The 144,179-nt window shown below is 42.0% G+C and overlaps 2 protein-coding genes across 4 annotated transcripts; one reads left to right on the top strand and one right to left on the bottom strand.

Annotated features, from left to right (window-relative positions):
• Positions 1-37,563: 37,563 nt before the first annotated feature.
• NDRG1 (N-myc downstream regulated 1) lies at positions 37,564-78,069 on the top strand. The gene is made up of 16 exons (XM_027684434.1): positions 37,564-37,633; positions 51,398-51,476; positions 54,198-54,233; positions 61,658-61,763; positions 63,432-63,552; positions 65,478-65,540; positions 67,155-67,215; positions 67,663-67,749; positions 69,268-69,324; positions 70,278-70,381; positions 70,765-70,821; positions 71,691-71,742; positions 72,498-72,545; positions 74,059-74,094; positions 75,426-75,477; positions 76,223-78,069. Exons 2-16 carry the CDS (start codon positions 51,414-51,416, stop codon positions 76,486-76,488), a joined length of 1,209 nt encoding a protein of 402 aa, XP_027540235.1. The 5' UTR covers positions 37,564-37,633; positions 51,398-51,413; the 3' UTR covers positions 76,489-78,069.
• An 8,871-nt stretch (positions 78,070-86,940) lies between these two features.
• On the bottom strand, positions 86,941-123,035 carry CCN4 (cellular communication network factor 4). 3 transcript variants are annotated; one of them, XM_027684508.1, is made up of 7 exons: positions 122,777-123,035; positions 115,446-115,449; positions 106,426-106,485; positions 94,604-94,886; positions 90,605-90,862; positions 88,457-88,650; positions 86,941-87,316 (listed from the first exon to the last, which is right to left on the bottom strand). In XM_027684508.1, exons 1-7 carry the CDS (start codon positions 122,851-122,853, stop codon positions 87,017-87,019), a joined length of 1,176 nt encoding a protein of 391 aa, XP_027540309.1. In that variant the 5' UTR covers positions 122,854-123,035; the 3' UTR covers positions 86,941-87,016. The 3 variants fall into 3 exon arrangements, with proteins under 3 accessions (XP_027540309.1, XP_027540307.1, XP_027540308.1); XM_027684506.1 differs by lacking the exons at positions 106,426-106,485; positions 115,446-115,449 and having other exon boundaries at positions 122,781-122,936; XM_027684507.1 differs by lacking the exons at positions 106,426-106,485; positions 115,446-115,449; positions 122,777-123,035 and adding an exon at positions 109,894-110,160 and having other exon boundaries at positions 86,942-87,316.
• Positions 123,036-144,179: the final 21,144 nt, after the last annotated feature.

Raw genomic sequence — 144,179 nt, 5'->3', positions numbered from 1 at the left:
GGACAATATAATAACCAGCTTCTTGCAGACAACTGGGCAGTGGTCCAGGCAAAAAGGTTCAGTGAATCTGTTGGCTGACATCTAACTCATCTGAAGTTCAGGTCCACAAACACTCTTCTACAGTCTCTTGGCAGAGGTAAGATTCAGAGAGACCTGAACTTCTTGGGCTTTCCTACACTTGACTTTGTAGGAGATCATGCCCCAAAAATTTGGAGGGAGAAGTGCTACTTTTGGAGACAGAGGGTTTGTGTTTGCACACCAAACCACCATCATTCGAAATTAACAATTTGTTGGCAGTAGCGAGATTTACATTCAGGTTGGCAGATATTTGAAATTCTTCCAGTCCTGAAATACTCTTTGTAGACGTTTGCACAGAGTCCAGTATAATGGGATCTGGTCCCAATTAAGTCCTGTTGTAGTGCACATGGTAAATAGCATGGGGAAATTATAGGAAACAGACCTTACAGGAGAGCTGTTAAAGTGTAACAGCGGCATGTAGACAACATGGACACTGAGACAAAGACTGGTTCCACAGCCCTGTCCTTATCCAGCTGGAAGATCACCAAAGAGACAGGGGAGAGAACTAAAATTACCTGGAAGAGAACCCTTCCTTCCTTCCTTCCTTCCTTCCTACCTTCCTTCCTACCTTCTTTCCTTCCTTCCTTCCCCATTCTCCATTTTCCAGTTTTGGAAGATTTCAGAAGGTCCAGCAGAAGGCATAGGCAGACCTTTGTCTAAAATTGGCACATTGGCTTCAGAAAGAACTTATCTGAGAAGATAATGCAGGGGTGGGACCAGTGATGCACTTTCACATTTCCAGCAGTACACCTGAAGCAAAGGGGTGGGTCAGATATGACAGGGTGTCATGATTTGTGACTTTTAGAGCCACCCATCACTGAGTGTTTCTAAGGAGGTGGTGTGAGCCAGGACAGACTCATCAGACAGTTCAGCAATTTTTTACAGTGCACACGATATATCTTCCTCATATTATTCACTATGTCAAGTATTACTCTTGCACAATATTGTGTGCTCTAGACTGCACTTCTCAACTAGCCTTGAAAAAGAAACTTATCAATGTGAGTTCTTGAGGCAATGTCTTGTCACATAAATAACAATTTTGGTCATTTTTATTCAAACATTGCTTAGTATTAAAAGTTTTCCTCTTTGGTTTTTGGCTTGTTTATGTATTTTTTTGTTTTCCTCATTAAAAAATTCTTGCTTGCTTAGCAGCAGACCTTGTGACTTTTGTCTGAATGAGGAGAAATAGTCAGACCATAATTTGGCTCTGTCAGTAGTGAGGGGATGGAGGAGGAAATATTGGGAGAGGAGAGTATTTTTTCATTTTACTTGAGCCATATACTACAACAATTTGCAATACCTGTTTACAGGCAGAACTGGCCAATTTGCTGGCACATATGAGTCTTAGGGCAGATTCCATCCACAGCTGTTAACCAGTGCTTTACCCTGGCAGAGGCACAAAGATACAAGATTTGGAAAGTCCCATGGGATAAACCTGAGGACAAGTAAAAGTATGATAAAACTCAGTGAGAGCTGTCTATAACTCATCAAGTAGCCCAACACACAACAGAAGGGCTTGGGCTGGAGCAACAGCAGGTTGGAAGGGTTACTTGCTCCAACATCTTCTCTTAAATGCTGTCAAATAGACCCCTGTGTAACTAGTGGGCTTTCTGTTGGTAGCCAGGCAGGGATACTGCAGATGCAGGCTGACAGTGTAGGGTGGCACTGGGCTAATGGAGAAATCAACTAATTCACTAGTCATCCTCTAGCAAAAGGAGATGAAACAAGTCCAAAGATTCATCAAAGGATACTTGAAAACTAGTTTTACTAGTCTGTTTTTGGTTCTCTGCACTGGGTAGAGAATGGGTATCTGTTGAAGTAATTTTATTTAAAGAATTGCTGGACATAACAGCCAGGGAAGTTTCTTTAATAAGATTTTTTTAAAGCTTTCCTTAATGACTGAAGTTGAAATACAGAGACCGAAAGAGAACTTGGTCTGGGTTACAAACAGATGTTAATGGAAGAACCAATTTTGGCCCATGTCAGCACATACAGATGTGGCACTGTTCATGTGTCTTACTCAAGCACCCCACCTCGGGCAGTTCTGGTTTGCTGTTCTGGCACAGATGTCTGTTGTTGAACAGATGTTGTCTTGTAAGCTCCCCTAAGCAGCTCCATTTTCCAATCAGAATTGTAACTGGAATTATGTACAGAAGATAATTGCAGCATTTATAAAAGGGGAGTCCAAAAAACTGGCCTTGCAGCTCAGCGAATTGAGGTCACCCATCAAGCTGCTGCCTTCCCCTCCTGCTTTTTCAAAAAAGCTAGATGATTTTATTAGAGTCAGCTGCTGAATAGAAACTGTTGGCATTACAAGTCAGGAAAGACAGCTAGGATACTCTTGTCACTAACTTGTTCTTGGCCAGAGAACAAACCAATGCTTGCTGTATCGTCAAACAGGTAACGGTCTCTTGTGTAATTAGATCAAATTATTATAATAGCGATTATAATAATTTATAGATATCTGTCCCTTAAACCAGCTCCTTCATTATGTTTTCCACTGTCTGCTCTGTGACTGTCTTGTTGAGATCATAAGCATTTTGGGCAGGGAATTTCGGTGTCATGGGCAGGGCTGGTCGCCCTACTCATGCCTAACAAGCAAGGTTTTGGTAATTATATTGTATCACTGGAATCAGCTATTAGTAACAAGAGAAAAAAATGTAGCATCTGCATCAGTATATAATAACTGCAAGAAATCGCAGTATTAATTTTATTGTGAAGAAACACAATATTATTTTCCATACCCTTGCTTTCAAGACCTGTGCAAACACATAAATCCACCAGGACTGGATTGTCTGTGAAGTTGGCTAATGAGACATTGACAATTAGTTTGGGCCTCAGCTTGTTAGATGCAATGACCCTGCAATTCAGCAGGTGCAAATCAGTACAAAATAGCTGTTGAAAATCTGACCCATAGATTAAAGAGAGCTATATCTAAAGCCAAGGAATAATCTTTGGATATAGCACTGCCTGAATAAAAAAAATGTGGTTTAGATTAAATCTTCAATCTGCAATGCTAATATAATTATAATGTCAGAAAAAAAGAAAGCACTAACCATGTTAAATAAACATGTCTGTGGCAGAGAACAGAACTTTTAAATAGACAACATATATCTATGAGCCAAATAAAAATCTAAGAGGCAATCCAGAGTACTTTTCTGCAAACAACTTGAAAGTTTCTCCATAGCTCCCTTTTTCTTCCATGTTCTAATCACGATAGGGAGATGACTGTCTAAGACCAATATTCAGAGCACAGCAGATAGATCAAATATTTCACTGTAGACAAGCCTGTGGTCTGGATAAGGTCCACTGTTTTTGTAAGAGCTTCAGCTCTGTATGTCTTTTGGTACATAGACTTGATTGCAAAATGTCTGTAGATGTAGAAGTGTGTACACAAAATTCGATGTTAAGATCTAAATGGGGCACCTCAGACACTTGGATAATGGGCCATGAAACTAAAATGTGCAAGTGGAAACTTTGCTGCAGTCTCAGCTACTCAAAGACCCTGCAATAGCAGAAATTATGTCCACCTAAAGTTCACTGTGATGACAGGATCCAATTCAGATTCTGCCAGCACAGAATGACAGCCATGCCTCACATTCAAGAAATTGATTTTGTTGTTGCACACTGCACAGTGCAAATCACACATGAATATATTTATGTTTACTAAATTATATGCATATATAATATACACACATGCACACATAGAATAGATATATATATGTACTTACAACTGTAAGAAAAAAGTATGTATACTTTGAAAAATGATGTCTTCATTGTCTTTGTAAGTTTTCAATTTCTGTTAACCATAATTTCAATTTAAATAATTTTCACACTTTGGACTTCATAAGCGGTCAGACCAATGAGGTTAAACCAGATTATTTTTGTTACCTACTTCATACAAGCCGTTAGGGGACAATGCTGCTAAAAGGGTAAGAGGAATTCCAAAATACTGGAAGCCACTGGGATGGTGGGTGAGTTGTGAAAGTCCAATGCTCCCAGCAGAAGCAGGGAGGCTGGCAGGTAAACAGGAGTCTGTCATACAGGTGTATCCACGGAGTGTTTGGATTGATGCTACACAGCTCCCACTCTGAGGCAGATATAAGGAACAAACATTTTTAAAATCCTTGTGAGATCCTCTAAAATCTACAAGTCACTTCAGGGATATTTTTCTCCTGGGATCAGAGGGAGCTGGGATTTCACTCATGTCTGTTGCTGTCATTATAGGTAGGAAGTGGTTAAAGCAGTCAAACAGAGTCAAAAATTTGAAGTAACAGAAATCACAGAAACCAGTCATAAAAGCAGGCTGTGTTTGTGATGTGCAGCAACTTCAGAACCACTGGGTATTTCAGTTTTATATTGATTGTAGCAGTTTCAGAGCTGCAAGGTTTCCCCTTGGTCAGCATGGTGGTTGTCTCCCACGTGGACAGAAGAGCCAAAACAAGAACCAGACCCTCTGTGTCCCTACCCTTGAGTTGGTGCCGGGGCAGGTTGGGTGCTCTTGACAGAGTTGTTTTCCTTCCCCTGCAGTGTCCTGCGAAACAAACTGACTTTAGGGAATGGAGAAGGGAGGTCAATCTTCCTGCTTGAAAGAGAAAAGAAACCTTCCCTCCCTAGGCACATGGTTTAACCAAGCCATCTTCTAGAGATGTTGGCCTACTTCCATTCCCTGAATCAGCGAAGCTGTTGAGGCGCCACAATTGAACCCCTACTCTGTGCTTCATTGCACTTCCCTCCCCAGGACGATGCTTTAGGGTGATAAGGTATTGTGTGCAAACCTCTTGAGGTGCATATGGCTCTGCAAGCCTGCTCTGCAAGATGAGGGGCTCCACAGCAGGTGACAAGCAAGAAATCAAAGAGGAATCAGTCCCAGGCTGGCCACCCATGGTCAGAGAAAGCCCTGGCCTCATCTGACAGCCTCAAAATATATCAAAGCTTCCTTTTTCTGGCTCAAAGAGACCTGGGAATTCCAGCCTTACAACCAGGAGATTTGTTGTCCTCCAAAATAAGTCACCCTGGACACAATAAAAGCATCATCCTGACCAGAGCAGTCAAGGAGCTTGAGAAGGGCAAAGGAAGCACTTAAATATTTTCTTTCTGGATTTTGACTGCCAGATCTCTCAGGAGAGGTTGGATTCCTCACAAAAATGCTTGATGGGAAGAAACTCCCCAGGAAGGGATTGTTCTGTTTTGTTTTGAACTTGAAGGCCTTCAGTTAACTTGGGGCACTGCCACCAACCACCTAAGGAAAACTTGAACTCTTTCTACTCAGGGTGGGGTAAAGTCCTACTGTGAGTGTACAAAAGGCCTTCAGAGGCATGACTTTCCCTGGGACACAGCCTTCTTGCCACAATATATTTTGTGGTTGAACTTAAACTGCGTGGTTTGGTGCTTGTAATTACAAAATTCTACTGAGGTTTGTCTTTGCCCTCCCATCCCCATGTGGCTTTTACTCCAGTTTAACATGAGGTTTTCCCTGGAAGTCAGTCTTTATGATTCCTGTGTGCCTGCTATCGCTTTTTTTTTCCCCGGTGACTTTTTTTTAAGAAAAATGCATAAACAATCCAAGAAGCAAATGGAAAACTAGTTTGCCTGCTCAGGGATAGGAGACTTCCTTGCTGGCTTGAGCATTTTGCTCTCTTCAACACACTCTGTTGCTCCCTGAATCTTTCATTTTAGGCAGTACATCCTCAAGAGGAGGGCAGAGACTGTTTTACTCCCATTCTTTGTTTCCCATGGTGCCTACTTTAAGGACTCCTCTCCTGAGCATGCCCTCCCCACTGAGGACAGCAGAGTCCTCTGGGCTAGAGGAGCAGAGATGTTCATTGATCCTTCTGCATACACTCTGAGGCTGGGACACTGGGAAAAACATGGACTTTTACATGTTCAACTTGGTGCTGAGGGCTCATGGCTCTCACAGCAGGGGCTCAGCAGTGTTGGTGTGGGAGCAGTGAGCTGTGATGACTTCAATCCCTACTGCCTGCTGCAGACACCCTCAGTGCCACAGTCCACATGTTTGAAGGTAATTTCATGGAAATTCTGGGCTCCAAAGTTATCTAGTGGCTATTTTGTGGGTATCTCCTCGGGTTTAACACCCAATTTCTGTCTAAGTTCTCTTTTTGGGAGCTAAGTGCTATTTTGGAATATTACTGATTGACTGTTCCTTCTTCAACTTCTTTAAGAATATAATGGAGGTTACAATATTTTCTGGCCTCACAAGTTTATTTTGATGATGCATATGTTTAAGACAGCTTAATGAGGTGAAATGAATTTTCTACATGTTTGTGATAAAAAAGCAGAACCCTGGTTATTTTGGTGGTTTCCTAAAAGACACTTCTGATCAAAACGCTACACCCTGAGCAACATCTATAGGAGTGTGCAGATGGATTTCGTGGGAAGTGCAGTAAAACAGAACAGGTACAGTGTTGAGACTGCTAAAACTCTGGTCCAGGTACCAGTTTCTTTAAAGACATCTTTATTAAAGATCAAATCTGTGACAATGTGGGAGACTGCAATATGCCATGATGAAAATTTCTCCTCTCTATGGAAGGAATACAGTTGATTCGGTTTTATTAACCCAGACATAAAAAATAAACACAGATTCTGTTGTTGACTATTTGCAGCTCCCACAACTCCCAAGGCCACAGCATGAATTGCCCTTAAATTTGACTAGTGCTACAAAACAAAAATACATAAGTAGTCAGAAAAATATAGGCAGAGCTTCCTTTTTTTTTTGCTTAGTGAAAAGGCGATGGGAAACTGCCTGTAAGATGCACCACAGTAATTCAGATTCAGCTTAGGGCTGAGAGCTTGACCTCCCCGGGTCACAGTGTACGAACTGTGCCCATGTCCTATTTAATTGATGTTCTGCTTACCACTCTGTTAAGCACCAGATTTGGAAAGCCTCCAGCTTGTGTGGAGGAAAGAATGGCATCTATTTGCCCCTATTCATTCGTCCACTGCTGTACAGAAGAAGGTGGGATTTGCCTCTCTGTTGGGATTTTAATCATTACTCTTTAAAATTAGTACAGGCATTTATGATTTTTTTTCTGCCTGGCACATGTTAAGTGACACTAGGACTGAACTGTGAATGGAGCAAGGTAGTGGCGAACAGCTCTACTTGCGGCCCTGGAGTCAGAAACTAACTTGTTTCTCATTCAGCAACACTAATCTCTTGCAAACCCGCCAGTGGCACATTTTTAAATAAGATGTCAATGAAAGGATTTGGTTTACTCCATGTTAAGCACATCCTCCCTTTAAATTATAAACGGCTTCTCCCCCAACACTTCTCTGTCCAACCCCCAGTGTGCCCGAGAGAGATTAGTATTATATTCTTTAACTACAGAAAAAATGGAAGTGGTGAGTCAAAACAGTTGTCATTATCAGTGTTTCAGTTTTAGATAAGAAACATTGTGCTTGTAACCAGCAAATGTAAAGAAATTTGTTGACCAGAGATGATTCACATACAGAACCAGACGGCTCATGGACAGCTTGTGAATGGAAGGAAAAGCTAAATTTATTATAGTGCAGATGTTATCTCTATTTACAGATAGACAAATTGAAACTCATAAAAACTAAATTGCTTGCCAAGAAAAGACAGAAAAAGGCAATGGCAGGTCTGGGGAAAGACTTTGGATCTGTTGTCTCCAAATCATCAGATCTGCCAAGCAACAGTACCTCCCGTTAATTAATAATTCATTGTTAAAAGTTTGGAAACAGCTGAGCAACAAACACATTACAATAAAAGATGTATTGTTGGCATCTTTTTGGCCATGAAAGGTGTGATTTAATATTCCTTCATTTTAGCATTGAGAAAGCCTGTGTATGGCAAAGAGCAGCTGTTCCTGGTCTTCATGAGTGATCAAAGGTGAACAATTGATTTACTACTTTTGCTATGGACTTGTTGGCAAAGACACAAGATGTGAATTGCCTAGTTGTTTTTCTCTCAGTAAATGTAGTGTTTATGATAAATGTTTTTATACACATATTTATCTCTCAGAGGACCTCTCTTTTGTCTTAGCTCTGTTGTGTTAAACCATCATCTCTTTTTAACCTTATCTTTCACAGGGAAGAGTCTCAGACTCTCCTTTCATTCATAAGAAACAAAGGGAGAAAAAAATAGAAGTCTTTGATTTGTTTTTGATCTATAGAGATCTTCACATCACTAAAAAAACCCAACAGCTGGACTGAGTCATTAAGCACTTCCTTTCTGCTTGTAAAGACTCTAACTCCTGCTTCTTGGTATTTGACTTAAGTACCTTTACAGGTCAGCTCTTATAAGTTATCAACATCTTCTGTCCATCTGAGTCTGGCTGCTTCTCTGGGTAAGCCAGGTGCCTTCGACAGGGATGCTCCACAGTCATCCACTGTGCAGATGCAGAAATATTCCCCCAGCAAGAGTTAGAAGTAATTAGATTTAAAGCTGTGTTTACTGGAGTCCTTAGACTCATCCAACTCATGGGGTTATTTAACCTGGAGAGAAGGAGACTCAGGGGGCACATTATCTTTTTCTACAACTACCTGAAGGGAGGTTGACTGTAGGGGATCAGTCTTTTCTCCCAGGTAACAAGCGATAGGACAAGAGGAAGTGGTCTCAAGTTGTGTCAAGGAAGGTTTAGATCAGATATTGAGAAAAATTTCTTCACCAAAACACTTGTCAAGCATTGGAATAGGCTGCCCAGCGGAGTGGTGGAGTCACCATCCCTGGGGGGATTTAAAAGACATAGATGTGGCATTTGGGGACATGGTTTTGTTGTGAACATGGTGATACTGGGTTAACAGTAGGACTTGGTGATCTTGCAGGTCTTTTCCAATCTAAGCTATTCTATCATTTTAGAAGGCTTAACATGGCTTCAGGCAGCCTCAATGCTGTTAACTTTGCTGAGGCACAGGCTCTGCTGACAGTCCTATGGACAGTGTGATGGACAAGTTCTTGTGAGGCCTCCATGTGGATTGAGGTTCCTTGTGTCCACAGTCACCGTGAAGTAGCTCTTTAAGGGAACAAATAGTCTATATCTTACAAATTCCTGATTTCATGTCTAATTTTTTTGTGTCTGTCCTGCACACAAACACTGAACAAACTCCATGTGCCCACCAGATCATTATTTTGTCTCTATGCTGACATATCAGTGTCATTGCTATGTAAATATTTTGAGCATTTATTTGGTCTAAGTGTTATTTGTGTGCCACAGCTGCACCCATACTGAAATCACTGTCCATGAGTCCACCTTCTCTCAGCCCTTCCAAAGTCCAAATATCAACCCCCTTTCTCTCAGCTCTTTCAAAGTCCAAATATCAACCCCCTCTCTGCCAGAACAGAAAACATGTCTCTGTGTTGCCCACCATGTCAGCTGCCCAGATTCCTACTCAGGTAAAATATCTCCAGTGGTGAACTCCCAAGTACAGAGAGAAATGATACACATCTTCATATAATGCCAATGGACAAAGTCCAAAAATTGCCTTCTTTTTCACCATCCTCCCATCCATGTGCTCTAAACTCTTGCTCCATTTAAGCTCATTGACATTGCCAAAGTCTTTCCTGTATTTCCACTCTTGCTTATCTCATGCTTGTCTTCTTTTTCTCCCTGTCCCACCCTTTCCCTCCTAACACTTGAGTCACATAATCATCGAATCATAGAATCATTACGGTTGGAAAAGACTTGCAAGATCATCAAGTCCAACCATTAACCCAGCACCACTATGTTCACCATTAAACCCTGTCCCCAGGAGCCACATCTACATATCTTTTAAATACCTCCAGGGATGGTGAGGCAATCCTTTTTGTGGGCAGCCTGTTCCAGGGCTTGACAACCCCTTCCATGAAGAAATTGTTCCCAATATTCTATCTAAACATCCTCTGGTACAACGTAAGACCATTTCCTCTTTTTCTATCACTTGCTACTTGGGAGCAGAGACCAACCCCCACCTCAGCACAACCTCCTTCCAGAGAGTTATAGAGAGGGAGAAAGTCTGCCCCAGCCTTCTCTTCTCCAGACTTAACATCCCCAACTCCCTCAGCAGCTCCTCACAGGATTTATTCTCCAGACCCTTCCCCAGCTCTGTTGCCTTTCCTTGGACACACTCCGGAACTTCAGTGTCTTTCTTGTAGTGAGGGGCCCAAAACTGAACACAGGAGCTGAGGTGTGGCTTCACTGGTGCCAAGTACACGGGGGTAATCACTGCCCTGGTCCTGCTGGCCACACTATTGCTGACACAAGCCACTGCTCTAGGGCCCTTCTGGGAAACTCCTTCTTGTAAGACACCAGTACCTTGCCATGTTAGTGTTGTTTTCAAGTTGCCACCAAACCCGTCTTTCTTCTTTACCAGGGCTTCTTTGCCTATCTGAGCTCCTTCACCTAGGTTTCATTCTTGGCAACTACAGACAGTATTTCATGCTGTGAACATGCTGTGAACAACAGCAGTGGCAAAGGGGGTGAATGTCCTCTCACTGGAGTAAATCAAGTAACTAAATCTGGTGTGTTGTTGCTCAAGTGGAAAAAAACAGGCCTGTGCACAAAATACTGCAGAGCATGGAAGATCAGTGTGCTGTGCCACTGTGAAAACCATGACCTGTGCACCTCATGTGATAGCATTGCTAAATGAGCTTTGAAAAGAGATCATTTTTCTAGTGGCCTCTTAAAGAATGTGGGTGGCAAAGTAGCAATAGTAATCAGCAATGTTAATTGCAGTCACACATCAGTTTTCATTGGCGTTTTCCAACTTTCCATATAAAAGACATTGTTCCACTGAAAGCGGAGGTCGAGTTAGCTAATCATTTACAGCATGTTTACTTTCGCCCAGGATTGTCTAGGAGGAATTGTACCTTGTGTTTTAAAGCTGTTTGAAGCAAAAAGCCTGGAGAGAAATTGTTTAATTTGATTTAAAATTTTTATAGCTGACCTGTCAGTCAAAGCGATTTGGGTAACTAGGTGGTGTTACTGTCTGGTGAATGAGACTCGACTCTGAATTGCACTAATTAATGTGGGGATTATCTCTGAGGAACTGATCTGCCTTTTTTTCCAAAACGTTGATGTCAGTGAAATGGTACTACTACATATTTAAAACCATCCACTATGTCTGTTGTTAAAAATCATAGGACTGTGAGTCAGCCATCCTGGATGACTTATGGTTCTGTCACTGATTCACTGAAAATGAATGTCTACACTGCACCCAACATGAACCAAATGAAAGCTCAGACACAAAAAGTAATCTAGCCAAAGGGCCAGAAGGTCTGTCACTGGCTAATTAGGGTAAACTATAAGGCTATATTTTCATGAGTCTATTTTTAAGGTTGAAGTGTTTCCAGTTATGATACATACCTGCTCAGAATGGACTAGTTCTTTTACAGTCCTGTGCCCAAAGTTATCTAGCTGTACAATAGGTGAATAATATATTTTCCCAACTGAGAAATGTTAAGGCATGGTAAAGTGTTTTTAAAGGAGTATTTTAGTCATTGTATTACAATGAGGTTTTTTCCTTCAAGTTATGGAATATGACTTTAATAGATAAATGGGGGAGATTAGGCTTTCAATCACAATATATCTGTTTATAGGCCAAATATAAAATGGATTAAAAAAACAATCAAGCAAACAACTATAGTTCGTATTCAACCATATGACCTGACACAAGACTCTGCAATGAAGACAATTAATGATTCAGATTTGTGAGTAAACAATGCATTTTCCAGCCTCATTAACGACCTGGACTATCTAATGCCACCTTCTGCAGACAAAGGTATCTTGTCCTAAATTTATCAGCTATTCATTAGTAATCATTGAAGGTTGGAGAACTCTTGCCTCCTGGACACTTCCAGGAGTTCAGCACAAAGCTGGCTGCTGCCCCTGTGAAGGGGAAAGCTTTAGGTCAAACCATTGCTGCAGCTTGGCTTCCTGCAGGGTCTGCTCTGGATTGCCACCCTTCTCCCAAATGCCTGGTGCTGCCTCTCAGCACACCCCACCTCCATGAGAGAGGGGCTCTGTCCTGCCAAAACTGCCCAGGACAGTCAGAGGAGCCTTGTGCAGCTGTACCAACAGCAGCACTGAGGCAGCTCTGCAAAGCAGTGAGCAGTGTGCCAGTGCCTAGGAGGTCCTGCTGCTGCCCCTCATCCATGTCTGAGGCACTTGCTGCTGCTTTTCTGCAGCAAAGTCATCATTATTTTATTTTTTTTATTAGATGAACTGGTACAGAATCCAGCTTCATATGTTAGCAAAAATTAAATTCTTAGGCTCTGCCTTACTCTAACCTCCATATAACATGTCCTTAGGGAAGGGATGGGTTAGTCCCCTCCATACTTCACTGTGCAACACCACAGTTACATGCATACATGCACAGAGAATAGGGGCAGAATTTACATGGCATTTTGTAAATTCACAACTTGCCAGGACAGAAATAAAGGCAACATTTCTCATCCCTTGACAAGTTCGTGTCACATACTGTATCTGTCCTTTCACCCTGTGACTGTGCTGGTTTTTTTCATGTACCTCCTGTATGGACCACCATGATCAGTGGAGCATGTCCTCCCATGCCACAGAGGAGCAGGAGTCTCTCTGCTAGAGGTTTTCTATACTGAAAGTCCCCTGTGCAAAAGGGGGACTTTCCAAAACTTTTTGTTTTGGTCGGGATCCAGTGTAGGTTGGAAGGACTGGTTTCATCAGAAGGTGCCAGGCAACTGAACAGGCACAGCTAAAACTTCACGTGCTTTCTTACACAGTATTGTGATAAGAGCTTTCCTTGCATGTTCATGTTCAACCTTCACAGGCTGCCACTGCTGCTCTTGGGTTTCCCCAAGACAGCGTGAAGTGTTGTTGTTGATACCACTGTAGTATCAACATAGTACACCCCTATCAGCATAGGGAACTTGTTGTTCACAGCCTCTGCACTCACTTGCTCTTTTGCAAGGATCAGTCACTGAACTAGTTCTGTGGTCAGGCTTATTCAGGAAGCAAAACATTGCAACTGCAGGCATTTGTTTGTGTCTGTGTTTGGCACAGTCTTAAGTCAACTCCACCTCTCTGATCTTCTCTTCCCTACGCCTTATTTTTAATGCTTTTTTTCTCCCCCTGTCCTGCCCTCTCCCTACCAAATCTCTGTTGTTTCATTTCCAGAGAAATGCCATCAATCACATCTTGATTTCAAAACCTACTTTTCTAATTATGGTATGGTAACCTTGCTCATTGCCAAAAGTCATTATGAAAATCGTGAAGATGTTGGGGGTTCAGAGGGTAAACCAACACACAATGCTGATGTTACAGGAATCCTTTATCATAGGAAGGGGAAGGAAACCTACAATGCTTCTGGCTCTGGAGACTGGCTGAAGAAGTGGTGTGAACATTCACCTCTGCTCTCAGATATTCCCATCTGGAATGTCCTAAAAGCAAATTGTACAGGACAGTTCCATGTGATTGTCCCTTGTATTCACAGTGGTCTGGGAAACAGACTGCAAATTGCAGTGGGAGAGAAGCTGGGGGCTTTTCATCCTTGTGGTTCCCCTTGAATAATTTTGGCCACAATGATACAAAAGACTTTGTTTTGCTCTAAAGAGGCAGGGCAAATCTAAAAAAGGCAAGTTTAAGCCAACTGTGCTAGCTTTAGTACCCTATACAGCCCACAATGCAGGGCTTTGTGCAGACTCCAAGGAGAAGAACATATGTGCGTGTTTAAATGGGAACTGAAAGAAATGCTCTGTCAACTGACCAGGAGCTGGAATGTTTAGGGATCAGTTTCCTAAGCAAGCTCAATGGCATGAGAGCAGTTCAGAGATAATTCAAATCAACTTGCAGAGCAAAGCCCTCTGAAAGAGAGTCTTGCCCTGGACATATAATTTTTAGAATAGATCTCAACTGAAATAGATCTCTTTCTGAAGTGTGTTTGAGTAATGAATGCAGAGGCAGGAAAGGATCTCTACTAGGCTTTGCTTCTCCTGGAAACACTCCCTGTTAGGCAGAGGACAGGTTGATAGAGACCCAAGCAGAAATGTCCATCTTGTTAGACATGCTTCTGGGATGCACTTATGTCAGCAGTTATCCCTTCTAGATCTTTGTCACTGCCAATCTACTGGATGAGCCACTTGTAGGACTGTTGTTTCTTTTCCTCGTGGAAAATCAGCTGAATTACTTTCATTGTTCAGCTTGTTGGTCTGAGCTGATTTCCATCAGCAGCTGACTGAAGAGTGCTGCTGTATATTGCTCTGCCTGTAGGGTGGTTGGCAGTCAGTGACAGACAGGATAGCAGGGGAAGGGTGGTAGGGACAGCAGAGTCCAGCAATAAGACCTCAAAAATTGTAAGACCACCAGCTGAATCCTAGAAACCTTTTATTCCCTCACTTCACTCAACCACAGTAGGTCCCTAGAGTCTAGTGCACCAAGCTGCGAACCGTGAGCCTTGATAATTGCCACAGCAAGGGGAGACTGATTCCTGCAGTCTAGAGATTAGGTAGGTAGAAGGACACTCCACTTTAAGTTTGGGCCACAGTGGAAAGAAAGACAGGATATGCAGGCAGAATCTCCCTTCAACAATTTCACAACTCCTTTGCACAATTCCTGCTCACCCCCGCAGCACTGCTATATCATGAGTAATGGCAGGCATCTTTTATACAGGAACACCTTTTGTATAGCACATCCTCTACCTGCCTATAAAGTGCCCTAAAATAAGTGATGGACAATTCTGAATGAGACATTTCTCCAGTACTCCTCTGGAGTATGGGTCATGGTATAGCCAAGAGCAGAAGGTGCCTGGGTACAGAAGGAGAGTCCCTACACAGCAGTCATCTGCTCTCAGGAGAAGGGCCTTCATCCCCAACAGACAGTGATAATTCCATTTCTCTTCCACTTTAGCCATATAAATACAGAGTAGGACAGCAGTGCAGTAAACCCATGAACTTCATGTTCCTGTCAGGTAGGCAGTGCTTGTTCTTCACATTTAGATCATATTTATGCACTGTTTAGGGAATCTTGTGTCTGGATTTCATTGTGAGGACTGTATAGGCAAAGCCTGAGCCTTGGCATTCCTAAGGGCTGGGCAACGTCTGGCTACAGGTCCCCTGAGAACAGTTTGTTTTGTTGCAGGGTCACCCGTCACTGCACATGAAATGTGCTTCTGCTGCCTTGTGTTCCACCTAAGAGCTGAACATGGAGCCCCACCATGGAGCACCATGTTTTTGATGGGGATTCAAGTAAAAGTAGAGCATATCTCAGTGAGGGATTAGTCATTTACTTTCCACAATATTTCTGCTGTGCATAGAACAGTCTTAGTCCCTGTGCAGCCAAAATATTAAACAGACCAGTGAGCTATTCCTGGCCTTTTCTTACATATAGTCATCTCTGCCCACCACCTCAGGGTCTGTGCATGTTAAAAAGAGACAAACTAAGCTGGCAGAAACCATTTTTCACAATGTCATTACTTTCATGAGCAATTTGGCTTGCTTGCAACCATCACCACATCAGTCACGCTGTCATTGTGGCATGAACAACACCTCTTTCCATTTGCTGCCAAACTGAAGAATGGGCTTGGCTCTCTTGTGTTGCATGTAACAGTGACAGTCCTGGTAGAAGAAAAGTGCTGAGACCACCAACCCACCTGATTGCCATGGGTGTCCCCCACCTTGACTCTACACCAACAAACCTTGAGGCTTCTGGACCACAGTGCCATAGCATCGCTTGCCTACTCAGTAGCTACACCACCAGCCAAGGCATCCGTGGAAAAGGATGTTTTTAAACCCTCTGTCTGCTGCTCTTCCTTCCCAGGCTAACAAGTTGACAATTAAACCATCTTGAAGCAAAGCTGAGAAAACCATGTGGTCTGTACATGTATCCAGCAAATAGGCAAAAATGCCCCCAGATCTCGTCTGTTCTGTCTTATCCCCCGTGCCTGTGGAAATCTGCCCTTGATTTTTGTTAATTTTTTCCACAAACATTGGAAAATCAGAAGTTCATTCCTCTGAGGTTTTGCAGTCACCTGGTTTGAGTAACCTGAGGAGCTAACACCAGATCTGTAGACCTTGTTAACCTAGCATATAAGCAAGATGTTTTTGAGGTTAACTCCCAAATTTGTGCTAAGATGCTTTCCAGGATTCTGAATTAATGTTTGAATAGAAATTTTGGGCTGTTCTTACAAGGCTATGCGCGTCAGAGGTGTGTACACACAAAGTCCACTGTACCTGCCTGCCCTTGCTTGACTTTTAGATAATCTTCTTTCTTGCATCCCCCTTGGACAGCCTTCTGTGGCTGACAGCAGACGGACAAGCTGGCTTACAGAATTTGCCTTTCTGTCTCTAAAATGATACAGTTTCACTGAAAAGTAGACCAGCCATCAGGGAACCAGCCTTGTTGCCCTGTGGGGAACTAAAAACTTATCCCCTCTAGGAATTGATTCTCGGTTCCTATCACAAGGTAGACCAAGGTGGTGATTTTGTAATACAAACCTGAGGGCTCATTCCTATGCGAAAGCACAAAAGCCTGGGGATTCAAAACAGGAGTGATGATAAAGGCAACATAAGGCATCTGGTTTGGTCTCACCCTCACTGCCAGTGTGGAAGGTTTCTTAGGAGAGGTGTCACCCACACAATGCCAGGCTTTTGTCTTGGGCAGAGCTGGTTGGGTTGTTCTTTAACAAATCCTGGGAGAAAGAAATGGTTTTGAAGTGTGAGCAGTCTGAGTTTGAGTTGCCTCAGTTTCTTCCCTGGATGATTTTTATTCTGTAAGGCAGACATAATACTGGAGCACAGGTGGGAGATCCAACTGTTCAGGGACAGAGAAGACAGAGTCCCTGGTTTTTGAAAGAGGATTTCCTGGTTAAAGTACTCACCCCTCATGTTTTTTTAGATTCAAACACCAACCACCAAGCAAAAACCAATGGGGTTTTTTGGCTACAAAAAAGCCCACCCTGCATGTTGAAGATGCCCTTCACTAAAAGCTTTTCCTTTCCTCCCTCTTCTGCAGCTGGTTGACAGAAGGCCTTAGAGATTAGCTGCGTTCCTGTGAGCTATTTATACTGAAATATTTTGTGTTGAAAGATGTAAGCCCTTTGTTTCCTCTGTATGTACATGGTGATCCCTGCGGGCAAGCAAACCCTGCTTTGTTTTGGATCAGATATACTGTGAATTGATGTTGTAAAACAGCCCTGAGTGCACTTTTATGAGTCAGTCTCACCTTTACGCTTCCACATGTCACCAGGCTCTCTCGGATGTCTGTGCAGCTTTCCAATTCCAGATTAGCCCAGTTAAAACAAGTCTAATCCCCACTTGGGATGATGCTTCCAAAACATTTTCTCTGAAACAATATTTCTTGATAATTTTTCCAGGCAGAGAAAGCATTTAGCTCCTTGGTTGAGCAAAATAAGAAAATCCCTCAGTAACATGCTTGGCCAATTTGGCTGGATGATGTGTTGGATTAGGCAATCCTCATCTGTAATGCAACCCTCATGGCCTAAAATAAAATGCATGGGGTCATACAGTATTCTCTGCTCCTATGAATGGAGGACTATGATCAGCCCAGGTGAAAGGAGCTAAAAGGAAACATGGAGACAAGAATGGTACAAAAATGCAGGCAGAAAAACATAGGAAGAGATTTTACCTCAGCCATACCCCCCTTTCTCCCTGCCCATAGCAGAATAGCTTGTCTGCTGGAACATACAGTCAGGCTTGTGTGGTAAGAGCAGGCTCACGGATGAGACCCTGGCACAAGTGACCAGGTGGAGATTTTTCTGTAAGTGCCTGCGTTGTGGAGAGCACCTGCAAAAATGGGGATCTGAACAACCAGCAAGTTCCATACTGAGCCAGCTTGATGGGTCTAGAGACCCTCTGACCAAAACTCCCTCAGCCTTTCCAGCCCCATAAGCAAGGACTCTGTCTTAGGGAAAAACCCAGAAGTATGAAATCTGAGTGTTGGGTTTGGAGGAGAAGTCAGCTGGCAATACAATACAGCCTTTCTAGTCTCCAAGTCTTCTTCTCACTTCTCCCCTCAGATTCTGCACTGAATCTGACAGGACCAGAGGCAACAGGCACAAACCAAAAGACAGGAGAATTCAACTGAACATCAGGAAACGCTTTCTTACTGTGAGGGTGACTGAGCACTGGCACAGGTTACCCAGGGAGGTGGTGGAGTCTCTCTCCTTAGAGATAATAAACAGCCATCAGGACACGATCCTGGGCAACCAGCTCTAGGTGGTCCTGCTTGAGCAGGGGGATTGGATCAGGTGACCTCCAGAAATCCCTTCCAGCCTCCACCATTAGCTGTGATTCTGTGAATTGACAGGAAAGGCCCCTTCCCCTGAAGCCTCCCACATTCTGTATGGTAGCAGGGAAGCTCAGCATTAGCAGCAGCCCTCTGTTACAGTCTCTAACTGGGAGACAGATTTATGTGATCCAGTATGAGTCACTGGAGTTGCAGGTCAATGGCCAAATTCTTCTTTTTGTTACACCCATAGAGTCCTGTGGGCTTCAGCGAGTGGGAGGGGAATGGAACGAGTCCAGATGCATTTTATTAGAGCAAAACTGCATTTTGGTCCAAGCTATTTCAAAAGCACTCAATAAACAAAGCACACTTTATTATGATGTCCCGGAAAGGTCACCCAAATCTTATTCCTTTGGGAGGATAATTAATTTAAATAAGATTGGTTGAGGAATAATACCATCCTAAAGGGGATTTTGCTTTTTCTTGGACAGTATAGGTTGCCATCAGTTGCTGAACCTTTCCTTGGTTGCACAATTTAGTGATACAAACACAAACTGCTGCTATGTACTGGGCACTATTTACACTGTTAATTCCCCTGAAATAAGATTTTATGCCAGGGGCTTCCACGCTTCATTGGCAATCTGGTTTTAAAAATTTAAATGTGAAGACTTTTGTCTTCACATTAACTTTGAGAAGAGGATTTTATTTTCCGTTACTTGCAAGTTATCTGTACCACACTTATTAGGCATGCTGCAGCCTTAAAAGGCTCCTTCAGATCAACTCAAAACACCCCGAACACTTTGCCACACTTTTGTGATATCTTTGGAGAGCATATGATGATGGTTTTTCAGATTGAGACAGCAATATGTTCAAAATGCCCTCATCCCTCCCAAGTAAATATCACAACCAATCAGAAAACGTGTCTATAAATGAAGTTTCATTATATGGTCTTTATGAAACTTTTCTAAGGCCAACACGCATGAATAAGGATATCAGATGACTCAGATGATATCAGATGGCTGCAGTGGAATTTTATTTTGCTCTGCAAAGCAGCAGTGCTATAGGAAAAAATGTCACTATTGTTACCAATGTTGCTGCTAATTAGCAAAAGTTAATTTTAACCAATAGGTTTGTTATAATTGATTTTTTTTACATGGAGCTATTCTACGGTATGGATGAATATTTTGAATCAAGCATGTTTATGGAGACAAAAGATATTTGTGATTTGCAATTTTTATTTTACTAAGTGGAAAATTCGCACTCATTAGATTTCTGATTTCTATTACTAAAGGAAAATCCTCCACTTTTAAAGACAATAAAACATCTGGCTATATTTATACAGAACCCAGACAACAAACTCCACACTTTGTCTCTTGAGTTTTTTTCCCTCTGGCTTCTTCCTGCCTCCTATACTGCATAGACTCCTCAGTCTACCAGCCCTGATTGCTGGGACCGTGCCTGGCATTAAACATTTAACAGAGACCTTTTGTTGCTCACTGCATGGTTATGACAAATGGCAGATTGTTACAGCAGGAGCTGTGTTATCGAAAGTCAATCAAGAGTGTGCCAAAAACTCTGCCTCTGCCCCTTTTGCAGAATTCCGACGTGGAATAGGCATTGTCTAGATTAGGAAAAAAGACAACTCATAAACACCAGCCAAATAAAAACCTTAGAGAGAATGAGAGGTGTGCAACTGGAACCAGCGTGTCACCAAGTGTTCTTTTTTACTTGCTTTTGCTAGAAAAATCCTTAAAAGAGGGAACCTTTAAAAGCTGACTAGAGTGAGGTGAGCCCTGAAGACTAGTGGGGGCGAGTGTCCTATCTGCATTTAAGGAGATGGAAGCAGAGAAGAGGAACAAATCCAAGGAATTTCAGCTTGTGGAAAGCTATTGGAACAAATTATGAAATGGCCTGTGAGCACTTGGAAGCTAATATGGTGCTTAGAAACAGCCAGCATGGTTTTGTCAAGAGTAAAGCATGTTAATGAAATTTAGTTTCTTCTCTGACGTGGTAAGTCACTGCGCAGGGTTCACATGGTCAGGTTTTGGTAGCAGGGGGGCTACAGGGGTGGCTTGTGTGAGTAGGTGCCAGAATCTTCCCCCATGTCCAACAGAGCCAATGCCAGCCAGCTCCAGGACTGACCCATCATCGGCCAAGGCTGAGCTCATCAGCAACTGTGGTAGCACTTCTGGGATAACACATTTAAGAAGAGGAAAAAAAACTCTGTGCAACATCAGCCAGAGGAGAGAGAAGTGAGAATGCGTGAGAGAAACAGTCCTGCGGAAAACCAAGTTAGTGAAAAAAGAGGGACAGGAAGTGCTCCAGGTGCCAGAGCAGAGATTCCCCAACAACCTGGTCTCGTAGATCATGGCGAGGCAGCTGTGCCACTGCAGACCATGGAAGTCCTTGGGGGAGCAGAGATCCATCTGCAGCCCGTGAAGGACCCCACACTGGAGCAGGGAGATGTGCCCTGAAGGAAGCTGCAGCCCATGCTGGAGCAGTCTGATCCTGAAGGACTGCAGGCTGTGGAAAGGACACATGCTGGAGTAGTTCCCAAAGGATTGTGTCCTGTGACAGGGACTCCACGCTGGAGCTGGGGAAGAGCATGAGGAGGAATGTGTGATGAACTGACCACAACTCCCATTTCCCATTCCCTTTAGCTTCTGGAGGGGGATGAGTCAGCAGCGAAGATGAGCGTGGGAAGAAAGGAGGACAGAGGGAAAATGTTTTGGGGTTTTCTTTTATTTCTCACTCTCTATTGCTAATTGGTAATAGATTAAATTAATCTTCCCCAAGTCAGGTGTGTTTTACCCATGATGGTAATTGGTGAGTGGTCTCCCTGTTCTTCTCTCAACCCACAAGCTTTTCATCTCATTTCCCCCCTCGTCCTGGTGAGAAGGAGGAGTGAAAGAGCAGCTTGATGGGCAGTTGGTAGCCAGCCAAGGTCAGTCCACCACATTCACCCAGCTGGTGACAGGGAAACATCTGACATAATTAATTGCATTTGTAATAAAACCTTGGGATATATGGTCTACACCACAATACTCTAAAGTAACCACAAAATTCAGTGGTATGACTCAGAGCAGGGTGCAACAATTTCTACCCAACAGAGATGGCTCATCAAATAGCCCCTCTGAGTCTGTGATTTGGGATATCACTGTGAAATAGAAATCCAATTTATATGAGCAACTGGCACCAATGTGTGCAGGCAGGTTCAACACTCAAATTGATTTAATTAAGAAGAGGAAATGGCCTAAATTAATGAATTTATTAAAAACATAGAAATGAGAAATCACAGACCAACTAGGAAAAGAAGAGAAGGTCTCAAGGCAACAATAGCACAGAATAGGTTTTATGAACTGAACATGAAAAAGTATGATACATGGGAAACCAGATGTCACCCTGGGACATATTAGCAGGACTACTGTTAGTCAAAGATAGGAGGTAAACTTCAACCTTCATTTATCCCCCTTTGAGTAACAAATCCATAGAGGACCCTTCAGCACCTCTGACTTCCAGATTTCAGTGCCAGCTTTGAATAGTGCACATTAAAAAAGATGTAAGGAAAACAGAGACACTTGAGTGAAGAACTATGATCCTGGCAAGTCCTTTAGGCAACAAGACTTATGAGGAAATGTTTTAAATTATTAAATTAAATGTTTTTCAATATTAAAAGAGAAAAACCAATAGAAACACCACAGAAACACACAGAGAAGGAAAGCCTGAAAACTGCTGGCCTTCCTGTGCTTGGAATTATTATCAAGAGTGTTACATATTAGAAAAAAACTTGTTCTCCAAGTGCCCTCAGCCTACGATAAGAAAGAACTAACAGGAAGAAAAAACAAAAAATAATTTCTTAAGGTAATATATCTCAGAATAACCAAGAGAAACCTCACACTCTATTTCTGGAGGATTTTAAAATAGGTTTAAAAATGTTGATAAGCAATAGCTACATTTACTTGACCCTTTTTCCAAAGAGGTACAGATTCTCATTTTGAGTCTTCTTCATCTCTACTTTTCTATGATTTGATATGAAAATACAAGTTCTGTTCTTTCCACTAGAAGCTGCTTGGCACCGTCCTCACTTAAGGGGAAAAAATATTAATGTTTGGAAAATGCTGTGAATTTCTTTCCAACTCTGGTTTCCTGTCAATAGACTAAAGCCTTGATTCTTATTCAAAGCCTTGAGGCTAGTAGACTGTTTTTTCAAATGTTTACAGTAAGTCAGTACTTCCAGTAGTGTTTCTATCTAGTATCTTGTTTTAATCCTTTTTTATGCAGCACTGTAGAGCTTTTGGTACTTTTTTCCCCTAAGTCTTGAGTTGTCTAAATGGTTACAAATACAAGAAACCGCCTGAGCTTCACGAATCCTCTTTCTATAGGAAAGACCCTTGCAGGGTCACATCCCTTTTTTCAGAATGTCTGAGCATCCCTTCTACACATGCTTTTGTGATGTTTATGCTGTTTTCCTTCTCCAAATATTTACACCATCAGTAGATTGAGCACAAAGCAATAAACAGGAAAAATCATGTTCAGCTTCTAGAGTTGCTCGTTTTTTGTCTACTTTGTGCAGTGATACCTGCCCATCTTGCCCAAACCCCTTGCCATCTGGGCTACCCCATTCCTCAGTGGAGCTTCCTGGACTTAGACTTAACCATCTTAAATGGAGTTTAACTTTCTAAAAACCAGCAGCTACCTCGTATGCTTATACTTTAAATGAAAAATAGTCTGAAGAAGATGAAGTTGACTTTTACATCAGTTACCATATTCTGCCCCCTCCCCCTCCTTTTTATTCCTTCTTCCTGCTACTACATCCCTCCCTCTTATGATCAGGAAAACAGGGATCTGTCCCTATCCAAAATAAAAAAGGATCGAACACAGAACATACTACAATGTCCAGGATTTCCTCTTGACTGAAAACACCTCTAATCTTTGGTCAGTAATTCAGAATAGGACAGATATGTTGTTCCTTTCCCACATTTATAAACAAATCTCCTATATTAAGGAACTGATTTAAATATTCAAAGAGAAACACACATCAATGACAACAATCAATCGTTGTTATTTAACTATAGGAAGAACTTCGGGTGTCATAACATAAGTGAATGTTTAGGAGAAAGAGGTGTTTTTAAATAGTGGTTAATCCTAACCTTAAATATTTACCAGATCTGCAGACTCGGGATCACACTCCGTGCCCTGACTCAGCCTTTCTGCAGTACCAGGGAACATACTAACTGAGGCCCCTTCAGATTATTCCAGGGAGGTTTGATACTTCGCCAGGAAAACTCTTGAGTACATAACATAACTGCTGGATGTTGGCAATGGGCACGCAGACGATGTGGCTCTAAAAATGTCCAGTTCAGTACACTGCAGCTGTTAGGAAAAAAGAGGGATGCTTCCCCTTTTGATGAAGAAAGGTCTGTTTTGACAAACATCTAAGTAGAGGTACTGGCAGCTGCTGAACCCAGGGCACTTTTAGCACCAGCAGTTATTGTGAGACACCTTGTTTGGGCTTTTTCCTTCTTGGGCTTTTAGCCCAAGAACCCACTTGGTTCAGTGTAATTATCCAGGCAGGGAGTCCATTATCTGCAACACTGACAGTGGCTGGTCCCCAACAGCTAGACACTTCTTTGAAGCCACCTGGATACAGGTAAGGATCCATTTTCCATAGCACATTCCCTAGACCAGCAATTCTAATAAGCTGCTCTTGCAAATTTGCATGCAGGAGGGTCCAAGCCGAGGATGTGGATTCTTTCATCTAGAAAAAGCCCTGAACAACTTAACTTTACAGCAAGGCTGCTTTCCAGCAGACAAGGTTACAAATCTTGTACATTGGGGGTAAAATCCACCAGAGTCCCCCATCACCTGTGTGCTTAACACACAATCTTGTCATTACATGAGCTCTCACCTGCATCTGTGGAGAGGTGGTAGAGCAGAACTGGGTGGGCCTCTTGAGGTATCCCAAGAGTTCTTGGGACCTTTCCTGGAAAAGGAAACATTCAAAAGCAAGGGATGAAGTCTGGCTTTCGTGTCTGCGTCTGGAGCTTTCAGCATGGTCAAGACTAGGATTAAGCTAAAACCACTGACCTGACGAAAGGCCAATTAATAATGGGTCTCAGGAAGCTCAAGCCTGCATTCAGCCTTTGCCTTGAGTTTCTAATAGAAAGGACCTAGAAAAACTTCTTTCACAATTGAGAATAAAATGCTTTAAAGCAGCTTCACAGTTGCCCAGGGCAGGTGGGAAATAGCTGTCCCTTCTCCCAACCTGCATCAAATGCCACAGAAAGAACATAAGATTAAATTTGACTCCTGTGGGCTTTTCTGTCTTGGAACTAATGACAGTGATAAACTAGTAGGAAGAATCAGATATGGCATATCTGCATTTGTAGGCAAAGAATATAGTTCAAGTTTTTTGATTTTTCCCATGCTACTTTATAAGACTTTTTTTAAGTATATTCCTCCCTTTACTGTAATTCTCAGTTTTAAATACTGCTGCAGACAGAGTTTTTCACAATGTGTTAACTAGTTATGCTCAAGGCTTCCTTTCTGAGTTAAGAATTTTTTTCAGGACTTATTTAAGTTTCTAACAAGATGCTTTGAAGTTCTGTCCAAATATACCTTGAGATATCATGTTTGAAAATGGACCATAAACCCCACAAAAGACTTTTATCCTCTTTTAAATTCTGATAATTTTTAAGGAGCTTCTTCTGAGATAAAAATATCCTACAATGTGTGGGACAAACAAAGCCATAAATACATTCCATCAGGGAAAGCATGCTAAACAGGAAATCTTACATTCAGTAAAAAATGTTCTTCATGTCATCCCTTATCAGTTTGCTCAGGGTCTTTCTGAGCTGAAGGGATGCAAATTGTGGTACAGGCAGTCTTTTCAGACACAGGGCCTCCAAGTTCAAAATGTTTTGTTTCAGTATGTTCATACTACTCTCCCAGGGTGACGTTGGTATTAATCATCCTACTGAAAACTCTGATCTCGTGGTTCACATGTGTCCAAGCTCCATGATATGCAGTGTTGTTTGCTGGGGGTTAGATTCCCCCTTTTTCCAAGGCTGGCCGGTGTCACAGCCCACATGTGGGTGGATTACAGCATTATGGCCTATCACAAAGTGTACCTATGTGCACTCAGAATCTACTCATCTCACAACATTACTACTTGTGGTAGCTCCAATATTGCAATTATCAGTAACTGTGAAGTATTCGAGACTTATACTGTGGCCTTGGTCCCCTACCACAACATGATAGAGAAAGTGCTCAATAATGAGCACTTTTGACACAAACTGCCTCTCAAAATTAATTTTTAGTAAATTTAGTAAATCAAAGCAGGATTCCTAACCTCAACTCTACCCAGCAATGAAATACCAAAACCAACAAATAATAGTTAGCCATGTTTTTAAACTTTACTACACACTATTAAACACGTCGCCTTGCAGCCATAGATGATGTGTCTCAGCACTGGGTGACGAAAAGCCAAATTAAATCCTGCATCATGCTGACAGATACTTACAGAGTTCAATGAGGTAAGAGAGCTCAACACAAACTTCCTGAAAAGCTGCTTTTTCCATTTGATATCATTGATGATCAGTCCACTGCACTGAGGACAGAGGAAGCAGCAGCAGTGTGTGTGTACATGTATCTCACCATAAAGTGTGGGAGCTCCTGCCCACTGGGCTGTGGTCACTGCTGGGCATTACCAGCTATGCATATGCTGTGTAATAATGAGAAATTACATGTCTGAGTACTATATCTTCTACTGGGGCCATTTAGGATAGCAACTAGGACTATGCTTCCTTCATAATAAACACAACTAGCCCTCTAAGATGTGTTTTTTTCCAGCTGCTAACACTGATTTGGTTGTTTCTTCTTGCTCTGCTTGGCCTGTACTTTTTGTAAAAGTGGCAAAACTAGGATTCTGCTAACTCTGTTCATTGGATACTCCCCAAGACAGCCCTGAAAGTCTCCAGTTGCGATATCCTTGTCCTCAGCATATTCACTTGAATTCCTTCCTGATCCTTCCTCTTTCCAGTGACAACTGGAGCTGGAAAAAGGCTGTGCAGTCATCACCTAACAATAACTTTAATAATTTTTTTTCTGATCTAAAGCCCAACCTTAGCTGTAGTTCTGCCAGTGTTGATCACCTATTTGTTCAAAAAAGAAATGTGATTTATACAGGTTTTAAGTGACATTGACCTGCTCACATCAAACCTCAGGTATTTGCTCTATTAGATATTTGTTCTAAGCAGTAATACATGGGTCAAAAATGACTATTTTTCTCCCTAAATTGCCTTTTATTTTTCATTATGAAAATTATGTTCTGAAATTTTTTGTAGTGTTTAGTTCATTCATTATAGCAATGACATTAAATATCATGTATTAGTCTCCTATAGACAAAATCTTGGAATTTTCCACACCCAAAGCCCAACCTGGATCATTTCTTTCTCTTACTATCAAAATTCTATTTGCTCTTAGAAGACTCATTTTGATCCTTTTGTAGAAAAGCACTAAGTCAAACCATTTCTTTGGGATGTGGGATAACTCCTTTTACTGTTAATTGAAATATTATAGTGACAGAGACCCTACACCGCTTCAGTTTCTGCCTTGGGTTTTTGAAACTCTAAGCTTGCATTCTCTATCCAGAGGACATACTACACAGTAGAATTTCAGATCAACAACTGATTATTTTGGCAAATAGGTGAAGCCTTCAGAATTCACCTTTTTAAGCATTCTTGGTGCCCTTCACTGTTCACTCTGCTTTATGGTGGTAATCCCAACATTGCTGTGATCTACCCTATGCCCTTCTATGTTGGTTTTCCTCTGGACCAGCTCCTTCCACTGAGCAGACCTTATTTTGGTTTCCTTAGCTTTATGTTAGTGTCTTAAACTTCAGTCTAATCTCAGCCTCCCACACCACAACTTGTAGCTCTTGCCCCATTATATTCTATGCCAGTACCAAAAAGGGTTTGGCTTCATCATCCCTCCAGTTTCCTGTCTCAGAGATGCAGGCTGCTACCAGACCACCCCAGTGTTTCTTCTTGCCAGGACTAGACAAGCCTTCTTACCTTCTCCTTGAAGATTGTCTGCCCTAACCCCTCTAACTATCTTTGTAGCTTTTTGTTGAGATTTTTAGGGTTCTTGACATGCTGGTAGGCCCAAAACTAGTCCCACCAGGAATAAGGAAAGTAGGTAATAATTTCCCTGGATCTGCTGCATGTTTCTCGTGGTGTAACCCCGTGTGATATTTGCACTACCTGTGATAAGAACAGACCATTACCTCCTGACTCATTCTGTCATCATCCACAAGCCCCACATTCCCTTTCATCAAGTCTCAGCCATTCAGTTCCCAGCCTGTGCTGATGTGCGGGGTTATTCCACCCCAAGCACAGAACTTGGCACTTCTCTCTGATGAGTTTCAGGAAGTTCTTGTTGGTACAATTTTCATGTTTCTCAAAGTCCTTCTGGGCTAAATCTTTTTCATTTGGTGTATCAATCACCTTCCCTCACTGAGCGTCATCTTGAACTTGCTGCAGGGTGCACGCCCCTTGTCTCATCATCCAAGTCATTGATGAAGACACTGAACAATACTGGACCTCTGTGGCACTCCATTTGTTACTGGCCTTCAGCTGGATGTTAAGCCATTGATTATGACACTCTTTAGCCCTGGCAGAACAACCATTTTTCAAGCACACTTGTGATACATACTTTCTCAACTTGAAAATAAGAGTATTGTGGGTGATAGTGTCAAAAATGCTACCAGAGACAACATATATTATATTCAGCAGTCCTTTTCCAAGGACAAGTGTCAGAAACTAATCGACATGATGTTTTGCAGATGGTAGACATCAACCTGGCAATCACTCATCTTTGATGGTTTCAGTAGCTGGATGGTTCCTACAACAAAGAATCTCTCTCCTTTTTGCCTTAGGCTGAGGAAAGCTTTCTTCAGGTATGATTTAGATTACAAATATCCCTATTCTGTGATATCTTGAGAAATCTTTAATTTTACTTTTACTTTTTCTTTCTAATAAAAATATAACACCTATATTTCATTTATGGTAGTGTCTGTATTTCGTTAAAAAAACTTTTCAGAGTTGCTCTTGTGTTAACTGGAAGCTGTTTAACACATCAAAAAATTCAATTGCTGTGAGAAATAAGGCTACTGTCTTCCTTTTGGCACCCAATTTCAGGCAGATAGAAGATGAAATGCTGCTGAAATTTCCTGGTTTTCCACCTATCCAGAGGCTGCCAGTGGAGGTGGTGCTTCACCTGCTGCAATTCTTCATTAGTGAGAAACTGTTGAGTACCGAGGCCTTGAGATATTTACACAGGCACTGCTTAGTGTCTAACTCCAGGTGGACGCATGTGATGATACAACCTACAGAGGAACCTACTAGTTTGTCTGGATACATGTAGGCTAAAAGGGGACAGAGTATGAGCTCGACACCCAGACCCTTGCCTGTCCACACACACTGTTTCTATTTTGCTCGCCGGCCCTGCCCTCCTCCCAGGAGCTGTCACCAGGCAGAATGGACATGACCACTCTCCAGCCCACACAGTCCCCCAAGGCTGTCCCATCAGGCTCAGCCCCATGCATACCCTGGGGGATGCAACACATCCCTTCAGCTTCAGGCCATAAAAACATCACTCTTATGGGTTGCAACACCACCCTTAGATTCTTCCAGAGCCTCTGAACTCAAAAACACATTACAAAAATGAAGATAAATCTTAGGACCAAAGGGACACGACTTGTAGCACAGAGGAGAGCCAGGGCCAAATGCCACACAATGTGTGGGGTCAGTTTGCTAGTCCAAAGACACAAAGCCTGAGTCAGGCCATGACACTTAGTGTCAGGGCCAGAGACAGGGGTTTGGCTATTTTATATTTAGTAGTATGGACACAGCATCTGTTTGAGATGCAGCTTGTGCGGGCCAAAACTTAACACCAAACTGGGATTTTTTTCTGTGACTCATTTGCTTTGCTAATCTGAAACAGATTTACCATGCCTTGTTTAATAGCAAACAGCCTCTAAAGCTATTAAATGAATGAATTGCTGGTTTAGAGCTGGCTGTTTGATTCTGAGCAACTGTTTTGAAATTGCTGGGAAAAAGAGCATGTCCAGTTTTGCTGCAAGAGCTGCAATCAGCTCACCTATTGCTCTCTTCTCCTGTCCCTACTCCCCCCACTACTTTGTCTTAAGGCTACACAACTGGTCTTTGTCAAAAGAAGCCTGAAGTGACCCCTTAAACAGACCGCAATCAAAAACTGCTGCTTGTGTCCTATCTATTTCCTCTCTGGCACCTTCTTCCTTGAAGCTTTTGTAAGAAGTGAATCCACCTTTGTCTCCTCTGCCTGGACACAAGACAGGGAAGAAACCTGAAGTATCTGTTTTGTAGGTGTTTGTGTTTTATACCCTGAAGTTCAAGACCACGACATGGTTCCAGGTGGTCCCAGGCCTGTTGGTGTGATCAGCTCTGAGTACACAACCAGCAACATTACTTTGTGCTTCCTTTTCTTTGAGTTCAGAGCTGTAAGACCAGCATTTATAACAAAAACTTCATAAAACAACTGTAGCCATCTAACTGATCACGAGCAGTATGTGTCATTTAGGGTCTTGAAGAACCAGACTTTCTTTTAGTTAATTGCTTGGCTGTGTTACTGCTGTGTAAATGTGTTCTTAGGGCAAAAGGACATGCACTTTTAACTGCATTTTCAAGCAGAGGGCACATGACATTACTACGTGAGGAAGATTAGACAACGATCAGGTCTTTTACCAGCTCTTCCTTATCAGACATCAGCTAGCACAGAGTTCTGACTTGCACTTGCTTAGCTGCTCCTCAAATTGATAGGTACCCTGTTTTGCTTGATTTTGAGCTATCTCAGCCTTGATGGGTTCAAAAGTTCAGCTGAGATGTGAGTTGGATGTTCCTTCAGTGAGGCTGTGAAAAATGGAATGGGAAGGATTCTGGTACACACAGATGAACTCGTGGCTACGTGTTTGTGTGTATAGCAACGTCTCAGCCAGGCTGAGTGGGAGGCAGAGGTGAGGGGGAAGGGAAGTACTTTCCAGATTTCTAGCTAGTAGAGGAACTGCTTTAAAAATATAACAACTAAAGATAGGGACTAATGGGAGAGACTGGAGTGCTTGTACTTCAGTTTTAGAGCAATTTTGCTCAGCCAAATAATGACCACAGAGAATCAAAAAGATGCTAAATTGCATTTGACCTTTCTGCCTTGGCCAGTACAAGAGTTGCAGGTATGTAAGCTGAAGTGACCTGCAGCAGGGTGTTTGGAAACAGGAGATTTCCTCGTGGCTTCCAAGTCCTGTGGTCTCTTGCTTCAAATAGCCTAATTTATTATAGCACACACTCATACCCAGACTATCCCTGATCACACCTTTCTGCTAAAGAAGAAGTTGCTGCAAAGTCTGTTTCATAAAAATGATTTAAAGTCCCCTTCAGGTTGTAGCCCCCAAGTGAGTTCTGTTTGAACATCCCTAACCCTGCGTCTCCAGGGAGGATGAGAGCAGGGTTCATAATGTTCAATACATAGAATCCCCCCTTTCTAGTATGTGAATGCAGCTTTTAAGAAAAGGCATTTACAACTTGCAGATACTTCTTTAAATTTGTTGAGTTTGCAGCAGAGGACAGCAGTTGCAGTGGATGGTCAGTCAGATTCTCCACACTTAGTGAATGGAGATGGAGAGTCCCGGCACCCAAGGCTTTATCCAGGCAGACTGAGGGATGATTACAGATGCAAGAAGTTGTAGATGACCATTTGTGGGCATCAGCTGGGCTCTGTTAAAATCTCTACTCATCCATTGCTTCAGAAATTGAATTAGCAACTTGTGTAGTTTGTTTTCTTGTAGGTTATTTTGAAAAGAAATGTTCAAAAGGAAGAAATGTCAAAGGGTAGTTCTTAGTGCCAAAGGTAGTACTTTCTAATTCGTTTTCTTTAGCCAGAGCAAACCCTTTCTGATAAACACCAAGTTTCTTGTTGGAAAGAGGATGGTGAAGGCCACCCACCTCTGAGAGAGCTGAGGAAAAATCCCCCCTTATTTAAAGCCTTTCAATATTTCATTTCTCCACATCTTACTGCTGTGTAGGGCTATGGCACTGCCTTTAGTTCACAGTTAAAACAGGTCTCTCTACTTTTTTCCCTGCCCATAATTGACAACAAAAAGGATCAACATGAATTAAAAAGAAAAATGCCAGCTCAGTAAAGCTACATCTGTAAGGGAACTTATTGTGTTTATCTGTATGCTTGGTGTCGATCACTAAAGGAACAAGTTCTATACAATTGTACATACAGGTGTGTGCGTGTGTGTTTAACAGGTGGGCAAGTCTGAGGAGTTCAATATTCCTCCAGCAGGAATAAACAAACTCATGCAAGAGGCTATCAGGTACCCATAAAAACAATTCTCTGATCTCCCGGCAGCCCCAAAAAGCTTTCTGTTTAGACCATTGGACAAACACTGGGCAGGTGAGTAGCTGGTCACCATACACATCCTTCTGGGGCCATCAGCAAGGACAGGGATCTTCATGGGCCACAGTGCATGGCACTGTGCAAACTTCTGCACAGTGGCAAGCAGGTGACAAAGAAGGATACACAAAGAACCCATCTGAGTAGATGAACTGAGACTACATAAGTGCATTACACATTGATTGTGAACCTCACAGAATCACAGAATGGGTAAGGTTGGAAGGGACCACAGTGGGTCATCTGGTCCAACCTCCCTGCTCCAGCAGGGTCATCCCAGAGCATGTGGCACAGGGTTGTGTCCAGACAGTTCTTGAATATCTCCAGTGAGGGAGACTCCACAACCTCTCTGGGGAACTTGTTTCAGTGCTCAGTCACACACACAGTAAAGAAGTTCTTCCTCATGTTCAGGTGGAATTTCCTGTACATTCATTTCTTCCCATTGCCTCTTGTCCTATTGCTTGGAACCACCAAGAAGAGCCTGGTTCATCTCCTTGCCACCCTCCCTTCAGATACTTGTGTACAGTGATGAGGTCGCCTCCCTCACTCGTCTCTTCTTGAGGTTGAACAGGCCCAGTTCCCTCAGCCTTTCCTCATAAGAGAGGTAATCCAAACCCTTAATCATCTTTGTTGCCCTCCCCTGCACCTGCTCCAGGAGCTCCATATCTCTCTTGTTCTGGGGAGCCCAGAACTGGACACAACACTGCAGATGTGGCCTCACCAGGGCAGAGCAGAAGGTTAGGATCACTTCTCTCAACCTGCTGGCAATGGTCTTTCTAATGTACCCCAGGATGTCGTTGGTCTTCTTGGCCCCCAGGACACACTGTCGGCTCATGGACAGCCTGTTGTCCACCAGGATCCCCAAGTCCTTCTCTGCAGAGCTTCTTCCCAGCATGTCAACCCCCAGCCTGTACTGGTGCCTGCAGTTATTCCTCTCCAGGTGCAGAACCCTGCATTTGCCTCCTTAGTCTGAAACACAGACACCACTGAGAACTGTAAAACCAAAGCTGGGCTGCCACCAAATCAGGATGTGCATGAAACCACTGCCACCCTGGGAAAAGGAGTTGCTTTAGATCCTAACTGAAACCCCAGTTGGGATTTCTTCATTTTTATTTTATCCTGTGCAAGTTCCAGATAATCCCTGCTGGCTTAACCTTTGCACAATAGATAGCTTCTAAAATGAAGGCTCTCTTTGTGAGTTCTTGGTGTGAGAGACGGATTTTAATCTAGATATTGCAATTGGAGCCTTTTCTGTTTGGAGGAGCAGTGGAAGTATGCAGCAAGTCCCAATTCTCTTTCCAACTGTAGCAGGGATATAGAGCTATCTCCCTGCCTTCATAATGACATCTGTGAACTACAGAGCCAAATTCTTTCTTTTTCCTGTTTGGCTTGATGAACTTTCATTATTTTTGCAAAATGTGTTAACCCCATCAAGAGAAATTGCAAGCAAAGAATTGTGCAATTGGTATATAACCACCCTGTTGGCTGTAATTGAGATTTTTTTTCCTGGTAAGCAGAAAAGCTGTACTCAAACACAACAGAGTATGGCATCTAACACTGTCCCTAGTTGCCTGCATCCTCTGTGGGTTCCAGAATGTGAGGCAGTACCAGAGAAAAAAGTCAAAAACCTTATGTGGAAATAAACATAAAGTCTATTTTAGAGCTTGTCTCTCTTGGCTTTTTCTCTTGGCTAGCTTTAATATTTACCAGTTATCGTGTTGACTTCTCATAAACCCAGGTCTTAGGCACTTATTTGTCCATGTGCACTGGACTGAAAGCCTGAGTGGCAAATGCAGGGCTGGGCAGCTGCGTCAATCAGCAGCTAAGTCCTGCTGTGAATGCAGCTCACAGATTCCACACCAACCAACAGAGCTTTCTACAGATATGTTTCCCTTGGTAAAACATTCCACCAAATACTCCTGAAGGGACATACCTATTCAAAACAAATCAACCCTCCCCCATCACCTCCATTTATCAAATGAATTTACAGATGAACCCGATATTCTGAAATATATTAAAAAAGAATCGACTTCCTTTGCAAATGGCAGGAAGTTCCTAATGCAAGACCAAATAAATGACTCACCCCACATCTATGCTTTTGCTGAAGTGGATAAAGCTGCCAAAAGAAGTTTCCAAACTGGAAATAAGTACTTAAGTGGGAATATGAATAATACCAGGCAGTTCTCTGACAAAGGCATGTGAATCTTCAGTCTGTGGTGTTATTTATTTATATTTTTAATTGAGGTCAGTGCCCTTGGTTCAAAGCTGCATTGAATAATTTTTGGAAGGACAACTGATCTGTATGGCTACATGTCAGCATCATCAAGGGATCCAAAGACAACAACAAAAGGCTATAGTAGAATAAAATTCCCAGTAGATGGGGTGTGATATTTGATGGGTCACACAGGGAATTCTTTTAACATGAACCAGCAAACATCAAGTATATTTTTCATAAAACATGTAGCTTAATCCAAAATTATCCCTTCTGTATTGTTAGCAAGAACAAGGGAACACCCAGTTTCTTTTGCAGTGACTAATAATATTACCACTGCTTAAATGTAAACAGAGTGCAGAGATCTTTCTAAACAAATGCACAATATTTTTTTCAAAATATAACACTGTGCTCCTACTTTATTTAACTCTTTTTCCTTCTTTGTTGCTGCAGCACAACCACTGAAATTTCCTGTGTTAATGTTGGCATGGCAAGAAATATAATGTCAAGGGAAAGAGGAATAGTCTTATAATTAAAATCTGTTTCCATAGCATTGAAATAGATGGAATTGCTACCTTTCAGTGGACTTTGGATCAGGTCTTTTGTCTGGTGGTTCTTCATTTTCACCACCCTCTTTCCCCTGGAGCCTTGCAAGCATTGATTAGTTAATGGCTTTAAAGTGCTATTTAAATGCTGAAATATTGTTACTGCCAGATACTGGAACACAGAGGCAGGTTTCAGCTCAGCACATATGATTAGTCTTCCACTAGCACAGAAGTATGGCCTTTCATTCTTTGTGCATATGTGTCTTCGGGTGTGTGGATACTTGCAACAACCCGGTTTAGTAAAACAAAATACTACAGTAAATCAAGGACTTGTTTACTTTACCCTTAAAGAACTTGGAGACATGAGCTGTGGTCTCAAGTGAAAGCCGACAGCACTGGAGAGGTTTCAGGTTCATTTGCACAGCCCGTTTTCTGGTACAGGAATGGAGATTCATGTTGGGGCAGCCACCCCTCTAGAGATGCTCTTCTGGAAAGGACAAGTGCATGCCAGCTGCGTAGAGCTGGTTTATTAAATGAAATAATATTTACAGTAGAAGTACTCCTTGAGATTTCAGTGGGTCCACGTGGGTGGCAGTTTGTATTGTCTCCTGAGCACAGCAGTTCCTAAAGTACACATGTCTGTGCACGTACGGATACTGGCACAGGAGCCACTCCAGTGCTGCGGGAATGCGGTGTGAGCAGTCCTGCAGCCCAGCACGGGCTGAAAACTCACTGAGGCTCTGGCTGTTGCATTGTCAGTAGTGACATTCTGGCAAATTGAGCCTTGACATTCCTGTTTTCCCAACCTGTCTTCTGAGCAGACTTTTTCAAGCAGAGAGGAGTGATGTTCCCCAAGCTTTCACCCATGCTCCTTTCTGGCACACATCAGGATTTGAATCTCTGAGTACAAACTTTAGCAATTACATCTTCACATAGTAAAATACTTTCTAACTTGGATTTTTGGAATTAATTCATTTTCTTTTGCAATCCAGCGATCACCCTCAAAAGACAGAGTAAATTACTGTGTTGTTCTCAGCCATAACTAGCAAAATAGCTGGGAAAAGTGCATGAACTAGCAAAGGCTATGTTTGGGTGCACAAATTACCAGGCTTTCCAAGCAACCACTCCTTGGGACTTCTACCTGCCTGCCTCCAACATTTTAGAAGGTCCAACACCACATGTGATCTAAATAGCAAACAAACTGCAAAGGTCAAAGCAGAAGAAAACACTTCATTCCAGTTCTCCAGTCCATTCCAGACTCAGTACTTGTTTTTTACTGCTAAAGTCTGCATCTAGTGCACAGAGAACAGTTCATTCCATTTGAATCTCTGGAGCTTTCAGCCCCTTCCCCAAAAAGCAGCCAAGCACAGCAAATTGAAAAACTACTTGAGGATGGGCCAAATCACACAACTCAGACACTGACCCAGGTCTGTTTTCTGAAGGACTGAATGTTTCTGAGCTAGGATTTTGTTTCATGATCAGATAAAGGAAGGATTAATCTGTTGGAAAATTAGTCAAGCCCATCTTCTCATTCTAGCATTTACACTTGTTCCATAACTTTGGTACACTAAGCTACACAGATCTTCTATAACAAACACAGCACGCCAGTGATTTGATGACATAATTTTGAAGATATGACTTCAAAATAGGCTCGGTTGCAAATTAAATTATTTGTCATGGTTTCATTTGTTTCCTGGCATCACAGTTTAAGATGATTATGAAAAAGATTAAACATTTTATGTTTCAAAAAAAAAAAAAAAGCATACACAGTGCAGTGCTGTCTCAGAATGACAAATGCATCTCTTGTGTTGTTCAGAAATACTTTTCATCCTTGCAGACATCAACTAAGAAAACAAGATAAGAAATTTCCTTTATTCTACACTTGGTAATACTTCAGAATTATTGCTGAACAACATGATCTCCCATCATTTTGTGGTGAAAAAGGAACCAGAATTCCAGTTGTTTTTTTCTGAAGGCAGCAGTTTCTGACTCAGGTGCAGAAGCTGACTCAGGAGGGGAGAAGCTAATATGCATTTGAACAGCAGCAAGCTTTTGTAGATCAACTTAATAAGCTTATTGTATAGCCAAGAAAACAGGAGGCAGAGAGTTTAACAGAGTTTCAGAGTTTGAGGAATTTCTGATTTCCTCTTCAGGCCACCTAATGAGGGAGAATGACAACATGCTGTGATTTCATCAGTTTGGGTCACAGTAACCTACCATAAAAGTGAGGTTGTTAAGTGAAATCACACTCTTGCGGGAAGTGTTGCTTTACAGAGAAGTCACAGAAAAAGCAGCTCAGGCCGTCACAGTTTAACCCGCCCCTTGGCGGGTGGCTACACGCAGAACTGTGTATACACAGATACTCTTTGCTCAGCAGGCGAGGGCCTCTTTTTGGAATAAACGATTAGCTGCGCTTCTTGCCAAAGAGCTGTTCACTGGGAAACTCACACAGCACTTGCAGCACCCGCTGCACCCTCTGAACTTCACCAGAAATGTGCAAAGGCATTATTTTCCTCTTGCAAATACAGCTCCTTCCTAGTGGTCACTTTGATCTATGAGAATAAGATTTTGCAACTAAGGATCCGGTAAACAGACTTTATATCTATATAGAAATATGTTGCCACCTGTTGCACGACCCTGCTGTCGCCGTCCCCGGCTCAGCCTTTCCCAAGGCTCCTGTTCTTTGGGTCTTTGGACAAGTCCTTGCACACACTCCTCTCTCCTCACTAAGGTGTGAGAAGCCCCTGCTAACGGGATCCGGGAAGCATGACGAGTGACGGGTCTCCGCCGCTCACTGCTCCCAAGCCTGCCCGGGAATGGGATGTCAGCGCTGAACCCTCTCTAGCCGGGCTGCGCGGCCAGGAAGGAGGGGAGAGCTGGGCTTGCAGCTAGGTGCCGGGGTTCCCGGCTGACATCCAGGGACCCCGTGCGCAGCGGGCACCCGGGGTGTAGCCGCCGCCGCCGCAATCCCCCGCGGCCGGCGGGGCAACCCCGGGGCCGGGCGGGCGGAGCCCCGGGACGGGCGGCGGTGGCGGCACCGCCCGGCGGGCGGAGCCCGGGCTATAAATCCGCCCCGCGGGCCCGGGCGGTGTCGGAGCGCGGTGGCGACAGCAGGCGGAGTAGGGACAGCAGGAGCGTGGCAGGTAGGGGAGGTCCTTCCATCCGTCTTTCTTTCTATCCATCCTTCCATCCGTTCGCCCGACCCGCGGACCTCGCGGTCCCCTCGAGCGCGCATCCTTGCATCACCCTCCTCCTTGTTCGCGGAACTAAATCCCTTTCCCGCTCCTTCGAGCAGGACTCTGCCAGCTGCAGGGGAGACGGATGGCTCTTAGCGGGGTGGTGGCTTGGAGGGGACCCCGGCCTTTCCCGGGAACGGGGGTGGCTGCGGGATGCTGCTGTCCAGGCTCCCGGGCAGCAGCGGGATGGGCTGGAAAACAGCTGTGTAGCCCAGACACATGCTTTCCCTACGGAAGTTGACCACTGATGATTGTTGCCTGAGTCTCTCTGCTCTCGCAGCTCTGTGCTGGGTTTTGAGCACGGGGCAGCCTTGACTGATGGTGTCCGGTCAGTTGTTTCAGTGGGGTTGTTGTCACCGTATGTGGCGACAGGCACAGTTTTGCCGCCCGTGCTTCCAGGCACCCCTCAGTTTAGAGCACTTCAGCGTAGTGTTTGCAGTGGAGGCACAGCCACACGCTGGGGCTGATGAAATAAGGGGTTTCACTTCTGCTAGGGAGAATGTTTTGGCTAATGCTTTTCATCATGCTATGGTTTTCCTATGAAACAGTTACAAGCTGCCATTACTCATTGTTTAACACAACGTTTTATAAAGACCACAGTGCCCGATTTGGCACCCCATCCCCAGAACAGGACTTCGGAGAGAACTATTTACCAGATGTGTTATTTTGATGACTTTTTTCCTCCTGTTTAAATAGGAACTGTATTCTGAACGTAGCAAATGCAGTTGTAGTGACATGGAAGAGTTCAAAGACAACCTGAAGCTTTCTGCCCACATTCTCTGTATGGTGTTTTGACTTCCTCTGGCTTTCTATCAAATTTTTTTCTGTGTGTCCAACTGTGTCAGAGATACATAGCTGCTGAAAAACTCACTGTTGAGAGCAAGCAATGGAAATAACCTGTAAACGGGAGCTAGCAACTGTTTCAGGTAAACATCTGAGAAGCCAGTCTTGCTGTTTTTAGTCTTGGCTCTCACAGGCATGATTTCCATAAAAAATTCAGCCAGTGGGATTAAGCTATGCACTTTGAACTTGACTCTGGAAACATGTTTGGTGGTTTTTTTTGTTTTTTTTTTTTTTTTTTCTTTTTTTAATTTTGTGCTCTTTTACTCGGAGTCTAATGCAGTTAGACATGGAAGGACTGTGTTTTTATCACAAGTATTTGAGTAAACAGCAGGCAGCTAGTGCTGTACGATGCCCTGCGCACAGCAAGAATTTAATGACTGTGGATGAAATAGTAAAACTCAGAAATAGATGCAGCAAAAATAGTGTTCCTTAAAGGCTTATGCAGTTCCCAGGGTATTAATGAGTCCTATGCTCTTGGAAAAAAAAATCATAAATGTGTTCAGGAGGAACTGGTGTGTGTTTTGACATGGAAAACACAGTGCAGTGAAAACAGGTTTTAGTGTAGTAATGAGACCCCTTAGGGTGTCTGTGGTTTCTATATCTAGTTGTTCAGTATAAACTGAACAGATGCCATGGCATAATGGTTTGGGAACCTGGAGGCCTCAACTTCTGCATCTGAGCTCCTTGTGCAGCAGACACCTGAATGGGCAGGACTTCAACCTTGAAAACTTTGAACCAGAATTTCTACAGCTAGTGAACTGAGAGATTATAAAAAGGTTTGAGTTGGAGGTATCCACAGCTTCTCTGGGCATCCTGTTTCAGTGCCTCACCACCTTCACAATGAAGAATTTCTTCCTAATATCTAACTTTAATTGACCTTCTTTCAGTTTAAAGCCATTCTGCCTTGTCCTGTCGCTATGTGCCCTTGTAAAAATATGAACTCATCCCTTGAAAATGGGCACTCTACAAATTGGCTGACCTGGCACCAGGCTGGGGCAGAGGGTCTGGAAGTCTTGACTAGCTCTGGTTTTCATCTGTTTCCCTTAGAAAGAAGGGTTTGTGTACTTATTTTCTACATTCATTCGCCTCTTCACCAAGGTGACGGCAAGATAGAGATGTCAAGGCATCAGGTGTCCATGGAATTAGGCAGCAGCCAAAGAAGTGTCACCTGCTGCTGAGAGAGGGCAGCCACATGCACTGCCTGTGTTTGGGAACCAGCACCACCAGAAAACAAGCTCTCAAGCTTTTCAGTTTTGGTCCTGCACAATGGCTTTTTTTTTTTGCCAAAACAAAAAAGAACACTAAAACTGTGACAGGTCATCTGGGTAGATTGTATGGATGCTCAGTGAAACCAGCAGGATTCTGCAATTGTCTTTACTCCTGTGGGAGGCACTCTGCTCTTTGAATTCCTTTTTGCACTATGACAGTTACATAGGGAGATTACAGTGCACCTTTTAGAACACTTTGGCATGGGTCCTTACAAGTAGTTATAAGGCAATTAAGTAATTTTCACTTGTAGTTCAGGTGGGATTAGCAGTGAACTGCTGTGAGAAAAATTCTTTGATTCAGATTTTTAAACCTAAGTGATTAATTTACTTGACTGAAGTGCAACATACATCTTCTCATGACCAGCTTAAGGGATTTTGGCAAACTTCTAACTTCCCACAGAAAATACTGTTTTTTCACTCAACCTCAGGAGAGCACAAAACATAGATGAGATATGTAATGAGACATTTCCTGCTTTTATTGTCTCAAAATAGACAAAGAGTGAAAGATAAAGAAGGGATGAAACTGGCTTGAAGCTCTTCAGAATGAAGACAAGTAGAAACTATGAAACTCAAAAATAACACAAATTCTAATTGTGTTGGATCAGCAGTGTTTACATCATGTGTACAACTGGAAGCTTGAGGCAGCAAAAGCCTGTTTGCTGTCAGGGAGAGCATTGCCTAGGAAAGCAATGGTCTCAATTGGTTCAGTCACAACAGGATGCAGCAAGACTATATATGACTTTCCCTACTTGCTCTGGTTTGGTCACCTGAAGGGAAAACCTTCTAAAAACCAGGAGATGCAACTTCTTGGTATTGAAAAGGATGAAATGCTGGTTCTGGAGATGAAGTATGAATTCCAGCTGACTTTTTACATCTAACTTTCATGTTGAGTCACAGCACCTGGAAATCTCAAGCAGAAGTATAGTGACTTTGTCCTGTCACTGTTTTGCTAAATAAATGGCATTGCATGTAGACTGCCTCTGGCTTCAGCTTCAGGTGGGAATTTGAATGTTTACCCTAATGCATGATGGTGATGCCCCTGCAGTCTTCTCAGTAAAGAACATCCCTGGACTGGTGGATGGGGAGTGATCTCCAGATGTCAGCAGGTCATTGTAAAATCATAGAAAGGCTTAGGTTAGAAGGGACCTTAAAGATCACCTAGTTCTAACCCCTCTGCTGTTGGCAGGGATGCCAGCCACTAGGTCAGGTTGCTCAGGTCCAGGAGCAGCAGTTACCCCTCTGCCCTCTATCAAAAGCTCTGTACCAAAAGTTGCAAGCAAATCAGTTGCTGCTGCTGAAAAGTCGGGGGAAATATTCTGCAACTGTTTCAAAGACTGGGAGTTAAGGAAATCCCATTTTAAGGGTTGGTGGTGTGTGTTGCTATGGATGACTAAAATCTGGGTTAGACCTCTTGGAAATCAATGGCTGTGAATGTAATGGCTATTGAACTTGGTGTTTCTCTCAAATGGAGGCAGCTTTTTTTTTTCCTATCCAGAGCCCTGGGTGACTTCAATGAGGCACAGTCAGCGGGAGGTAATCCCTACTGTTAATTTCCTTCGGCTATGAAGTTGGAGCTGTGAGGAACCATTCAGAGCTTCTCCTGAATATGTGTTCATGTATCACTGAAGTGTTATTATGACAAAATTTAACTCAGTACTGAGCATCCATGTGAATCAGTCATGTGAACCATTATATGGCATTTAATCCAGCACAGCAAGTGTGAAGTAGGGAAAAAAGTAAAACCTGAAATTATTGAAGTATCAAACTTGAATGTGTGAGCTCCTATGTTGAATGATGAGGGAAATGAGTTTTTACTTTTAGCTAAGGACTGCTGCAGGGTTAGGCCTGTTTTGTTTCCCAGCTGGCATGAGTGTTGCCTTTGGATAATGCTCAGCATTTTGTTGTCAGAGGGGTGTTCTCCATGCAGAGGTGCTCCATGGTGAGCTTGCTGATGCACAGCTGGACTGCCTATGCTGATGAAATTTTCCATAGATGTATCTGTTTGTACTAAGCAGGATGTATGTCAGTTTTGCTGCTCTTATTTTGTGTGGCTGATCACATTTCCTATGTTTCTTTTGGGTTTGGGGCTACTTCCTTTCAGTTAGTTGTCAAAATTTTAATACATCTTTTTTCATCTGTCGAGGTTTTTTCTCTTAGTAGCTGGAAGTTGGTCAATGCAGGTCTTCCTCTTCAAACACTGTTTTTAAAACTGGGTATTCACTACTTTTCCAAGCCTTTAACTGACTGCTTCCTGTCTGACCTAACTATAGCTCCAAATGTGTAGCTCTTTTAGCTTATTTTCTACCATGGATGTGTAACACCAGTCTACTGGTACTGTATGGATGATGTAGAAATTAATGGAAAGAGAAAACCTTAGGACTTAGTGCAGCATGAAAACCTAACTCATTGCAAAACAAATCTTTCCATGTGCTTTCAACACTCCCTTGGATTTGGTTATTTGTGTGGTTGACAGTCCTTACTGTTTCACCACTCTTAGGACTTGACTTTCTAAAAAATTCTGAATTTTAGGAAGAACAAAAGAAGTAATAAAGATACAAAACTGTAATAGCCCAGTGAAGACCCTGAAAGGGGAGGCACTGGTATTGAAAGCAAAAAAGTGTTGCGTTTACTGTTAGGCATAAGGTATAATGGAAAATAATAAGCAAAGTAGGATGCAACTTTTGAAGGAACTTTTATTTGTGTACACAGTAAACAGACATCCAGATGGGAAGTGCACTGTTAAAGGAAGGAAGAATTGCTCTTGCTGTGGGATTTTGGATTACTTCCTTCAGGAAGCTTGTGTGCACGTTGACAAACTAATTATGTCATTCTCCTGCTGGCATAGTTCTATAGTGCTCTTAACATACTTTTCATGAACTGTATGTAACATAACCCTCATAAATTTTAAGATGTATTTGCATCCTTGGACAAAGTTGTTACATACTGGCTTATGGGACTCGTCTATGCAACAGAAGCACTGCAGTTTTATGATGACCCTTTATATTATGACAAATTCAAAGTACTGTTCTCTTTTCCAGATGACTCAGTTTAAGAGCATCACATATTTTTTCCCATATGAAACACTGAATTTTATGAAATTGTATATAAAAGCTTATATGAAAGCTTGGACATGTAGAACTCCAACCCCTACTGTAAACATAGTCTGAAAAGTGATAATGAAGATCTCTGCCTGATGTAATAGGCACTAATTTGGAGAGTAGATAGGTAAGGCTTTGGAAAAAGTCAGCTGAGGATGGTGAATTGGTTTTTTGCCCACTTTGAAGGATTTTGAAAGGGCTTATTTTGAGAGGCAAGGAGTATTTTGGCACTGGACACTGCTGACTTAGGCACTCCCTCACCAGTCCCACCTGTTGTGATACAGGCTGTGTGCTCAGCCCTTGGGAGATCATATTGTATCTCAAGGTGCTGAGGCAATGGAAGACTGTTACACAAATCTAGTTTCAAGTAATTCACCATGTGAAAATGCTTAAATTCGGGTAATTTTATAAAGGATTTTTCCTGAGAAGAATGAAAGATGTGTCCTTAATGCAATGGCCATCTGTGCAAAGTTTGAGTCCAGATTAAGCTCTAGAAGGCTAAAGTTCATCTAGAAAAGGGGAATGATGGCTCACAGGAACAGAATATCTATAAATTATACTTTTCTCCTCAACAAACAAACAAACCCTCATACACTCATCATGGAAAACTTCAGGCCAGACATTTTGGCAGGGGTTAGAAAGAAAACTTGTAACAACAACGAGCAAGCATTTTTAAAAGGTAGTAGAACAAGTCTTATACATAGTCATAAGCTGTAACCCATATTGCATGACCTCATGAATAAATGTAAATTAAGAAACATCATCAACATTAGCTGCAATGTTTTGTAATTTAAGTCCTCATCTCTGCAACATCATGTGAAAATGCAAAACATACAAAAAGAACCCACTATATTCTTGTAAGGGTGCAACCTAGAGAGCCAGACAGCATTCCTTATCTCTGAGGATATTGTAGGCCTGTCCCTTCTGGAATAATCTTAGTATGTTTTTCCTCTAACTTTGACAGAACCACCCACTTGTTGGAGCGGCTGCAGCTGGGCAGCAGCTATGAACTATTAAAGCATGGCAGATTGAGAATAGGAGGGGGCAGGGAGCATGTCCTGACACTGGTGAGCTGCAGGAACAATAGCTTGTTTCTTGTCTGTTTAGACTGCAATCTTTGTGGCAGAAGCTGTCTCTTCCACGTTATGAAATGCCTAATCCATCTTTGCAGTATATGTTGTTTAATCTGCCTGCAAAGCCCAGCCTAGCACTCAGGTGCACAGCAGGTGCCAGGTCCTGTACCAGTGCGTCACCTTTAATCTTTGCCTCAGACCTTTGCGCACAGTCAGCTGGAGGAGGAGTGGGACGGATGTAGAGGAGGGTGTTGGGAGGATGCTGGGGCAGTAGAAGGAGACAGGCTGGCTGGAGAGGTGTGTGAGGAAATGCAGCCTGGGAAAACAGCTGATTGCTCTTCACCCTTTCCACCCTGCAGTGCTGCCACTCACAGCCTGGAGTCCTTTAAAGGTAAAGGACAATGTTGGCACCCCTGCCAATGGGCATAATGTGTTTGCAAATAGACTTAGGCTGCTGCTCAGATGCAGGATTTCTTAGGAAAGCCCTGGGTTTCCCTACCTCCTTTCTGAGCCTTTGCCCTCTGCAAGGACAGTTTGCCACCAGTGCATGGTGGCTGCTTGAGGAGGGAAATTGGGCTAATGGCACTCATCATAACCAGGGAGATGTGGTAATCACAAGGATTTTTCATAGAATCCTAGAGTAGTCTGGGTTGGAAGGGACCTTAAAGATCATCTAACCCCCAAGCCAAGGGCAGGGACACCTTCCATTACATCAGATTGCTCAAAGAGCTATCCAGCCTGGCCTTGATAATTTTTAATCTCTTTAAAGGAACTTTACCATTATTAGAGATACCTCTGTGACAACCGGTTGTGTGGCCAGGAACATTTTCAAGTTCCAGATGCTAAAGAAAACTGCATTTCAGAGAACTTTGTTAGGGTTTGTAATCTATCCCTCATGGAGTTGTGATATTATAGCATAGGTAGTATTAGGGATTGCTACAATAGGAAAAAGCCCTAAGACATTGCAAGGCTTTCCATTTCCCTGCCAGCTAGGAAAAGAATAGCTGCTCATTATATTGGCAGGGGGTACACAACAGGGGTGTCCATCATGGGGCAATGGGGACAGCAGGCGTGTCCTTTGGCTAGCACACCAACCCTTCCCACAACCACTTTCTGCTCCTGTGGAGCATGGGAGGACCTCGAGCTTTCTAAGGAACACACTTCACTGCATCCCACAGTAGGAGGATTGTGCAAGCTGCATTGCAACAGTTTTCTTGCTCAACATCTGCAGGGTAGACAGAAGAGCTGCTTCCAGCTCCCTGTGTTTTGATGCTGCTCTCAATGTGCAGCTGCCAGTGAGGTTTGTGTGTGTGGAGAGTGACCAGCCCCTGGTCTGGAGGAACTGGTAGTTTCAAGGCTGTGTTTGATCCCAGAGCAATCACAGCTGAGCAGCTCTGTGTCCATCAGGCACTGGAACCAGTCGCATGAGTGAAAACCAGCCAGAGGAGAAGGGCTGGAGTCAAGCCTGGAGATCTCATCTCTCTAACTGCAGCAGTGTGCCACAGCCAGAAGCAAGTGGGGCTGGGGGAGATGCTGTGGCCCCCCATCTGTGCCTTGCTGGTGGGTCAGCTGCTGGCTCTGTCCCTGCAGCTGTCTCCATGTGGCTTCACCCAGCTGTTACTTGGCACAGGGCTCGAGTTCTTGGTTGAAATGTTTTGGTTTCCTAATCAGGTTGATTAGCACATAGCATAAGTCTGAACTTAAAAATGGCTAAAACTTAAGGCCCTTCTTGGTTTTTTGACTTTGAAAAAATCACTGTTATGCTACATTATGCTGCTAACAACCCATGTTTTGTTTTGGTTTTTTTTCTTGGATTCCAGCTCTTATTTTCAACTAGAGCCTTCACAAAAGCATGCTGGTAGAGTAGCTCAAAAAGGGCGTTGAAAGAAAATAAAAGCAAATTGATTAGAAAAAAATAATGAAATTGAGTATCAGCAGTGTGCTGTACTTGAAGAGGGCTGGGTGATGGTGGCTGACAGGGCATCTGTGAACCAGAGACCACCAGGCAGTGTAGCTGTTTCTGTTACCTGATATTATTTGATTTAATGCTTTGGCTCCTGACCTTTTTCTCATTTGAAACTTCAGGTTATTTAAGGGTTCTGCTTCCCAGCTTTGTTTGTTATCTTTTGTTCTCAGTTTATTAACTTTTAGTTGCAAATTGAGACAATGTGTAACTGGAGGCTAAGGAAACCCAGAGAGTCACAGGTAGTTGAGTGCCTTCAACTTTTGACACTTCCTGCTCAAACTGTTTAGTCAGATGCTACTTAACTGTCAGAAATCATCTGCCTTTTTTTAAAGGGAAGGAACTGCTATAAAACCTCTTTCATGATTTATTGTGTGGAACAGTGTCAGAGAAAATCAGTAACTGTACACAAAGAACCTCGTGATACCAGCGCCTGTAACAAAGAGTAGTTTAAACAGGGCAGAGTGTGGGCAGATGCTTATGCATGAATTGTTTTGAATGCTTGCAAAGGAATAATTTTCAAATGGTTCACAAACAGGAAGATTAAATTTGTCAAATTTGTTGTAGAACATCTGAAATGTAAACTGCACTTAAGGAGAGATGCATTGTGGACCATAACCATACACGGGTGCTATGAACTGTCTTGTATTCATGTCCACTTGTCTCTGTTTAGTCTCTGCTTAATCAAGACAAGGTTTTGTTTCAAGCTGCTCTCTGGTTTGCAGTAACCATTTTTTTATGCTAGGGCCAGTCAGACAAGTTTACAGCATTTAGTGTTAATGACTGGAAGAGGTCTAATTGACCATGTATAAGCCTCAAAGGCTGTTTGAGTGTCACAGTAACTTTCCTTGCTTCATTGTCCCGGGCTGCTTGGTTATTTTTCTGACCTGGAACTGATGCAGATATCTGTTAATCAACATTTGCAGTGCTTTTGAGACACCTTGGCTCTCTCCATCCTTGTCTTGTCCTTGCTTTAATTGTGTTGTGAGCTGCTACAGGTGTGCAAAACCTCTGTCACCCCTGTCCTTCCAATGTGCCTTGGTGCCAGAGTGCTGAAGACGCCCGTAGCTTTCAAGGGATAAAGCGCAGAGTGGTGCTATGGGCTTGGAAACACCTCCCACCTGTGGCCCTGGAGCCCAAGTTCTGTGTGGTCCCTCCCTCTTCAAAGAGAGCAACACCAGAGCTCGGGAGCTGTGACCCTCAGTGCCCATGACCGTTTTCCTCTTTGCCATTAGATGCTCATGAGTATTTAATCCCACATGTAAAGTGATTGCTGTCCCTCCTGCTCGCTCAGCCTGCAGAGATGAAAATGCCATCAGGCTGCTCTGATGACATTACCCTTTTATGCATCAGTATTGAAAAGGATAATAATCTCCTTTTGCCAGTATTTGAACAAGCAGTTTTGAGAAAATTGTCGCCTTTATGAAACACTGGGGCAGGAATCTTTCCCTGCTCTTTGTTTTATATGATAGCACATAAATAAAAAACAGCTGGGTAAGAGGGTAGAGGTAAATCCTGTAGTGATGACAGCAGTGCCCCCAAACCTTTATGGGTGTGAGGCCATTAGCCCTTGATGATGCGCAGCCCATGGCACAAACTTGGACAACCCCTACATGTGTCTTGAGAAGTATGAAGTTTGAAATGAGGGATCTTTGGACTTGTTTTGCTCCTGTGCTTGAAATTAATTTGGTCACATATATGGATATTAGCTAATATTTGGTATTTGATTGCAGCACTGCTTGTGTCTGAGGGTGGATGGTCTGATAGGTGGCTTCTTGGCTCCTCTGATATCTGTTGTGCAAAGGCAGACTGCACATCCATCCTGTACCTCCTGCTACCAAAACAAGGCTCCAGCAATGACTGGCCCTCCAGCAATGATGTGGAGGGACAGAGGATGTATTCTGAACCTTCAATATCAAAATAGTCAGACTCCTGATACAGACTTATGAGCTTCTAGCCTTGTTTATGGCAGTTGCTGCAGTGGTTTTGGAGCAGTGGGCTTGGGTTGGAATGGGTATGGAATTAAATTAGTAAACTAATTTAATTGTTTAATTGAATTAAATTAGTAAACACAGTATTGCACAGATGACTTCACTCTTCCCCACACACTTGCTTCCTAGAGGTTGGTTTGATGTCTTTCCTGCTAGTTGGTGAAGGTAGGTATGCCATCAGTTTTTAAGCACTTTGCCAGCTGCAGAGGTGTCTTAAACCTTTAACTTTTTCTTTGTTAGAAGTATGATTCTTTTAAAACTTAAACATCTGAGCAGCCATTGCAACAGGTATCTGAGTGCAGGGTGGTGAGTGTCCACTGGGTGGAAGTGGCTTCTTCCAGAAAAGAGAATTTGGGACCTCTCAGCAGGCTGAATTGGCCAAGCAGAGTGAAAAGTTGTTTTTATCCAAGTTGGCAACTTTATACTACTGCTTGCAGATATAAATGAACTTTGTCTTTGAAAGGCTTCTGTGAGGAAAGTGCTTTGAAATGTGTATAAAGGGATGCTTGTATGGTTATCTATTTAGGAGAGTTATGCAGTTGCATTAGCTTCGAGCTGCCCTGTCACATAACGGGGAGAGCACAAAGCACCTATTTAGAGAGTATAAAATTTGTGCTGAACAAGGGTGGTACAAAGCCACTTCCCCATCTTTCTCCTTGGAAAATAAGATGTTTTTTACAGCACTGTCAAATAGCAGGGCTTTGTTTGCCAGCTCTTGTGAACAAATAGCATGTTGTTGTGCCGCCTTATCACAAGGTTGTTGCTTGGTAGGAATGTTTCAGGTATCCCTGATGCACAGAGGGAAAACCCAGAGCTCGAAAATGTCTGATCTGAAATTGTTATATGGCACCAAGATGTGGTATCTTTCCAAAAGTGAAAACTTGGTGAACGTTGGGCTTTTGTTCAGCAAACCTGATGGCAGTCGTGTAATCTGCTGGTCAGCACTTCCTAATGCTGGCTCTTTTGGAAACATAGAGCAACAACTTTGAACTATTAAAAAAACAGGATTGTTTTTTAAGGCTATAAAAAGCATCCATCTTGTGCTCGTCTGGCACAGTTTTTTTTGGTCATTTGTAGTCAATACTCTGAGTCCCTGAAAGTCTGAAACTGCCCTGTGTAAACAACTCTCTTCCACAAGCACTTGCTGCAGCTTTGTTCCCTGAGCTCTTTCTTACTGGAAAACTGCAGGGGACCTGGCTTCTTACTTTCCTCACCTATGGGCAAACCAGGGAAAAATGTCCTGCACTTCTAGTCCCGATTGCAGAATTAGGTGCAACATTAAGGTGTTAATTCTGTCTTAACAGAATTTGCTGAATAGCAAAAAAAAAAAAAAAAAAAATCCATTTGGCTTAGGTACAATTGCACACGAATATTTTCGACTTCCAAATATTGCAGCAGCATTTATCTTACGTCTCTGCCGTACACAATTGCTCACTACATTGATGGCTATAATTGCAAAAATATGTAATGCTTGCTAAAACATCACTTGCATTTGCTTGAAATCTTGTGAACTTGTTTTTTGCTTGTTCTTTAACATAAAAATCTGTAATGGACAAAACTTAATGGAAAATCTGGAGAAAAAGAGTGAATCAGAGTAAATTGATTCTTTTAACTATTTACGTATCTCTACCCTGTTTTAAATTTGGATAACAAAGCACTGGCAATGGGGTCAGTTTTGGTATTGTTCCCATGCCTCAAGTGGTGGGGTGAAATACTAATAAAACATTTCTTTAAGCTCAAGTTTCCTGATCTAATTCTTTAGCAAAAGTCCACCCAATTGCATAGCTACCAGTATGGGTTCCTAAAATCCAAAACAACATGCATGGACACCCACATTTTTTCAGCATTGACGTTCTTAGTCTGAGTGCATCCCTTCATAGCTTCCTGCAGCATCCAGCCATCTTGAGAACAGCCACTAGAACCTTTACCCAGGGACAAAAGCATCAAGTTAACCCATGTGGCAGAGTGAAAAATGCTGCGACTGCCACTGCCTGGATGCTCCTGTGGGCTTCACAGCCCTTCCTGAGCACCAAGTCATTTATGTAGACAGGGTTGATTGGCTTAAATCAGATTTAAGTCAGGAGGTGGGGAAATCATGGCTTAAAGAATCAATGTAAATTTTGTTCTGTATTTCTATGCTTATCTTCAGGAAAACTTAATAATTAAAATGTGTGCAGTTACACATAGTCAATAATTCCTAAATACATTTCAGTCTTTTGTCTTGCCTTGCGTACACTTACTCATATGCTTAATTTCTAAACTTTTTAAGAAAAGTAAATTATTCACTTGGTTTATAGTTATGTAGATGGACAAAATTGGAAATTTATGAAAGATGCCCAAACCCTACATAATATGCATTTCTCCAGCAGGCCAGAGGATATGTAATAAACATACTTTGACTTTTGTATTTGTCGTCTTGCTGCTGAAACAGTTCCAGTATCTCTTGAGAACTGTTTCAGGTCATCATTAGAGCTTCATAAAGAACAGTCCTCTGTAGTGCCTCTGACACTGTGCAGGGCCAAGAGCTGGACTCGATGATCCTTGTGGGTCCCTTCCAACTCAGCATATTCTGTGATTCTGTGACCTTATCTTTGTCAAGAGAATGGGAGTTTAAAAAAATAACATGTTTTCAGTTTGGACTGCTGTGCTTGATGAACTGAAATGTCTGTTAGTCCAAGTGTAGAAGGTGCTCTGCACATGCAGCCCAGCCTATGTCTCTGTTTGCTTTGCAGTCGCCTCTTCTGTTTGGCTGTGTCTGTGTTCCCAGCTAAGCTTCCTGCAGTTGAGAACTGGATATTGCATTGCTAATCCTGTCCTAGAGCAGGATACAGCAATCTTGTTCCTTCTTTTGACAGTTTTGAAAATTGCATTATTGCACATATCTTGTTGGTGTCCACTTAAAGGAGCATCTGACTTTTATCTGTCCTGAAGAATGGAGCACATTAATCCGAGAGTAAAATAGTGCTAATGAGTGTCCAATTCACTTTTCTTACAGTGAAATGTGGGGCATAGAAAGGGAGCCTTGGATAAACTGGAAAAAAAAAATGTTTCAGGAGCAAGTATTCAAGCGAGTTTCAGAAGGTAGTTGTGCAGATTTGGCTATGCCTCCTTTCAACTGTGGAATGATAGTTTTCATGACTCTCTCCACTGGTGCCTGCCCTATTTCCTTCAACGTTCCCTGGTTTGAAGCTGCCAAACTTCTGTTTGATCTTGCAGAATTCTTGCAAGAATTTCTTTAATCTTGTATTGTGCACGAGTGTGTATATAAATAAACCAGTGAGGCATTTTACGAGAGATTCATAATGTTCTTGCAGAGGTCTTTTAAACTATAACCTGAGTGTGTCATTGTGGGGGGCTGGGTGGAGCAGGATCTCCACTTGTTTCTGTATTTAATCTTTGATGCAAGCTGAGAACAATCTCTTTTCATCTTTGCAGATATCAGTTACTGACCATGTCAACAGAGTTCCAGGATGCTCACCTTGCAGAGGTGAAACCTCTGGTTGAGAAGGAGGAGGTAAATATTGTAAAGCTTTCTAGAGCTTATCTGTTTTGTTAGGACTGCTGGTGGTGCTGCACATGTGCTCTTGGATTAGTTCTGACATATTATATGGAGAAAACAAGAAAAACTGGAGATAGAATAACAGGAGTTTGGGGTTGTTTTAAATAATGCAAAACTGAGCCTTAATTGTTTGTTCTTTCTTCCTGTTTGGTTTTGTGCTTCTCTAAGTGTGGTGGTGACACTTTTTCTTCTCAGAATAATGGCAACTGTCTTTATCTGTAGCGAATGATGCCAATTGGGCAATCTTGTGTACATCTGTCTACACCTATAGACTTCTCAATGTAAAGACAGACTTTACTCTGTCAGCTGCCTGTCAGGGAGGAGCAGAGAGCCTATATTTTTCCTTTGGGCACATCTGAATCCAGAGGTAGGGCTGAGCCCCATCCTATCCTCTCTGAGTGGATGGGGACATCAGTTACACACCAACTGCCTGGTCTGCAGCCAGCTGGGTGTGCACAACCTGTTGCAGCGTAGAAACATCCTAGCCTTTTTTCTTTTTTTTTTTCTTTAATCTTGTACTACTTTCCTTTTCTTTTTATGCCCTTTTTTTTTCTTTTTTTTTTTTTTCAAAAATCTGCTGACAGCATCTAGATTCAGTGGCTGTCTGACTCTTCAATGGTAGCAATTCTCTGTGCTTTGGTATGTTCATGGCAAAAAATTCACTGTAATATGTGAAGTAATGTCTCAGCTTTTTTCCTTGAATCTAAACTAAGATATTTGTTTTTTTCCCTTTTTCCCAGTGAGGTTAGTTCTTGACAATGATGTATATAAATGTGTTGGGGTTTCTTTTTGATTTTCTATACTAAAATTCATTGCTCTATTTGATGCTTTCTTTATTTTTTACCTCTTTTGTGTAAACACTTTAGCAAATCATTTCCACTTATGACTGCAGTGAAATGGCTAGAGAAACTTTAAACGCAGCTCGTTTGCCAAGGACATTGCATGAAAGCAGAGCTTGTTTGAATACCAGTGAAGGCAGCACTCAAACTTTTCAGAAACTAAGATCCTTTTTTAATGCCCATATTGTTCAGTAGTAGCAAAGAAAAGGGGAGGCTAAGCAGAAGACCTGTTAGTACTGAAATGTCTTTGCTTTAAAATTCAGAAATATCTTAAGACACTGATTAACTTCCTGGGTTTCTATAGCACATAGGTCAAAAGTTGGAATCTTGACAATGAACCCTAAATGCTTTTGTTCATGATGTTAGCTTAAATTTTGTCTGCATGGGGAAACTAGCAGAGAATTTGATTCCTCTGTGGCCATTCTTCACATAGATGAAGGAAATTACTTAATGTATTTTGAGAAAGGGCAAAATATTGCCCTGAAAAACACTCAGCACATGCTAAGGTTAACAGTGGAGCTGGTTTTGAGTGGGTGATGCAACCTGGAGTCATGTCCTGCCTTGTTGTTCTTGGGTTTCTGCTAAAGCTGAGTTTTCATTCCTGAACAGTGATCAGCCTTATTTCATATGCTGTTGGTACAGATGCCACATATACTTATTGCTTTCAACTCTAGGTCCCACTAGAACAACAGTGGATGAAATGGTATGTTTAAAAGGTCGTGAGACCCATAGTATAGTAAGATTAAAACCTGGCAAGCACATTGCCTAAAGCTGGGCTGTGTAAAATGACTTCCACAAGCTCAATCAGCTCTCTAACTACTTGTTTGTATGAACAAGACAGTGCCTAACTGCCTAAAGGCTCTCTCAAGTTGTGTCAGAACTGCAGGTTGGACTGCAATGCTTTGAGGTCCACCATCTGAGACAATATTGCCTAAGACAGCAGCTGTATTGCTTCTGACATCTGTCCTTAATTTATCTGGGCTTCTGGAGCTGAGTGACCTCCTTGTCATGATTCTAAGCTTTCCTTTTCATCTCCATATTTTTTTTCAAGCTTTGGCCTCTCTCTCACTTTACAGCATAAAGTATTTGCTTGGCTGCTCTTCCTTCAGTTTTCAGCCCTGCAGTGGAAATAGGAATTTGACTTCTTTCTTGTCTCTTAATAAAAGGAGGTGACTATAAGACACTTCTTCTTTTGAAGCTTTAAGCCTCATATACTACTGGAGATGGGGAGGATGTCACTGAACTCCTTTCCTGGGGGAGATCCTTGACAGATTTTTTCAAGGATCTTGACAGTAAGAGCTTGTCAGTAATAGCTGTGGTGGGTCACAGGTTGGAATGGACTTCTCTGTGTTCAGCCAGCCTCCTAAACACTGCAAAGACTAATTTTGGCTAGAATAAACCCCTTCCCACCTTCCACATCATGTAACCAAATCCCAGTAATGACTGCTTATCTGAGTTGGAAGTGCTCAGTGCATGCTTGAATGGTGACTTTTCATCCTGGTCAGGACTATTGGCTGTCCCATGGCTACAATAAGCTCAGTGTTTTACTGCTCCATGTGAGTGTATTATTCATTGATTTTTAACAATAACTGAGGATGCACCAGGTTTTGTTTCATTTTGTTGGTCTGCAATCTAGTATTTTAGTGTTTCATGTTCTCAGTCAAGATTAGTGGGTAAAAAGTTCTTGGGTGAATTTTGACATTCATCAAGAGAGCTGTCATTGAATGAAGGGACAGGCAGAGCTCTGAGCTGCAAAACTGATGGGTTAGAACATGTCACAGCATAGGTTTTTGTAGCTGCAAGTTACTTCCATTAATGCTTTCAAATCTCTTCACAGGCTATCACTCGCCTCCTTCCAGACTTTGATGTTCAGGCAAGTAAAATTGTGGTTTTGTTTTTATGTTTGTTTGTTTGTTTTGGAGTTTTTTTGTGGTTTGTGGGTTGTTTTTTTTTTTTTTTTTGTGTTTTTTTTTTTTTTTTGGAGGGGGTGTTTCTGGCAAAAAGGGAAACTGAATTGACATTTGAGAAAACAACAAGATGTGACCAGAAGGGACTGCCTGCTTGCCAGGAATGCTGTTACTGTGAGAGGGGTCTGAATGGGGCTACGCTGTAGTGATGTGAAGGGGACCACGGGAGGTCTTTTCAATCTGGAGCTGAGAATGTTTCACTCAAAAGGGTGGCTGGGTTGCAAGCAGTTCTATTCTTGCTGGGAGAATGAGAATCTTTGTTAGTGATACTGAAAACAATATATTCCCTTGTGTGTGGACACACACTTTCCCCAATTAATTTGCTTTCATTAGCACTGTGCATGCCTTTCCTTGGAGGAAATGCCCTTGTGGATGCATCCTGTTATGCTGTTGAAATTTTCCAAAAGATTCCTGAGGCCTGTGTAGTGGTGAAAGGTGTTAGGCAATCAGTGATGTCAGTAATAGGATGTATTTATTTTTAGTCAGAAAATAAGAGTTCATAAAGCACACCACTAGGTCACATGGTGGCTCTCCACTTTCTATGTGTCATGCTTTTGAAAGATGACTTAGTAACTATCCTGGCCCCTCTTATTTTGTTGTCATTTGGGCTTTTGATTGAGAAGTTTGTTCTTGCTGGCTCTTAAGCTGAGACTAAGGAAATGGACAGCTGCAGGAATCAGGCTGTGTTCAACTGGGATGGAGAGCAGGGGGTGTGATCCTGTGCCGATGAAAAGAATGTGTGGTGTTTTCCCATCGCTGAGGACAAGGAGTATGTGTGTTGGCAAAAAGGCTCACTGTGTATCTCCTTTTTATCGAGGGGTGTAGAAATGGAGGTAGACTGTGCAGGAAATAGGGAAAGCTATTAAATTGCTCTAGTCTTTTGAAGGTTCAGGCAGAGGTCCTTGAAGGAAATAACCCTTCTCTACGTTATTATGTTTTGCACTTTATTAGCACCTGTCTATATTTTTATTCAATGTTGTGCAAACTGGTTAAATTCAATAGTCTTTACTTTGGAAACCAAGTGAGACAGTTATCTCAAACATCTTTCAATGGTTCTTACTTCAATAGCAAAGCTGTAGTTTACACCAATCCTGTATCTTCCCCTTCATCTTTTCTAAGGATGAAATCCACTGCCCGAAGTCTTGAAAAATGTACATTAAAGTTGCCACCATGCAGCTTCTTGTAGGACTGTGCACAGCATAGGAGAAGCTTTCCATTTGTGTCCAGATTGATCACTTGGTCTAAATAAATCTGAATCCCAGATTAAGCCTGCTAACAGGAATACTGCGGTATTTTGATTAAGAATCCAGAAGTGACCCATATTTCACTTCTATTCTTGGAATAAATTGCTTGGTTTGTAAACCATGTATATATATAGGTTTTTTAACTTGCAAGATCAAATTCTCTAAGCCTTTTTGCTTTTTTTTCCATGTTTTGGATTAACTGCCACTAATCCAGAGCAGTGGTTCTTGTCATTTAGTGCTGTTCTGCCAGATCTTACTTTTTTTAATGATCCTTCTTTGTTAAGAGTTTAATCTGTGGCTGTTCTAGTTCAGAGAGGAAAAAATGTGGAAGAACAGTCTCAATACATTAAGAACTGTGGCTGCAAAGGAGGCTTAGCTGTGGTCCTTAAACCCCCAAGTACCCTACCTATGTGTCTTTAAATTCTTCTTTGGTTCATTTGTGAAAGAGGTGGTTTGGAGCTGTTATGAGAGACTTGATTGCTTAGTTTATTGGAAAAGTTCAGGCCCTGGAGGACCCAGGTCACTGAGGGCTGATGCTGAAGTGTGCTCTCAGTGAGCAACCTTTCCCATGAGTCCCTCTTGGGTGGAGGATGGATCTGGTCAGGGAAGGTGATCAGTACTTGGCAGGATGGAGCTTCTTATTTAATGTATATGTATGGGTGTGGGTGTCCACCATATCCACTACAACTTGCTCTGTCTTTCTGGGAACAATTTATGCAGTGTTCAGTTAATGACTTTGTTTCTGCCACTGGTGAAAAGTAGTGATTGTCTGTGGCATGTCTTCCTTCCAAGAATAAATTTTATCTAGCTATTCAGATTTGGAAAAAAATACACCCTTAATTTCACATGCTGTTTTAGATAGACTGGAGTTAAACATAGTTTTCCATTTTTAAAGTAAGCCACTGTATAGTGCAATATCACCTTCCTAAAAACACACATTGCAAGATATGTATGTGTTTATTCTCCAGAATAAAGTGTTCATGAAGTTACCAGGGGATGGCCAAGACAAGACATGGAAGAACTGACAGCTCTGAACTACATTTAGTCAGCATTCTGTCTGTTAGTATGTCAGTGGCACCCACCTGAAAACTGAAGTAAAGGTCCCCTGCCTCTCAAGAAGAGGAGTGTTCCTGACCAAACCTGTTTCAGCATAATTAATGATAATCCAGTGCAGAGCAGTGTGCCCTGTGTGGCTTTGTTTTCCTCATGCTGAGCACATTTCAGTTGTATTTCCAGCTTGATATATTTGCCTATTCTCTAGCTCAGTAGGTTGGGAGCCAACAGGAACCCGGCTCCTCAACACTGTGTGTAAATTCTCTCAGCTCTGTGTTTCAGTAACTAAGAAACCTTTGCACTGTGTGGCATCTCTAGGTGGCAGAGATGAGTTTGTCCCTTGCAATTCATGGCTCGTGGCCATCTGTATCCACTGGTATGCAACAGCTGTGAAAGCTTTACTTCCTTCTCCTGCCTGTTCAGGGAGAAAGAAAGAGCTGTCTTGCAATGGGAGATGAATCAGCTGGTCCTCGTGGCATGACGGGGTGGCTTTTCCACTGGCATCGGTGGATGTGGTTTGGAGCATTGCAGGACGTTCTGTGGATTTCCTCGTCCTGTTAGGTCACGGAAGGAACGGGCTGGGGGTGGTTGCAGTTTTGTGCTTGGCAGAGCAGTGTGACCCAGTGCTAATCGGACTAAGAAGAATCCCTGGGCAGAACTATCGCAACAACCTGCGTCAGTTCCTGCACCAAAGTTTTTGTTATTGGCTTTCACCTTAGCAGGGCCACTTACCTTTACATCTAAAGTCATCATCCTCATTAATGCACCTGACTCACAGCCTGAATTGGGGAACTAAAATAGAGATCCTAACAAAACAAGCAACAACAAAAAGAGGAAAAATAACTGGAAGTGTGGGCATTGGGGTTTTAGAAAAATATAAGATGACTTGAAATCCTATTTTAAAGTAGAAAAAGCTGGGAGGAAAATGTTTACTTCAGGGTAAAGGGGATTTGAAACTCAACAATGAAATACCACATTAAAAGCTCAAATATTTTTGATCTTAAAGGCATTGAAAAAAGAAGTGAAAAAATAGCTTATGCAGGTATTACTATATTAAAGTTCTTAAGTAATATGGATTTAAAATATACTGTCTCCTAGCAATTTAAAAGCTTTTTAAATCATCTTCAAAAGCTCTGAAGGTTTTCTCTCAGTTATGAGGCAAGACAAGGGAGGTGTATTTAACAGGAATAATATTATAAATTAAAATAAAAACATGAGATGGTAATTGAGGATTACGTATATTTGAAAGCTTTAAAATCTTAATGGAATGAAGTATTTTACTTAAAATATAAAATTACTTATTTAGCAAAATGTGCAATATGTGCACACAGTTTTGCTTTCTAGATATCTTTTTTTTTTAGATATCATTTTGGTTGCATATCCCATACTTCAGAAAACGACTTGTTCATAAACATGTTCCTCAATCTATGTCTTCCTTAGTGAGGATGGAGAGGGGAAGGAAAAAATGAGCTCTCCTGTGTGATAACAGATTCTCCCCCTTCTAACCTCATGAAATAAAATCAAAAAATGTCACTTGAAGCAAAAATAAAATCTATTTTAGAATGGCTCAGCATGTTCAAACTGAGACAGACTCTTTTAAATTGCACATATTTAAAGTATCTTTGTGTATGTTTTTAGGACACTAAGATAAGACTGCACCTCTGTTAAAGTGAGAGATGTGAACAGATGGTGTGTTTGTCTTTATCCTTCTATCGGATTAGTGTACCTTGGATTTTTTTCTAAGATAGTATTTTAATACAAATCAGTCGGTGAAGAGCCTCTTACTATAATGTTGATGTTGATTGGGATGTGCTGCCATCTGTTTTCAGTGCTCTGCGTTTTGAAAACATCCATCCCTACATCACGTAGACAAATCTCTTGATCTTTAATAGGATCAATAGGGATGTGAAGTTGTTGGTTTGATGTCACCAAACAAACTGGTTTGAATTGATTTGTTTTTTAGAACCTTGTGGGTATTTCCCATTAAGAATTTGAGCTACTGGAAAATAGCACAACCCTTTGAATTAGGGGAGTCTTACTGTGAAGATAATGAGGAATTAAACCAATTGTTAAACTGACTATGTTTTATGCCAGTTATTGGGATCATGGTTGCCTGTTGTCTCTGAACTATTTTTAGTTGACACTGAGTTTGAACTAGGCTCAGGTTTCTAGTTCCAGTGGAAATAGCTGTAGCAGTCAGTGGGATGTGCAGGTTCAAGAGTTTGGCTTTATTGACCATGAACAACCTTTTTCATTCTTGCATGAAGGAAGGAGATCCAAAATCTTGAGGTGATCCCTGCAAAAAAAACACGTTCTGGATTTTTCAGTGCTGTTACTGGAAGGCTCTAGTAATAAAAATCTGACTATATGAAATGTGTATTAGCCTCTGAGGAAGAAATAATTTCTATATTCCACACTCGGCTGGAGGTGTGTTACACAATAATACTTACTCTCATTACTGTGAGGTTACCAAATTATCAATTTTTATGCTTCGCATTGAAAATTATCTAAGTATAGAAGAGAGAGTAGAATGTGGAAAATATTATTTGCCATTATTATTAATTTCCACTATCATTAATTGATATCTATTGGCACTGGAAATCTCTTCTGGAGTACTGTATAATGACATTACCCAATTTTATATTAATTATATGATATTGTATATTATTGGGGCCCTGAACAATCTGATCTAGTGGGTGACATCCCTGCCCACAGCAAGGAGGTTGGAAGGGATGTTAAAGATCATCTTTCTGTGATTCTATGATTCTATTTTAATAGTTTATGTTAATGATGTACCCAAAGTATAATGTACAATAACCTATTTTCTGCTTGAAATTCAACTTTAGTAGCACTAGTGTAATGTGGGAATCCTTTTGCCTAGAAGTTGTGTACCAATTTTGGAAAATAGTAGATTTCCAACATTTAAAAGTCCTTGGTTTTGTTGTGCAGAATAATTGACTTAGACTAATTTCTCAAAGTGTTTTGTGTTTATACTGAAAACTTTAATCCTGACTTTTAGGAAAGAATTTGCTTCTGATTTATTTGAACATAAGTTTGGGGTATTTTAACATTTGAGATAACAATATATGCAGTGAAGCTAAACTTCTCAAAACCTGATGGAATCAGCAACAGGACAGACTGTGCTAATTCCCAGGTTTTAAAGTTTGGCACTTTGTACATTGTGTGGTGGGGACTTAGTTCATCTTTGATGTCTGAGCTTTATTGAGTATGTACTTCCCCTGGTCAAACCTGACTCAAATCCTATTTAAGAATGACATCCTCGTGAATTAGTCTGTTTTGGTTTTCCTAGCTGGGCATTATGGGAGTGATAAGCCTATACAGGGTAGCAGCTTGTCTATATAACCCAGTTTCCTACTGGGACAAAGTAGAAACCCGCTACCCGTCCTCTGTATGACTTGCTGGATTTATCACCCTGTTTTGCCTAAGGATGGTTCTGGATGTGGAAGATACAGCTTATCTACTAAATAATGCAGTGAGTATGTGGAGGAATGAGTCTCTAAGGAGACATATAAGCTGAAAATTAGAGTTTTGATGGAGTATGGTTCAGATAGCAGCAATGCTCAGCTCGCCAAGTGTACAAGGGGTGTAGATCTCAATTCATTGCTGTAGTTGTAACTTAAAACTGGTGTAATTATGTAATTAAAAGCAGAATAGATGAAATGTAGAATGGCATTGCCTAGAATCCTTATTTTCAGCAAAATGTGCAATGTATACCTTGTATCAAATTAAGGATCTGAGATTTAGGTTGAATTGTTACCTCAGATCTTTGAAGAGTTTTTTAGAGGTTTTTGCAGAGGCTGTATGCCTCTGATTTCTACAGAATATTTTTAATAGGTTTGAATTTAACTTGGACTTTGCCTCTGGGCACTATAAGGCAGAGTAAGTCAAGCAAGCCCTGCAGCAGTAGGCAGGACACTGAATGACATGGATCATATCTGTGTCCTGTACAGTACATAAAGTATTCTGCTGAGATAAGACTGACTGCTACCTATTAACTGCTTTGACTGCTATGTGAGTGTAACGGTGCTGTAAATAAGCATCATAGATAATTGTTGGTTTGTGATTCCCTTTATACATGTTGGCAAAACAACTAATTATTTGTGCCCATCTGAAGTTCAAGTGCAGAAGAAACAAAAAGCTGTTCCATCTGTTGTGTGAGTCAGATGTGACCCAAGCCCATTTAACTCTCACAGAGGTTGAATGAATAAGTTGGTGATGAGAGGGACTTTGGTTTGTTAATGATGGTGTCCTTGGTTTTATTAAATACTATATGTCATTAAATTGTACAAACTCCTGTTATCATTAAATAATATAAACTCCTGTTATGCCAGATAATAGTGACATGCTTCTTAAAGTTGTTTTCCTGATAATCACCACAATGTTGTGGTTATTCTTCTCTATAGCTAAGTAACTTCAGGCAGTGTTTTATGCTCAGGTCTGTACCTCAAAAGCCATGAATAAAACACATGTGGTGGCTGTTTTTACTGAGGAAGGCTACTGCAATCAGAAGCTTCATACTGTGTTAAGTCCTTATGGCAAACATGCAAATACAAGCTGTTTAATACTGCCTTCTTTGGGGAGTAGTAATTATTTGCTGAGTCCTTTTCCTAGAAAACACGTATTTTGTCTTGGCAACTTGCAGTTTTGCAAATGTTGAGAGTCATAGTTGTAAGTTCCTGTTCTTTTAGGTGTTAGTACATCAAAGTGCTTTCCTAGTTTTCTTATGCTGCCTTTTAATGAGGTTAAAAACTGTTTAACTGTTCCCTCAGCATCTGGTTAAAGCTAGAAGCTTAAGTGTTCTGTAGTTGTCTGTGGAACTGGAGTAGGTGACAGTCAGATCTAAAATGTTAGCACAGAACTCTCACCATGGGGGAGACCAGGGGTTGTTAGCACAGGGATTGTGGAACAGATCCTGGGATGGGCAGGACCTGTGCTCTTGGTTGGACAAGGTCTGCTGCAGCAGGTGTGGAGCACTTGGTCAATCCCCTGATACATTCTTCCCATTCTACCAGGAGCAAGATGTGGAGACTGTGCACGGCTCAGTCCGTGTCACCATGTGTGGGACCCCCAGGGGGAACCGCCCGGCCATCCTCACCTACCACGACATCGGCCTGAACCGTAAGTAGACTTTATCTAACAGCACAGGCACGACCTGTTTCTGTAGCACTGTAACACTGCTGTAACAGTTCTGTAACTGCTGGAATCAGAAGTGTGGAAGCAGCGATGGTTCCACAGGTCCTTGATTGTTTGTGTGCGTTGAAACCTGCTAGACGGCACATGACTCTTCTCTTACAGCAAATTTAATTCTCAGATTTTTTTTTTTTATCCTTGCGAAGTAAACAATTGGAATATTTCTGTGGCAGGAGCAAAAGATCTCTGGTTGTTCATAACAACTCTGTATAAGTGCTGTAAAAACATCTCTAGGGAGGCTTGATGGTGTATTGACAGCAGGACTGAAAAACAGCACTGCTGGGGCTTTGTCTCAGGTTCCTGTCTGATAACCAGCCTTGTGCTGCTGTGGGTTTATATGAATTACAAGTCAAGTTAGGATGATTAAATGAGTGCTGGCTTTGTCCTTAGACAAGGAAGTCCTTATTAGGGAAAAAACTTTAAGTGCCTTTTATCTTATCTGTCATTTAACGAGCTAATATCCAGACCTACTCTAGTTTATTCTTTTCACCAGTACTATTTGCTTCACACAATTCACTGTTTCTTAATAGGTTACTGATATTTAAAAACACCTGCAGATCTTTAAAGTCTGGCTATTACTGGGGAGCGGATATTATTAATAAGAAAAATAACCTGTTTTCTTGTCCATTTTTAGTGGAACTTTATTTTATTTTTGATTTTCAGTGGATCAGGGCAGAGCTTAATCTGGATCCTATCTTTGAGTAAGACCTTTTTCCGTCTAGAGTTACAAAGTCTATGGTAAATAAACTTTCTCTCCCTTCGAAAGTGGAGGAAACTTTTCCCAAGCTTGTGTGTTGTCTTAAAGCTGATTTGAGCAAAAAGTATTTTATAATCTGCAAGGATTTTGCATGTATGTTGTAGTATGAGGACATGCAGAAACACGCAGAATATTGTACCATTTTCTAGGCATCTCAAATCTGGTGTGTTCCACTCCAATAGGAAAATGTGCTAATCCTTTCCCCACATTAATATTGCTTAAAAATCAGAAATCAAATCACCTCAAAGTATGGGGCGTATAGCACTGAGTATCCCAGAAGGATGCTTTTGTCTTGAGCTGCCTGCAACAGTCAATCATGCACTGTTTATCTTGTAATGTTTGGGTAAAAGCACAAGCCATGATCTCAGTCTTGGATACTTTTTTTCTTCCATCATTTTGACGCAATCAAAAAAATAAAGATTGGAAAAGGAAATAGATAATTTAATTTAAGCGAAAACCTCAGATGAACATCCTTAACTACATTTTATTGTTTTAACTTTGCATCAAAAATAATTTTTTGAGAATTTGGTGTACCAAGAAAATACTGGTGGCAGGTACCAAAATAACGTGGATAAACCTTAGCTGGACATGATGAAGGAGCTGTTCAGGTTTTATGCTTCAAGAAATTAAAGCAAGTTGCCACAGGCTTCTTCATAGTAGGGTTTTACTTGTCCTTCCTCCTTAGAAATAAAACTGCCCCTTTTCCGAGGCTACAACACCACTGATCTGCTTGAGTCAACTTTTGATTAATGTGCAGGATAGTTTAATAAATTATTCTTTTATAGTAGCATACTATGTCCCTCAGCATTATTATTTTGTATTTTCTTTTCCTTCTTAAGATAAAACTTGCTTCAATCCTCTCTTCAACTTTGAGGATATGCAGGAAATCACCCAGCACTTTGCAGTCTGCCATGTGGATGCACCTGGTCAGCAGGATGGAGCACCATCTTTTCAAGCTGGGTGAGTTGTATGGGAAACAACCCATTTCTTTAGAGGTATCCTCTTCCTGGAAAAAGTCTTGATCTGCAATTTGATTAAAAAGTGCTTGAAGCAAACACAACAGTTGGCTTTTGAACTTAAATCCTGATACTAAAGTACTGGAGCCTGGGAGCTCTGTTTTGTTGCGCCAGTTCACAATAGACTTTGGGGCTGAAATTTTAAGTTTTTGCTCTGATAACTAGACTGCTTCTAAAGCAGTTCCTTGACAGATGTCTACATCTTGTCAATTTAAATACTGAGTTACCTTGTTTTGTGACAACATCATGAAGACAAAAAACTAAATTTTTCCTATAAATAAGACAGACATCAATATAATGTCCTTCTTAAATCTGTGGTCTTAGTGAAATGGCAGCATGGTAGATGTTAATAAGTAGACCTGATAATCTCCCTGGAAAATCCAAGATTTTGGACAGGAACAAGGTGGCGTACCCCCCACAGAAGGCCATAGATAGCTGCATATTTCTGACTGTGTACCATGCTGTAACTCTTCAAAACCTTGTGTGCCATGAGCAGCAAAATGCTTGACATTTAGGTCAAATGATACAGGTTTGCACAGAAATGCTCCTTGGATAGGAGTCAGCTTGGTTGAGGAAGGGAGCAGCCAACATGCCAAGGGGAGGATACAAGGCGAGAACTAGTTGTTCTGTAAGAACTACGTATTAAGGAGCTTATAAGTACCCTTATTGCATGAGCCAGTCTATTTCCCTTCTTAATTTTTAAGCTGGTCTGATGCTGAGGAGGTCATGATGGGCCAGGTTCTCAGCTGTTGTTGACTGCAATGGCTCAGTTGTCTATCAGAGCAGCCTAAAAAGCTATTTCAGTCACCCCTTCTTTGCATTTGTTTAAATCATGAGCTTTTAAGTGCCTTAACCCTCACATCCTGAACAAGTGTTAACACTTCTAAGTTGTCAGCTGCATGAGGGCAACCATCATGATCTATGCTAGTAAATACCTCTACTTGATAGAGTCATGATAGCAATATAAAGAGCTGTATTATTTCTACCTGCCCTCCAACTGGGAGACCAGCATGTTCAAGTTAAGCCATAGAATCATAGAATGGCTTGGTCTGAAAGGAAAATCTGCAGGTCATATGGGTCAGCCCCCATGTAATGAGCAGGGATATCTTGAACTAGATCAGATTTCTCAGAGCCCTGTCCAACCTGACCTTCAATGTTTCCAGGGATGGGACATTCACCACCTCTGTTCCAGTGTTTTGCCATCCTGATTGTAAAATATTTTTTCCCGACATGCTGCTCATTTGAGATTTTGCTCAGAATTTCCTTCCCTCAAAATTTTATTTCTGCTCTGTGGAAGACCAGGAGCGTTAACAAACAGCTGTTTTTATTGAGCTTCCTCAGCAACTTCATAGCCCTTCTTATGCCTTCATTTTCTCCATTAATATTAATAGAAAGTTATTCTCATTTACCCTATGGTAATTTGTGTTTCCCTGAAAACATGCATGCAGGTTATTTGCCAGATATCTAGATCTCATTGCTGTAGTCTGATTCTGCAACACGGGGAAACTTTTGTGGCACACCAGAAGCAAAAGTGTGGTGAATGTGGTTGGAAATTTACCTTTCCTGTTCAAACTTCTCCATAGGTTCTAAGTGTTAAATTTTCTCAGAAAAGATTCATTGTGCCCTATTTTGCTCTTAGATGGACCAGATATTTATTGTTCTGTAACTCATAAAATGCCATATAGATTATGCACATATTTCTGTTAAATTAGTTACTTGTGCTTGCTCCTGTTCTAAATTCTGCTCATACACTCAATGATCTCATAATGAGCACATTTGTTGCCAAATCTAGTGATGACTGTGTCTAAATTTGCCAGCCTACGCTGCTGAACGTGGTGTAGTAACTCCACAAACACATGCTTGTTGTAGGTATGTGTATCCCTCCATGGATCAGCTGGCTGAAATGATTCCTGGAATCCTGAAACAGTTTGGGTGAGTGAAGAATTGTTTACTTATCTTTCTCATTCTTTTCTCCACATGGCTCACTGAAAGAGCGAGGCAGAGCAGGCATTTGCTTTGATCTGGCTGTCTGGCATTTTGTTTGCTAGAACTACACTTGTGGTTGTTTCTAATTCCTCTGTTTTGGGTGGATTACTTTTGCCTTGGTTTCTGACAGAGCTTGTTTTTTGCCCTTTTTTGAAATTTCTGTTTATTTTTAAGCAGGAAGCAACTTCAAGTGAAATCCCATGTGCTTAATTTAGGGGCTTCCTCCAGTATTTTCTGTGCATTGCCTGCACAGGGGCAGGGCACAGACAATCTGTTCTTCCCACTGTAACAACCCACATTTTCCTGTGTGGTTAGCAGAAAAAACCCCCATGGTTGAATCTGAAGACACTTACTGTTTTGTTTCTTTGGCTTGGGTGTCTTTAGGTCAGTCTGACCTCCTTAAGCCTCTTCTATCACCAAGCACAAATGCCAGGTTGCCAATGTCGAAAGACCTAGTGGCAGTGTTCCTCAGTTGTCTATGTGCAACAAGTTTAGGTGTGTGTCCTCCCTTAAAGTTCACAGCTTTAGACAGAGCTGTAGCTGAGAAAGGTTCCTTTTCTGTTGAGCTGATGCTTCTTGTACACAGTGAAGAGGGCAGCTAGGCACCTCCAAGGGGTTTTCAGAGCAGGCAGAGAAAACCTGGCATTCAGGGTTAGGCAGCCTTGGAGAACAGACAGGCTGGGGTGGTGGTGGGGATTTCAGACCAGCACCCCAATTTAGACATTGTTCAGTTGTAACCAATTGTTACAGTACCTTGAACGAGTTTACCTCATTTCTTAAGAGATGTTTTTTGAAATGTCTGCTGCAAGTCTCAAGGTTGCCAGTTCTGGTGCACTGGGGTAAAAAATGCTAACAATAATGTTGGTACCTTGAAAATTAATTAAACTGGAGTGTATTTACAAAGTGTTGATTTAATCGTGCTAATGAGAATGAAAACTATCCTCAGGTATTTTCCTAAAAGCATTGAATAAGCTGTTTTTCTGAGTAGTTTTGTCTAGTCTTCCCTTCCATCTATTTTCTAAGACCTTGAAGGTGATGCTTTAAACCCAATTCCAGTTAATGGAAATATTTGGTTTGTCTCTGCCCTGTTTGGTTATGAAGTTTAAACTTCATCACCCCAGTGGCTGGAGAACAGGAGATGTTTCCTTGCCAGCCCCCTGTTAGAGAGGAATCAGTGTCCCAGTTGGAAAGCTGTAATGGGGAGAGGGCAGGGGGAGCCTGGGGAGTGGGGGAGCTTTGTGTTTAGGCTGCAGATTTCAGGTCTGTATCTTATAAGTTTTTCTGGCAGAGACTAACCATTTTCTCCCAGAATCAGAAAAATGCTATGTTTGCTCAGTATATTTACTTAAAGATAAGTAAGAATATCTGCTACCCTACAATGCACAAGGACCAGCGTCCTGCAAATCTTACTGGGGCTGGTGGCATTGCTTAGAGTCCAGTTTGACTGAGCTGAGTCCACCTTCTGTAGCTACATGCTGGCATGTGAAAGAGGAAGGCTACTGATGTAATTTATTTTTGGCACTCTTCCTCATTTGTCTCTTCTGTTTTATTGCTATGCAGGCTGAAGACCATTATAGGAATGGGAACTGGAGCCGGTGCCTACATCTTAACCAGATTTGCTGTAAGTTTTGTGGAACTTCCCTAGAGCCTCTATCCTGATTTCCCTTACATATTATTGTCCCTGTAGCATGCAGAGCGGATTCCTGCTCTGCCGTGCCCATTTAAGTAAGCAGTCAGGCTTTTAAGTGAAATACCACAATCTGCGGGATAGCTAATCCAGAAGACCTAGATTTTCCATTTTAAGGCCTGGGCTCTTCCCAGTTAATTTGCAGAAGGTTTTTATAATGGGAGTTCTCTATTTAAACTGAGGGTGGAGGAAAAAGTTAAATCTTAATGTTCTCCAGCTGCTCAGTTGAATTGCTTTAGTGAAAATTTTTTTTCCATACATATGCTTGTTTTGTGCAAGATAAAACTAGACCTACCACTTTCCTCTCCAGGAGATAATTTACTAATTTAAATTTTTTGCCGACTGATAGATCTGATGAATCTTCAATCTTTTCTTTTGCAGTTAAACCATCCAGACATGGTGGAGGGGTTAGTTCTCATTAATGTAAACCCTTGTGCTGAAGGTTGGATGGACTGGGCAGCAACTAAGGTAAACATCTTTAAGTTGGTAAAATAAATCTTACTGCAACACTGTCGAACATGAGGAGCTGGGCAAGCTTGTGTGCCAAGGCATGGCTGCAGACACAAAATATCACAGAATAATTCCTTTGGGATTTATTCTTCCATTTGCAAACATACCTCCTACAAGACTAGTGATAAAAATAAGTACTTTGAGAAAACAGATACTTGTGACATAGTGGAGCTACTGGGCATGGACAATTCTTAAGAGCCAGTAACTGCCTGGGAGAATGGAGTTTAACCTGGACACAATAGTTTGGGAAACGTTTCAAGTAAACTTCAAGTGTAGTGTAACATTCAGTTCTTTCTTGTTCGTGGCTTTATTTACCAGAACAGTCCAAAATGTGAACTAGAACACAGAAAAATGTTCAGAACAACATCTTCCACATTTCAATCATCTGTGTGAGTCTTAGATGCCAAAAGGACTCAGAAAAGGCTACAGTAACTGTGGACAGATTGTTCATACCAGACTTTTAAGTGAAAATGTTCTCATATAAAAGAGCTCCTGTTAACTGTGTTCTTTTGTAGTTGTAAGAAACATTGCAGTGTGGGAAAACAGGCACTGAGGACCAGCTTAAAAATCTTCCTGGAACCATTATATATAAATAAGCATAAACGTTACATTACATGTTGCTCAAATTTAACATATTAAAATTTTTGTTTTTCAAGGTAAACTTATGGCAGACACTTCATATCATTCAGGGTCACATTTAAGTGAATGGCAGTTGCTTTAAACACTGAGAAGTACAAAAATTAGTGTAATCTTTTAATCACACAGAGGCAACCCATTGTAAGCTTCTAAGATGATGAAATGTAATGTAATGGCAACACTATAATATTAGGAGAGACTTGCAGAACTAGGATATAACATTCTTTCAAGGCTTAAGTTACTAAATAAACTCCCAGATGAAACTTATAAAAATAAACTGATATACAAATTTATTTAAAAAAATAGTAACTTGTCTATGTTGAAATTTAGCAGTAGACCCATTTTGATTATCTCACCCAATGTCTTGCTGTAGTTAAATTTTTCCCTATCTGTGCCACTGCCTTCTACCTGTCAAGTATTGCTAAACTTAGGAGTACAGCAGGTGATTTTTATTCTTCTGTCCTTGCAAAGCAAGAGCAAGTATTGTGGTTTATGATCTTAAGGTGTCAGCTCCATTGGGTCATCAGTGTGGGTTGTCAGGGAGGAGATTGGGCAGTGACACCCATCCGGCTGGTTTGCTTGGTGTTCCTGCAGAGAGTGATTCCATATACACCTATGCCACTAGTACTGTTTCCTGAATAACTACATTAAAAAAGACATGAGTCACTCAAACATAAACAACCCCTAATGGTGTTATAATTGAATTGGGGGGGGGAATATCAGTCCAGAGTATTGTACATATAGAAACAATGGAGATACATCCATTTATGGGTAATTAGAAGGTTTCAATTGTTCAAATGTTGTGTTAATAGCAGATACTTAGATAATCTTGCTGTTCAGATTTCAGGTTGGACAAACGCTTTGCCAGACATGGTCATTTCACATCTATTTGGAAAGGTAAGCATGTTCAAAAGATTCCTCTGATGTATTCAGTGTTCTGTATCTACCTCCTGGTGCTGGAAAGAGAGGAGAAACCTTCACTTAAACAACAAAGGACAGAGTTAAACTGTGAGATAGGTTTCATACTTGCATTCCCGGTATTTTGGAGGTGGTATGCTGCCATGGGGCTTGCTGTGTCCTGAGGGCTCAAGTGTATCTCAGTTGTGACAACTCTAGTAGGGGCAGCTCTAAATCCTACTGTTTAGACAGCCAACACTTAAACATGAGTATAACTGTCACATTCAGCTCAGGACATGAGCACATTACCCCACATATTTTTTTTTTTTATATAACCTACTTGTAGCTCTGACAGCTGGTTATTAGTACTAATGGCACTCTTCAGTGCAAGCCTAATGGAAAGTACTGTAATGTTTTCTGAGGCTACTTTGCTATGCTTGAAACTGTTAGTAAGTGCAATGGAAAACTCCATTCCAGCAGAACAAGGGACTAATCTATAAAGACTTTAGAACCAAACTGTTTGAAAATGTTACTGATTGAAGTCCTTGGAGTTTAGTTATTTACAATTGTGAAATTGAGTTCCACATTACATATGTCTGTAAGCTTTCAACATCTACTTTGCCCTGGAAACATTTATTAGGCATCTTACTCTGAATCTTTTTTATTTGTTTTAAAACCTCACACTTGCCTGACTGTAACCATCTGCACTACAGCTGCAGGTTTTGCAACTGTGAGATCTTAACATTACAACACACTGAAGTTTTAAAGTGAAAATTGTGGTACTGCAATTACAAGCTAATATTAATTCTGGGTGACATCATGCTGGAAGTTGTCCCTTCCCTCAGAGTGCACCCCTGGTGTGTAGATATGAGTCTGATATGCAGCTACTGTGCCATGTCTTCAGATCCTTTCAGAAAATAGCCCTATTCTGAATGATTCTGTCTCCACTTTAGGAAGAAATTCACAGCAACCATGACCTGATCCATACTTACCGTCAGCATATTATTAATGATATGAATCAAACCAACCTTCATCTTTTTGTCAACTCTTACAACAGGTAATACATTTACCTGATTACTAACTGGAAATGTTTTAAGAGGCTGTCTAGGTCTTTAGAGACAGTATTACTTGTGTGGTGAAATTGTGTGTTCCCCCAGTATAAAGTTCTGCTTAAGAGTGCCTTTAGGAATCTCAGGTGGTTTGCTTATGGGAGAAGACCTTGTGCATTTGTGGGGTGAAAGATGGTACACTGGGACTAAACCAAGACATTGATCCTTCAGTCTAAGTATGGTTCTACATCAGTTATGGAGGTTACAACATGTATCAGATTAAAATAACATGTGAATGTCTGTGCTTTCTCTAAATTAGAAGAATATGGAAGTGTCTGTAAAATCTCAGTGTATCAAAAGCCTTTATCCTCTCCATTATTTCTTTTTTTAGCCGGAGAGACCTAGAGATTGAGCGCCCTGTTCCTGGAGTAAATGTTGTCACCCTTCAGTAAGTATTTTATTTCCTACCAGTTTATTTGTACATGATGTGAGATAAGAAGTGCGATCAGTAGATGCATTGCAAATGCACTGCAGAACTGTAGTTGCATGTTCTTATGTGCTGTAATGTAGGAGATGAGAGGTTACTGCAAGTCAGGGACTGCCATTAGGAAGATTTCCTCTCTTCAGACTTGACAAACATATATTAGCTGAAATGGAAAGTTAAGGGGTGCATGTGCATGTGCAAACTTGGGCTTACAAAGTACTTGAAAAGTAGATGTACTTATCCTCATGCAGAAATATATTGTAGTTAATGGAAACAACTGAAAAAAACAACCCAAAACCATTTGAAAAAACAACCAAACAAACATTCAGGAAGATGGAGCAAGTATGAGAATGATTTTGAGATCTTCTACTAACAGCTTTTCACTTATGCTGCAAGTTGTGCAACATAACAGTTGTCAAGTCCTGCTCAGCTGCTGATGGTTTCACACAGGAGACTCTGCTCCTCTGCCAATCTGTTTGGAATGGGATGGACAGATCCAAAAGTTGGAGCTCAGGGTCCTGGAGGTGGGGGTGAGACTTTGGTGCTGATGCTTACATTGAATTTCTTATAAAGCAAGGAATAAGAGCACTGGCAAGGGCTTATTTGCTACCTGGTGAGGAAAAGGACAGGTTCTCAGGCAAGGAATCAGTGCATGCCAGTAGGTCTGCAGCTAATGCAGTGGATTTGATGTATGTTTAAGGTGTCTGGAATACAAACCAAATCACTTCCACACACTTAACTGTCTCATCCTTCCAGCGACACAAAATGCAGCTTAGGGCAAGTCTGGGCTGGATCACAGAGATAACACTGCTCCTGTCTGTGCTTCTTTGCAGGTGTCCTGTCCTCCTGGTGGTCGGTGACAGCTCCCCGGCAGTGGATGCAGTGGTGGGTACACTGAGCCTCCTTTACCACCGTGCTGAGTGATGGGTGGGTGAGCCAAGCAGCTGCACAGGGCCAGCAGAACTCCTGCCACACAGCAGCCTGGCTGGCTATCAATCCAGCCCAGCTGGCTCTCCTCTTCGACTGCAGGAGAGCTGCCATTAATCCCTTGCTGTTTGTGCCCTCTGTGTGTGCACCATTATTTAATAGCTACCATGTTAGGAACAATCACCACAGCAGTTCCAGTGAACCGCAAATATTTTCCTTCAGAGAGGGATCTGCTCCTGGTATTTTAACTTGTGTGGTGCTGGAGCTGTGCCCTGGATCACTATGGAAGCCAAGAGCTGCTTTTTGACCATTATAACTCACCCCAGATGACTGGATGACTTCAAATGTTGTGCCTTAATGGGCATGCCCAGTCTGCTGGCCCAAGGCCACATGGCTGCTCACCACTTGGGATGCTACCAGATGACCCCAAATCACAAGATAAACAACACTTGTTACCACTGGAGTCCCAGAGACAGATGAAAAATCTACAGTTCCCAACTAATGGGTTTGTATATGGAAAAAAATGCAGTCAGAAAAGTGAACTGACTTGGGTTTAAAGATGCATATATGTATACATAGTCCTCATACAGAAGCACAAGATACTCAGTTTACTCTGTATTAAGCCAGAAAACAGGATTTTTAATCTGTTTTCGTCTAGCAGCTCATAATTAAATCTTGTGTACAGTGCCTTATGCTGCTATTCTTTTATTTAGGTTGAATGCAATGCAAAACTGGACCCAACAAGGACCACACTTCTGAAGGTAATAACAAAAACTGATTTTTCAAAATAAACATTCCTCTCATGTAAAACCAGTTGGATTAACTAAAAGAAAAGGCAGAACCAGAGTGATATGCTGCAGTAGAAACCAGTTCTGATGTGAAAAGACAGTTCCTTCAGGGTAAGAGTATTTTAGTAGAATAAACAAGACTGGAGGCTTCTTGTTGGGGTCAACAGTACAGAATTTTTCAGCTCCTCCATTTTAGGAGCATTAGGGATGAGACTTGAAATGCTCTGTATTTCACACACCCATAATGAATTTGACTAGAGCTGACAAAGCTGATCTTGAGGTATTTGGAAATGTTTGAAAAAGCATGGAAGGGAAGTGCAAACCAGCTCATTCTGATCCTGTTACTTGCCTGTCCCTCAGCAGTAATGTCAGACTAATTGATAGCTATTGACAACTGACACATTGATCAGCCACAGTTTGGTCATCCTGTCTTTTATGAGGGTACAGTCCAGGATATCTTACTGTTATTTTCAGAAAGTTGATAAAATGCACTTCCAAACAGCAGAACATGATGCAAAGGTTTTGGCTGATGCTTGGCATTCAGAGGATGGGTGCAGTTTTCAGCTTGTTACTGATGAAGTAATAGCGTGCAAACAGCGAAACAAGTTCAGTCATGCTTCTGCTGTGAACTTCTACTGCATCTCTTTATTGAACTGGTCAGTGAAAATTATAATAATGATTTTTTTTATTTTTTTCCAAATGCTTTTTCGTCCTAACGTTGCGGAGTTGCACTGCTGCCCTATCATGTTGGGCATGAGACTATCTCAGATGCTGTATCTGTGGCCAGCTTTTGCTCAGTCCAGGGATATGGCTGATGCCAGATCCCATTGCAGGCCTGTTTTGCTGCTAACTAATCCTAGATAGGATTTGGGATTTCCTGTAATTTACAACTCCACTGTTTTGAGCTTGTGGTGTTCCTTGGAACAGGACTGTTTTTGTTGGGTTGACTTTGAGGGGTGGAGTGGCAGGAAAAATGAAGTGCTCCAAAAATACTGCATGCACTCAAGATAGCTTTTCTCATTTGGCTTTCCCTGCTTCCCTTGGCAAGTCAGGCTGATGCTTGCCATCCGCAATCTCAGCAAATTATTTTTCCCTCTCACCTCTGAGCCTCAGGTGTTTGTTTTCTCTCCCCTGTTTGTCATCCAGGTCAATACAGAGTCATGTTATTGTAATTCAGAGCTGAACTTGTAACCAGGACTATCAGGCTGGTTTCTAAGAAACTGGTAATCACTGCTAGTAAAAAAACACTTGTAGCTCCAGCTGATTCTTTGCCTGACGGTCAAGAAACTTCAGGGTTTTCTGGGGTGCACTCATAGCTTTTATAAACGTGTAACAGCTTACTTTGTGTTCATCCATGTGGATGTTACTCACACAACAAAAGGAAATGTTTCTCTGCCAGATAGCTAAAAAGGTCATTTTAATATATCCTGAGCACAAATGAGTTCCTCTGGCATTGCGCTAACTGGCTGTTCTCATCTCGTTTCAGATGGCTGACTGCGGTGGGCTCCCCCAAGTTTCCCAGGTAGGATTTGGCTGGCGGAAATCCTACTAATCCTGTTCTGCAGTGTGTCAGACTGCAACAAATGGGTGTTTTCCTGTAGGGTACTTGCTGTTCCCAAATGTCAGCCAAAAGGATGGTTATGATTTCATGAATAATGATGTCAATTGGTCATCTGAGCTTTCTTTTTTCTTAAAAGAGCAGTGAAGCACAAAATTAAGATTGGGAGGGGATATTATTTTCACTAATAAAGTCTTAATCAAGTAAAGATCTGAGGTGGGAATGCAGAGGTATTATTTTATGCCTATTTACTAAGCAGATGTGGATTAAGGCTTGAGCACTAGCATTTTGAAAACAGTCTTATTTGGACTATTTATAGCATAGATCAGGAAAGTGGAGGCAGGAAATAACAATGTTATGTTCTTGCATACACTGACTCTGCTTGACTGAGAATGAACTGGAGTTTCCAAAATATATTTAGGCCTAAATTCAAAGTTGCTAATAAAACTAGGGTGGGAAAGTTAAAATTTACCTGTGTTCTTGTGTCACCTCGCTAAAAGAGTTGACTTATTAATCAGCTTTGGAATCTAACATCTAGACAAATTTCTAAGCAATATAATGTGGGTTTTGTGAACTTAAGGAAAACTTGAATTTGTAATTGCCTGCAGCTGAAGTCCCTGGACAGGTAGTGTGTGCTCCAACAGTGGAAGTCAGGAAAAGGCTTTTTTTTAAAGCCACACAGTAGTATGTGCATTGCTTCTGCTATGCAGAGTCCATTCTTTACAGTGATTCAGGTAGAATACAAAAAATATTTTCATGTGCAATAATTGAGATTGTGAGGCTTATGTGGCCACTGTATCAGCAGCAGAGAAAAACGGGGAGTGCCTCATTGCAAGAATGTCAATCATAGGCAGTCGTGCTTGTGTATTCCTGCTGAGATTTTTTTGCCCTGTAAACATAACTATCATCTCTGACTAGAATTTGTTCTCTGCTGATTAGGAATCATTCAGTTACTGACCATGCATGAACTGCCTTGTATATTTTGTGAGGCCAACTGTTTTACTTTGGTTCACCTGCTTCAGTAACTGCACAAGCAAAGTTTGAGCCAGACTTGTCACTTCTCTGGAAATCTCATTCTTAAATACTTGTGTCCATTTTCTAAAATAATGAGGCAGGGGAGCGGTCTAGAGAGGGGAATGGTGGATTTTTTTCATAAATTAAGCTTTCAGAGGGTCAGTAGAGCCCAGAGAATATTTGAGAACCCTGTTAAGATAGGACATTTGTGACATCTATGACACTATAATGTAACTAACCCACTGAGCACTGCCTACAATAACACTCTCTCTCTTTTGCAGCCTGCCAAGCTTGCAGAAGCTTTCAAATACTTTGTTCAGGGAATGGGATACAGTAAGTATTGGTTTTATGGAATGATTGATCTGACTATCAAAGTTAATTGGGCATTCTAAGCACCCAGAGTCTCTGATCTCAGATGTGTGATCTTTGCCCTGTTGGATGTGCATTTGCAAGGGGAAAGAAAAAAACACCTCTGGTATCTGGGCAAAAGTTTTTCAAACCGAGTGATGTTATTTAATAGAACAAAGCTTTTTGGACAGCTGAACTCCCGAATAGCTGTTTTACTTTATCTTGATGTTTTTAAGATGGATATTTGTAATAGTGTCCCCTTGTGGCATCACGGGAGATATGGTTCATATACTGCATGTAACATTTAAAACCTCATTAGTTCAGAGGTTTCTTTGAGTTGTAGCTGGGGGTTTTTTTCCACATATGTGCTTCTGGCAGCTGCTTCTGTAGATACATTTCCAGCCTGGGCTGCCAGCAAAGGTTAAACATCTGAAAGTAGTGGGAGGTCTCGTGGAGTCTCTATAGTTTATCTCTGTATCCTTGCAGCCACAGCAATATGCCATAAAGCTGCCTTGAATCCCTCAGCCCTGACCACCAATTTTACCTCAGTAATTTGGGCTCCTTAACTGTATGCCTGGAGCAGTGAGGGTAGTTCTGCATGTGAGGCTACTATGAAAAGCACGTGTTCAATCTTGAAGGCTTCTATAAGGGTGGTCAAGGTTGGAGAGGAAGGCAAGGACTTCCTTCCAAGCCCATGAAGGAAGGAATTAATGAAAGACTCTTCTTCCAGTGCCCTCTGCTAGCATGACCCGGCTGATGAGGTCCCGCACCGCTTCTGGCTCCAGTGTAACCTCTTTGGAAGGACAGAGGAGCCGGTCTCACACCGGGGAAGGCACAAGGAGCCGGTCTCACACTGGGGAGGGAACAAGGAGCCGATCCCACACTGGGGATGGTTCCAGGAACCGCTCCCACACAGACACACGCATTGAGCTGACACCGAACTCGGCAAGCAACGCTGAACAATCAAGCCCCAAGTCCATGGAAGTGTCCTGTTAGATGGATGTGGGAGGTTTAAACTGGTCACGGTGTGGAAAAAGTAATGGATGCCCCCTGTGTACCATAAAAACGTAACTGGTATTAATCTCAAGCTATTCTGTAGGAGGAACTCTTCACCAGGGTCTGACAGGGACCAAAGAAAAGAAGCATCTCATTTGCTCTATCGTTATTCTTGTATCTCAGACAGCTGCTGCTATTGTGCCCTCCTTCAGTGGATGCCAAATTCTAAAGAATACTTGCCAAAAGCTGATGTGGTTGTAAACACTTCAGAGTCAAACCAGAATTGCTCAATACCCTCCTTTAAAATCAAAGCTGTTACAGGCCCCTTTATCTCTTATTATCTTGAAGTAAACTGGCACAATTTGAGATGAGTTTCAAAGAGGGGGAGAAAAATATTACGGATTACTTTTATGAAAGGAAATGAAACAAATGTGTTATGGCCTCATGTTGAAGCTGGAGTTGAATTCATTGTATATAGCTTGACTTCAATGATAGAGAAATTAATGTATCGTGCATTTATAGGCCTTCTAATTCATTAGTATTCAAGCCTGTTTTCCTATGTACAATAATATTCTACTAAAATAGGCGATTTTAATGTGACTTTGAGATGAACTAAATCTTTAAGCTTTTTTTATTTCACTTTTTTTGAGACTTAGTTTCATTCTTCCTTTCCTTCCCCCCTCCTAGACCCTAAAACCTGCTTAGCCAAAAGAGGACAAGATTTAAATTTGATAAGCAAGATAGGATTCCCTGTTTGGGAACTTGGGCCAAAGGGTTTACCATACTGTGGAACTTGGTGTAGTTGTAAGAAGTAGCATAGCCATACATGCCAACAAAGCAGAAACAGCTTGATTTTTTTCCTTCAGGAAGCTTCTTACTTTGCAGCTCAAGTTTTTTGTGTCCAGCACAATTGGGATAAATTTGAAATTCTGTAAGTGAAGCCAGATCCAGCTGTTCTTTGTCAGGAGAGATGAATAACTGGGATGGCATGTAATTAGATACTGTATGTTCAACTGCCACTAATTACTAAATTTGAAACTGATGAGATCTCACTGGTGCTGAGAACTGTAATCCACAAAGTGGTGGAGCAGCAACACTGTATCTCTGAAATACAGTGTCTAATGACTGCGTAAATGTCATGATCTGCTGGTTCTGCATCTTTACATAGCCTCCTGATACCTTGGGTTGCTTTCTTTGAAGCTAGTGGCTTGATACCTTTCTACCAGTCAGATTTTCACAGTTGGGTGTTCTTAAATTTGTCCTTCCATAGATAGCAGGACAGGATTTCCTGAGCTCCAGTGCATACCTGCTGAACTGCAGTCCTCACACAAATAAAAAGCTCAAAGCCCGAGCAGCTAAATAGCAAATGATAATACTTTGGGATTGCTTGTTCAGAAGAACACCATCTAGGTTACTTTATATTGACTAACTTCAGCTCTTGTGTAGAATATCCGTAATGGTTTGTGGGAAGAACAGACAATTTCCAGAAAGAATAAAGCTATTGTGTAAAGTCTATCAAGAAAAGTTTCTTAATGAAGTATTTGTATTTATTTCAAAACAAATAAATTTGTAACTTTGCAATGTCTGGTGTCTTCATGTTTTACCAGGAGTACAATCTTTCTCAGTCCAAGTATATTCTTATCCCTTTGTATCAATGAAATCTTTTTTTCTTTTGCTTATACCTCTGCCATTACCTACTCCTGTGCTCAGTTTTTTCCCCCCTTTCCAGCCTACTATTTATACTAAGAAAACACCATGCATTTCAGCATTTTTATTGGCTATATTAATACTAAAGGATAATTTTGCTCTAAGAAATATAGCAAAATATTAAGCCATGATATAGAGCACTATTTGCTGTTTGAAGTTTTTTCTTTGTCTCTCTGGCTATAGTACTGTCTAGTGCACAGATCTGTTGTCTGTACACTGATTTCCTCACTGGAGCTGGTGCCATGCTCATTGTATCCTCTCTGATGCCAATCTGATCTGTAAATCCATTGATGTGACGTGTTCTTCGTGAATAGCTGGAGGTATGCAGGCCTCTTGACTAAAATTGCAGATGCCACTTTGAGTTTCTAAAGGCATTTCTTTTTGGACCTCTTACAAGAATCTAACTTCAGAAGAGTAAAGATTAACCTAGTGACTTACCTAACATACTGACGTTTTCAGGGACAGGTGGCTTTGTGACTTTGCTGGGACTGCTTTGGGCTGCTCATTCCTCCTGTATCTCAAAAAATCTTGTGATAGGAAGAGGCAAAAGCAAATATTTGACATGTCTGAGCCAAGGCTCTGCTAGATGTGCTGATTCAGCAGTCATGATTGGACTGATACCAGCAAAGGGCTTGATTTGGTTAACCACAACCAGTGCCAGTGAAAACAGGAGGAACCTGTGCCAGTTCATCTTACAAAAAGAAGGGCAAAGTTATGTTCTTTGCTGAGCTTTTCTGGGAATGGCTAATCATTCCTTCCACAAGGACACCATGGTGTGCCTGTCAAGCCCAGGCAGTTTATTTTGGTTTAATGGGGAGGAATGCATCCAAGGCTTCTTGCAGCACAAAAGGATCTGCGAGCACTTCTGAGCAGCAAGGCGTTGCTAGGACCGCTATAAATGTAAGCTTTGCAACAAAGAGTATTCATTTGGCAAAGAACAGTGTGTATCTGCAAAGAAAAGCTGGAGGGCAGCACAGAGGAGTCATGCCTTACTTTTTACAAGGAGTTATGACTCCTCTTTCCCTGCAGTACTGATCTCCTGGCATCTTTAACTTGTGCTGTAACTAAAGAGCTGCAAGTGGCTTTCAGATTTATTAGATTTTTTTATAAAAACCCTTCTTAGAGCTTGCAAAAGCTGATTCCTACAATATTATTCGAGACGGAATTAACCTGGATAGTGTAGTGTCACTAAGCCAGAAAAGGTGAGCTGAGGTTTCACTTTTTTCTCCAAATATGAACGGACATCAGCGGACAAGGAGCTCTTATGGCACAGAGGAAATTCAGGTTCGATAAAAGGAGGTTTCCAGAAAATAACCAGTTCCCATCTCACACTGCTTTTGGGGTTATAAAGGGTGGAAGAGAATAGAATGGGCTCTCAGGGACCATGAGGCTTCCTGATGCCATCAATATACCTCAATACCAAATCTTTGCTGTTGTGGTGCTCTTCAAAACCACTAATAGAAAGGATGTCATTGCTGAAATCTGGGTTCTTTCCACCTCTGTCTGGGCCTTGACATCTACTGTACAAAAATCTGGCTGAACTTCAAGATGTATTTCCCCTTCCCTGTCCTTGCAGAGAAGGAATGGGAGAAGATGTGCCAATACCATGTCATGGCAGCAGGACTTTTGTGCTCTTTAAAAGTCTCTATAGATTGAACAGCTGGAAACTTTAACCTAGATGTGTTTTCAAGGTTTATGATTAATGTCATATGGTGCAAGTGATGGACTGAGCTGGAGTGAAAACTGTTTACAGCAAAGCTGCTTATTTTTAGTCTCTAGTGCATGAATCCTCTTCATGTCTGTTTTTGTATCTTGGGCAGAGTATCTGCTGCAATCCTTAACATGCTGGTAATGGGGTCTGTTGCATCCACCAATTCAGCACTTCGAGCAGTGCTGCTGCAACTTGGCCCTCCCCCTTCCCACATGCTGTCTGCTTTTTTTTTTTTTTGCACTATTTTGCACTACTTCACATTCACTGGAACAGAAAGCCTCTCCTGGTCTGTTCCTATGAACAGCTGCTTTGATGTGTGGATTTAGTGTTTCCACCGAGCCAAATATAGGCTTTATGTTGGTAGCCAATCATTGCTATGCCTAATGTTTAAATAACTGAGAGAAAGGATGTCAGGGTATTTTAAGAGCTCAACCCTTCCCCCTCAGCCCTTTGTAATAGACAGACACAGCCTTTCACTGTTTCTATGTATTGCTTCATTAAGGGTTTCATTCATTTTATAAACAACACAGCTGCTGACCAGTGTTAGGGGGGGAAAAAAAAGGAAAAAAGGCTTCTGTTTCCAACTGCCAAACAGTTCAGTGTCTGTTCCCTGCAACTCAGCTTGGGGATCATTTGCTTACTCTGCACTCCTGGGGGCTGAAGGAGAGTTGTCATTTGGATGTCATCAAGAAGCAGCCCCACATCCCATTTGCTCTACATGTTTTTACACTGGTGGCTGTGGGATGTACATCATACACTGGATGCAGGCATCACTAGGCGTGTCCAGAAGAGCCCAGTGGTTGGGAAAGGGGATAGCAGGCAACTCTTGCTTCCCAAGCAGTAGCATCACAGTGAGCTATGACCTGCAGCAGAGCTGGAAAAAGTATCCTTGGATGACCTGCCACTCTCTGCAATTGCTTATGGCTGGAGTGGATTATGGTATTCAGGCCAAGGTCAGTGTGTGGAGGGGGCTGGGGAGGGAACGGCTATTTGCTGGGCAGCAGCACTGGGGGAGGGCTGGGACAGCTCCCAGTGAAGCCTCCACGACCAACCTGCTTGTAGGGTTTGGTGAGCCTGCACTATGCAAAGGTGCCACCCAGCTCTTTGTGCAGTGGTGACATGCACACTGTCACACCCTCCCTGCTGCACCTCAGTCCTGCACGTATGTCTCTCCAGCTAGGAAATTGTTATTTACTGACTGATTGCAATGTGATTTCACTTATTTTTAATGATGAAGTCACCAAATAAAAAAAAAATCTTAGTTCTTTACCGCCAGCTGCCAATGTTAAACATTGATCCCATGGTGATTCCCTCCCTGCCACTCATGCAGATTTGGAGCAGGGGAGGTCCTACAGAAGTAGAGCCTATCACAGGGTCAGCACATCATTTGGAAAGTGCACAGTGCTCAGGAGATGATGATGGTTTTCCCAGACTAATGACCCTTCAGGCAAGACTGTGCACTTGGCAGCTGCCACATGGGCAAGCACAGGGCACATGGAATTTCTGGTGCCTGTAGAGGCAGCAGAGAAATGTGGTACCTTTGATGAAAGCTATTGCCAGAGGCACAGTTTTCTGGAAAGTGCTTAAAAATGCAGATAATTGCCCTTTCCAGTCAGTAAACAAACAAACAAACAAAACCAACCAGCAACAAAACAAAACAAAAATAAAGCACACTAAAGGAGAAGGCTGGAAAGAACATGCTTTCTCACCTAAAATTCCAGGAACTGTAAGCAACCCCAACACCAACCCAGAACTGTTCAGGACATGAGGCCACTCACAGTGTTTATGTTCCTACCATGGCAACTAACCTGCTTCAGGCTGGAAGGCAAACTTGATTTGTGGGAAAACTCTACAAGTACATTTTTCTAGAATTAAAAGGTAGAATCCTTACTGGGGTTAGTTCTGAGGATATGTAAATTAAGGGATATAGATTAATGAATGCTTTCCCCTATGTCTTTAATGATCTTGTTTGAACAATTTTGGTATGTATGGCTGCTGCAAATAGGTTACTCCTGCAACCTCTCAAGGGAGCTGCTAACAAAGGCATGCTTAGGCAGGTTGAGAACACACTCCACTTTGCTCAGGTACTCTAGAAGTCTGTCCCAAGTCCAGTAAGGGGAAAAAAAACCCAAACAAATGTAGAACCAGAAACAGACCAGCAAACAAGAACATGTGAGTTGGGGAACACCTGGCTTTCCCAAGCTGACAAAATATTCACACTGAAGGAGATACTTCCACATCATCCTTTTTTGCCATATTACTGGCTCTTTATTTGTATGTGTCCTCCAGTTCAGGGCTTTGTCACAGATTGTGAATGCACACTTGGACATTGGCCAGGCAAGGAGATCAGTAAAGGAAGAGAACTGCCAATGGCAGACATATTTCACTTCCATTTGCCTGCCTAAGCTTCTAAATGAGGTGTCAGTCATCGATTCACTAACCATTTACTACTTACGAAGTTATTTAATATCTTTAAACCATAGCAGCAACATGCTACCCAAAAAAAGCTTCACCATGATGCTTTACGAACAAGTAATGTGTTATATATAGCTGGAGTAACTAAGGCTGACACTGCCAAATCAATCTGGTTTTCCTATTAATTTTTCCTATATGAAGTATATGAAGCTTACAGGTATAAGTGTAGAACTGTTAAAACAGGAAAAGTCACAATTTCAGTAGGTATGTGTATGGACACGTGCCTCTACGTAGTGAGAGCACTGTCTATATCAGTTTAATAAAGTGTTTGTTTTAAAACTCCTTCAACAAAACTTGGACCAAAAAAACCTCAGGGTTTAATTTACAAGATGACACAGTGTTTCTGAATTTTTTGTTTTTCCTAGAGTTTTACGTATACACAGCGCAACCCTAGTGAGCACATCAAAAATATTGCAACTGCACTACACCCTGTTTGCAATCACATGCACACCAAAATGGTGTTTTAATTTCCAGCCAATGCTTCATGAAAAGGTATTTGAATAAATTTCATGCCTGCTTCTTCACTGAGTGGATAACCTGCTTTCTAGGATTCCCAAACAAGGCAGCTTCAGCTACTGTACTGACTGTGTTGAAGTCCCTACAGAAGGCTAATGGCTACGCACACTGGAGCTCACTGGAGTTTTGCTGTTCATACCACCAGGAGTAGACCTTCAAAATCCCACCCTCCATCCTTGTCCCAGACTACAGGTCTAACAAGATAATTGCTGTGAGCAGAATGTGTGTCAAACTGTCTTGGCTTAGGCTTGATTGCAAAATTGTCACTCCCATCCTTTCTCAACCCTTTCCCAGGACTGCTGCAGCAGAGGGTTCTAGCACCAGCTCTGATCCTGGTATCTCCTCAATGCTATTATTGTTGCTTCCTTGGGTTATGGTATCACTTTCAGGTCCCAACAGAGACCTGGGCCCATTGTACAAATCTACAGAGAGCATCAGTTCCTGCTGGAAGAGTTTTCACTCTGAACAGAGGCAATGAACAGTAAGTAGGTCTTGTTCTGACTCTGAAGTATTGAGAAAAAGTGAAACCAAGGGCTGGATCCATGAAAGCCTTTGAGGATCTAGATCCTGAATATATTTAAACAGTAACCACAAAATGCTTTTATAAAGATATATGATTTGCCCAAGCACAGAGGGAGCCAGGGAGCTGAATCTAAACGCTGGTCTGTTGCCTTAGTCCTAGTGCTAATCTTCTTGTAAAGAAGATTAAATCTGTTAGAACAAAGGATCTCTGACGCACCACAGACTGAAGGTCAAGTTCACTGTCTACAGGTGATGCTCTTCCCTTTCAGGGTCACCAGAAAAAGAGTTGTAAAAGCAGAAGAGTTAATGAGGCTGTGCTTCCTATAGATTTGTGTCCAACCTCCCCACAATTTACAGCACTATTTACACTATTTACAGCAGTGCAATAACCACTATTCCCTGTCTGTAATTGCTTCAGCTGTGCCTCCTCCATGGCTGCTGGTTTCCAACTGGTGCATCTGTTCAAAACCCCTTTACACTGCTGCTGAGGTGTTTGGGCCACACTGCAGACATGTTGGACAAACTGGCTGCCTGGCGGATGTGCATGGGCTTGACAGGGACAATGTGGTGGTCCTCTTCCCTGTCCTGCTCTTTGGTTTCATTTTTTTTGCAGGAATTGCAACGCTTCTGAGACCTTTACACTTCTGCCTACTTTGTTTGGCATTTCCCACAAAGGGACTGGTTGACAGACAGACAAACAAACGGATGGTAGGGTTGCATATGCCTTGCTTCCTTAGGAAACCAGGCTAGAAACAGAAACATCTTCGGTACGTTGGGCAAGATCTGTGGTTTCCAGGCATTCACTTCACTAAAAACTGACACGCACTGGAGCTGCTGGTCATGCATTAGCTTTCAATAGCTTCTTTTATCTCACAGTGAAAGCCATGTGTTACAGCCACTGCAGCATTTCATTGAGAGGGTTACAGCACTAGCTAATTGCAAAGCAAAGCAAGCCTGTTGAGGGACACAGTTTTTTGAACATGATCTGATCCTGGTTTTGTTTCCTTATGTGTACATGTAAAACAGAGAAAGACTGTACATATAAACACACATTACACATGCACTCCTTTTTATGCACCAAAGACTGCACCATAGGAATATATATATGTAAATATACACACATATATTCATGGCCACATTTCTATGTATAATACTGCATATGATATTATATAACTATGTTCACATAATATTTTATAGATGCATATACATATAAATGTATATATATGTATATATTTTTATAGATGCATTTACACACATACATATGTATGTATACATATATATATATGTACATATACACACACACATATATATGACATTTTAAGATGGGCAAGAACTAGAACACAGGATTCCAAGCCATATTTAAGGGATCTTAAGTATGAGATTTAAATATTTACATTTAAATATTGAGAGAGAGATCCTAGTATGCCTTCCCTATAACGTCTCATGACAAACCATTTTGCCTTTTGGAAAACATTGTCAATAATTTCCGCTTCCTGACCAAGGCCTCTTTTTTGTATGTTCTCATGGCACTTTTTTACCAAGGGGTGGAGTTTAAAATGTAACGTTCTCAGTCTTGCTAATGCTGAGGTCTCATTTGGGTGGAGGTGAATAGGTCATATATGACCTCTGCTGTCACATCATCCAGGCCAAAGCAGTCATGTGGCTGAATCTTGCAAAATACTGGTGGCTTCAGGTTCCTTATCATCAGAGGAACAAAGAGGAGAGAATGTTGAAACATGCAGAGAGGGATCACCCTTCTTTTCTGCCACTGGATTCTTCATGGAAGCTTAAAGAAAGAAATAATAAACGCTTTGAATTGAGGATTGGCCCAACTCTATGGGAAACATGTGGGCAGAATTCTTATATACAAACAAATATGTTATTGGAGTTAGCAGCTTTTGAAGATACACAGCATTTTTCCTAGTTGTCTTTACATAGGGACGACATTAATTTCAGACCACTCACGAGAACTTTTAATTCATCATAGCCAAAAAGATTTATATCTCCCAGAAACTAATCTAGCTTCCGCTGGGTTATCAAGATGGAGACAACTTGCCAACTGAAACTAAAGCAAAATAAGTGACTAATTTAAAACACCTGCATCATTCCAAGTTCAGCCTCGTACTGGTCCAATCTCCAGACCATGTGTCAATCAGTTCTACAGTGCCATCAGGGATTTTGGAACAGATACTACAGTTCTCCATGCAGAAACACATTTCTGCTCTCCCAAGTGAAGCAATAGCAAATGTGCCATGGGGCATGGGTGCTGTACTAACAATTTATTGGAAAAAACCCTGGCTCCAGCACCTTTCAGTGATGATAAATGTATTGCTTAGAAGGGTAATGACAGGTTTTTTTCTTCTCTTAGCTGATATTTGCATGTGAAACCACTTCTGAAGAAAATGCTTTACCTTGATGTTTACTCTAAGCCACATCCCAGTTGGAACTAATGCACCAGAAGCTGTGACAAGGATTGCCTCTCCTTCTACATCCACACATTCACAGAGCTGATGGGAAGCTTAAGGTCTGCTTTCTCATTTAGCATATGTCTCCTTTCCTCTACCCCAGCCATGTAAAACAATGATTTGTGTCACTGATAAAGTAGCAGTGGGAAGTGTGACCTGCCTGCTGATAACCCCACGGGGAGGAGGAGGTGGTGGTCCCCAGACACAGACTACACAACTTCTGTGTGAATAAACGGGTGCATGAGGTCTTGCCCCTTCATCTCTCATCTGGCTCTCTACATTTCATGCTTCAGGTCTGCAGAGCTAGCCTAGGAGCAATACATAACCCCTGGATAGAGGATCTATACTGAAAATATGAGTTCTGGGATGGCTGTTTTGGATTCAGAGCATTCGGGCTGTTCAGGATCAGAGCAGGTAGAGAACTGTGAAAATGTCCCTGGAACAAGATACTCCAAGAGATTGAGGTGAATCCAAGGAGAGCAGGACACAGAGGTTCTTGGACCCAGCCTATTGCAGTGAGAGACAGACTCATCACAAAGAGATTTCAGGAAAAACATTCTTCCCCCTAGGCTTGTCCCATGAAATTCACCATGGAGAAGGATCTGACTGAGAATGACAGAGGGGCAGTTCTAGTACTGATCTCAGTGTGACAGACACTAGACTTTAGTCCCAAGGGTCAGACCACCAAATCCTCATGTCTAATGTTAAAAATAAAACACATATGTCAATTTTCCATCTTAGACAACATTGTTCAAAAAATGACAATAAGGGTGTCTGAATCTCATGTCTAAGCTAACAGGCATACTTTTGCTGTCATATTAGTGCACTATTCTTTCCTTTGGGCAATTAAACTGCTGGCCTAATAAATGGCAGTGCCAACATAGCTGTCATTTAAGTCCTGGAATCAGTGCACGAAGGAATTCCTGACTGCCGTTAATGGATGAAGATCTATTGGAGTTAAAAATCCTGCTTGTTCAAGGCCTCTCCAAAAACAGTGTGGCAAAACAAGGATATTTAACATCCTAACTCAGGAAAAAAACAAATTGTACATTGGCAGTGGATGAAAATTGTCCTTTTATTTTAAAACCTCTGTAAAATCAGAGCAATGGGTCAATTCAAGCATTCAGCCAATTTAATTAGCGATTTCAGAGTAATCGTGGTAATGAGCCAAGTCGGCAAAGATGTCATTGGGGTTCCTGCAGTTCAGGTTGCAAAAACAAGCATTGATCCACATGATTTTCCAGGAAAACTCAGTTCCATCTGGGCACTGAAACCTCACTTCAATAGTCTTGGACTTGTAGGGTGTGCAGCACCTGTTGTCTGTGCAGACGCCGCAATATTTGGGTCTATATGGACTTTTGCTCACACATCCTGAGATGGTGTAGTTCATGGGTTCATTGGCCCTGTAGACAGCCAAACACTTCTTTCCAGGCTAAATCAGAGAAGAAAATAAAAAAAAAGAGAGGTTAATATTCAATGCTGACATAGAATCATAGAGTCAACTGGGTTGGAAAAGACCTCTGAGAACATCAGGTCCAACCCTTGATCCAACACCATCATGGTTACTAGACCATGGCACTAAGTGCCACACCCAGTCTCATCCTAAAACCCTCCAGAGACGGTGAATCCATCACCTCCCTGGGCAGCCCATTCCAATGTTTGATTACTCTCTCTGTAAAGAATTTCTTCCTAATATCCAACCTAAACCTCCCCTGGCACAGCTTAAGACCATGCCCCCTTGTCCTACCGCTGGTTGCCTGGGAGAAGAGACAAACACCCACCTGGCTACAACCTCCTTTCAGATAGTTGTAGAGAGTGATGAGGTAGGACATAAAATTCACCTTGCTCTCTATAACTACCTGAAAGGAAGTTGTGGCAGAGTCAGGCTTGGCCTCTTCTTCCAGGTAAATAATGATAGGACAAGGGGAAATGGCCTCAAATTACTCTGTGGGAGGTTCAGCCTGGATATTAGGAAAAATTTCTTGGTTGAAAGAGTGGTTAAACATTTGAACAGGTTGCCCAGGGAAGTGGAGGAATTACCATCCCTGGTAGTGTTCAAAAACAAGCAGACATAGTATTTCACAATGTGGTCTAGTGGGCATGGTGGTATTTGGTCGAAGGTTGGACATAATGATCTTGGATTTCTTTTCCAGCTTTCATGATTCTATGATTCTATTCTATGATTCCTATATTTAAAAGGGTTTGAAGCTGTTAGGAATCCCTAGAGGCCATGACAGATTTACATGTTTAGACCTATGAACCCAGTAGGACACTTGCAAAATGGAGTTCACAGCCACGAGCAGACATTCAGCATTATTTTTCCACTAGCTGAGTACAGGTCTGTCTAAGCCAGCACTGCACACAGCAAGCTCTGCTTACCCCCCTTTGCAAGGACCTTTTGGCTGCAGCTAAAGCTCTCAAGGCAATGTTTTCATACCAGCATGTGGAAGCACAGAGAGGACACATTTTGGAACTCTGTGTAGCACAGTAAATCCATGTAGAAGTGCATCCCTCTGAGGCCTGAAAGCTGTTCAGCAAAAGCTGAAGGGGCACACAAAGAAACTCTTCCCACCTTGATGTGCTGGGTTATATCCACCTCACAGGGCCTCATGTTGCACAAGCGGCTTTCCTTCAGGAGCCGGCACTGGTCGTTGTCGTTTGAAATCCTGGTGGAGATGCCCAGCCCACAGGTCTTTGAGCAGGGACTCCAGGGTGAGGTGTGAATGATGCAGTTCTTCTGCCAGGCTTCATCCTCTCCCTCATAGGCTGTGGAGAGAGTTTAACCCCACATTATTCAGCCAAGCAGCTTTACATATTAAAGACCCTCTCCCCAGCTCATTACAGATTCAGGCCACTAACCCAAATAATTAAACTACAGCGAAGTGGCTCAGCATTCCTGTGAAGCCCCTCATCCCATCCCCTTTGTGCTGACCTACTTGTGTCAGACTCCTCAGCTCTGTGAGTGCTCAGGGCCAGGGCTCATTTCTTTATTCCCCTTCACAGCCTCGCACAAGGGGGTCCTTGTCTGGGACCCCCAGGTGCTGCCACAATACAAATAATTACAGAAGCTTGTGCCAGCGGGTGGAAAAAAGGGATGAGATCTGATCTCACCATGAAGGTTTATTTCTGAGCCCGTTCAATTGATTCCCTGTAGCAGAAAGTGGTCAACAGTCTCTGCTGGATGGCAGAGGGCTTGGGAATCAGCCACAGCCTTTCACTGTGAGGAAGAGCAGTTTGAATAGCTCACAGAGAGCTCAGTAGCCATTTGGAGAAGGGTGGGCTCTGTTTTGAAAGCAGCCTACAACCCCAGTTCAGGTTCTTTCACAGCCTCAGCCAAAGTCCCCTCTGCTTTGCAGGTCATGGGACAGCCCAAAGGAAAAACTCTGGTAGAAACTGCTGCACTGAGCTTGCTCACTGTTATGTTTATTAATATATTAATCACTATACTAAATATAATAAATGCTAGTCGTACTTCTGTAAGAATTCTATTTACAAGAGGAAAGTCAGGCAAGCAAAGTTGTGTTATGCCCATTTTGGGACAAAGGCCATGAAGATATAAGGCCAGTTTCAGTAGTAGATTATTTGAATTTGGACCTACATCACATTTCAGAGCAACTAGGGACAGAAGTGAGGGCTAAACTCTGGTGGACTTAACCCACAAAATGGAAACTGAAGCTTTGTTTTGTGCAGTAAAAATATAGACCAAGGACTGGGGGAAAAAATCCCTTACCACCAAGGAAACAAAATCCTGGTTTACAACAAGCATCCTACATCTCCTTGAGGTTTGCTTTGTGAGATAGTCTAAAATATGGAGCTAATGTGGCTAATGGCAGTACATTGCACTGCAGGGCATTTTGAGGATAAATTTGACACATATGACAAGGTGAGTCCATCTTAAGCATTTGGGACCATATTTGAGGTAAATGGTACCACCTCTGTTCAGTGGGCTACAAATGTGTGTGGAAAGAAGACACATTATGTGATACACAAAATAGGTAGTTCAATAATATCATCAGTCCAGAACTGATGAAAAGCTACACAAACACAAAGACAATTTAGCCCATCTGGCAATGAAACTTCCACCACAATAACTGCTTTCAAGGTGTTATATAAGTTTGAGACTACTAAGATACAGGGGCTTTAAAATTGCAATACCAAAGCAATATGACCCAGACAGAAAGCCTCCGTCCCAAATTAAATTGAACCCATTCTGTTTCCCAGAGGGTCCAGACAGAAGAAAAAAAGATGAAGCATTAAAAAGGACTTGTGATATCTTCAAAGTTCCAGCAGATGCTTCAAAGGGGGCTTTGTCACACAGAATCACAGAATGGTTACACAAGCATCTTTGGTGAATCTCACAATGATAGAATCATAGAATGGTTTAGGTTGAAAAGGACCTTAAAGATCATTTTGATCCAACTCCCCTGTAATGGGCAGGGATGCCACACTAGATCAGGTTGCTCAGGGCCCCATCCAACCTGGCCTTGAATGCTTTCAGGGATAAGACATCCATATCCACATTGCTGCTAAGGAGTTTGAGCATACCACATGGGTTTGCCTGTCCTGTTCTTCAGCACATGTTGCGTGGGAGTCTCTGTGCCTCCTTCACACAAAGACTAGATACCTGCCAGGTCTGGCAGTGCAAGCTGATACTTTGCTTATAGATTCTGTCTTCAGCTTCCTGATGTTAAAGGAGAAGTCTGTCTCACTGCCTCCATACCTGCAGAGGAGATGTGACGCGGAGATGTCTTCCTGATTTTCCTGGAGTCATCGCAAACCCACTGCTCGCAGCACTTCCCTGCCATCTTAATCAGCTTTGGGTTTGGGCACCAGACAAGGGGAGGACGTGAGTTTGTGCACATGGGAATACAGCCCACAGCCCCGTTAATGCACGTGCAGTTGTATTTGCAGTTGGGCTGAAACGCCTCCCCATTCTTATACCTGACTCCATTGAGGACACATCCTACACCAACAATCTCTGAAAAGAAAGAAAAAGAGAGAAAGACACACAGAGCACCATTAAAATAATGCTGGCAACAAGCAGCTCTGATGTGTTCCTTTACCAATCTGGTTCCTGGGCTGGCAGAGCCAACATGGAGACACGGCAGGGCTGCAGGGCGATGTGTTCAGCATGATGCTGAGACAAGGGTGGTCACACCATCTAGAAAACTGTTTTCATTCTAAATCACACCAAAAAAAGAGAATCTTTTAATGCTTCATGGAAAAATAAGTTAGAAAATAAAACAAGCTTTATCCACAAATGCTTACTTAAAAATCATTTCATGGCATGGTGGTAGGAGTTATTCACAGTAGGAAAAATCAAAGCAATTAAAACAGATAATGAGCGAAATTTGAAACTTTCAGAGACATACAAGGGGACCATATGGAGTCACATATATGACACAGCTCTTCACACCACCTGTATCCATCTGAAGTAGGGGAGGAAAGACAACCAAGGTAGAAAAAGAGCAACTAAATGGCACTGGATTCCCAAATTTAGGCAACTGGATCCTACCCAGTTTATCTCAGAATAGTTCTCTAGGAAAATGAAGTATACATTATAAAACCATGAAAATAACTACTTGGTGTATTTTTTTAAGCAAAGTCACAAAAAAAAAAAGGCAAACATTTTGATTGCCTGTGAACAGGAATCACATTGATTCAAAGAGCAGTATTTGTTTGTTTGTTTGTTTGTTTTCAAAGATATGGCCAGTTATTGGGAAGCACTGGCAGAAATCTTTCAATGGAAAATTCAAAGTTTAGTTTCTTGTTTGGTCACATGGAGGCAGTGCATACGCACTGGTCAGATCACTTATGTTTTAAGTCTGGTGGGAAACAGAGCAGCAATGTGGCTGCTTCAGGGGAACACAAACTGAAACGCTGGATTAAAATTCTGCAAAGGCTTTCTATTTTTAGAATGGACTGAATGAAAACATCAAATTCCTTCTCCTGCACCAAAACGAGAGCTGTTGGAATTTGAATCACAGATCTAGATCTCCAGTTCATCCTCAGCTCCAATTTTGATAATGCTTCAGCCTTTGTATTGAAAAAATATCACTCAGTGCTGGACCTAAGAATTCAGGTATATTTCTAGGTGTTCACAAGGAATACAACAATTCAAGAAAATGCTGTATTTCCTGGTGTTTTCCTACCAGCATATCCCTCCTGCACTACGATAACTGAGCCTCCTTCAGGTCTCCTACACCAAGACGCTCACCATGAGAACACTTCCAAACACAAAGGGATTGCTGAATACCTTCATGCAGAACTTCACTAAGTCTGAAATTAAGAAGTTTGGAAGCACATCCCTAATCCCAGCCCCATGTGCACAATGCCTGACTCCCCACCTGGGCGTGTGCTCAGCACTCTGCTGTCTCTGCTTTGGTGCAGAGAAAATCCAACAATGAAAGGAGAGCTGTAGTAACTCCCAGAAGGTTCTTATTTCGTGTCTGGGAGGTTAGATCCTGGGATACACCTCAGCACGCCAATACAGTACAGCCTGAATTTCCCCCAGTTTGACTGCATTCCCTTTCCCAAAACCAGTTCCTAGTTCTTTCAGTATCTTTATTTTTCCACATATTATATTGTTTCTGTAGCCCTGCATGCCCTGAATTCTCTAGGTTTTGTAGACCTGGCAATAGCATCTGTATGCAAAGCAAATTCCTCACAGAAGTTAGTCCCCAACACCCAACAAGGTGCCACTCACAGGAGCCTTCACTCACCCTGTGATCAGGACAGAACCTGGTGGGCTGAGAGTAGGGTGATGCAGCCTATATGTGCCCCAGGGTACAAGAAAGAACACGTCAGCAGATCCTGTCCTGTGCATCTACCTGGATGATGAAAGCAAGGGAAAGACTATAGGTTTCTTTGGCAGCCAGAGACAACACGCTTCAGTCCTAACCATGGAAAGACCTACCTCTCATTCCCCGCAGCTCTGCACACCACAATGCCCCTCACCATAGAATCACAGATGTCACACAATAAGGAATATATTGTCATGGTAGTAAGGATGAAAAAGCATAGACTGGGAATCCCTCCAGACTTCACTGGAAAATCTGGGGCTCAATCTTAGTACATTGTGGTGCTGCTGCCACAGGCACACTGAATGCCTGTGATGTATGGGAGGACTGCAAAAACCAAAACATATTTAACTAAGAAAGCAAGCATTTAAATAAATAAACAAATGTGAAGAAACATGAAGGTCTTTTAAAGAGTTCTAGGAAGGCTGATAGCTTTGAGACAACATCAAGCCTGTTTTCCTCTCCCAACCCAGGGCCAGCTGTAACGATGTCATTCTTGACAATGTTTGTCTAACCTGCCCTTACAGACCTCCCACACACTCCAGACAATACACTTGAATGATCTCATATCCTCTTTTCTTAACCTTAATCTTTTCTAATCTTGAAAATCACTGTTTAAGCATACAGTTCCTTGCACGTAACTTCTCTTGTTGTTATTTTGATCATATTCTGCAAAAAATCTGGTTAGACTGCACTTTTTGCATGCCTTTTTTTTTTTTTGTAGCTGAGCTACTGCAAAGACAAGGTCATTTCTTACTACACTTTCTATCCTTCTGCTGAGGTACAGCAACACCTAGTATCACTTCTGGGAGAAACTGTCAACTTCCCTGAACTGCTTCACTCTTCAGACCTGCCCCTTGTGTGACTTCTGCTGTTTTAAATTTATGGAAGCCCACAGTTTGTAATCTTTTTCCTCTTCCATGGATCAGTTATTCTATCTATTCATTTCACAACCAGCTCTCCTCCAGGTCTTGTTTCACCTTTAGATTTCCTCTTAGATCATTCATGGTTATGTTCCAGCCTAGAAGACCCTACCTCTAAGTGACTTTTTCCTGTTTACATACCTAAAGCCATGGCCATATGTTCTAATAACTTGCTAAACAGTCAACAGCCTTTCTGATCAGCAATCTGTGTGGTTGTGCTTGTGATCCTTTCACTTTTAATCTTTCCCAGAGGAGTGAGTGTCAGCAATTTTTGACATTTATGAGCTAATCAGATTCACTCATGTTCTGGATCTCAGAACAAGTGAACATATCCTTGGCACAAGAAACATTACCTAACTTTTCTTCCTCTGCTTGAGTAAAAGCATTCCAGTCACTTGAAACCACAAGTTTGTTACAATAGGCAGGAAGAAATCCTTCTGCCTCATGGCAGCTAATGTGACTGTAACCACGGTAAAATTAAGACTCAGACCTCAATTTGTCACTGAAAAGCTCTGATAGGAGAGGATTCATTCCTGGCCCTCTTGACAGGATACCACGTGCTATCCTTTCAAAGGATGCACAATAGGGAATATGCCAAAAGCATCCTCTTAATGTCATCATTTTCATGTAGATGCCTACATTGCTTGTCTTTAAATCCAGCTGCACACCTACCCTTCCTTCATCCCTAACCCACTACAGAACCTCCTTCTGTTGCAGGGAATGTGGAATCATCTACTTGCACATCTGGAGACCTCCAAATGCTGGTTGGTCTTTGCTTTTGGCTGCAGCCAACTCAAAGAGCAAGAATTCAGATGTAATTTCCCATCGAGCCACCTGCCCTGAGAACAAAGACAGCTATGATGGAATGGAAGATGATGCATGGAGAAGCTGATGAGCATGCAGTCAGTAATCTAATGAGATAAACCTCACCCACTGCTCAGACTGAGGGCAGCTGCCAACGTATATCTAAGTCAAAAATATATGTACATCACTTACGTGCACATACTCCTATTTCGTACCTAGGTCTGTCTCCGCTGTAGTCACAGTACAAGCCCCTGTGGAAATCACATGTGTCAGCTTCCGTGCAGGTCTCTCCACGCTGCCTGGCACAGGTCTTGCAGCACTCACAGCCGTCCGTGACCAGGCTGACGCCCACGGAGCACCGTGGTGGGGACTTGGGGCACTCGCACGGCCACTTGCAGTACTGGGTCCGTGTGTAGGTCTCTGTCGTGGCCGGGACAGTGGGGGTCATGGTGGTGATGGAGGTCTGGGCAAAGGCCTGCAAACAGAGAAACATAGCTTGGAGAGCGTTACAGAGAAATGGAGGATGCAAATGCAGTGGTGATTAGTCCTCAGATAAAGTCCCCTCAGCTCTAATGAGTCTGCAAGGAAACCAAAGAATAAATGTCAAAGAGCCATGGAATTCTGGTGGTCACTACTGTCTTGTAAACCCTTCAAGCCCCAGCTGAGGGCAAATGCTCTGTGACTGGGACCACCATGCAAACAATCTGGCACCACCTTGCTGGCCCTCAGCCCCTTCTAGACCTCTCTCTCTAAACAGAGGTCTCTCACCATGTACCAAAACCCCTCTAATACATGAGGAGAAGGTGTGAGGTGTGTCCAGTCTTCATCGCCTTGTGGTGCTTGGTTCTGGCAGAGATTGTGCCACCCCATAGTTATTGTCACTGCTGGTTGAGAGAAGGCTCTAGAGCCTCTTGGTTACTTGTAGGCTTGTTTTACACAACAATCACTGCCCTTCAGGTCACCAAGCAAGATAAAGGTCATCGTGTTGCAGTGTGAAAGCACATGTCCCTGTTTGGCCTCACATTCCTAGGACTTATCCATATTTTTGTGGCTCTTGCAACCAAAACAGGGGATCCCACAAATCCACAAGGGGACTGGGATCAACCCTGTCAGCCCACCATCCTCACAGACACCCAGTCATGAACCACTGTGTTGTGAGGATGATTGGAAACCCACTGACTCAGCCACTCCATCATGGATCTCCTGAGGACGTCCTGTCCTTTTTTCTCTTCTTGCTACACTCCTAATATCACAACGACTACTGCCTTATGATATCCTAGCCCTTTGTCTTGAATAGAGATGAGGTTTGAGAATGGAAAAGATACCCTCTGAAACCAAAGTCTGTGTAATTGGCTGTGACTGTCATGTTGCACAAGTTCACTCACCTCTGTTTGAAAAATATTTTGCTTGTCTCCACCCCTATAACACAACACACACGCAGTTCAGCTCCCTGACAGAGTCCCAGTCCTAAGCAATGAAGCTATACTACGGCTAAAACAAATACAAAAAAATTAAAAAATTTTTAGAAAAATTTTTTAAAAAGTAATGTATGCACTCTAAGCACTCTGACAACCACCCTTACCCATCCTTCACAGTGTTCAGACTACTATACTCAGCAGAAATGCTCTCTGAGCCATGAGGCTTTTAGGTCTGTCAACAGTGGACTCTTCCTGGTCACACAGTGTAGTTCCCATGATGTTACTCTGGCTCACACAGTCAAAAAACTGGGATATTTCTGCAGTGATTTTCCACCTACTCCCTTTTGAACGTGCTTTTGTCCTACATGAAGTCATTGTGGCACATGTAAGTTGGATGAGTGAAGCTTCATAACATTAGTGTTTCTCTCATTAACTATGCACAAATATTTACCACCATGGTGAGAAAGGAAGGAATACTTTTAGGGGGAGGGTGATACTGCCAAGTTTCCATTTCCTGATCTCCATTTCTTGGCAAATAAGTAAAAAAAAACCCAACAAATCAGCCTTCAAGTTAATTCAAAATCTAATCATTAGATAAAAAAATTGAGGTAAATCAAGGTAGAAAAGGGACTTTGCATAACACAGTGATGCGACTGCAGTAGACACATCCAGGTGTCACTAATACTGAGATCATGGAGTACTAGGATCCCTTAATTCATAGAAAGACCCACAGAAACTAGAGGTTCACTGCTTTCTGGACTCTCCAGTCTTTACAGGGCAAACTCTGGGGTACATTTAACAGCACCAGCCACACTTGTGGTGCAGGAAGGGAGCAAATCAGCATAGTGACAAAGCAAAGATGCAACTTTTCTGTGAGTATCACTGCACAGAAAACCTGAGTTGTTCGTGGGGGTCAAGCAGGGCACAGCAGCTCAGGCATAGAAACAAACAGGGTTATTTACATACTGTCAACAGCAGCCAGAACATGGTACTGCTTTGGTACCTATGACCTAGAAGCCCTTCCTAGTGACAAGGTGTGAGGGCTGCAAAGAATAAGTGAGTAATCCTAAAACGTTCCGAGAAGGAAAATCAGGCTAAGGCAATTCCATCTATTGCTGGCTTCCTTGTGCTGTACTATATATCCCCAGTGTTTTGTCCTCTTTGCAGTTTCAGATGTCTCAAACAGAAGGCTTTTCAACAACTCTCCACAAGGAAAATGCCTCAACCCAAGACTTTGTGTCACCCCCAAGAACTGTGATCCCACAGTCCGCTGACTATCCATCAGGATATCTCTGCAAAGCCTCTTTACTGTCTTCTACAGCTTCTTTGTTAGCAGGTTCAGGTTTTAATAATGTACATTTCTAAACCTGCTACTGCTTTACCTGAAGGTCCATTTAAGTCCCTTAGTATTTGGTTACCCTATATTTAGTAAATTGTGAACACATTACTAATCACTGCCAAACAGAGAACGTGTTTGCTCTGGGCATAATTCCCAATTCCATTAAGGCCTCCTTTACAAACAGTTGGCCTTAAAGTTGGCTTAAAAACACCTTTAAACTAATGTTTAAACTAAAACATACCAATATAATTTACTCCCACTTTAAGGCTCATTGGTGCTGCCAGAGTTGTTAAAAGAAAAACATTCAGATTGATGAAAAGCCCTGGCCTTTTAATAGTAGGATTTTTCATTCTAATCACAATGATTTGAGTAGGTGCAATCATCTACCACTTGAGAAGAGAGGGCTCCTCAAGTGCAATAAACCTATTTACTTTGTCACTGATCATTAAAAAAAGTGCTTAATCATCAAATCCAGATGCACAGACAAAAGTCACACAGCTATTTAAAAAGCCCATTGCCACGGCCCAACCCTGTAAGTAAATCCCTTCCCCATCCCTTGTTTCTATTGTCAACAAGAACAAGCAAACAGCTTATACCCTGTGTAGATATAGGAGCACCTGTGAACCAACGCACGCAGCAAAGAGGAACCCTGCTACTCCTGTGAGTTTAGTTAATATGTGAAGGACTGAGGCTGAATTCTTACAGAGGACTGGATAGCTGGGAGGCTTTTGGTGGCTTTTGATAGACAGGAATTTGGAGTGAACTATTTAACAGTCCTTCATGTAGGTCTAAAGCCTGAGCTGGTCAAGGAAGCCTTTCCAGTGTCCTTATAGTGGTTACCTGTTCTTGGATGTGCTGGCTGAAATGTCCAGTGGTATGGCTGAGTAAGCTTTGTGAGGACACAGTGTGGGCTGCATAAGCATCTTCAAATAACCAGTGTGAACAGGCATCAAAATGCTATGACTCCTGTGTTTTACAATAGGGAAGACATGGAGTGATGAAAGCAGCAGTACGTCCTAGGCTTCATCACCACCCAACCAAAACCTTTGGAAACTACTGTCCATTGGGCACTTTAACAAGTGCACAACCTGTAGAGCTTCCAGGAACTCCTATTCTCCCCTCCTAAGTCCCTCATGACTTAACTATGGGAGAAACAATTCCACAGAATTATAAAATTATTGGCTTTCTCTTTTCCGTGGTCAGCTGTCATCACTGGAATATCTAAATACCTTTGGAAAAGTCATTCAGCCCTACTATGTCAATATCCCAGAACATTTTGGGATATAGACTTCCTTATTAATAAGTATGTTGGTTAAGACATCATGACTAATGCTTTCCACAAGTGCCATCAAAAGGAAATCACACTCCAATGGCCTTCATCAATGGCCATCCCTAACTAGAAAAAAAGGTCAAACAAGCAAACAAAAAAACCCACTCATGTAATTTAAGGTTTAAGGAATCACGTATTTAGGGTCAATATAACATATAGGACAACAAAGGTTTTGTAAGAAATCCAAAATAGGAGCAAAAGGAAAATTAACACAAAAAATCACAGTGATGGGCATTTGACAAGTTTATTTTAAAATGTCAGAAAGATAAAAGAATGTGCCTGGTAGGAAATTAATTTTTCCAAGTACTGGTAATTAGCCTGTTTTATTTAATTATTCTTCAGTCTTGGAGACTGCAGATTTATTGTCTTGGGTGCCAAGGAGAAAATATTCCACCAGAAGTTATTCATGAGTTCTAATTTTGCTGCTTTTGGAGGTACAAGCCCATTCTCATTAAAACAAGATGAAGCCTTTCTCACGCTGCCATGCCTGATAACTCCCTATTAAAGTCACTCCTGATTTATGCTTGGCAAGCTCCAAAATTACTTTCTTTATGCATCTACAGAGCAGATTGCTAGCAACGATTTATAACTAATTTCTGTGTTCACATTGAAGAGGAAAGAAGGAGAAATAAAAAATTACCCATAGCCACAAACACAATATTTTTAATAGCCATGAGTTTTATTATCCAAGTTTAAAGATATGAAAGGGATAATAGCATTTTAGCAGCAGGTTCTACCTACTGGTAAAGTATATTTTCAATTTGTTGGAAAATACTGTAATTTTTATCATGTTTTAGTTTCAAAACCTGGAAAGACCAAGCTATGGCGTTGAAATTACAGTCCAAACTGCAAGCCAGGCAGATATATTGCAGCACTTTTACATAGTGCATGAGGAGTCTCCACCTTTGCTTTAGAGCAGCAAAGCCCTACATGCATCACAATATATTCTTTTTCTTCCAGTTTTTACAGATGTTTAAAATTACACTCGTGTATTGATCTCACTGTTTCAGTGCTTCAAGTTCTTACATTTAAAACCTTTTTCTTTCAAGTATTTTTCTCATCAGGATCAACCGGGTTAAGATAAGGAGAAGACACCGATGTTCTTTCCCTCCAGTTTATTGATGGAAAGAAGTTCAGAAAGGACAGTGACTCTAAATTTGATTCCTCTGGCTATTGACAGAGCTGGGGAAATAGTTCCATAGTACCAGAAACCTTAGCACTTTATCACCTCCTACTGCTTTCTCTTTGGTGGTAATTTGATCTCAAAGATGGACTTTTTAATTCACTCTGAGCTGCCCAGGCTGTGTTTTGCAGGGCACATGCCATTGGGTGCACTACATTTAATTTCCCACAGTAGAACACATTAAAGGAATATTTTTAGCCTACATTTCTGTAGCCTTTTGAGCAAATGCCAGATGTTGTTGATGGAGGGATACGATGTGATCTGGATTATCCCCTGTTGTCTATCTCTGACATATTCACAAGTGAAAACGGTCAGTGAGGAAATTTTATTAAAACATCCTCTTTATTACTGTGTGATGAAATCAGCTGATTTTCAGGCTGACCCAAACTGGTGGGAGTTTGTGCACCAAGGTCTGACAGCGTCAACCTGTCATTTTTTACAAATAACTTTTTTTTTTTGCTGTTTGACTGTCCTAAACGTGAACAATGAAGTTAAAAACACAATTTTAATCAGACACCTTGGGATGAATCTCCCAGGAAAGGACTGAGCATTTGTGCATACAGCACATCTGCTTTCCCCTGGTTCCACCTGCTGGCTGAACTGTCAAGACCGCACAAGCAAAAATGCCTGTAGAGCCAACTCCGGTTCCACAAACCACCCTGAATGTTCCCATTATCCAAAATTATTTTAAAAGGTACCCTAGGAGACTGACATGCACATTCCCAGAGTTGTAAACACTAACCTGAAATAGCACATTCCCAGGAGAATACAGCATCTGGAGCTCAATGAAGTAAAAAACAAAAGGACAAAATTAAATATAAATAATCTATTAAATAAAGCCACATATTCTTTCATCCCTCAGTTGTATTTCTGGGCAAGTATAGAGATTGCTTAGTTTCATTCCAGAACTCACAGAGGTTAAAAACTCATAATGCATGTCAGAGAGACGGGCATATTGGCAATGAAAATCAGGACCTGGCTTACATCAGTGGGCTTAAATCAGGCCCTCAGGGTAGAAGTTTGTTCTTGATTTTTCTCAACTGAAACTTCTGTGCTGAATATTGCTGAATATTTGCATTGTTATTATACCCAAAACAGATGGGTCGACAGAGGGCCAGTTCTTACAGCGAGATCAGTGGTAATCACAGTACCATCAGGACTTCCCCACTGTTAAACTCTTGCTACAAATCCCTAAGTCCCCATGAATGCTCATAAACTGTCAGAAGGTAATACTAGTAACAAGTGAGCTAGCATCAGGACAGAGATATAAATCAGATTCTGCAGGACACGTAATGGAAAATATGATTATTCAGGGCTCAGCTTTCCCAGAGCATTCATGAGGTTCTAGATACCTCATTAAAATTAATCCCAGACATGAAATGTCCAGAACAGATTGTAAAATAACAGACTCTGAATCCAGAAAACATAAGACAGTTTTAAAGATGTCAGGTGCCAGCTGGATTTATTCTTGCTGTGTATGGTAGGTTGAGCAGAAAGGAACATTCTGCATGAAGCAAAACATTCAATAGCCTAACAAAATAAAATATTCACAGTGAGTCAACCGTTATATTTCTGTGGATCCATGAATGATGAAAAACCAGCTTCCCATAACTTTATTTTGGGAAATGTATCTGTGGGAAGAATGTAGACAGATGTTTGGAATAGTCTTTTCTAATTCAGTTTAGACAATTACAGAGTAAAGATTACATACATTCATCTCTTTGCCAAAAAAATTGCTTATACTGGCAAACTCAGTGTGGCCTCACATTTTCTTCATATTTTTCCGTGGAGTGTGCAGAGGGAAAAAACTTCCCCGTTAGAATGCAACCTGATGTTTTGTAAGTGCTGTCCCAGTAGAAGCAGCACTTAGAATAGAGTGGCCTAAAAATGTTTGGGCACCATTAACAGATTGACACTGTCACCATGGACTCCACAAATCAAGATATTAAACAACACAGTTTTGTGCTCTAAGAACATTTTAATGTCTCGAACTGCAAGTGTTTGGTTTGTGCATCTAATGAGCTCATCCCATGAAACAGGCTTGAACTGGAGTATGAAAAGTAACAGGGAACATCTGGAGGAACAACGAGAAAAGTCTCCAGAAGGGACAAGCAGATGGACATCAGTTTTAGGAAAGGAAAAGTGCATGGGGACCATACAAGGTCATAGAGTTACAAACCATCCTAAAACTGTACAGCACAAGATATTGACATAACAGCCATGAGCTGGATAACCAAAGTATGAGTTCCAGCTGCCAGACGAGCAGGCTGCTTTGGCAAAGGTTGTACTTTGCAAATAGTCTTGTTCTGCATTTGCTTATCTCCTATTTTTCAGTCATGGTCTTGAAATCAAAAGGAAGATGCTTTTTGTCCTCTTACCCTCTTAGGGAAACTCTGTTCCAAGCTGAGCAAAAAAAATAAAAAATTATCAAGCTCTTCTTATTTGTTTGTGTCATTGGAGGTTTTACCACCATGGAAAGAATAGCACAGATTTCATGGCATTTTTCTAAGTTATCTTGGGTTTCATGATTTTTTCTAATAAAAATAGAAATCTACATTTTCAAGTATCAACCATTTTCTGTTTCTGTTCCAATGCAGAGAATTTTGACTTATAACAACTTTTCATTTTTAAATTTGATTGACATTTAAATTTTGAAATCTGAAACAATGTTTGACCTAATATCTGCTCTTCCCTAGAGCTGCTGATGAACTGACATAGTCATGCAACACTATTTCCTTTAAATAGCAATTTCCCCTCCATATCAAGTTACCACAGCTATTTCCCCCAGCTTTATCTTTCTGAGTTGTCTGAGTTGATTATTTTATTTTCCAACTATCAAAGTTCTTCCCTGTTGAAATCCATACTAAGGGCTAGCTATTTGCTCTCATTTTGCAAGCATTAAATTGTTTGGATGGAATATGGAAAAGAATCTGGTCTTGGTGAAATATCAGTAGATTAATTAATTTCCTGGACTACAGTTTTGAATCCTCACGGTCAATGGTGTACCTAGGAACTACCAGTCTAGAGTATGGCAACCAAGATGGTCAGAGACCAAAAGGAGAAGACACACTGAGGGGGCTGGGCTTTGTTAGTCTGACAAAGAGGTTAACAGGTGATCTACTACAAGGTCACTCTTCCCAGTGGTAGCAGAGGGTATACAATGGGCAGCAGCCACAAAAATAGAGTTGGGGAAGTTCAGTCTGAACATCAGGAAGGCAACTTCTTTACTAGAAGAGAAAGGCATCACTGAGACAGATCATCCAGGAGGCTTTGAATTCTCCGTCCTTTTCTGTTGCATTAAGATCCCCAGGAAGCACAAACAATCAGCATTACTGACAGACTGTGAATGCACACCTTGCCAAAACCACACATAGAATATGCCTGTAAACTGAAATGACCAACAAGATGTCCTCATCAGTTCAGTCCTGCATTGTGCTACCTAAAGTCTGGTTCTGGCTCAGGGAATAAAAACTAATCTATTTGTTAAAAGGTACATTTAGTACAGACAAAAAAATTCTGTTGTTCTAATCCACCCTCTCTCCTGTCTTAAGCACTGCCAAAAAAGCTATTTGGCAGCTAATTATTATTTTATCTGATAACAGGAATCCTACCAGAAGTCTGGTTTTGTATCTGGAAGATTTCGAGATAACAGAAGGAAAGAGATGCTGCTGCTGCTACTACTTTAACGGCCCCTTTGGAACACATGGCACACATGGCTTCATCCAAAACAACGTAGCTGCCATTTAAGACAGTGTTGTATCATTATATCAAAGCCACCTCAAGGCTCTCAATGATGAGCAGTCTTTGCACTGCTACATCCCTGTGGTTAAGTAAAAAACAGATGGAGCCTACAACTTATCTGAATAAACAGCAGCATTTCCAGATACAGAGTCCTATCATGAAAGGATATTTTTGTGCCAAGCATGGCATATTTTGGTAACTGTAGCTTATAGTATTTTATGAGATCTGTCAGACAGAGAATGCAGTTGGAAGACATATAGGTCAGCAATATCCTTAGGGCCAACAGAAGATGCCAGACTCCTGCATACTTTAGGAGGACCTGACACTAATTCAGAGTCTGATTCCAGAACATTATGATCCCGCTTGAAATGATATATGTTATCTTAGCCTTTGCCAGGCAAAATCATGGCGTTTCCTGTAGCATCTGAAGTGAGTTAGTTCTGTGTGTGCAGAGGGACCAGTAAATCAGCATTTGTACACTTGAAACAAAGGCATCCACATCAATACCTGCCACACTGGTCATCTGATCTGAATATGATCTGGCCTCACTTCTGTGAGGGAAGCAGCTTTTCTTCACAGAATCATGGAATCCAAATGTTCAACCAGAATCTGGCTGGTTTGAAGCCTGAGGCTTTTTCTAGATAACCAAATCAGGAGAGCACTGACACCCAGAGTGGGAGAGAGGTATCATCAGATTGGATCATACACCAAGCAAGGGGAAAGAATAATGGCAATACTGCAATTTTAAGTACTAGCAATGCCAAACCCTATCCACTTCACTGCTGTGTTGTGCTTGCAAGACAAGTCTTTCACATTGGTCTCCACCATAGCTCAGCTCAGTTTGTGATACTTTCACATCTCTTTTGTGAAAAATTCAGCTGATATGACCCACAGTGAGATCCTCTGAGAAAGAACAGATTAACTTCCGAAGACCAAGTGGACTAGTATTTAAATTAAGGAAGGGAAAAAGAAGTTGAAGACCATAAGATACATCCAGACAGCAACAAATTGAACTGATGTTCTGAAAAAGTACCAGGCGTCTAGAAATCTCTGAAAACTCACATAGTCAGAAGACAAACCACAAAACCTCTCTGTGAGTTAAAGTCATATTACATGGTAAAGACAGGGTGAGGGATGAACCACAAACATGAGATAACTGGAGTCCCCATGTTATCACAAAGAGGAAAAAGGAACTGAACACCTTATACTGGTTTCCTCATCAAACTCTGTGAGCATCTGATTGAGAAGTGGGCACAAACTGTATGGGGCATCAAGACCACCAAAGACCCCCAAAACCCTCTGACCCATTTCCATAAAGGTCTAGAAAAACGGACTGTGCATGATAACTAATTTACACAGAAAGTGAGAAACTTATCTCCAGGGCAGGGAAAACTTATCTATGAAATGGTACTCCCATGAAGCACAGGCATGTGTTCCCCTCAGAACCCTGGGCACTCCATCAGCTGGATCAACAGGACTGATCTCTCTTCCTTTCTCTCTTTCTCACCCTCTTTAATCCATGTCTCTCTCTTTCTCCCTTCCCTTTCACCCTACCCCTTTATCCAAAACCCACTGCCATGTGTTTATACTGGGAGAACAGAGACTTACTTATACCAATTTCCAAGCCAAGTGTGTAATTTGCTAATAAAAATTTGTGAACTTTTGTGGACCCTCTAACTTTTGTCATTCCTTTCAACCTGAGCATCTGAAAATCTCAGGTGCTTTCTTCTCCTTAAGGGTGGGATGCCACGTAAGTCCCTTCTGCCTCTCTTTCAAGATCCTAGACGGTATTTCCTCGACATTTCTATTGAGTGCTATAAACTGAGTCACACAAATAGACACATATCCAAACAATCTTCAGTTCAGGGATCTGAGGGAAAGTATAAAATGCTACACAGCACAGAGCAGATGCTGCTTTAAATCACATCCTCAAGGAACTGAAGTATTGAATTCCCTGGAGAGACATTATCTTCCTAATCTGTTTTCTTCCTAAAGCTGATATCAAGCTTTTAGCCATATCACAGGTTACCAATGTCAAACAACTGCCTTTTAAAATCCCCCCAGAAGATTTTGTCCCTGTACTTTAGAATGTGCCAAAAAGGTTCTTAAAAAGGAAATCTGAAGTCCTTTGTAGCAGTGATACCTGGTATCTAAAAAGAGAAGCAAGGAGCTGAATGCTAAGCACACACTTCTGAGCATTTCTGCTTCTGACTTAGAAAGCAAAATCCATAAAACAAGAACACAGAGTCATGCAGAAATAGACTAAGAACTTTTAAATGAAACCAGTACATTCAATAGAAATGTAACTGCAAGCTCTGCATGAGTTCAAATGTACAGAACCTGGTTGGAAGGGAGTCTGTGCCCATGCGCACCACACAGGCAACAAGCCAGAAACATGGTGATCCATAAGCTAGAGAAATGATGAATTGCTGTAAGCTCATATTAGAAGTTAAACTGAGATCAACACAAGCGACCTTGCCAATTTTATGGTGAGATCATTTAGCAGGAGTGTGGTGATTAGCTAGAGGCCTCCTTTTCCCAAGCTTTGCTGAGCTTATCTGCCTAAATCCCTGGAACAAGCCCAGCCTATCTGAAGAAATTTACTAGCTCAACATGTGGAGCAGTGACACTGCTTGCCAAACCATGTACACAATGACCCTTCGCAAAAATGATATTGGAGACCATCACTGGCCTAAGGCTACGAGAATGGAAAAGAACAGTAAACAAATCTGTAATTTGTTAACTTTTTTAGATGGTAGTTGAGACACTGAGGTAGATCGGAGTACAGGTTTTGTAAGCAGAAAGGAGGAGACGGCAAATTGAGGATACTCAATGTACTTATCACCAGATGTTTCAGATTCAGTACACTCCCGAGTTTTGTATGAACTGTTAGAAGTGACAAGCCTGCACAAGTAGTTTGTGGTCTACCAAAAATGAGAATGTTGTAAAGAAGCATCCTTTTCCTTGGATATCTGGGGAACTGAGATCCAGTGATATTCTTACCCAGCTCCCCAACTCAGGCTTGGTGATAGTCAGGTGTGAAATGCCATACAGTACCTGAACCTCATCATTCATGGCTAGGCTTCGCGAACGAAGATTTGGGAAGGGCTCTACCCACGTTTTTTGCAAGTGCGTTGGTGGCTAAAAAGGCCAATACGAGATAGACACGTCCGGTTGCAAAAGACACAGCAGAAAGACTCCTTAGATGGTATATTCTGCAAGGCTCGATTCTTTCTGCGTTGTCTTTTCTCCTCAAGAGTGATCCTGCGTGCTTTCTCAAAAGCCTCAGCAGCGTTATAAATGGTCTGTCTCCAGGCCTCCCGATTGGAGGCCAGAGTAGACCAGTTATGGTGATCAATATGCCCGAGGCTGAGTTGTTGCTTCAGGGAGTCCTTGTATCTTTTCTTCGGGGCTCCTCTCTTGCGGCAGCCGGAGGCAAGTTCACCATAAAGCAGGATCTTAGGGAGGCGGTGGTCCTTCATCCTGGAGACATGCCCTGCCCAACGCAGCTGTGTTCTCAGTAACATGGCCTCAATACTTGTGATTGCTGCCTGTTCAAGAACAGATGTATTGGTCACATAATCTGACCAGTGGATGTTCAGGATTGTACCTGAACCTAAGGGATATGCAAAAGGACATCAGAATCCACAGACTGAATGCCATCTAGTATGAAACTAATCCCTTTAAGCTGGCACCTATCTGAGACAAGAAAGTTCTCCACAAGAGATTTAAACCTCTCTGGGGATCATGCTACAAATCAACACCAGCACTGCAATTCCAAAGAGAGCATCTAATAAGACATGTAAAACCATGAACTGCTTTTACATGTTATTAATTTTCTTATAGTTGTCATTAACTTCATGTAAGCTACAGGCCCAAACACAAACAAACCCTTCATTTCTTAAGAAAGGAAAAGAAAATTCTGCTTTCAAGACAAGTCTATCAGGAGGGCAAAGTTTTGGGGCATACAGCTATTGCAGGTCAATTCATGCTATTAAAGGTGAATTTAGAAACTACTCAGTTCTTACATAACCGAGAGGATATCAGACCAGCTTTCCCCCAGGAAAGGCAAGAATCCACCACACCAGGTTGCTCAGAGTCCCATCCAGCCTGGTCTTGAACATTTCCGGGGATGGGGCATCCACAATTGCTCTGGGCAACCTGTGTCACTGCACACCTCACAGTAAAAGATTTCTTCCTAATATCTGACCTAAATCTCTCCTCTTCTGGTTTAAAACTGTTGCCCCTTGTCCTATCACTGTCTGCCCATGTAAAAAGTCACTGTTCTTTTTTATAAGCTGTTTTTATAAGTACTGGAAAGTCATAATAAGACCTCTATGGAGCCTTCTCTTTTCCAGGCTGAACAACCCCAGCTCTTTCAGCTTGTCACTAGATAGGCATAGATGGAGGGAGGAGGAGAGTAAATCAGTTTTGACTGGGACCTGGAGGTGCCCATTTAGTAAGACACAGTTATAAATGAGACTACTAAAAGGAGCCAGTGGAAGCAGCTTGTTTTTAACAGCAGTTCCTTAAGAGAAGTTCCTTTTCTAATGTAGACCACATAGCCACACTGTTATTGCACATGGATGCACCTTGTTCACTTCTCATAGTCACTGCAAAGGATAAATGACAGGCAGAACAGCATCACTTAAAAAGCAATGCCTTAAAAGAATATTTATGGTAATGAAAGATGATTTGCACAGTCAAATTAATTTGAGCTAGTCAACAAATAAAACCTCTGGCAGTCAAATGTTTATGGACATTGGTTTCAAAAATTTCCTGGAGCAAGTCCCCAGCTCTCTGTGTAGTGCTGTAGAAGATTGCAAGTTTGGTTATAAACCTTTACTACATTTATGAGACACTCAGTAGTAGATTAATGGAATCTTTGGCACTGGTGAAATGATATGTAAAAAACCCCACTCTTCTCAGTTCCTCTGAGCAACGAGCTGCGCTCAAAGCTGCTGGGTGCAGACCCTGGGCCCCTCTCTGCTGACAGCTGAGGGGATCCTTGCACTGACCGCACAGGAGACTCGATTACTCCAGATAAAATGCCTAACTTTGAGACAGCTAAAGGGAGAGAAGGTAAACGCTATATTGGAAGACTAGGGCATGACTTTGCTGTTTGAACTCAGCTTTTAGCCTCTCTATGTCTGCAGAACAGGGGTGGTAACACTTCTTTGGCTACAAGAAACAAACCTTGAAGACTGTGAACTGCCCAGACCATGGAGGAACATGCAGCTACCATCAAGGGAGATGGCAGCCAGGGAATAAGGGCAAGGGAGATCCCAAGAGAGTTCCCCTATGAAGATATCGGTATGAATAGGGAGAGGTAGGAAAACGAGAGCTGTTTAAAGGACTATACATCCAGGGCTTTCCTGGTGCTGTGCCTGGGAAGAAAAAATTTCTATCTACTCACTCATAGAAAAATCAGTATTCAGTTTGTAGCATATGAATTTTTCTGAATATGACTTTCAGATGTGTCTGGAGGAGTTCAAATATGGTGGAACACCACAGCTGAGCACCTTGAAACCACCTACTTTAGCCAAAAAGAAAAGGTTTCTCCATTTTGTTCTGATAAGAGGAACAATGACCTGGCACTCAGCATATTCCTCAGGCTGGATATACTTGTAGCTTCAATAGCAGAGAGTTTTCACCCAGGGTGGCACAGCGAGATGCAGCCAGGTCCTCATCAATGGATGTGATGCCACCAATGCCATCGATTAAAGCAGAATGAAAACAGACTCAGCACCAGAATGAAAACAATAACAGATGAAGATTTTGTTATGGTATGAAAGGCTGAAATACCCTGGCATGTAATTTATGCTAAGATGAGTTCTCATCTCATACACTAGAAGTTTTTTATGGAGAATTCTGGTACATTGGTTTTCTGCTGGTGCTCTTGCCAGGAAATTTGATAATTGAATTTTAATTACTGTGAGTTAAATTTAGAAGGTGTAATTACTTTTCCCTCCACAAACACAACACTAGAAAGTGGGGGTTGTAAAGGAGAGAAGTTTTCTCACCAAAGGCACAAGGAAATCCTGTTCTTTTTGAGTAAAGTGGTAAACCACAGCAGGATGTGAAATGCGTGGGGATGTGCAAAAAGAAGAAGGAGGAAAAAAAAGGATGCTCTGGACAGAAGCAAGAGGGGAAATTTTCTTTCCGAAGAGAAACTGGTCATGCTGAAGCAACACAACCGCAAGAATTGAAGGGTTAAACCATCTGTTTACGGACCCATCCAGTAGAAAACACACAGCTGTATCAACAGGAAACTGGAATCTGGAGTCAGAAGAGCATTTTTAAACTTGTCCTTTTCTTTCTCAAATCTACCAAGGAGATTAACAGTAGAGATTTAACACACACAGAAAAAGAAGGACCTCAACTGTGCAAACTCTTCAGCAACAAAGCACAGAGAGGGGAGAGAGCAGGTTCCAGCAAGCTGGCACAGCACTTATCAGAAATAACATCCACCTTTCAGGCCACTGTGAAGACATAAAGCCTATTCAAGGTTCAAGGAAGTCTCACACGATGGGAATTTGTTGGCATGGGGCTGACTGACAGGCCCTTAGGTCAAGCTGAGCCGGAAGCAGCCAAATTTCTGTGGACGAGGCCTCTGTGACTATCCATCTCTGCACATACACCCCAACATTTCTTCTGGTCTCCAGGCCACTTTTCTCCTATTTCCCCTACTCTTCTTGGTTGAATAGCCTTAAGAAGTTATAACTTCAATTTCCTATTTCTTCATTTCCTCAGCCCAGGTCCCAGCCTCAGAGGAGTGTCCAAATCTCATTGGTTTCAATTTGAGTTCAGACACAAAGTAGAGAAAAATAAAGAGGTATTAGAACACTGGTGTGGACCTGTATCTGACCCCACACAGAGCTCACATTAGCTTTCCAAGAGAACAGTTGAATTCAGCATTTTAATTGCAATACAAAAGGACTTTTCTTCCTCCCCCACCTCTGTTTCTGTTTTCAGTTCACTAGAACTATAAAAATGGCAGGAAATGCATTTGCCTCTGTCAGAAGGTGAGCGAAAAACTGTGAATTTTGTTACTCACATGTCATTTGGGGTATCCTTTCTACTCAGGCTCTTTTATTAGGAAAAACAAACCACAGATACACGTGCAAGAAAGCTTTTTACGAAGAGACTGATACAAATTGAGAAGGAACAATATTTTGTTTTTCCAAATACACTCATCTTGTAAGCCAACAACTAATAATTTCAAGTCTGCTACAAACTGCACTGAGGTTGAGGAGAATTGAAGGCTGGCTCTTGAGAACCAGGGTCTCACACCCCATGTTCACAGAACCCACAACCATGAACTCCCCAAATCAGGAGGGAAAACAGATACTGCCTACTTCTTAGTGGCTTTTCAGTGGCTTTTCAGAGAGCATGCTTGGGGTCTACATTTACTCTGCTACATTTTTGCCTTATTCTTAATCTTTAAGAGGGATTTAGATCTATATCCTGTTTCTTTGGGTTTTTTTTTTTCAGGTGATTACCCAATTCAGGGTAAATGTTGATCTGTCATTTCAAGCCATAGCATCAAATAATCCACATGGAGTGAAAACAGTAGGGAATGTGCCTCACTTAAACTTTAATAGCATTAAAAGAAAATATTATGATCGCAAAATATTAAGAGATTTAAGAATACCAAAAAACATCGAGGGTTTCAACAGGCAGAGGTTGAAAATGCAGGGCAACTGCTAGGAGGCAGCAGGTACATTCACAACATTAAGATCATTTAGAATGACTACTACTCAAATACTTCAGACAGATTTATTCAACATTCATGAGAAGGGAATAAAAGAATGGTTTTGTTCCAAAATAGTAATTCTTCAGCACTGAACTAAGGAAGTTCCCATCAACAAATGCTCTGAGATCTTCTCTGCAGCTCAAATTTATGAGAAATTTCTTTTTAATAGATTGGCTACTTGATAACATTCTTTAAAGAAAACCTTTAATTTGGATTCAAAATTTTCACCTCGATGTTCTCTCACATTTGTAAAGTTTCCTTACTTTGTCATGGGCAATTTCTCTACATCTGGTCTGTCTTGGTCTGGATTTCCATGAAGCTCACATTCAAAATTCTACGGACCTGGCACAGGAAAGTTCCTTCTTTTGGCTGCTAGCTCATGGCTAGGAAAAGAATTCTTTCCCTTTCTTAAAATCAGCAGTACTTGGCTGAGAATATTTGGCTTGGAAGACTTGGATAAAGCTGGTTAAGCCCTCATGCAAGTTCAGAGGGCCATTACATTGTGACACAGCTCTGTAGGAGGTTTTTGCCCATCTCTCACCCTGGAGTCCCATGTCAGAGTAAGGCCACCTGATGCTGTGGATGCCCAGCCACTGAGGTCACTAATCTGGATTTAACTGCCGTGGCAGCCCCACAATGCAGCCCTGGGAAGCAGCATGTCCTTGATGCTGACAGGACAACACTCTGGGGTTCTCCAGCCACGTTTTGGCTGCCCACAGGAGTAGCTGAGCAGAGTATCAGGATGAGGGGCCATCAGGGTCACAGGGAGAGACAGCCAAAGGGAGCTTGGAGAGAAGATCACCATCACCCACGTAAGTCTCACACGTGAGGCTTGGCGGGTGGGCTCATCCAAACAACTTTTCTAAGGGGTATTTGGGCTTTTTAGCAAGAACTGCTACAGAGGAGAGTCAGCAGAGTGATAGCTACAGAGAGCATCTTGTCCCACGTGTTGTGAAAGAGGAGGAAGGGGTGGTGATGAGTTCCTGAACAGGGGGAACAGGCTGTTCCCAAAGACCTGGCCCAGAAACAGCAAAACGAGCAAATTTGTGCAGTAGGAATGAGGGGGCTTAAAAGAGGAGCCAGCTCTTGAGCCAGCTTGGGCTTTGCACTACAAACGTTATTCCAGACACGCTTGAATCTCAGATGCTGTTTTAATACACAACAGAAAGCCCCAAAAAGCAGCTGTTCCTTCCCCACCACCCCCAACAGAAGCTGACATAACACAAATGGGGAAGAAAGAAAAAAGAGAGAGGCCTGTAGATTAGCCCTTGGCTTTTACAAGACTTTGGGGACTAAACCATTACTTTTCAATTAAATACAGTGGAAACTACAAGTGAAGAAAAGAGAACACTTCCTGGCACAAATTCATTAGGAAAAAAAAAGGAAAGGAGTGAAGCTATTACTACAGAAAAATGATGTGTTGGGCTGGAGAATTAATCTCCCTGCTCCTCAAGTCAGTGGAAAGAGAACTGAAATTCAGCTCTTTGGTAAAATAAGATGCCAGAGAGTGAACCTAAAAGAAAATGGTGCAAGCAGTAAATGTGAGAGCTGGTATACTCAGAGGTATCAGATCTCCAAATGGGAATGCACACATGTCACTTGCATGAGCAGGCAGAGCATGTCACATTCTGTGTCTAGGAGGAACTCATGGTGGAAAGAAGCACCTTTCACAAGGATGAAATTATTAAATGATCCTGGTTTAATCTGGGCCCGAGAGATAAAATGACTGTCCCAAAGGCAGACAGGATGTCTGTGGCAGAGCCAGAAATAGCAGTAAAATTTCTTGTTCCTACTCTGTAACAATATCATGATCCCTCCTCCCACACACAGCTAATAAACTAAGTCACTGGGTTCTTACTGGATGCAAAAAAGCAATTGTTCTACTGAGCTGAGTCTCAGATGCTGTCAGCTCAGCAAGGTCAGTTGCTTAATGTTTGACTTTCAATGCAACCATCACTTGCATCTGATGCCTGCAAAAGGACAGGACTTGTTCACCTCTCCAACACCTTCGAATCCAACACACCAGTGGTGATCAACAGTTTCTGGCTTGATAGATCCATGCAAAGTGATGAAATGGGTGCTTCACTCTTGCTTGCAGGCAGCTACGATACCTGCTGGGGCCCAGGTCTAAATCGACCAGGTGACAAAATTCCAAAATTCCCCTTTTGTGATGTGGAGACCTGCTGATACTATAAATGGCATAATGTAAACCAAATCCAACCAAACCAGACCAAAGCAAACCAAACCAGAAACCCCCCCCACGACTTGCTCGGGCCAGGGTATTGCTTTCCCATCCAAAAAAACCGCGAACCTGGAGAATGGCAACATCTCAGCCCTTAAACAGTTAATGCTTCTGGTTTTGTACATAGAGGAGGACACCAGCTGTGTGTTTTGTCTCCCGGAGGATAAAGATGAATTGCTAATTATCTGGTTACTGACATTTGGGTCTCCCAAATCCCCGACACGTGAGGGCAGTGTTGGTGTAGAAATGACTGTGGTGCTCCGCAGCAGCCCTGCACAGCACCCTGCTTCCTCCGAGCATCCCCCTGGGCCAAGGCGGCTCCGCAGACAGCGCTTGTGCCGGAAAAACCACATTTAAGAAGCGTATGGGGAGGGAGAGGGAGGTGTTAAGCCAAAATATTTATATCTGCCCAGCTCCCACTGCAGAGGCAGTTTTTCTGTTTCCCCAGTAGGTTACAGGGTGAACAATAAAAACAAGATCAACCCTTTTATAGTCATATAGTCACATGTCTATGAAACAAATTCAATTCTTTAATCATTGCTCTATAAAATGTTACAATTACAGAGGATGCAGAGGATTTAAAGGAATCTCTATTTTACTGCCATAATATCCACTTACTCCTCTGATCAAATACTACAGCCTCCTCTGGAAATCATTTTAAACCAGCTGGGACAGGGAGAAACAGTTAAAAATGTGACATAAACATCTCCTCACGTGCAAGCAGACTGTCTGTATGATATATATGGAAAAACTGACACAAACAAAAAAATACAAGGAGGGTGAGTGGGTATATGCATATATCTATTATATGTATATATGTAAATCATACAGAATTAAGTGTATCATCTAAAAAAAGCAGAAGCATCATATTTGAGTCTGAAAATAGGCATGTAATGCATTGTTCCACCACAAACTCGGGAGCTCACCCACCCTGGGTAGCTTTGTTGGGCAAGGAATTCACCAGCCTAAACGTGCATGATAACACTACCTCTTTGGGGAACCCCAAAGCTCTGAGGAAAATTAGTACAGGTTTTGATATAAAATCTGGAAATATAAGTCAAGCAGCCTCCATAACTCCATTATATATGACCCCTTTGCCAGCCTCATGGAGTGCTGTGTCTCATAGAAATGTTCGAATAAATGTAATTTTAAAAATGTACACTTGTCACTCTAGTAAAATGTGAAAATTAATAGAGAATGGTCTCCACAAATGAACTGCAGTGTTAAATAGCAGCGATGTCATTGTATATTTAACTATTAGGGTCAAATGTGGAAGAAAAACTCACAGAAAGGAGCCAACTGAATTTTCCTTTATTCTCTTACATCAATGTATATCAGCCCACACACAGATGCCGTGGGTATGATCCAGTCTTGTAAGACCAAGATCCAGCAGGAAATACTGCCTTCAGCACTTAAAAATAAATCACCTGCTGAATGCCCAAACTAGTTAATGGAACCTGGATGTTTTCCTAATTATTGTTTTCCACCCTTTTTTTCCCCCCTCATAAAAATGTAGCCAAAGAGTTTTATAGTGTAATCCACTTGCAGATTCTTAACACTGGCTGCAGTTTTTGTGGTTTGGTCCTTCCTTGCTAAACAGCTAAAATGACACAGCTGTTACTCTAAACCCAGGGAATTGGTAGCCTGGGGGCAGCCAAGTACATGTGCCAGCCATTTGGAGGAGAACTTAATTCTCCCCATATGGATTTTGATGTCTTTGCCTGTTTATCAGACCAGATACAGAGAATTCTCTTTGTCACAGACAATATAAGTTGGTGATCATAAATGTGAGCAAATAGCCTGTTCGGTCATCACATACATCCAGGAGTACATTGGTGGACTTCACAAACCAGAAAGAAGGATTTGCAAGTCCAAAAAATGCAGATACAGAGCAACCTCGTGCACCCACAACTACGAGAATCCCAAGGACACCATGTATCAGGCATGGCAGTGACAATGACACAGGTGATTAGAGCAAGGTCAGGAGAAGCTATAGGATAGTCATGGCACTTTCTGGGGAATTACCAGTCTCTCTGCAAAGCCCTGGTATATTATTATCTGCCCAGTCATTAATGTTGTCCCCAAAACTGTGTTTCAGCAAAGACATGCTTCATTTTTTTTCTCTGTATTCTTCCTTTCACAGGCCAAACATATGTACGTGGAGATGTGGAAACTTCAGCAAGAGAAAGAAACAACCCTCCACCCCTCCTGCTGTCATTTGTTACTCAAAAAGTTTCAGTAAGAAATCACAAAACAGGAAAGCAGGATGGTAGTCTGGAAAACTTGTAGAGCATGGAAGGAACAAAAACTTTTAAGCCACTCAGAAAGTGTGAGTTGCATTCACAAATTCTAGAAAGGGAAAAGTGCAACTGTTCACATGCAGCTAAAAACATTACTACCTTTCAATAAGAAATAATTAAAAAAATATTTAATAATAATCATGTCTGAGTCATTCAGAGCAATTTTGGTCAAAGTTGTGTTCTTGGTGGCAGGTAGCAAATTTTGTGTCAAGTATCATACAGGATTACAAAGTTGCTTACTATACTGACTTTACTGTGTTCTTTTCCTTACATATAGATACTGCAAGGGCACAAGGGGTAATGGTTTTAAACCGAAGGTCGATTTATATTAGACACAAGAAATGCAACACTGGACCAGGTTGCCCAGAGAGTGGTAGATGCCCCATCCCTGGAAACATTGAAGGTCAGGTTGGATGGGGCTCTGAGCAACCTGGCTGTGTTGAAGATGTCCATGCTCACTGCATGGGGGCTGGACTGTATGACCTCTCAAAGTCCCTTCCAACCCAAACCATTCTATAATTCTATGACTACATATGATATTTCCATGTTTCTGAATCTAATGTAACTACTAACTCAGTCAAGCTACACAGTTGCAAGCTAGAGATGAAATAATAAAACCAATCCATCCTATCCACCTGGAAGCCTTTCACTGGAGATTATTTCAATACGTTTGGAAGGGAAAGGGCAGGTTTACCTTAAGGTGAGTAGAAGGAGTTTGTTTCAGCTCCAAAGGAAAAGGCATAAAAGCAGCCAAAGCATTACAGGTATTGTGAGCTCTGTTGATCTAAGTGTCACTGAAATTCTGGACCAAGTTGTCTTGCTATGCCCTCCCGTTACCAAGCATGAGACACTTTTTCTAGGAACTCCAATGAATTTGCAAGGCAAGCTCTTAGGAGAAGGTCCTTTTGCAGGGCTGGAATTGCTTCATGACAGCAAAGACCTAACTCTGCAGATGTTCAGCAACATCAGGATCCAGGTGACTCAGCCCTCTATGGATGAGCTCACAATTATTTCTGCAAATACCTCTCAAGTTTCCCTTTGGGCTCATTGCAAGCCATCCTGGAGTTCATGAAACTTGGTCTTCCAACTTACTCATCTCTCGTTTGGTTTATAGGTTAAGTGGAATGACAGACCCAGACTAATAAAACAGAACGTGGGAGCTATTGAGAAAAAGAGGAACAGAGATGACCACACAGTCCTGGAATGTGTTACCAACCCAAGCATTAGAAATTCATTACTCAAGTTGTGCTGCAAAGCTCAGCTTAAGTGTTATCTTCTTCCACAGCTGTTCCTGCCTAAAGGCTCTCCTTTCCTTCCCCATCCACAAGAAGAATTACTTGTAGACAAGAGCCAGCAGTTGGCACCCACAGATGTAAAAATGCCTTTTTTCTCTTTTACTTTCCCACACTTAGCCTAGATGCAAGGATGACAAGTCAATGTCCAGCAGCAGCCTATGAGAAGACACAAGGGATCAGAAGGACTCCAGAAGTTTCACCCAGGATCCCAGAACACACATTAGGTTTCAGTATAGATGCAGTAAATAACAGAGACACCAGCAGAGGTACATCCCAAAGTTGAGAGAGCACCAGGATGCAGGAGAACCAGTTATCCTCATCCACAGCTAGGAAACTCAAAGCAGCACTGGCAAATATCTGCATAGAGTTGCTAAAGCAGCAGAGTCAGAGCCCCTTGGACCTGCAAAACATTTGTAAAAATCAAGCCCTGTGATCTTCTGCCAACCCACAGCAATGGGAGGCTGCACACAATTCAGCTCAGGATGCAGCAAACCCTGGATGGGACAACACATGGAGAGGGAATGATGGGGAAATTGGGTGCTGTAAGCACAGTTCAAGAAATTGGGTCCAAATTCTGATGTCAGACATCAGAACACAGAAAGAAAACAAATGGATAGACTTCCTTTGAGCCTCTCACTGCCAAGCCAACAGCTGCCAGTCAGTGTTTCTACTCAATAGAAGAGAAAATTGTCCTTTTAACATAAGGACCATAAGAATGAGGGTGCTTGACCTATGTTGTAAGAAGGCAAAGAGGGAAGCAGGAGGAATAACTTAATCCAGGGTGACTACCTGAACCTCCTGGTGACAGATATGAAAGACTGAGGAAACCTTACCCTGTTTTCTGGCCCATAAAATGAGACACTGTCAGGTTCAATACACAAATATATCTCCAATTGAAGCTGTGGGTGTCTGGCTTTCACCAGGCAACAACTGCCAAGGTTCACATACATGGTATTGTTTCTTGGGTTTATAAACAGCTTCATTTCCACCCATGCATGAGAGCCAGAGCTGTCCAGACAGGAATGCTCAAGACCCCTCTGGGACACTGTGACTATCCAAAAAGAGCAGTTCTCAGTAAGCTGAGCACTCGCAAAATGCTAAAGCAACTCTTAATATCCCAGCATGGGACCCCAGAGCTTCTGAAAAGAGAAGTCAAATGTTCTATGTGGATGTGGGGGACTTCTGAAATTTTTGAACATTGCCTTCCAGGGAAGGCAGGAGAAACTAAACATGCACAGGTCTTTCAAAGGACAGACATGCAGTGTCATAATATAAATCTCACGCTTTTGCTAAAATCCACAGCTGTCACTTGTAAATAATGCCTTTTCCTGGAGAAGCCTTACCTGCAGGCAGGTGCAGTATGGAAGGGAGGAAGGACAGACACAAGGGACACAAACAGGCAGTGGTACAATTGCAAGGAGGATGAGGAAGCCGATCGCTGTCCCCAGCTCTGTTGTGGTTGATGTTGGCAAAGAGATTGTTGCACACTGGCAGCTGATGGCTACCAAAGCAAATTCAGATACCAGTAGGAAAAGTTGTGAAAAAAATGCACAAACTTCTGCTTCTCTCAGCAAAAACTTCACATGTTCATGTTTGTGTACTTAGGAGGCATCTTCATGAGAAACAGACTTGGGTTTGGGCCTCTGATCCACATGGAACACATTCAGTGCTACCTTCAGGGTGTTGCCTTAGCAATGATTTCATTCTTTGAGTGGATGTGTGAGGGGGGACTGCCAAATAAAAGATGAGCTTTGGGAAAGCCCCACGTACGATGCAGCCATACCCACGGGAACTCTGTCTGCCAGCTCCAAGCCTCGGGATGCTAATTTTCATGGCTGGATCTTCAGCTTCTCTAACCAGAGCAATTTCAATTGACACCTACAATTTATGTAAGCGTAGGATAAGAGCCCTTCTATAGAGAAGTGTATCCACACTATCTCTGGTAACCAGATGCTGTCAAGCAATAGGGAAGGGTGAGAAGGTTAAAGGAACAAGACATAGCAACCTAGAACCTGTTCTGCCTGAGATTACCTGTACGTCATTAGCCATGGTGCAAATCTGTAGCCTTCTGATAAGAAGGTAAAACTTAGCTCACCTCCACTGGAGAGCCACAAGATTTTTCCAGGCAAGAGGGTGTCACTTTTTTTTAACTTTTTTTTTTCCTTTATGTTTTTCTTTTTTTTCTTCTTTTTTTCTTTTTATTTTGTTTGGTTTTTTGTTGTTGTTTTTGTTTATGTTTGGTCAGAATGTGGTTTTGCTTGGAAGAGCCCAATGAAATGTAATCATTTTTTCCTACTACCAAATCCAAGTATTTTACAAATTAAATCCTTGGCTTTATATCTGTAAACATAAACCTCATAAAAAGAAGGAAACCCCACACATTATGGTTTTTAAACCACTTTCCACACAACCTGAGCTTGGGCCATTATCAGTAACTATCTAGTGAACTACATGCCCACAAAGGAGATGATGCCGGCATAAAACTATCTTTGAACATCTCTCTCCTCCCTCCCACTCACCAAAGCCAAAAGCCTGATGTCTGTGCACCATGACTGCCATCACATATAGCAGTCAATACCTGCCTATTAGTTAACATGATGAAGAGCAACACCATTCTTTGCTATCTGAGGAAAAGTCTGCAGGTTTCCATTCACCCTATTATCATTTATTTTACATTTTTATATCCACACACCACCCGTTTCTCCACTTCAAATGTTTTAGAAACCTCCAATGCTGTTCTTTCTATCTAATGTCCTTTATTAATTTTCTACTAAGTGCAGAATTGTTTTTCTAATCATCACCCTGGTTTGGAACATTTTGTCCCATCTGAACAAGTGGTCTCACTTCTTCTGAGTCATCAGGACTAGAGGCTGAAGATTCTGGCTCTGATTCCTCAATGTACAACACTGAAAGGGGCCAACACATCCAGCCTTAAAGTCCTTGCTGCAAAAATGACTCAGGCTCTGAGGAATCTCAGCTTAGTTGACAGGACTTGGGCTCCCATGGTCTCTGCCCTTGTATCTATGAAAAAAATATTTTAAGAAATGTTTGAAAACTTATACCTGAAATACCAGATATGCTCTGTTATTTTTTCTTTCACAAGCCCATCACCTGTGCAGTTTTGATCTAAAAAAACCCGAAACCTTGTCGGTAAAACTGTTTAAGAACTCAGTAACTGCTTGTAGCTTCATACAGTATTGGGGGACACTTAACCTGACAGCTGCCTTCTGAAATGCCTTTTCAGAAGGCATTCTGAAGGTCTACCTGACCTTCCCATATTAACTCCTGTGCCTTTCTTTCTGGAACAAGAATATATATATCCCAGATAGGCAACCCTCCTCTTTCGCAGTGGAGCATCTTCTTTTTGTCCACAGTTCTTCATATACATAAAGAGTGACAAGTCCCCAGGGAGACCACAAGGCTTTGCACAATATGCAGAGTGCAAAGCCTGATGCTACCACTTCATGGATGTCTCTGCAGCATGGGAAAGATCTTTATTACTGTTACGAATATGCCAGCAAAGATGAACACTAAGGACAACAAGGTGGAGTAGTGTTACAGCTTTCCCAGCACCCCTCTGTTATGACTCACGACCTACTCTCATGAGCAGGGTGGCCATGCCAGCTAAACATCCACAATATCCCCCATTAATTGCAATATTACTTGTTCCTTTGGACATCCCCCTTAATCAGATCAAACTAAGCCTGCTCTTCTCCCAAAAGTCCTTTAGGTATTACGTAGACAAATACTATCTCCCAGTTGTTCTGTCCCCAGCCCCTCTCACCAAACCATGCCATACACTTTTTTCATCTCTGTTTCCCCACTCCCTTATGAGTGCTGGACAGAAATCTCCCTTTCATCAGCCTATAAACCCTCCACCACATCCCAGTTCAGGTGTGGAGAAGACCCAGAGGAAACCAGTTCATTACCGGGGAAAAGCTGTCCCTACTCAGGTGTTTCTGAGTACAACACCGTGTGGATGTGTGTGGGAGGTGACAGTGTCCTTGAATGCTCCAGGAAGGCACAACTTCACCAGCTGAATTCAATGGAGAGCTGGAATTGGAACTGCTGAGACCCAGGACTTTTTTTAGGCTACTGTTGGTAGTATTTTGAACTCTTTTTAGATATTCTTTAGACCAAACATGCAGCTAGGGATATCAGGACTGTACTCCCTTCCTCACCCCCCTAGCAGGCACATGTGCCTGCATGCACTCACATACATATTTTCATGGTGCACAGCAGCTTTTTTTACAAACATCTCTGATACCAAGGGAACCCAGAACAACTACGGTACAATTTACAAGGCTCACGCAGATCTCCTCTAGTAACAGTGTTTGGGGAGTTTGTGGACGACTCCCTCTGTGTGATTTTTTACTTGCTGGACAAAAATCAGCTGTGGTAAGAATCATCTTCCCTCAGAAGCAGGAGCAGTTTGTTTGTTGTTAATTTTGTGTTGTGGTTGTTTTCTAGAAGAGACCCTGTTATCAGTCCATCTCAGCATCCACACAGGACTTATCTCTGTTCCATCTACTCTCGCACAGGTGTGCCTGGTGTGCCACATCACCCGTGCTACTTTCCTGTCTTAAAGCATTGCTTTATCTCTCAACACACAAGCCAACCCCTGGTGCCGGCAGCCCTGCTAAGCAAAATCCCCTGAGCAGAGTATTTGATGTCATCCCACTCAGAGCAGGGGGATGCTCAGACACAGCTTACACGTGTCTGTCTGGTTCAGGGAATTCCCTGGCCTCAAGCTGGGTAGCCCGAACGGGTCCCTAGCAACTTCTCGCTCTCGGGACTCCCACGGATCCCTGGGTCCAGGGCTGCCTCCGGGAACGCGGGACAGGGGACCACTCCCCCACCGGGGACAGGCGCTGCCCGCTCCTGTCGGAGCCTCACCCCCTTCCCACGGCAGCTCTCAGTCCAAGAAACTGAGATTCGCTCTCTCCCGAGAATTCCATCGAATCTGGGAGCATGCACTGGGAAAAGAAAAGCAAAACGCCTGCACCTTTGGAAAATGAGCGGCTTCCCCAGACAGGTTTTTCCAAAGAGAATGGGGAAGGAAAGCGGCTGCTGCTGTGTGGAGAGGGCAGCTCCAATAGATCGGGAGGGGGAACAAACCCTTCTGCCTCTCCGGCCCCGGGGGAGATGCAGCAGCTCCTCACCTGCGGGAGTGGCCGCGGCACCTCCCGGCCCCGCTCCCATCCCCGTCCCGTCCCGGTACCGGCACCGGGGCTGCCTCGGCTCTGGCCCATCCCGGGCACCTCCGCCCGTCGGGAATCTGCCCTTTCCTCTCCAGCCCGGTCCCCTCACAACCTCAGCCTGGCTGCTTCAGGCAGCAACGGGAGACCTCTTCCTACTTTTGCTCCACAACACAACTAGTAGCAATTAAAAAAAAAAAAAAAAAAAAAAAAAAAAACCCAAACAACCAAACAAAAAAAGAAAAAATACAACCTACAGTTTTCTGTGCAGATCCACCTGGATGTTGAGCAGAATTCAACTTTGAGACACTTCTGCGCACTCCTTTCCTTTCCTTTCCTTTCCTTTCCTTTCCTTTCCTTTCCTTTCCTTTCCTTTCCTTTCCTTTCCTTTCCTTTCCTTTCCTCTCCCCCACAGCTCACCTTTCCTTTCCTACTGTCACATCTCCCACCTCCCCAAATTTTGACAGTGCCCACCTTCCCACATGCACCACACTCAGCTCTCCCTGCCCACCTTACATTAAACCCAAGTGTGTTTGCAGAAGTCTCTCCTGCAGTTTCCAAACTCACCTGCAAAATGCTGCTTGCTGCTAGAATCCAGGGCAAAAGCCACCTCATCCCTGGAAGCCGGGATTAAATACATTTGATTGAACCCAGATTTAGAGCCGTTTTGAACAAAAACACCACTTTGGGGAATGCAGAGCAATCCTGATCTGGCAACCTAGCGTAGGCACTCTGCCTTTTTCTCTTGGCTCTTTGGGGATTTTATTAAAGACAGATCTGACGTCATGGTGAAGGACAAGCCCTGCATTTTTCCTCTGGAGAAACTTTTCCTGCCTTCACTTCTTCATTTTTGTGTGTGGTGTTGTCCCACCTCCTGCGTTTCAGTGCATCGCCGTGAGCCAAAGGGCTCTTAAAGGGAAAGCTGCAGCGCCGGGGTCCAACACGCTGCGATTTTAGCACAGGTCTGAAATGCTCAGAGCTCACCCCTCATGTTGCTCATGGCATTCAGACTCCTGCAATGTACAGCAAGAAATGTTTGATCTGGCTTTACTGATTTTGATTAATGAGCTGACATTTATACAAATATGCACAGTTGTGTGATTTATTTGATTTTTTTTTAAAAGAGTGGCTTCATTTGAAGAGTAAAAGGATATTTGCCCTGCAAGCACATCCTGTGGGAGCCAGTCTACCAGTTCCCTTGGGACTCCCCTCTTTACAGAGCAACCCTAGATCACCGATCCCCTGCCATGCCACACATCCCTCCCATGATTTTAGTTAAGTGTTTAGGAGTGTGCATCAGCTCCTGTGCCCAATCATACTTCTATCCTGTGCCAGCAGTGGGCATACAAAATTTTGCTCAGGTACATGGGAGTGCAAATCCCACCCTGAACTCAAACCCCATCCCAAACTCTCTGATCACCTGTATCCCTGTTAATGTATACCTGATTCTAGCTGGGGCATCTCTGATGTATTTTTCTTCTTTTACCCAGGCACAAGGTAGAGTTTTTGCTGTCATTCTTCTAAACCTGAATTTGAAAGAATTCAAAGTCTCTTTCATCCTTAAGCTGATATAGAATAGTATAAGGAAAATGAGTGTTTCCAAAGGGAAGAAAAATCGTGTTAAACAGCTTTACAGGTCTTAAACACCAGAGTTGATTCATGGGCTAAAAGAGTGTCAAGGTAAATTTAAAAGTAGTCAAGCCTTTCTGCTTGATGTGACACAGCTGGGCAGCAATGGCCAAACCAGAACTGAGATTTTTCCTTAAACTTTGCTCAGTTTTGGTGACCTCCTGGAACTCAGGTGTGCCAGGTCATGTTCCCCAGCCTAAGCAGCCATCCAACATAAGAAGGATGTGGATCCAGTGAAGCAAGTCCAGAGGAGAGATGCTCCTCTGGATGATCAGAGGGATGGAGCATCTCTCCTGTGAGGAAAGGCTGAGAGAGTTGGGGTTGTTCAACCTGGAGAAGAGAAGGCTCTGAGAAGACCTTATAGCAACTTCCTGCACCTTAAAGAGGCCTACAGGAGAGCAGGAGAGAAACCTTTGACAAAGGCATGTAGTGACAGGACAAGGGAGAATGGCCTTAAACTAAAAGAAGGTGGATTTAGATTAGATATTATGAAGAAATTCTTTCCTGAGGGAGTGGTAAAAGACTGGAACAAGTTGCCCAGAGAAATTGTGGATGCCCCATCCCTGGAAGTGTTCAAGACCAGGTTGGAGGAGTTTTGAGCAAGCTGGTCTAGTGGAAGCTGTCCCTGTCCATGGGAAGGGGATTGGAACTAGATGACTTTAAGGTCCTTTCCAACCCAAACTATTCTATGATTCTAACCCAGCCTTCCTGGTGGGCTGGTGCTGTAGTGGGGTTTGCTCCCCAGACTTGGCACAACTGAATGCTCAAGGCTGTGGTTGACAGTGAGTGGGATGGGGAGAGCAAGGAATCTCTGCTCCAGTACCCCTGTTCTCACAGCAACTTCAATCCCTTTGTGCTGTGTGATGTGACATGGGCAGTTTAATGGTTTTACCCCATCTGGATCAGGGAGTCCTAAAAGAACACATTATTTGTGTGACAGTCTGGATACCCAGTTGCCCTGGGAGATGATTCAACCAGAATTGGCTGCAAACTAAAGGAAGTGCCATGTCCTATCATTCTCCTCCATCACCTTCTCCCCTACCATAGCCCCTTCCCAGGACTCAAAATCCTGAAGACCAGGCTGGGGACTGTGTTTTCTGTCAGGTTCCTCCAGGGTTGTTTCTGTTCTCCCTCCTTTATATCCTTCCTTCCTTTTCCTCAATTCCTCCTCTATTCATTCATTCCACCTCTTTCTATTTCAATATTTCTCTCTCACCTTGCTGTCACCAGCACACATCCTTCCTTGTACACTGTCAACATTCAGTCACGGGGATTCTCTTTCTCTGCTGAGGAACTTAGAAATAACCCTGCTATCTTTGTGACACCCAGCTGGTGTTCATCTGCATGTGGATACCGCTGAGTGCCTGACTTTGGGGTCCAAATCCCTGAATAATTTGTGAAGCAGCTGAGGTCACTTGGTCTGTTCAGCCTGGAGAACAGGAGGCTGAGGGGAGATCTCATTGCAGTTACAACTTCCTTGTGAGGGGAAGACAAGGGGCAGGCACTGATCTCTTCTCTGTGGTGACCAGTGACAGGACCTGAGGGAATGGCCTGAAGTTGCCAGGGGAGGTTTAGGTTGGATATTAGAAAAAGGTTTTTCACCCAGAGGGTGGTTGGGCACTGGAACAGGCTCCCCAGAGAAGTGATCACAGCACCAAGGCTGACAGAACTCAAGAAGAATTTGACAGCAGTCTTAGGCACATGGTGTGACTCTTGGGAATGGTCTTGCATAGGGCTGGATGATCCTGGTGAGTCCCTTCCAACTCAGCATATTCTGTGATTCCATGAAGTGAAAGGTGAAGCTAGATGGATTAGCCTAGGGTAATAGGCTCAGAGGTAGAGTTGGCAGCTAATACCTTATACAAATTGTGATTAATGGCTCAGAGACAAAGGAGCCACGATAGTAGGACTAGCAAAAGTAGCTTTGCAAATGGAGGAGGAACAAGAGTTCAAAACTCCTGGGTTATCAGACCCCAACATCAAAGGAAAGAACACTTTAAGAATGACATCAGAAATGGCACTGTGTGGGTTTGGATTTTTTTTCCCCAGAAAAACATTTGGTTATCTCACTCTTCTTTGACTGTCTCCACTGCATATTTCACTGCCCTCATCGAATTCCTTAGCATATGCTGTGGTCAAGTGTGTCAGCAAAGATGGAGACATTGAGAGTGGACATCTGGCTGTTTGAAGCTCCACAGCCCATCTCACATTGTTTGTGAAAGTTTGTCTTATGACACTCATAAACCAGACACTCTGTCTTAGTCTGGATGAGACAGAGATCAAGGAGTGGGCCTGCAGCTCCAGGGCAGGGGTGCTGAGACATCCGGCTGCCTCAGCAAATCTTTCTGATAGTGATTCCTGTGTGGATATGGCACATCAGTGCACTTAGAGCTGTGACTGGGTGTAGGATTATTTCATTAAATCTCAAATGACAGGGACATTTCAGCCCTTTTTGAACTCAGTGATGGCAACAGCCTACACCTTGGCTTCTGTGAGCTCTTGGATTCCTCTACAGATGACAGTGCTGAAAGAGACCATTGCAATCCTGCATCTGGTTTGATCCTGGGGAGTCTTGTACTGTCCCCAATAAACAGAGACTTTAAATACGCTTCTCTGTCTAGTTCAAAGACTTCAATTTCAGATCTTCAAACAATGGAAAATCCACTTCATGTTTGATGAGTTCAGTTACATTCACTATTAAAAGTTTGTGCCGTATTTTCAGTCTGAGTTTGCTGGTTTCATCTTTCTGCCAATGTCTGCTTGGCTGATGAGAGTTTGGCACCTTCTTCCAACACATAAACATGCAAGGGTTCCATAAATCACTGCTGACTCTTCTCTTCAATAAAACAAGGAAGCCATATTGCTTTTGGTTCTCTGTGTCTAATTGGTTTTCCGGACCTTGAATTTTATAATTCTGATTTTTCTCTTTACCTTTCACTTTCCATGGACATTATATCTGTGAATACCACTATCCATCACTGCAACCACATCATCCACAGTGAACTGGAAAAAGGTAGCACACCCCTGTTAAGACCTCAGATTTTGTTAGGCTAATGCTTTAATATCACTCCTTCCTCAATACCTCCCTTATGCCTTTCGGCCTCATAAACAGGTTTCTCAATTTGACTCCATTTTACAGTCTTCTTAGAATAAATAAACTGGGAAATAGGTTGATTTATTTTGTCCTGTTTGATGTGTCTGGCACTTTTACTGAGGGCTGTAGCCAGCCAAAGAACACAGGGACTACTAAGAATAGAAAGGGAGCTCAAGTAGGATGGGTGCAGTTCTCTCTTGCAAAAGTGTGGCGGAATAGCTCCTTGCCTGTAGTGGATTTCCCTTGTAATAAGTGAGATCAGACAGAGTCTGATCTCTGTCTGCCCAAAAGTACAGGGGGAAAACAAAAAAAGAGCACCTTGGAATTTCCTGACTCATAAAAGGTAAAGGCTGAGTCATGACTGTGGCTTTTAAACAAGCCAAACAAGTAGCTGTGTTAGTTTCCTATCAGGTTGCATTTTCTTCTGCTTTTCTCCATGACAGTGATGGAGAAGATGCTTTCAATCAGCATGAAGGCTGGGATTCAGGAAGCACATACTGGAATGGAAAGGGAAGTGGGGAAGTCAAACTGCCCCACCTGAAAAATACTAACTACTGAAAAGTGGTCAAATCTATTATTATTGTTGTTATTACTACTTAGGTGATGCAAAGGAGAGTTACATCAGCCTGGCCCTTCGAAATATCAAAGAAGCTTTGGAAACAGGAATATGAAAACATCTGTTTTAGCTGACTCTTGATAACATCAAGCATCTGAAAACTGAGCCAACCCCACTTCAGCACAGGTAAACATCTCATTTCCACAGAGATGCTGGCCTTTGCAGATGAGACTTGACACCAGAGTGTAAGAAGCTGCAATAGCACAGGAGGACTCACTCTGCTGCTGTCTAAACAGTTTTTCCAAAAGAGAAAATGGATGGGAATAACACTGTGGACAGAGAGCCAAACACTCCTTTGCTCCTCTTTAGCCTCATATCCCTGGTACAGTGATGCAGAAGGTACTAGCAAGGAGCTAATGTGGCCAATCCACCACTGAATTCCCTCAGTCCCTTTAAAAATGCCAGATGAAGGGATTTACCTTGGAATGTTATTCAGCCCAGGTTTCCATTACTAAGTATGCACCATGCTGTGTGGCTTGCACTCTTCATGCCAGAATACTTGTGAGGCTGATCATACACCCAACAGCTAAACAGGAAATCAGCTGGTTCAGGTAAACCAGCCCAACTGTCAGGACCCCAGGACTAAGTAATCTTTTCTGGATAGGTCTGGCATAAATTAGATCCACTAATACGGGTGAAGTGGCAGCTGAGTCTTAAAAGTGGAGCATTCAATATTTAATTCATTCATGCAGCCGAAACAATTTATTCTCACCATTCAAGTGAGAATATTGCCTTTGGGGAGACATGACTGTGGTTTCATCCCCCATAAATAAACTCAGATTTATTAGGACAGGTCTTCAGGTGGTGTCAATCTGTGTGACTCCTTTGATTTCAGCAGTACTAATCTGGTAGACAGCAGCTGAGTAAAAATGTAAGGGTGTCAATGACAGTAGCCAAAAAGCAAATCATTAAAATACTATTTTCTGTACTTTCTCATTTAAAATATTGTAGAACTTTATATCAATTTAAAAATATGTGTTATATTAGTTTTTCAGTTACTGATGACAGGAACATACTGTATTTTCTTCATTGCCCTCAAGAGCAATGGCCTGACTGCTGTGTTCATCTATTCTTAAATTCTCATAATTTCCTGATGGACATTTATGTGGCCAGAATACATATTCTGATGATTTTGAACCAGTATCAGGCATTTGTAACAGCAGCAGCAGTACTCCAGGGTATCCAGTGTTTTTCCTGGGCAATTGTCTGTCCCAGTACTTGCATTCAAAAACCCATCAATTTCTTAATTAAAGCTTTCAAACAGAACTTAGCATAAGAAAAAAAAAGGCCAAAATAATAAGAATGAAAAAACCCAACCAAACACAAAACCAGGACACAAATAAGATACCAAGCTCTGAGGATAATTAACCAAAATGAACAGGACACAAAGAATGAGGAACCTGTCAAAAGCATAAACAACCTCTGATAAATCCTTGCTGTAGAAAAGTAGACTTCTGGAAATAAAGATTGACCTTATATTTACTAACCAATGAAAGAAGCTGGATAAATAGCACATATTGAGTCTGAGCCTCAGCTGATTTAAGTATGAAGTCCTTGGAGGTGCATTGATTTGTGGCATTTATTGGTGCAATGCATTATTCATAAATATTAGTTCAACTATTTGAACAAATGCGGGAAGTGCAGGGTTTGCCTCCTGCAGATGTTTTCCTTGATGCCCATGAAAAGAGAGGAGAATATATTGGATAACAAGCTATGAAAGGATGAAAAATCCCAACAAATATTGCACACATTCCTGAAGCAGCACAGCCTGCTCCCTCCGTAGGTTGGTCGGCTTAATATCATGGTCTCCAGGACAAGTAATTTCATGACATGCTCCAAAAAACGATGTCATCCACTGTAGATAATCTCCAACATTGTGTATGTATAGAATAATTCTGTTCTCTGGATCAATGACCACAGAACTGTGCAACTATTCATTCATCTGGGCCTTTTTCCTTTTACTAGCACAGCAATATTCTCCAGTCTCTGAGATGGAGTTAGCTATAAAAGGAGGGAAACCTCTGTTCTCCTGGAAATTCTAGTCTAGGTAAGACCGGACTCAAATTTTATCTTTTCAGTCACACACTGAGGCTTCCCAGCACTCTAAATATGTCTGTGAATTTCCAATGTTGGGTTAGATCATACATAGCTTTGGTTGGAAAAAGAAAGAAAAAAGCAAACCCAAACAAGACCATGAAATTGCATTAAATGTACAAGAAGTACAATGAGGTCTATAAAACAGAACCACCTCCTGTCTGAGATAGGCTTGTTTTTCTGTTGAAAAGCAGGTCTACCCTTCTAGCCCATGAGTTGTTTTTAAAATATTTTGTTAATTACAGCAAACAAATCATATTTCTTTTCTTATTAAAGAAAATAATAATGAAACCTTATGAGATGTTTACAAAAGCTATGAATAGATCCCCAGGAGATTGAACCTGTTTGAAACATGAAATATTTGAGGACCAAATATTTTCCCTCTATGGCCTGAATATCCAAATTCTGCATTCTGACTCTGGTAACGTTTTATTCAAAGTTTCCTGTGGTATTTGGTTAGCTCTTTCAACAGAGCTGCTTTCAGTCCGTGTTTCCAGGGGAAATGGAGCTTATGCAATCACTTCGTGCATGTTCATGTCTGTCTGTCACTGTGCCTTTGCAGTAATTTTTGAGCCTTTTGGTCAAAACCAAGCCAAATTTTCAGAAAGATGGGTATCTCACAGATGATCACATTCCTGCGCACTTTGTGAAAGGAGGCTCCCAGGAAGATGAGAGAGGCCACAGGAGTATCACACCTTTGGGAAAAGTGGGGTGTTTACTCACACACTATTAGAGGCCAGAGAACCTACACAGCTGAGACCTCTCAGAGAGACAACTGCAGGAAAACAGCTTCAGCTGAAGCTTGCAGTCAGCCACCAGACACAAATCTGTGGGGAAAGTGGCTTTATTGATGTAGTGCTCACAAAAATACTGCTACTTTAGGCACACGTACTCCACGTGCTCTCAAGTTCTCATATTTTTATATTTTATTGCTTGCAAGCAACACTTTGCACTTCCTCTCCTCCCGTCCCACGACAATATTTTCCCTTAGTTTAGTCTCCGTTGAAAACAAAGGTATCCATTTCCATGCTACCACCTTAGGAAGTAAAATATTAAGTCTGTTCCAAGCACAAATATACAGTCACTTTTCCGTGGATATAGAGTGGTTCTGCCTCAAGAAGATGAATAAATTGAGGGTCTGATGATACAAGCTCTTTCAGAGATCTCAGCAGAAGGAGGTGTTACCTATGGAGACTATTCAAGATATACATGTTTTTGTTACCAATGATAATTGCATCTGAAACATTCTAAAAAGATGATATTGAAGATAATAAACTACTTTTCCATGCCCTAGAGGGTGTTCACCACAATGTCTGCTAGTATTCATTTTCAGTTTTTCAAAATTGGGAGCATTTCCTCGTTTCATTTAGAGCACTGTTGTTTCCCAACACAGAAATCCCAATGGAAAGAAAGGAAACAGGGCACAGGAAGTGATGTATCACACCTGGATTCCCAGAGCAGACCACTACCCCAAGGTCTGGTCTTTGTGGTCAGTTCCATCATTTTCCATCCCTGCCGAGTGTGATAGAACTTTCCACCCTCTTCTGGACTGAGGGCATCACACAGAGTAGTCACTGCTTCTTCCTGGGCTTATCTTTTTCTTTCTCTTCCTCCTGCCAGTCTTTTGGAGCAGATGTCATGATATGGACTTGTATTCAACCTGAGGGAAAAGGAGAAGAACAGGCTGGGACAAGGCACTGACCCCACATACTCAGGGAAAAGATTAGTACAGTTCACGTCTTCATGATGATCCAGTGAATGCTTTTCTTCATCAAGTAAAAAAATGGTTTCATGGGTTCTGGCAGTACTTCTTGCCCTTTGCCATGGCTTTGGTCCATCTCCCTTTAATCTCACACAAAGTTGTTGAGACCCTGAGGAACTGCTGGGCTGCACATGTTCAGCCAGGACAGGCTTCACAAAGGAAATTTGGACAAGGAGGACATATTTTGGGACACTATGTGAGACTTCATATGGGATCCACAACACTGTACTGCTGCAGCTGCATTAGTTATTTCAGTTCTAAGCATGAGACAAATATATAGAGGGTAAATCCTGTATCCCCCACATTGAGCAAAAATTGTTGCCAGCATGGTTTCTGGTTTGTTTTCTTTTTAACAAAGAAAAGTTAAAATTGCAACCTGTAAATCCATCAGCCTGGAAGAACATCCAGTTTCACTGAGATTGTTGTACCTATTATTCATAAGTTGGAACTCAATTTGACATTAGTAGCACCATCAGATGCCAAAAATGAAAACCCTTCACCATGTTCCCAGAAGTCATTTTCTGCCCTAATGATGTCACGATACCCACTCCTTACTTGACAAGGGAGAAGTTTAGTGACTTAAGGGACCAACTTGAAGACTTTAGAGGCTAATTCCAGTAAATCAAAGGGTCTTTCTCACTCTGTTCCCACTCCTACATCTATTTTTAATTAACTCTTCCTTTCTACTGGGTTACAAGATGTAGTCTTCACTTTTCCAGAACTGTTGTTTAGGGCCTATTATAACACGGCTTCAGTCCCTGAATGGTGTGTTCAGGCTGCAATACAGTGGGAACTATTTGAGCTGTAGTGAAGCCACCCCCTGATCCTGTAGGTCCTTCAGTTCCTCGCAGGCTGGTTTCCATTACTCCCACTCACTGACTCCCTGACCTCCATTTGGTGCATCACAACATGACCCACACTTCTCAGATTGTCCTTTGGGGCATCTCACAGAAATACCTCTCAGAACAAATAAAAGTGCTCACTTTTAAAGGAAGAAACTAGAATTTCAAAACCCCAAAAAAATTAGTCACTTTTGACCATTAAAGTCTATCTTTACTGGTCAGGCTCTTTCTGCTGCCTTTTGAAGTTTTATCTGTTCACTTTTTCAGTCGCAAATGCATTTCTTTGGCATGACATCCCTGGTTCCTGCTGGCAGCCCTTGAGGGACTGGCTGGCTGTACTGCCTGCACTTCACAGACCAGGATTCTACACAGAGCGAGGAAGATGCGCAGTTTGCCCCCCTGACTGAGACACCACCATGCTCTCGGTGAGTAGAGAGTCTCCTCTATTTTCAGTTGCCTCAAGTTGTTGCAGGCCATGGAGGTGAGGGGTTTCCCAGGAAAACCACCCTTTTCTTTACACAGTGGGGACTGTTGTCTTCATCTTCTGTCACTTCCGAGAGGCACCTGAAGGAGAAAAATCTCTGACCCATTTGAGGCTTAAGGTGGCTGCTGAGGCTACAAGTAAGGTGGTCAGGTTAGGAGAGCTTTCATGTTTCTTGAAATGTGCCTTGGGCAAGTGTCCACATAGGAGATGGAGAGGGATGGCTTCCCTCAGGGTACCAGTGATGGAGTACAGCTCCTGGCAAGGGACTTCCTCAGGTGGGAGCCATCTCAACCTCTCTCCTGCCTGAGGACCCCAGGCTGGTTTTGGAACAGGGAAGGATATGGGCTGAGAGCAAGGCCAAGGCCCTGAGCCTCTGGTGAGCAGACTCTGGAGCTCAAGAAGAAAAATGTGAGGGGGAGGGAGTTAAGGGAATACATCTGAGGCACAATCAGAGGACTGGAAGAGACTAAAGGGTTCCTCTCATGTCTCTCCTGCCCCAAGGCACAAACTGCATTAACTAAACTCTTCCTGACAGATGCTTGTCTAACCTTGTCTCCAGGGAGCAAGGCTGCTTCCCTCTAACCACTCTGTAGTGAACTGTTCCAGGCCCTCCCTCTCCTCACAGTTAGAGAGTTAAGTCTAATCTCTACCTTAAATCTCTCCTACAGCAGTGTAGGTCCCCTGTTCTTTGGGCACACTAGAAAAAAATCCTTTCTTTGTTCTTCATTGCAGAGTTCAATGAGTTTAAAGACAACATACATATTTCCACTGCAGTCTCTTCTTTCCCAGTTGTCCCACTGTTTGCTCAGACATCATAATTTCTTGGACTCCCTGTATTCTTTGAGGTGCCCCAAACCAGGGCTAGCACTTGAACTGGACAGAGACTCCCTCTTTATACTTCCTAGAGTTCACTTCCCAGACCTAGATTATGTCTGTAGGAAGCCACGAATTCCCACTATCCTGGTTGCTCCCACTGAAGTAAATGACTGTCAAGCATCACCTGAATGGCCACAACCCTGTTGTTGGCATCTGGTCACCATTGCAGCAGAAGAGGGAAGATGTCTGCAACATCACTTAAATCTGCTGGGATAAAATGGTTGACAAAAGCAGCAAGGTCTCAACAGCAGCAGCAGCCACCCTCAGATATGCCCTGGCAGGACCAGTAGCCTGCAGGGCTTTGCTTCTCTCCCTCTGTTATTTCCCCTGTATTAGTTTTCCTATGACAAATGCATGCCAAGCCTTTACTGAATCCTTAGAGAAAATAAAGAAGTCAGTGCTGTTGAGAAGCCTGAGCCAACCCCATGCCTGCTGTGGTCCTAAACTCTTTTATGAACTAATTATTTCATAGGATCTCTTTGTGATCCTTTTTTTTTTCAAACCTTGACTTGCACCATCAGCAGATGCAGCTCCTATGTGCAACTACTTAAGACAGAAAGATTTTGAAAGACCTCAGGCTACATTCCAAAGTCCCACTCCAGCTTTCCTTCCAGAACAAGAGAGCAGCACAGACAACTCCCAACTCCTGCCAGATAGCCATCCACACTACAGGATTGAATCTGGGTTAGATTCCCAACTCACTTGAGCAAATTTCATGTGATGTAGTGGCAAAAGTCCTACTACAGTCAAGGTGAAATCATACCAGAGTAATTTCATCTTCTTCTATAGTAGATATTCTGTCTCCCATATCATCAAGATCTGTCACAAGTCTGGTGTTCTTTTAATCATGATTTGTTTTTAAACAAAACAAGTCATAGTGTTGCTAAGTTCCCTCTGATCTTCAAAGTGTTCCTAAATGGTTTGTTCTGTTTGTTTGAATGTTTTTCTAGGGGTTGACAGTACACTGACTGGTTAATAATTCCCTAGCTCTTCCCTTTCCTCCAGAACAATAGACCCATATCTGCCTTTTTCTCTCCCTCCTAGGTCTCACATGTCCTTCAAGACAGTGGCTTGCCAGTTCTGCAATTTGAAACAAAAGAATCTGTCTTTTCAATGAAATCCCTTAGCCTACCTTTTGGTTGTTGTAGACTGAATTGCTCCTCCCCACTCACTGGTCATGAGCTCATTGCAGTTTTAGTGAAGGCAGAAAGGTGAAAGGCATTAACCCACTTCAGCCCTCCAGGCATTATTAGCTTCCCTTCTTCCCTAAGTGAAGGACCAGCTTCTTTCCTCATCTTCCTCCTTCTGCTGAAATATTAATAGAAAGCTCTTTGCTACCTTTCATGTATTTTGTTTTGTGCTTTGGTCTTTATGATTTTGCTCCTACATGCTCCAGCAATCCTTTTATGGGCATCTTTAGTAAACTGACCTAGTTTCCACTTCTTGCATGTCCTCATAGACCATCTGTCTGATGCATCGAATTGCCAGTCAATATCGGTGTACGCTGTATTTCACCTCCAGTCTGAAGACTGGAGGAAACTAGGATCCTCTACCAACTCATTTTCACCAGGATTGAGGTTGCTAAGACATATTCTAGGATCATTGCTTCTGTGAGCAAAGAGAAACCTCAATGTTGCACTGGATTGAGAAGCAGGTGCCTAACAAACAGTTGTGCCATCAAATGACAGAAGGAATAAGCCCTCTGTATTCAGTTATAGATGTCTCTTTCTTACACTCTCCTTGGAAACTGGGGCATAGAAATTCTGAATAGAAATAGGATATTAAATTATGTCAGATACACACCACTGTGCATGGATCCTCTCCCATGTTTTCTCAAAAGTTTTGCTCTTTTGCTCTAGAAAATATCAAAATGGCATCCACACCAACAAGCCAAAAAGCATTTCTTGTGACATCTCCCCAGGGAGCTGCAAGTACTTATTGAGGGATAGCTGTTTCTACTGTATGTTCCTGTGGAGAAGCACGGTGAAGAAAGTGCTGGAGGAAATTATCTGGTGTTTGACTTATTGTCATGAATGATAAAACAGATGTTTCATACACATGAACTTTTCATGATCTTGATCTGCAGGCTGGTTGGATAATGAAATATTATTACAGCATGGAACAAGGAGCTGTAGTGGGCATATAAATCCCAAATCTAGCTCCTGATGATATAGTTTTTTCCACAGCTTATCCCTTAAACCACACACGTGCTGGTTCTTGCACATCCAGCAGCATTTCAGTACCCATTCCTAGCTGGAAGTGTGACATTTGGCAAATTATTTGGAAAACTCCATAAAATATATATTTCTGTTTCCTCAGCTAATGCTAAGCCTAGTGCCCTTCAGTGTGCTCAGGGTCTCTGGAAGGTTCTTGGGAATGATTGTTTCTGTTTCCTTGTCCCAAGTGAGAATGTCTATTCTTACACCTACCATTAGCATTCCCTGGGCTTTGCAGGAGAAAATGCATCAAACCCCTTTGCACTGCCCCAGGGACACAAAGCAGCTATAAAGCAGGCTAAAGCAGTTAAGTGTTCTGCTTCCCCAAAGCAACATAAAGGAGTTGGACTTCCCTGGAGAATCCAGCATTTACAGAGTAGTTTCTGTTGCATGAAAAGCATAACCCTTAAAACCATAGATATAATGCCCAAAGGGATTTTAGATCACATAGTCCAACTTTTCACACCGAGGTGGGCTCAGGGTTAGATGTAGGTTACAGTTGATGATGTTTGCTTACACCTTTTTATGAACTGAAGGTGTTTATGCAATATATGTCTGGAGACTGCTTTGTACCTGCACACGTGGAATGGCTGAGCTGTCAGAAGAGATTTGCAGACCAAATCCTCAGTCTACTCTTTCTGTTTGCTGTGCAATTTTCGTCCTACTGTAGAGTGGCTGACAGGAACCAGCACTGGAGACAGCAGCAGAACTCTCTTCTCCCAGTGAACCCTGGGACTTGAACCAGGACTTGCCACTGTATGAAAGATTGTGACCCTGCATTTGAGATCCAGGCAAAGTCTTCCTCCAGCTGCACTGCTGGCAGAGAGCAATACTCCATTGACTGCTGCCTCTCCAGTGGGCCTGAGCACATGAAGCAGAGCTGAATATCCCCCACATGTGACTACCATATTCTCCCTGTGAAAAGAGAAAAATTGGACTTTTGGTATAAATTACTCTGATCTTGAGTAATTCCTTGCAGCACTTCCTTGCATTCACACTACTAATTATGAGGTTAGGGAAATACTGCTTGAAAGATGTGGTAATGACTTGGAGTCCAGAACAATTAGGAAAAAATCGTGTTGTTTTAGGAAATATTGTCATTATCCTATAAATATAGCATATCTGCATAGTCTCTATCTTAGCATATATGGACCACGGAGAGGAAATTATATTACATCATCACAGTATCATGTGCAGTTGGCATGAATACTGGGAGCTGTTCCTAAGCCCCATGATTAAATAACAGCAAAAAGGGAAAGAAACAAGTGACTGGTAGAGCTGCATCAAGGTAGAATGTTCAATTTTTTAAAATAATTTTCATCTGACACAGTGGTACAATGATAGAAATGTAAACCCATCTTCCCCTAACTTGGCCAAAGTTTCTATGGGTTGAAATCCTTCATGTGCAGTTTATACATGTGTTGAAGTCATTTGCTTGGCTTTATCCTAAAAAAACAGAGTCATCTAGTTTCCTTTGCCATATGCAATAAAATTGATTGCAGCACAGGCCAGAGCAATGTATTCAGTTTGGCCCTACATGCTGCTCATATCAAAACCCTCAGCAATAGGGAAGATCTATAGGACCAATAGAAGTGATTCATCACACCTGCCATTGTAGGAGGCAAACCTGAGCTGGCTGTCTGGTCTGCCATCACAGCCAGTTGAGTCAGTGGAGTTTATGGTTTAGTTTATCCGCCCACCCACAGGTGTGTTCTTGAGAAGTTGAACCATCCCCTCAGCCCCACGGATGCTATTGGTTTGTTCTCCACTGAATCATAGAGACATAGAGTCATAGAATGGTTTGGGTTAGAAGAGACCCCAAAGATTATCTGCTTCCAAACCCTCTGCTGTGAGCAGGGACACCTTCCACTAGACCAGGTTGTTCAAAGTTTGACCATAAAGGGAACCTGGGTTGGTTTGGTCATAAACAGAAACCTTATGGAGATGTGTACTATGTGATGTCAAGCCTAATTACTGACTTCTGTGGGGATTTGCAGAATTCAGCCTTCCATGGAACTGCATGGCTTTGGAGTTTGGGTTTGTTTGTTTTTTTCCGTGAAATTTGTTATGTGGTGGAAATAACTCACTGATAGATATGAAATGCCAGATGCATACATGGGAATCTGAGGCATGCTTGATTGCTACCAATAAATTAAGAGAAAGAGGTCAAAAAGAATAGAAAAAATTTGGGAAGCTCTCTCTATATATCTTGCTTCATAATCCTTTGTTGAAAAAGAAAATATGCCTACACATATTAAGGTAGTGGCCTCTAAAATCTCTGTACAGTAATATGTAGATTTACCTTGTGCATTACCAGCAGCTCAGAGTAGGGCCATTTTTATAGGATTTAAGACTACCTTTCTCTCATCCTGGGAATTGCAAGTCACAGAATATCACCCAGTTGCCTGCAATCAGATCATGGTAAAGGATTATCTTGAAAAGCATCCAACCACGGCTGGAAACAACAGGAGTCTGAGCTGCCACCACTCCTCTTGCTCTCTTGCTTCACTGATCCAATCAGTCTCCCTTTGGAGAGACTGGTAGACCTTACCTCTACCTTGAGCTTGTCTCATTTTAACTGTTAGCTGTTGTCTTCTGTGCAACTTCTCTTACCTTGTGTTTTCTCCATGCCTCCAAGAAGAACCTCATTCTTCCTACCTAGTAACTTACAGAAGGCAAATTTTCTAATAACTTACTTATTTCATTGTGAGATGTTTTCTTTCAGCCCTATAGTTGTTGGGCTTTTTTCTGTGGCTTTTCTCTGCTTCCTGTACAATTTTTCATCAAGTCTTTAAAAACAGGGTTATCAGGCCAAGATGTAGTACTCTGGTACACACTGCTGCCACAAACCCAGGTGGAAATCACATCCCTTCTCTTACTCACTTTCCTCCCCTGTGTATGTCTAATGATCACATCAGTGATGTCATTTTCTCCACCTTCATTCTTAAGATTAAAATTCATCTCTGCACCCAATATCATCTTTAGGTCTGCCACCTTTATTCATTTGCATTTACTTTGAATGGAGCCAATTTACAATTTGTTTCATCATCTTTTTGTTATTGTCTAGTCACAGGAAAAATTTAGGAGTCTGACAATCTTTATGTCATGGGGAAGTTTTAGTTTCAACCTCAAAGGTGCTAATAAAAACTTGATTTTGGACCAATCTCTATGAAATCCACGAGAAGATTAATTGCTTGGTAGAATCTACTCACTAAAAAAAGTAAATAAATTCATAGCTGTCGGGTAAGAGGCTCTTTAATCCATTAATATTTGTGCTTCAGTGTTGTACAGGGTATACTTTATCTTATTTTATTTAGAATACTATGTGGTACTAAAAGCCTAAAATATCTAGAGTATGTTCAAGCTATGCAGTCTCCTTAGTAAGTTTACTGCCATATAGAAAGCATCAGTTTTGCTAGATAAGAGCTATTTTCATATTAACATGTCATTTATGGTCATTAATTGTAGTCCTAGCCTTGAGCCTTATCGCTGATTTATGAATATGTCTCTTTTTCATACAAACAGCTGGTTGGCTTCGAGCCTATCTTTGCATTGTCTTGTTTGTCCTCAGCAAATATTGGCAGAGAATTAACATTTTTCCAGTCGTCTGTAATTTCCCCAGTATTGTGAGATTAAAAGGAAACATCAGGGAACCAGAAACCACATCAGCTTCACTTTAAGATGCCGAAGTCAAAGTTATCCAGACCTGCTGTTGTTTCGTGTTCTCTGAACCACTACAGGCTCAGAAAGCAGTTTGTCATCCTCATGCGGTCTCAGTGTATCGTCCTGCTTGCTCCCCAGTACAGACTAGAAGCATGCCACCTTCATTGTTACTGGCATTTAATTCATTCCTGACACACTTAAAAACCCTCTCTTTCATCCTGTCTTTGGTCCTTTTAACTCTGGGTAATGTCTGATGTCTTCAGCTTCCCTTACCAACCACCTAATTAGAGAAAAAGCATGTAATATGTTTCCAACCTTCTCATTTGTTATATTATCTTCTTTTTAAATTGTTTCCACTCATTGCCTTTATTTACCAATTGCACTTTTAACTAAAACTGGTGTGGGTTTTTTCCTTTTCTTGTGATCTGACACATTCTTCATAAATAAAGTCCAGTTGCTATTCCTGATGACTCTCTTCTTTCTTTTAGTGCATTTTTAGTTGCAAGACCTGAGCTTATAGGTGAACCTCACTGCTTCCATTTCTGCCATGAGCAATGCTGAGCAAGCGATAAAAAGAGTTTGAAACTTCAGCAGGAGACTTCCAGTGTACAGAAACATGACAGCTGAGACCATAAAAAAAATAATAACTAAAAAAGATAAATCAGTGAATGCAATCTACCTGAGAGTATCAGAGCAGTGCACAGGGTATTGGTATGATTATTGGGAGAATTAAGCCATTGGATGACCTCTGCCACTGCCTGGCTGCATGATCACTGTCAACTTTTTCTCTGTGTTTGTCCCTTGAAAATGAACAGATAGCAATAAATAAATTTCATAATAAATAAAAGAATAAATAAATTATATAATAAATATCTATGTTTAATAAGAGTTCAGTGAAGGTTGCAGATGCAATCATAAATCCAGTACTCCTAACTGTGTGAAGACCTAACTTGCAATGCAAATGTTCTCTTCTGCACATTTCCCCTTGTTTGTTTGCTTTTTTAATATGCAGTTTCCCAGGAATTAGTTTGGTTTTGGGTTTGTTTGTTTGTTTTTTTTTACTGAGGGAAGAAAGCAGCTTTCTTTTCATACATTGCTGTTCGTTTGCTTGCTTTTTTAATATGCTGCTCCCATGGATTTCTCTTTTTTTTGTGGTAAGTGAAGAATCCCATAAAGTTTTGCATCAGTCTGCACACCAAGCACCAGTAACACACTTGAGCCACATCTTGAGCTCCACAGCAGAGAGAGAGATAGAGCTTGTATGAAGCCCTTGCAGGAAGCCTCTCTCAGCCACAGCCAGCCAGGTGTTCTTGAGCAGTGCTGGGCTGCTAAGTCTGATGTGGCAGGCACAGGTGAGTTTACAGAGAGATCTTGTCTTCCTTTTCCTCCTGCTTTTGTCTCTTAGTTGCTGTCAGGGGGGTTTTACTGACATGGGCCCTGCTATCTAAAACATGAAAATCTGTGGCCACACATTCGTGTTCCAGCATTGTAGCAGGCTCACAGAATTTTTTTGAGAATCACCTGTGACAGAAAAATACTGATTTTTATGACTAAATGCAGCTCAAACAAATACATCTGGAATTCCACACAACAAAATGAAAAGGCAAATCTCTAAACCTTAGCCTTCCTTGCACCAAAATTTCTAAGGCCAGCAGGCAGAAAGGCCTTTGCATTTCTTTTTAAGATTAAAATAATGTGGTAAGTCTGACAAATGTCTCTATATCTCTCCCTGTGTTATGACAAGGCCAAGTTAAATATTTATATTCCTCAACTCTTATGCTGTGTCACCATTAAGGCTGTTGCTGAGTGTGTTGTGACCTACCAGCTGTGAAGGCAATGCAGGAGACACAGGGAGCAGAATAAGCTACTGAAATCTGTGGAGAATTTCTTTGCAGATGATGAGATTAGTTCTGGCAGGGTATGTTCCTCTCCATAAAACAATCACTGGCTGATCTTTAGAGGTTTGAGTGCCACCAGCTGTGATCTTCTGCTCTTGAACACTTTTTAGGAAACTACTAGAAAATGTGATTTCTGTAGTCATTTAAGATAATTACAGATTGAACATTTGTATGGGAACCTTAAACCCATGGCGGTATTTTCCGACTCTCCTCAGTGATTTTTGTTCTGAAGATGCTGAAAAACATGTTTTTATTGGGAATTCTATTGAAAAGTCTCAAACAACATGTTGTCAAGTCAAAGTTCTGTGTTTGTGTCTATATTTTTTTACTGAGGCCACTTATTAGTACCACATTTTTGATATTGTTTTGATTATTTCAGCTAGCAGGATGCAAAATATGAATGGCACCAGCAAAAGTCACACGACCTGTTGGTTGACCCCAATCTCTGAGTGGTGTACTTGTCTGTCTCCACTCTTACTCAGAAAGGGGAATACATTCCACTGTCAGATAACAACACCCAAAATTTACTTTCAAGTCTACTCCCTTGATCGTTCACTTTGACTAAATACTGATTGTAACTCAACGCTTTGTTTTGGAGTGAACTACCTCTTTATGCAACACAAAACCTCTGATGGGGTATAGTTCAGCTTAAGGTCCCTTCTCAATACACAGGATCAGTGAGACTGCAGTGTACATGCCTCCAACCCTCATTTAACAATATACATGCAGCCTGAAATGTCTTTGCTTTGCACATGCAGCTTATAAAGTCTTCCCATTTGGCTCTTCTGTGTCTAGTTCTCTAGGCTTAAGATAGAGATTTTACTCCTCTGTTCCTCATGAAATATTCATAGTAAACATTTTTAAAGTTGAAATAACCAAACAATACATCTCAAGCCAAGTCTATCACACACAAATGACCCACTTGATTCTTCACTAAGCAGCCACCTCCGGTACTGTAGAACATACCCATATCCATAAATGGTGAAAGAACCCTGGAATCCCCAGCAGCCACCCAAACAACAAAGAAAAATGACTGTTATTATTACAATGTGTAATGGGAATGCTATTTGAGATGCATCATACCCTTTACACACTGCAAGAAGCATCCTCTGGTACTTGAATCCCATCATTTCCCTTGGAAAAAGGTCACAGAAATGAAACCCACAAACCTTATGTTCAAATAACATTGTAGGCCTGGCTGCAATCCATGACAGTAAATGAAAATGCTTAATTAAGGTTTCCATTTTACTCCTAATTCACTCCACATTGCTTAAGTATTACAGCATATGTCTCACGTTGTACTCACAGTGAGATCCCTCGGGGACTGAAGAGCCCTTCCACACCCAGCAGCCTGGGTGAATCCAAAAGGACTTCATTAGCTCTCGAACTTATTATTTCTGTGGGTTTCTGAGTGATCTTTAATGTTATTTGAATACTGCAATCTGGGTAATAAACTCTGGTTTTTACAATAACACTCCATTAATTCAAGGACAGCCTAAATATGGTAACGTCATTAACAAAGCTATTAAAGATTACTGCTTGATTTTTTTTTTCCTTTTACCACTATAGCATTCAAAGACAAAGCACTAAGCAAAGGTCTTAGGAGGCGAGGTTTTCTCACAAGGTTTCTACATGACTTTGGACATCAGCTAGTCCAGATTTAACCCAACTGGCTTTGATTTTAGGCTACCTATATGGTGAAAAGATGAGAAAGACAGAGAAATTAAAAAGGAGTGGAGGCTTTTAGAGAGAAATTCATCCCACATTAATGAGGATTGTCCAGGTGACTAACTTCTTTAAAAGCTGCAGGAACCAGGAATCTTGGCCAGCTGTTTTCCTGCTTGGGGAGCTTCAGTCCCTCAAGTGAAGTAAATAAAAGACATTTGGGTATATGTCTCCAGGCAGTAGGGTAAAGGAGGGTAAAATTAGATTAGATATTAGGAAGAAATTCTTCCTTGCAAGAGTGGTGAGGCACTGGAACAAGTTGTCCAGAGAGACTGTGGATGCCCCATCCCTGGAGGTGTTCACTGCCAGACTGGACGGGGCTTTGAGCAACCTGGTCCGGTGGGAGGTGTCCCTGCCCATGGCAAGGGGGTTGGAACGAGATGATCCTTCAGTTCCCTTCCACTTCAAACCATTCTATGATTCTATGTCTACCAGCCTGACTCTGGAATGTCTCTGATGAATGGTATATCCCAGTAGAGCACAGAAAATCAGTTGAAAACAAGATGAAGCTTCACTGTTGCTATTCTTGTCAGTCACTGTTCATCTGACCTTGTCCAAGATTACAATTTATAAACTTATACTGCTCACTGTAAATTAGTATTTACCTCACACAAACTTCTTTAATAACAACCCAAGTTTACAGCAAATTTAATACAATCTAAATGTGAAATATTTGGCTTTGTAAAGTTGCTTCAGTGCTATGTTAACTTTTATTGACAATTGTATTTATTTTCACAGGGGCAGTGTTTTTCTTTTCCCATGTCTTGCAACATGACTAAGACAGAGGCAGAGGATTAACCCTTCTATATCCAGACGACTAACACCCAAAGCGCATCCAGCCAAGCTGCAGAGGGATAGATTCCACTCAGGGAAAAAACACTAAAATTCTGAGGCTTCCCAAATTCAGGGTCATCTTTGTACAGAGTATACATTTTGCTAGGAGAAATTTGTGCCCTTAGTGAACCCAGTATAGTAAACTATTATTATAACCAAGTTACATATCTTGGTTCTGGCAATTTCCTCAGTGAGTGGCTTTTCCTACCACAGAACTGCTGAGTCCAGAAACT

This window comes from Neopelma chrysocephalum, unplaced genomic scaffold, assembly GCF_003984885.1.
Source record: "Neopelma chrysocephalum unplaced genomic scaffold, ASM398488v2 Primary Assembly neopelma1_66, whole genome shotgun sequence".
Classification (NCBI taxonomy): Eukaryota; Metazoa; Chordata; class Aves; order Passeriformes; family Pipridae; genus Neopelma; species Neopelma chrysocephalum.
This window is presented reverse-complemented; position numbering and strand designations above follow the sequence as displayed.

What these genes read in the sequence shown, in the direction of transcription:
- CCN4 (XM_027684508.1), bottom strand. Translation starts at nt 122,853, where the DNA reads ATGTATTTAATCCCGGCTTCCAGGGATGAGGTGGCTTTTGCCCTGGAT. An exon ending in AGCCTGAGTTGGGGAGCTGG is followed by an intron (nt 94,887 to 106,425) that starts GTAAGAATATCA and finishes CTCTGTTTGCAG; the next exon opens with GCCTTTGCCCAGACCTCCAT. An exon ending in GCGTCACATCTCCTCTGCAG is followed by an intron (nt 88,651 to 90,604) that starts GTATGGAGGCAG and finishes CTCTCTCCACAG; the next exon opens with CCTATGAGGGAGAGGATGAA.
- NDRG1 (XM_027684434.1), top strand. Translation starts at nt 51,414, where the DNA reads ATGTCAACAGAGTTCCAGGATGCTCACCTTGCAGAGGTGAAACCTCTG. An exon ending in TGGACTGGGCAGCAACTAAG is followed by an intron (nt 67,750 to 69,267) that starts GTAAACATCTTT and finishes CTTGCTGTTCAG; the next exon opens with ATTTCAGGTTGGACAAACGC. An exon ending in TGTTCAGGGAATGGGATACA is followed by an intron (nt 75,478 to 76,222) that starts GTAAGTATTGGT and finishes CTCTTCTTCCAG; the next exon opens with TGCCCTCTGCTAGCATGACC.